Raw genomic sequence first — 139,645 nt, forward strand, 5'->3', positions numbered from 1 at the left:
GGGGGGGAGGGAAGGGGGGGGAGGGAGGGGAGGGAAGAGAGGGGAGGGGAGGAGAGGAGATGTCCCTATGGGCAAGCAGATATTATAGACACCTGTGAAGGCACATGCCCTTCTGGACCTGCAGTCAGGATATTCTAGGATGTCTCCAGTGACACAAAGGATAAACACTTGGGGTACTCAACTGACCCAGCCTCTGATTTCCAGCCCAGATATAGAATCACATCCTTAGCCCTGGCAGCTAAGGCACCAGGCCATTGGACTCTGAAGCAGTGCTTGGTCTACAATTTTATAACTGTGCCAAGGTAACGTCAGGAACATTTTCTCTCATTTATTAGGAGCATTATCCTAACGAGGAGTATTATCTCTTCTGACCAGCACTGCTTTGTATCTGGCTGATCTTCTGCATCAGTTTCAGTTGTAGGAGGAAGAGAAGGACTCAACTTTTTTTTTTGTTTTTAAATCCTTGCAAATAGTTGATCATTATATCTGTCTGAGTTTTGACTGTGATTTTTTAGGGTGAAAATATAGATATGGAAACAATAGATGTATAGATAGGTAGTTAGATTGAAGACAGATAAGGGACAAGTAGAAATAAAAGAAGATACAGAAGAATATTATAAGTTCCTTAGTTTTACTAAATTCTGCATGTGTCCAGTACAAAAAAAGAAATAATTCTTTCCATTTTGGAAAAAAAAAAAGTACCACAATTGAAATCAGTAGCAACACCAATTCTGAAATTCTAATTTGAAGCCATGAACCATTTAGGTCACACAAATCAAAGCAGAACACAATTTCAGAATAGCAATATTTAATATTTACATATATCAGTGAAACCAGTGATTACAGAGGTGTCCCCATTAGTATACAGACACAACACTAAGCATCCCTGGGGCAGGACAGCTGGGAACAAACAGGTGGCAGCAGTACATTTACCTTTCTGTGGGATGCTAGATACAGGTGGGTATCTTTCCTTGTACTGGTTCTGGCGCAGCACAAACTGAATCTCTTGTTGAGATAAGAAACAAGAAAAAACTTCAAGGATGAGCGCAGGGCTGATGTTTAAGGGCCGTGAAGATCTCATCACTCCTGTCTCTCAATCTGACTACATACTGAGCATCCTCCTGGCTGCCTCCTTGACTTCCTTCGCAGTTGAATCAATTGGTGTCTGTTTTTTTTATGGCGGTATTGCCCAGGCTTTGCTGCTTACAATGCACATCAGATTTGAGGCCACCTGGCAAGTTTGGATGCACCTATATCACACTGGCAAGCCTCGATGAATATTACACTCTCTTTACAATAGGTATTTTAAACTTCATAGGTCAGGCTGCTTGCTTCCAGGGTAAAGTTATGCTTCAAGGAAGTGTCTGTGTGCTCTTAGCACTACTGACATTTCCTTCACCAGTTTTTGCAGAGAGTTCGTGTGCTGCATTAGAGGATGACACATATGGCCATGTATGTGTGTGGAAGGTCTGGGTGCGCACAGAAGGCTTTCTCTCATGCTACAATACAGAAACATGAACACTTGAAAACGTAAGTGCCTCTTTTTGGAAAATGGATTCCAACAGTTTTAGATGTATTCAGGTTTTCATAATTCTCTACAGGCATTCAGGATGGATAACAATTTTCTTACAGTTTGCCTGACTCAGGGAAGTCAGGGGCATGCCCAAGAGTAGCCTTTGAGGAAGACAGTGACGCGATGGGGATTCTGAAACTTGCCAGTCATGGGCTTTGGCATGAAAGGCTTGACTGTGAATGATGGTGGAGAATTACGCAGCTCCTCCTTGGGATTACTGTTGCTGTAACAGTAAGACTTACGCAATTTGCTGCCTTTCAGATTGTATCTCTGATTTGTTACTGAGCTGTGTGTAATTACTCGCCTTATTGATTTAATGTTTTTCTTTTCCAGGTAATTGCTCGTGCATGTGATCTATTCTAGAACAGCCCTACAAAGCTGTGTGGAATTTAGTGAGACTTCTACACAGTCTTGTGAGGGCAAAATTGATGCTGAGGTTCTCCTTTGCACTCAGTTAAACTCTTGCTCCAAAATATGTGGTCTACATTGACCAAAATGCTCTTCCAGGGCTACTGCATGTAGCAGATGCACCTGAAGAATCAGACTTTGGTGACAGCAAGATAGCAAAGAAAGGGATTTGGATCCAGGGTGGCTGAGGGAGGCTGAAGTCTGTGTGCTTCATTTGACTCTGCAGTGCTGTGGGTGCAGCTCAATATATTTTCTGTGGATCCTAAAGTAAAACTGGGTTCCTGGGTAGCAAGGTAAGAGAAACACATGTGAGCTCAAGGTGAGTCTGGAGAAGACAGGAAACTATTTTCATCCAGGCAGAGCTATTTATATCTTGCTTTGTGCAGCTGATAAATGCACACACTGTCAGTGATTTGGTTTCCCGTGAACACAAGAGGGCAAATGGTGAGCTTCTATGTGGGGACTTTACTTTATACATAAACATGGCAGACTGGACTAGACAGATCTGTGTTTTTGACACTACCTGAATTTCAGCAGGAGTATCTAGAGAGATGAAAATCTGGAGTCTCAGATCTAAATGACATAGCCATTTTCAACCTCGATTTCTTCATTTAAAAAATCCATTTTACCCCCCTCGAAGCTGCTGAACACTTGCGAGTTTCTTTGTTCCCCCTCATAAATACAGCACAATGCATTATTTTTGTAATACAGACTTTGCAGCTCAAGGCATGTCTTGTCCCCTGCAGGTGGTTCACATTCCCGAAATGTTTGTCTGAAAGGCAGTGAATAAAAAATGGTTAATTAATAATCCAGAGGGATATCAGACTTCATGCAAGCATCTTGTACAATGAAAGCCAAGATTGGAAAGGAAGCAGTGGTGATAAATGAAATAGGAAATAAGTTTTCTACTGTTTTATAAAATGACACTTTTACTGCCAATTAAAATTCCTCTATTTCTTATATTACCCATTTTTGGAGGGCCATTACACTTCAACCAAAAGTCTTCTTGAGCGGGAACACAAATGTGCAACTGAATATGGGAAGTATCACACTTCTAAGCTATTCTGAAATATCTGAGAGCTGAGTTATCCCCGTTTACACTGAGATGGAGACTGATAATGTGCAAATGCATCTGAACTGCCTCTGCTTTCCAGAAGTATTCAGTCAGGGTTTGTGCATCTCTCTCTGATTACGTACCATTACCATTAAAGAAGTGGTAAGAATTTAAAGCTCTCTGGTATCTTTTATTGCATACCAACCTTTCTTCTCCTCATACATGTGCCACACACAAAGCCAGTGAGTCCATTGATGACTTGAATTGAGCAAAGAATTGCTTCAATCACACCAAGGGCCAGGAGAATAGAGAAAAGGACAATATTCCAAAGGATGATGTTTTCAGGTTCTTTGCAAATGCTCCATGTTGTCTGATTGAACAAATAATTGTATCTGTTACAAAGAAGAATAATTGGCAATGTATTAGAAAGTATGAATTTGAGAATGCTTTCACCTGTATGCCATTATAGAATAGCTTCGCATTTTCTTTACATTCTTTGAATTTGTTTGCACAGTGTGAAAAGGGAGTCTCAAGTTATACTGCAGTTGGTAAATCTGATGATCCTCTTTAGCATTCCCTTTGCAGATGTGCAATTAATGACTTTACCCATGCTTTTCTGCATGCTCACAGCAGTGCTAAAACCTAAAGGGAAAGGTATCTAATGGTTTTAAAATATTTCTCCATATTATCCTTTTCTGCTGAGGTATCTCAGCCTATCCATCATCTCTAGGTCTGGCTTGAAGAGTGTGGTTGTCAAGTTTGCCTTTATAGGATCAAAAGAGATTTGTGTTTTACGTTTCAGAAGTAGGCAGAGTAGACTCAAGTCATGTTGATTTAGCAGGTTAATATGGCATAATTATCAAATACTTCCTCTTGACTCTGATGATAGTCACAGCTCATCACTCAGCTGCCTTTTGAAGGCATGGTGCGACATGCACAAGGGGTTGCTGACAAGCACGATGGGAGAAACGTAGGCACTTAGCCTGTAGGTAAGCTCTTGGCCAAAGGGATGACCAGCTGGAACACGCCAGCTCAGAGGAGCATGAGTTTGGGTGTAGACAGTGTTGACCATCTGTTCACATAAAAAAGTAAGTTTTCTATGAAAAGAAGAACAGTGAAATCAGGGAACACAAACTGAGAGGAGCCTGTAAGTCATACTCACTCCAGAGTGTTGTTTCTGAAAGGATAGAGGTATTCTCCATCACCTGTGTCACACAGAGGGCCCCCAATCAACCCCATTGAGGAGAAGACTGTGCAGTACACTCCTCCTGCAAACCCCAGCAGAGCCAGAAGCACTGACAGCAGCATCTGAAAGGGAAAAGACTTTCAGTAGCACACACACACAGGCACTGAATATCATGGAAAGCTTACATTGAATGAGAAGGAAGCTTTCTGTTTCCTACTACATGATAAAAGTCATAGGATGATATCTGTGGAATAAAAGATAGTTGAGTTCTAACTAGTTCAGCTATCCTAGATATTAAAGGGTTTCAGATGGTATGTGTTTTACTTTTAAAAGTAGGTAAGACCAGAGATTTAATCGTTCTTAGTTTTATTGTTGTAAATCTGATGAGCCATGAATGAAACTGTGATATGATGTGGTCTATTTCATATGCCTTGGCATTCCAAATTATTCTCCCAGAGCACCTCTCTCAGCCCTTGAACCAACTGAAGCAAGCAATTTCTGAACCAGGTATGAAAGCAGAGAAGTATGCATTAGTAATTTTTGCCAGTTGGTGAGAAATGTAACAGAGTCTTTCTTATTGCTGCTTTCCTTCATTTTGCAATAGCTTGAAATGTGGTAACCACCACTCATGTTGAAAATTCTGGTCCATGTGGCAGTGAATAAATGATGGCTTCAAATGAACAGGCTGCCCAGAGAGCTGTGGTGCCCCAAACCTGGAGGTGCTCAAGGCCAGGTTGGATGGGGCCTGGGCAGCCTGAGCTGGTGGGAGTCAACCAGCCCACAGCAGGTTCCCTGAATGAGCTTTAAGGCCTCTTTTAACCCAAACCATTCTGTGTTTCTATGATAGTATTTTGGGTACCCTTTTTAAGGTATTTTCTCCATTTATCTCCATGCTCTGTTTGACTTAAGCAAAAAACTGGCATAAATTGAGAATTGACACTTCTCAATGTAATGTTGTTTTTAAGAATTAAATGCATAGAAAGCTATTTAATTTCAAGTGTATTTCAGATCTTATGTCAACCAGTAGTACATCAGGTGCCAAGATTTTCAAACAATAAGACATTATGTACTTTGACATTTAGATTTGTATCTTAGAGTTTTAACAAATACTAATCATGTTTTAAAAGCACATTTTGCTTATAATATACTCTTTATTTTCTCTATAAGCTGTCAGGAACATCTTCCTTTGGAGGCAGAACACATCTTTTAGACAGCATGCTCAGCCATGGGGGTTTGGGGCGGTTCTGTGTGGAGCCAGGAGTTGGACTCAGTGATTCTTGTGGGTCCCTTCCAGCATGGGACATTCTGTGTTTCTTTACCTCCACAGAACTGTTCCCTTTGTTCTGGAGCAGATTTCCACTAATGTATGGGATGTATTGCTGTCTGTAATAAGACATTCAGACAGGTGCTACTAGTGTTGCATCTGGGACAGGCAACCCACCAGTTCAGTGAAGAGTCCTTAACAAAGCTTGTGGTTGTTCACAGCTCTGCCAAGAAGAGAGAAGAAACCCTGTGGCCTAAGGGTCAGGACACAAGCAAGCCTGAGGAAGCACATGGAGAATACTCCCATCCATGACTTGGGTTTGAAGCCAGGCACCTCAGCCTCCATTTCCCCATAGCCAACAAATCCCAGTGGCAACTATCAGCCCAAAAGGAAGGCCCTACTGTCAGCTGCTCTGCAGAGCTCTGTATTACAGAGAAAGATGGAAATATCCACTGTCCACCCTGGAGATTTATGACACAATCTTGAAAATAGTTCCCTATACAGGCATGTTCAAGCTGGTGGATGCAGTTTCCAACTTGCCAGAGCACATTACTGCTTTTTGTACATTCTTCTACAGAATTACAGAATTACGTTCTTGCCTGTTGTCAGCCTGTGAATTGACTCATTTTGTGTGTTCTTTGCCTCTATAGCAATCCCTGGATTGCAGGTTGCTGGGGTATCTTGGGAAACTTATTTCATCATACTGATTCACAATTCTGTCTGATTTTTGCCAAGCTGGATGCTCTGGTCTTTTTCTGCACGTTGGCTGAGTTGTGTCTTAGTGGAGGGCTGTGGTCAGCAAAATGCAGGCAGTCTGGTATTGTCCTGGATCAAAGCAGTGCCTGGGTTGTAGCTGATGCCTTGTCTCTCATAATAAGATCACCGGCTGTGCTTCACAGTGACGGTGAGTGACTGTTACTGCATCTGAAACTCCTACCTGAGCTGATCCATTACTGCCTGTCTGTTTTCTCATTTACTTCATCTGTGAGTTCTACATCTTGGTTAAAGGACTTCATCTATGATTATGATTACTTTTATCTCAGCACAACAGACCCATTGACAATTATGATAAAAAAAGACAAATGCTTTCTTTCTATTATTGTTTTATAGTGGTTAATACTAGTACTAGTAGTACTAGTAGTACCTGTTGGTGCTAGCTTTCATGATTGTTCTTTAACACAGGATTTTCTCCTTTGAAATCTCTTGGCTTCATGCTTGGCTTCATCTCACATACTTCCTTTACTGTGCCTATGCCAAAGGTTTACTTGTCACTGAAGGGGACTCAGCTGCAGTTGTTGCTGCAGTGTAGCTGTTGAACTGGCTCTTCTTGGTGTTTGCTAGACACAGCTCCCCACTAATTCTATGGTTCTGGAGATTTTGGAGATTGTTGCACATTCAATAGAAATCCAGTTTTATTAACTGTCTCATCATCTCAGCTGTTCATCATTTACCCTTGTTATACCATTTTCACTTATCACTTTTATTTTATATATATATATATAATTTCCTCATTTGTTTTTCAATTGCAGTATTAAATCTAAGCTGGGATGCTTGAGTTTGCATAAATTCTTATTTTCTCATGGTGTTGGCCCGACTGTTTCCTGAAAATATTTTGCTATCATTTTTGCTGATTTTGCTGACTGTTTTTGCTTTCTTCTGCAGTTTCAATGCTTTATTCTTCACATAGTTAGTTTGCCTGGGTTAGCTAATGAAGACTTTTAGCATTCATTCCTCAAGCATTTGCACCAGCTGCTTTGGTGAAGTTTCTTGTGTCCCAGCTGGTACTGCTCTGCACTGCTCCTTTTTTGCCCTGTTTTTCTGTTTCTGAGTTTGGTTTTGTTGGTTTTTTTGTTGTTGTTGTTGTTTTTCAGGAATTAATCGCCTATCTGGCTATCTGGATATCTTGCTTATCTAAGTTGGTTGGTCTGGAAAGCCGTTATAGTTATTCTAGTTCTATTACAAGAATACAACTGCTAAGGAAGGTGTAGTGGGACGTGCTGCAGTATGTTTGCTGAGGCAATGACATAAGCTGTTTTTCAAGGGGCTTTTTTCCTTGTTGTGCCAGTGCTGCTAATGCTTTCAGTGGTGTACATGCTAAGCTGCAGGACACTGAAGCACTTTCTACATCTCTTACTTTCCAAAATCTTTTCTTCATAATGCAAGAACAAGAAGCCATCTAGATGCATTGGGTACCTAAGCAGAAGCTATGCTTGGACCTCAGTGATTTGTGAGTAGCTCCAGTGAGCATTATTTCTCTGCCAGTGGGTGGAAGATGGTGGACAAGCCACCAAGACCTGTGGACCTCATTTCAGATCCTCTCAGAACTACCAGTGTGCATGTCTGAGCCAGTCCCAGAGCTCCTCTGCTCTCCAGAGCCTGGTGACTCACGCCATTCCCAGTTTGGTACACAGCCCATATGGTCAGGGTGTCTGAGCAACTTTGTGGGTCTCTGTGCATTTCTTCCCACTATCCCCAAAGCAAATTTTTTGCTAAGATTTTTTATCCTGAAGAAATACATCATTGGTCTTCAGATCTCCCTACAAAAGTTGCCTCTTTTATAGAATTGCACAATATCTCAAGTTGGAAGACACCTACGATGATCACTGAGTCCAACTCCTATGGTTTCACACTACTTAGAAATCAGTTCTCCCCAAGGGCTTTGCAGGGAATATGCTCTTTAATGCCATTCATAGCAGCTTGTTTTTTGCCTGTGCATCCATCTGATATCTATTTTGGGCTACATGCTGTTTATACAATTGGATGGCTTGTAGAGCTACTTTTGTTTCCACTGTCAAGAAATGGGAAATTTCCATGGTCCTGCAAGTCAGACATTTCAAATGTGCATTGTTCCTCATCAAGACTTTTTCCCTAGTGTAGTCTGAGAAGCTTCATCATCTGGCCATTGGCTTTCTTTCTACAGATAGAGCAGAACATAAACCATTTTCTAAATGATGTTTGCTGTATGCCTTTTATAACAGCAAATTAGAATCATAGAACTGTAGAATATCCTGAGTGGGAAGGGACCCATAAGGATTATCCAGTTCAAATAAGGCAGAGGAAGAACAGTCTGTCCATTACCTTTCAGTGCTGGGAAAGTATAGACAGGACATCTGGCCACCAACAGGCATAGCTGGGACATCTCAGACATCAAAAGTAGGGTGGTGGTGAGCAGAGGAGCATGTGGAAGTGTGCAGATGAGGGCTACTGGCAACACTGTGATACCACCAGAGTCCATGGGCTGAGGGAGAAACACAGCCTGTCCTGGGACAGTTGACTTTCGCTGTGCACTGCTTATTGTTGGGAGGAAGGGAGGCTGGAGAGCTCACATCCCAGCTCTGCAGTTGGCCTGCAGAAATTCTGTTGGCCTGCCAATTGAAAGTTGGCCTGCCAAATTCTCCTTGATGTGAACGTGACATTCATTAAAATCAGTGTAATGGCTTGTCCTTTGGGACATACTCACTGACATCCTAATGAAGAATGTTATTTTTGTGTTACTAAAATGAAAATCTTGAAGAGGTAAAGATCATTTCATGGATCAAACTAAACATTAATTGGAGAGTACAGAAGTGCTTTATTGGATGGAATCTCTTACTATAGGTTGCTCTTGGGGGGGATACAGACTGAAAAAAAAAAACATAAGTCAGTTTATTCCTGCTAATGATGATGGCCTCAGAGATGTCTGTGCCCTGGGCATGAAAATTAATGGACATGTCTGTATAATATGCTGCTTTATAATCTTAATTATCAAGAGGAAAAGTCTCTCTGGCCTTTGTCTGGATGACAGAGAGCTTAAATTGCATTTGCACCTCTCATGTACACAGCTCTTGAGCAAATGCATGCCATGGGTGAGAGCCTCCCATGGGGACCGGCCCTTGGAAAGCAGTGCTGGTTCCTAAGCGCCAGCTGTGGAAGCTCAGGCTTTTAGCAGGTGCCCTATCTGCCCATATAGAGGTAAGTAGGAACAAATCTATGGAAAATTGCCATGGAGGAGTTTGGAGGAAAGAGGACCATCACTTCAAGCAGGAGGAAGCAGGAGACATACCTTACTTTTTGCAAGGTGAGGTGAAGTCTCTTTGCTTCCCCTACCCTCAGTGCTGTGGCTAAATGCCCCAGTACCTGCCCTGGCTGAGTACAATTCCCTTCATATCAGTGTCTGCAATATCATTACATTCTTGTGAGCTAAATGAGCTCTCAGCCCCAGCCCAGGGACGCTGCAAATCAAGCTCTTCTTCTGCATTTCCATGACTTGGCTGCTGATGGTGGTGTGACGGTTTGTTATTTTACATTTCCACCTGCTGAGCAGCCATTTCAGAGCTATTGTGCAAACCCCACAGCACCATTTCAACACATCTACTTACCCCACATCTGTTAGCGCAACATCCTGCTCCGCCTGCTCCCAGCATCATGAATGCTGGCAAAATAACCTGCGAGAAAAGCATAAGTTGGATTGGCGCACAGTCCTTCTGCTTGGGTGGCTGTTAAAGTCTAGGAGCTGAAGCTTCACGTTCCTCAAATGCAAACTACCTTCTGGCTCATCTCTGTGAATTACACCAGTTGAGGTGCCCTTGCTTGCTGAAAGTAACTAAGGAAGAAGAGTGGCATTACAGTTGTCTGGCAAGCTTCTAACTCAGTAATTCTGCCTGCTAAAGCTATCTGAAGCTATACTGCTTATTTTTAGCAGGAGATTGTTTGGGTTTGTTCTGACAAAATATGATTTCTGCTCTTGAAATATTTCCTCCTGCTCCACTATTAGAGTTTGCTACTGAGCAATGGAGGTAGGAGACCAACTATTTTGCCTTTTGCTGGTCTCAAAACTTGAATCTCTATCCTCCACCTCCCATTTAAGTGCTAGGAAAGCTGCACTGGTCAGTCAGTCTCTCTCCCTGACCCAAGCTGGGAGTGCTCCAATGGATGGGCCTGGAGGAGTATCTGTAGGAAGCAGGCTGTGGTCAGGTCATTGGGGTTTAGATAAAGCCATCCACATCTTGCTTGCATAAGCCATAGTGATGATTTGTGCCATGCCCTCCTTCTTCTCCCTCAGTTGAATGTTTTATCCTGTGGGATACTGCCTGAGCTGGAATGGGAATTTTGCATTTTCATGAAAAAAAATATAATAAAGATAAACATGTTGTCTTGATAGAGTAAAAATTTCCATGAGCCAAAACAAAACCTTTCCCTCTTGACTTTCACTTTAGTAGAATCTAAAGAGATTTCTGTATCCCTGCAGAATAGGGATCATAGACTCACGGAATCATTAAGATTGGAAAAGACCTCCAAGATCACCTTGTTCAACCATCAACCCATCCTCACCATGCCCACACACCATGTCCCTCAGTGTCACATGCACACAGTCTTTTAACATCTCCAGAGACGATGACTCCACCACCTCCCTGGGCAGCCTGTGCCAGTGTGTCACCACTATTTTTGAGAAGATTTGCTAATATCCAATCTGGCCCTCCTCCAGCACAACTTTAGTTACGGTAGTTTAAATTCTTTATGCATCCTGGTCTAAATTATAATTGGGAAATCAGTTTTAAGCTTCCTGAAACACATCTAGCTTTTGTTCTTCGTGCTAAGCATCCAGAGAACCTTCACAGTGAATTTCACTCGGCAGGGAACTCCCAGTTCACATCAGCTTTCTCCATGGTAATGAACAGGTGGATCTGGACAGATACAGGGCAGTCAGCAACCATCTGTGTCTCAGGACATCATGGCACTTACGCAGGTGCTCTGGAGATAGGGAAGGCTGCATTTAGTTTGGTAGCTAGAGGGCAAGAAAGCTTTTTATCAGTCTAGCTTTACAGCCAAAGTGCGCCTGCTGCCTTCTGTCTGCCCACCACTGTTACTGCATGCATTTCACAGAGCTGTGTAAGAAAACAGTATCTTACAAAGTAGGAAATGGTCCCTGTAAAGTTAATGAAAGGAGGAGGAAAAAAAAAGAAAAAGAAAAAAGAAAAATGGAAAAGATGTAAAATCAGCATGATGAGATGTTGTCTCATGTAGGAGATGAAAAGCAGAATGTCCACAGTGAATGAAGTCCAGGGAATTTATGTGTATAGTGTGAATATCCATTTAAGACTGTGCAGGACAGTGTTACAAAACCTCCTCAGGCTTGTAGCCCCGAAACATTTCCTGGTAAATTTACTCCCAGTTACATTTTATGCTCCCCTCAGGGACAGCCTCCAGCACCTACAGTGGTTGTTCAACCACAGATGGAGTCTTGCAAGGGTAGAAAAGTGAGATTAAAAGACCTTATAGCCAACTCTTAAACACAAGTGGTCCCCAAGGCAGTACATTGCCACCTGACTTTCAGGGGGAGCCAGCACTTCATCCCATTGAGTGAGCGTGTACCCCTTCCTTCAGAAATCTCTCTTCATCAGAGGTTTCTCATCTAAGCTGTAAGCACTTTAATTTATTAGCCTGGCTCATCATGAAGGGTCTGCCTGGCAGCTTTTTTCTTTCTTTTTCTTTTTTTCACTGTCTGATTATAAACACCTGCTTTTTGATCCAGAAATGAGAATTTGCTAGATTTGGCTGCTGTCTGTAAAATGAGGACTGCAAGTGAGCCATGACTCAAACAGGCATTTCCCAGTGCTTCACACAGGCTTCCCATTAGGAAGGATGTTACTATGGCACATGGAGAGAATCTTCATTTCTTCATAACCTAATCTTTGGAAATAAGTAAATGGAAAGGTTTTCATGTCATATAAGTTCCCATTAGAGAAGCAACAGGAGGAGAAAGAAAGAGCGAGACTGGCTGCTCAGCTGAGGAGTGTGCTGAAGAGCTGGGTATCCATCAGTGGGTTGAATTTCCAGTTGGAGGCAAGTATGTTTTCATGGCAGAGATCTATGCAGCCCAGTCTTTCTTATTGTGGAGTCAGGATACTGCCCGGGCTCCAGTCATGGTGTATTCTTGCCCTCTGCATTACCTCTCCTATGGCCCAGGAGCCAGATGCCATTTTTCCATGCTTCCAGCACCTGGAAGATGGAGCTGATGATCTTTCCCTACTCCACCTGTGGGCATTTCTCATAGTGTCTTCTGGAAAACATGTACACTCAATGGCAGTATTTGTGGCTTGATAATTACTCCTACTGCTGGTGTCTGTGTTTTGAAGGCCAATGCAAATGCTTCCTTCCCTCTCCCTTTGCTGTTCTCATTTTTAAAGTATGCAGTGCTGACCACAGGAAAGCCTCTGTGGCAGCCTTAAAAGAAGGCACGTTTTGAATGAGCTTGTGATGCTTTTATGCTTAACATTTGCCTTTCCTTTCATTGAACGCCAATGACTCCTGGGCTTGCAGTGATACCAATTTTCCACCAGTCTCTCATGTAGTTCCTCCTTTAAGCTTCCTTCCACACACTCATTGCTTACGTTCAAGCTCAGAGTGAGTAATATGCCCAAGTGGCAGCTAGAAGAAGAAGCAGGTAAGCTGCTGGTGGGGAGCAATTTATTGAATGATCTTATACGACATTTCTGCAGGGGGAAATATAAGTCTGAACCACATCCATTGTAGTTCTCTATAGACTTAAGTGCTAGCTGGCCCAACTGAATAAGGTTTACATCTTTCTAAGTTAATTATTTCTAAACATTTGGTTTTCTGATGTGCAGGTAGCCATCTCTGCACCAATTTACCATCTGCCTGGGCTACATGTCATCCACTGCTTGTCATATGCATGTCACTTGCTCAGCTTTTTGTCTGCACCTGAGTGGATAACTGAAAGAACATGCACAGAGTAGGCTTCTAATGAACTGGAAATATCGCTGTTCCCAAATATGTTCCCTTCTGGTTATGGATATTCAATTTTTTTCTGAGTCTTGGAATGGAGAACTGGTCACAGAACAGCACGCACAAACCAGATCAAATCCAAGAGGAGCTGAGTATGGAGGAGTGTGGGAGGCATTTGGCGTACAAGTCCTTTTCAGCTCCACATTCACACAATGGTGGCTGGGTCACTAATGAACACCTACCAAAACACATTTCAGTTTTGCCCTTAATATTTTTAGATAGGTTCTGTGAGAATAAAATCAGTGAGAGGAATAAGGAAGGATTGTATCCAAGGTGAAAGCTCACCACCTCTGACTAGCTTAGGACCTCATCTGTGCTTCGACTGCAAAGACATGATCACCCACATCACTGTTCTTCACAGTGGAAAGGCAGTCTTACTCATGATCTGAAGAAGCTGATGTTTATTTCAGGAACTGGGACTTCTTTAGTCTTGAATGCACTTTCTCATCTCTGCACTCTACCTTCCCAGTTAACCTACTCGGATGTTTCTGAAAGGGAACTAACATGATTTGTTTTAACATTAACAGAAGTTCTACAAAACATAAACAGAGGAAACTCTTCTCTCTTACCAGTATTCCAGCTCCCAGAATGCCTTGGAAAAACCAGACCAGATCAGTTATCTCACTGAGCTGCAGAACTTGTCCATTGGGGAAGAACAGGAGGATGTTGGAGACTATAGCACACGCAGCCAGCGGGAACAGGGTGATCCCAATGCACCTCGAACACTTCCCTGTGCACATGGTGACTCTCTGCTGGGGAAAGATGCAGTAAGGTTTGGATTACTGCTGCACTGGAGGCACAGAATTTCAGCAGTTTTCCTTCTCAGGGAAAGAGGAATCAGTTGTGAAACAAGAAATGTTCTAGTTAAGATTGACATGTGCAATATTGTCATACAAAGCCTGTTCTCTTCATAGCCTTTACTTAAAATGGAATTATTCCAAACTGGATTGTTTAAATTAGATTTATTTAAAATTACCAGGAATAAACAGATGTTGGTATGAAATGGATGGAGAGTTATATTTCAGTTGTTGATGGGTGATTGCCTGACCATTGTGAACATTGAGAACACCACTGTGGCCATACAAATGGATACCCTACCTGGCAGATTTTGACTTCAGTCAAAACTATAGAGACAGTAAGGTGGATAAACTTTCATGGCTGTTTCCTGTGACATGATAAATCTGCAGATAAGGGTAGATAAGACTATCGGTTATGAATCTGTTTGGCACCCATAATAATGTATCTGGAAAAATTGTAAGCACATCTAATTGCATGCTAAGGGTAGGTCAGAGAGTCATCTCACCTCATTTTCAGAGATCTGCCTTAATGTGTAAAACTGCAGCTTAACATTTCACAGTGGTCAACATTTTTTTTTTTAAACCCGAAGAATCACTTTTTGCAATCAAAGAATAATCACAGATAAGGCTCTGGTTGGAAGAGATCTCTCTGCGGGTCTCCAGCCAAACCTCCTGCTGAAACCAGGGCTGCCACCAACACTAGGTATCTGCATTGGTCCTAACTTTGCGTGGCTGAGCCTTGAAAACCCCCAAGCATGGAGTTAAGATCATTACATTTGGTGACTCATTGCAAGACTGCCACATCATCTAAGTGAATACATCTTTCCTCATGTCTTACATGAACTTCACAAGCTGGAAACACTTCTGTTGCTCCTTATTTTATCCTCTCCTGCCACTCGTCACCCTTGTCACTCCCTCCAGTAGTAGTGTAGGTTGCTATTAGATTCCCATTCACCAAACCAAACAACTCCGGTTCCTACTACACCCAAGCTGCGATCTATAGCCAAAGACAGGGCCGATCAGTACAGATCTGGATCCATATACATTTCTCCAAGTAGGACTGGGAGATTCACACTTCTGGAAAGGAGGTTACTGGGTTACTGAACTTTCATGTTGCCGTTAACTTTATAATGGAACAAACTGATCACAACTTCTTCATGATCAGGAAGTATAGCCTGGAGATAAGAATGCTCTGGAGAGACCTTATTGTGGCCTTTCAGTATTTAAAAGGGGCTTATAAGAAAGATAGAGAAAGGCTTTTCACCAGGGCTCGTAGGGACAAGACAAGGGACAATGGTTTTAAATTGCAAGAGGGTAGATTTAGATTGGATATTAGAAAAAAAAATTTCATGGTGAGGCACTGGAACAGATTGCCCAAGAAAGCTGCGGATACCCCATCCCTGCAAGAGTTCAAGACCAGGTTGCGTGGGGTCCTGGGCAGCCTGATCTAGTGAGAGATGTCCTTACCCTTGACAGGGCATTAGAGGAGATGATCTTCGAAGTCCTTTCTAAACCAAACCATTCTATGGTTCTTATCATCACTTCATTACAGTTTAAGGCTTTCAAATGCATAAAACCGCAACATTTAAATCTGTAAGTTTCTGCCCTCAGAGAAAGTTGATGGCTTTTGACAAAGCCATCAATGTTCATCCATGTTCATCATGTTTATGATGAACAAGTTATAGAAGAAGGAAGGTGATTTGGATACCCATCCTTTTGTTACACTGTGTTATTCATGCACACACACCTGTGCACACAAGTATGCCTTCGTTTGTTATGTGCAAATAGTTTTTACAATAGCCAAGGCAGTAAACAATGAAATGTGCCTCAATTTAGTCATGTGCATTGACTAATCCTGCAAGTTCTGTGTCAAAAGTTCATGTTGGGAAGGTATTAAGCAGGCTGGGAGTACATAAATCAGTCTGAGTTGTGTTCCCAAGCAAAAGGCCCAAATGGGACAGAACAGGAACCTATTTGAGAAAACCAGAGGCGTACTGAACCCAGCTTCATTGACAGAATGAAGACAGCGGAAAAAATGAGGTAAGGCATGAAGACAGACCTCTGATTTGGAGGGATGCAGGATGTTGCTGCAAGGTCTTTGAGATTGCCAGAGACTTCTGAGTTTGCATTTCTACAGCAATACAGTAAAAAATTGATCTCTGTGACTATGAATTTAATAAGAGCACTCTGCTTATCTGCATTATTTTCTGAGTACTTCATAATCACATTATGTGTTTTAATCCAGCTTTAAAACGAGTTATCCAGCATTAAACTATTTCAGAAAGGAACATTTAACAGAAGTGTTTCTTAGTTTATGGTCATTGCCTGTTGTTTATATAATGCTCAAATTTGGGCAAGGCATTTTGCAAGCATCTGGATGAAAAAAAAAACAACCGGCTTCAAAAGATGAAAGTCTAACCAAACAAACAATGTGTAAAGGAAGGATGAAGCAGGGAGGGGATGGAAAAAATACTGGACATTTTAACTGTCTTTATCCAAATACCCAATGCATTTTTATGCTGACCTATTCCTGCCCATTTTTTCTCACTTTATTCCCACATTTGCTTTTCCAAACATTTGCCCAACCTCATTTGCTCCCTCACAGAGAGAAGCAAGCAAGCACAGGCACAGCACAGGCACAGCCTTGCCTCCTCCCATTTAGCTGAGACTTGTCGGGGAGCATCTTTCACACGTAGCCGCAGGGCCTGGTTCTCACCCGGTGCACAGGAGCACAACGTCGCTTAGGCTGGAAGAGTGCAGATTTATTCTGGGAGGGTTCCAGCCCTGACCTATCTCAACACCACTTTCTGCTGAAAGGAGAATTGCCACAATTACCAGACCTAATGAGAGCCTTCACTGCCAGAATCAATGCAGCTGTTCTACCTGCACACATCAGATGATATGGCCATGTTATTATGGCTTAGGAAAACACTCTGGATTGCCAGAAGCACTCAAAATGCTTTATTAATTCAGCAAACAAAAGCACTCTCTGTTTGCAGCTTTGTTAGGCAAGGCAGCAAGAGTGAGCTTCTAATTGTTAGCTAGGGTTTTAGAAGGTTTTACTTCATAACACAAACGGAAGAAGGCAAACACCTGTGCTTACCAGAACCAAAATGGCCTCCAGGCCCCAGAGCTTCCCACAGCCGGCGCCTAGCTTCCCAGCTCCTCTCTCCTGGAGTGTGGCAGCCCAAAAGAGCACAGCAATGTTTTCAGGTGTTGACCTCTATTAAACAAACAGTGGTTCCTCTCCAGAGAGTGAGGAAATACCCCAACTTGCCGCTGGTTGGCCAGCGCAGTGCTTGCGTGCCACCCTGTCCAATTGATTATTTGAGGGCAGTGTTCCAGTGGTCAATGCCTTGGTGCCCCAGGACACAAATTTGGGATCCGTGGAGCCCTCTGTGCTGCCACAACCCTTTCAGCTGTGAGAATATGAAGAGGAGAGGAGAGGTGAAAAAGCACAAAAGGGAGCAAGCTCTGCATTGCAGAAAATGTGGTCAAAGCACAAGAAAATGGCGCAGTAATGTCCAGCCGTTGGTGCAGAGTTGTCTTCTGCACAACAGGCTTTCATCTGTTAAAATTTGGCTTTGGCTTTACTCCAAAACACTGTGCTTTCAGCCCAAAAGGGAAGATGGATTGATAGCTTTTGTGCAGATAATACTTTTTCAGGGAAGAAACTGAGTTTTTGTGAATGTTCACACGCTCTGCCTCACCACTTTTCTTCTGTTAGTAGCCTGGGCTTATCTTTGGAAAAAGTTTCACACTATGAAAGTTTGGTCATTTTGGGTGGAATCCAACTCACGTGACTTCAGATGTCTGCAAGGTACACACCATCTTAGGCTATGTTTATTCCTGGTGAAAAAACTCTTTTGAGGAAAAAAAAATCACTCAACCTATTTAAGAAACTACTGCAGGTTTGTTCGAATACTTATTCTAGGCCTCCCAGTTCAAAAAAGACACGGATCTCCTGGAAGGGGTCCACAGAGAGCCACAAAGATGAGGACCTGGAGCATCTCCCATTTGAGGAAAAGCTGAGTAACCTGGCTTTGTTCAGCCTGGGGAAAAGAAGACTGAGAGGGGAGCTGATAAATGCTTATAAACATCTGAAGGGAGGTGGGAGGCAAATGAATGAGGCTAGGCTCTTCTTGACGGTGTGTAGCGTTAGGACAAGGAGTATTGGCCTAAAACTTGAACATAGGAAGTTCTGAACAAACATGCAGAAGAACTTTTTTACAGTATGGATGATTGAGTACTGGGACAGGTTTCCCAGAGAGGTTGTGGAGTCTCCTTCTGTGGACATATTCAAGAACCATCTGGGCGCCTACCTGTGTGACCAATTGTAGGGAACCTGCTTTAGCAGGGGGTTGGACTTAATGATCTCCTGAGGTCCCTTCCAACCTCTGCATTTCTGTGAAATACATTAAATACAGATGTTTGGATCTTGCAATCAGATGGACCTCATCCATGAGGACAACCAGTGTGGCAGCATGGCTACAAAAACACATGGCAAAGCCTGGGACATCAGATCCCAGGCTGCATGCTTAATACAACCAGCAGCAAAGGGTGCAAGAAAAGCTGTAATCATCCTTACTCAACTGTATTGAAAATCTTGAAAAGTCCATAGAGTAATCTCAGGCAAATAAAATTATTTATGGTATAAATTGCGTAAGAGGTGGTAATGAACTGAGATGAACTATTAAATCCATGCCTCAAACTTCAGATACCATCAGTAGCCACAATATTTCGTCACATTTCCCCTGGTTGTGCTTTAAACTCACAGGAAAGAAACAGTGAATGAACCAGAAAAATTAAAATTTGCAAGTAAGTTTCAGATAGTCTGACAGGGCAAAAACAAAAGGTCTGTCATTTAAAGACTTCAGTTTAGAACAACTTAAAGACCATCAGCAGTTTACTCTGCTAGGTGGGCCAGCTGGGGAAGACTGTCAGCTTTTGTAATGAGTTAAGAAGCAAATAAGGAAAGTTCATAATTATACTTAAGATGAACCTCCTCTTAAGTCTCGTATCCTGATTGCTTGGAGTTTTGGTAGACTCATAATATCTCTAAGATCCTATCTTTCCTATTCTCATCTAGCTAAAGATCTCATTTGGGGTCAGAATCTGTGACTTGGATTCTGTTTTTCTCTTATTTTGCCCAGTTCATAGAACTCTGGGATGGTGTGCAAGGTTCACCCCTGCACTTTCTCATCGAAACTGTCCTCTCTGTGTTCCTTTGCTGACCTTTGGAAATTTCTTCCTTTCATTTTCCACAGCCTATCTTTATCTATAACATCATTTAGTGTCTAGATGACTTGATACCTGGACTCAACTGTCTCTTAACCTCAGATATTTCTCAGTGCCATTTGCCACAGAACACTTTATAGTTTTTCAAACAAGTGTAATGAGCAGAACAAATATTGTACTGTGCTTTTCCATTAGCTACAGAAAGCTGTTGTCTTTTGTACTGCTGCAGAGATTTAGAACTCTTTGGGACAAATTCAGTGTTGTCATTGGTGTTTGTGCAGCGCTTTGTGCTCAAGTGCTCAGCCAATGACAAGGGCTTCAAGCCATTACTGAAAAATAAATATACTGATGAGCTGTATTAAACACAGTTCTGTCTTACTGCTTCAGGATTATGTATAGATTTGCAGTTCAGAATTGCAGATTACTGAGTAAGATCTGCATTCAGTCTTTGATGAGTACTGAACAGTCTCTGCCTAGCTTAAAATGCAGAAATCTAGCCCTTTCCCTCTGACCTCAAAGGGAAAGGCATTAAGAATATAGGAGCAGGCCCATTTTATACCTGCTGAAGACTTTTCCACTGAGAAAAGAAGAGCAGCACAGAATAAGGCAGAGCACAGGATGTTTAATCCTATGTTTTCAGTCACCAAAGTGAAGACTGTATTAGCATCAGAGAGCTTAGCTCCACTCTTGTCTGTTTTTTTGTAAGTGTTCAACTTCTCTGAAGTGACAGACTAAAGAAGTGGAAAAACGAACTAACAAAACAGAAACCAAAACACCAAAACCCATGAAATATTCATCAGAACTGAATGCTGTCTGTGAAGTGTTTTGTGGCTGACTGTTTACAATTGTGTACATCTATTTTTCCCTCTGCAGTATCGACTTTGAAGGCAATGAAAGCATTCTTTGTTCCACTGATCGATGCCTCCTGATTATATTGACTCACTGTGCATGAGCTCTGGTCCTCGTTTTATTTTTACCCTGTTAGCCAAAAACTCTTAGTTAATTTTCCAGTTTCATTTTATAGCACATGTAGAGAAGATATGTAAATATGCAAATGCTCCTGTTCATCAAGCTAGGCATGAAAACAGATCCAGCATTACAGTTTCCCTGTGTGGTGCAACGTGTGAGTTAGAAACTGAAGATCTGCGGCCGCATGCGTTTCTGAAGGGCGTATCTGACTGCCCACTTCTCTATTAATAGATGTGTCCCACTTGGAGTGCAGATGCAGCACTAATCAGAAAATGCTTTTTTGTTGTTGATACTCTGTGTAAAAAGGAGCCAGGCAGTTCTGCTGCTATTTATTTGAGTATAAGTTCCAAGTGAAGTCAGAGAGTTATCCCAAGTGCACAGCGATGCTCCACTCAGTTCAGTGTATTCCTCTTTGGGACCAGGGCACAAACAATCTGTTGTTGCTGCTTCCCATGACACTTTGAAGGAAAAGGAGGTTTTCTTGAGGAAGAACCACTGTGCCCAGTCAAACTGCTGCCAGGAGAGGTGAGCTGGCCCTGAGCAGGTCTGTGGGCTGGGCATTGAGCCCCAGCTGGCCCTACTGTTCTGGGGCAGGCACCAGCTAACAGGCCTGCCTGTATCCAGGAGTATCAGGAGCACAGGTTTTCACCCTCTGGCACATCATTGCCTCTAGGGACGCTCATGTCACCACCAGGAGACAGTCTATTGGGAATGAGCCCTGTGGCTATCAGTCTCTGTGCCCAGAGCACCCTAGATTTGCACAGCTGATGCTCTGCATAGGATCTCCTGTATGCTGGGGTGTTGGGAACAGTACTGAAATGACATCTGGCAAAGACCACCCAGCAAAGCAATTACGCACCTCTTGTGTGGATAGATGAATGTTGGTTTTATTCCACAGCTCATTTTATTTTGTTACCCAGCTGTTTTGTCCAGGGAAAGCATGGTGCCAGTGCCCCTGTTTTTTGAAATGCTAGTGAACCATGACCTGTGGCCAGGGGTTGTTTGTGCACCTCACACCGAGCAACAACGTCGCTCTCCAATATTAAAATAATTAGAGGTTTGTGCTTTCATTTTGCTGGTTTCATGCAACACTACTTTCTGGTTTTGGCTGAGAGGCATTTCTCACCCCCATGTTTTCTCACTGGGGTTTGTCCCAGTCTGTGCTCAGTGCAAGTGAATGAGGAGCTAAAAACAGGATCCATTGGAAATACCCCTGGTTACCTGGTTAAATGGGAGAAATGGTACTTCTTATGCTGATTCCTCCTCTCTCTTCCTAACTTGATCTTTCTCTCGCAGAGCCGTCACTAACGAGGAGTGAACATTGGGAATATGTTACAGAAACTGCCAGAAGGCCAATAACATCCTGGGTTCCATCAGAAGATGAGTGGCCAGCAGGGTGAGGGAGGTGAATGTGTCCCTCTACTCTGCCCTCATGACGCCCCAGCTGGAGTATTGTGTCCAGGTCTGGGGCATCCAACACAGGAAAGATGTGGAGCTGTTGGAAAGGGTCCAGAGGAGGGCCATGAAGATGATCGGAAGACTGGAGCACCTCCCCTACAAAGACAGGATGATGGAGACCTCTCTGCAGCCCTCCAGTATTTAAATGGAGTTTGTAAATGTGAGGAAAGTCAACTTTTTACATGGGTAGATAGTGATAGAAAAAGGGGGAATGGTTTTAAACTAAAGGAGGGAAGATTTTGATCTGATGTCAAAGGGAAGTTTTTTACTGAGAGTGGTGAGGTGCTGAACAGGCTGCCCAGAGAGGCTGTAAATGCTCCATCCCTGGAGGTGTTCACAGCCAGGTTGGAACAATCCCTGGATTGTTCACAGCAATCTGATCCAGTACCTGCATGTGCCAGGGGAGTTGGAACTTGGTGATCCTTGGGGTCCCTTCCAACCCAATTCATTCTATGATTCTATGAAATCCGTGTTCTGTTAAAAATTGCTGATTGTGCTTGAAAACTGTTTGACACTATCAGGAAGGAAGATGTCTGTAGCTCAGGTTGATATTTCTGGTCAGAAGGAGAAACCTTTGACTTGACTGGGGAAACTGAAAACCTAGTTTGAGGCTGAGGCACCTGTGACAGCAGCTGAAGCAGAGAGAGGAGAGCATATCAGCCTGTAGGCTGAGTGATCACTCGGTGTCTTGTTATTCTGCGGGGACTGTCCTGCCTTCCAGTGTCCCCATCTGGTTTGATGCCAAAAGAAAAAAAAAAGAAAATCAATCCTGATTGTGCTGGTGTAACTGTGATGTGATGTTTCAAACATGTAAACAAGGCCAGGTTTCTAGGCAGAATTACTGCTTGCCAGCATCTACTTACTGCTTATTTAAGCCTGCATTGGAGAAATAGATATATGTGGGAAAAAATGGGTGAGCCTTTGGAAATGCATCAGCTCTTCAAGTCCAGAGATCTGTCTGGTTTTTTTCCAGCTGGTTGAAGAGAGTATAGTGCATCTCCTCTGCCCCTGGAGTGGTTAGTATGGGCCAACAAAATGTCAAAAGAGTATTTTACATCTTTACATGCCACCTCTAACAGAACGGCCCAAGGCAATTAGGGCAATACTTTCCAAAGTGCTTGGCTTCTAAAAGTGATTCTCTGATTGCACAGACAACTGCATCACAGAACTTTCAGAGAAATGAAGCAATCTCCATCTTCAAGCTAATTAGACTTTGCTGTTTCTGTCACCACCCCTGGAAGGCAGTTTCAGGAGTTTTCCAGAGGGTGAAGGTAGAAGGTAGACTGTAGGCACCTTTTTTGTTGTTTAAAATTTGATACTGAAAGTAGGTATAATTATAGGTCCCTTCTGAAATTGAGTGGCCTGCCTGTTTCCATGTATTCACACATCTCCTCATCCTTAGAGGCATATCATCTCCATCCCTAAAGACGGCTGGATATGGTTCTGAGCAGCCTCTCCAGGTGGCCCTGCTGTAGGAGGGTCTTGGACCAGGTGACTCCAGAGATTCTGTGGCTGTGTGGTTTTGGGAAGGACTGTGATATATCAGAGAGAGAAGACAAGACAGCAGCACAGTAGTGTGGCTCAGAAGCAGCTGCACTGCCCTTTGTGCCCATCACTGTGTCATGTCCATAGAGGTGGTTCTGTGCTGCCGTGGGTTTTGGTCCCCATTCCATGGCTCAGCCCTACTGCTGTTCCACAGCCAGCATGGAGAAGACTTAAAAGAGATGAACAAAGAGTCTGGCATACACTGATTTCATTTCTTGGCTCTTTTTCTTAGGACATGGGCCAAAGTTGATGTAAGGGCAGGATGTGATTTAACTCTGCCATGATGGCAGGTCTGCAAAGGCTGGGAAAGAATCCAGAGTGGGAGGATATTGGGTGGAGACAGGGTCGTAAAAGAGCTCAGAAAGATGAATCCACACACATTTAAAAAATGAAAACCTGGAGGGCTTTCTCCAGGAGTCACATCTCACCCTGTTCTTCCCCAGGTTTTTGTGCCTGCATCTTATTTAGCCAAGAAATGCATCATCAGTGTTCAGCCTAGTGCAAGCTAAAGGATGTAATGCAGAAAGTTGAAGTAGTGCATGGTGGACAGCTGGTTCAGCTTTTTAAAGCTATTTTCATCTCCTTATGATGCTTGCATTATGGTGTATGGCTGTTATGAGGTAAGGATACATCCACCTATGACCTTGCAGAAACATTGCTGCCACTTCCTTATAAGCACTGGTTATGAAGGAGGCTGGGATTCTTTTAAGAACTGTTATAACAGCACATATCTGGTGTTAGCTTCAGGCATCTTCCTCACACAGCTCACCAAAAAATGGATCTGATGTTGTCCCAGACATGTTCACCAACTGGTATCAAATGAACTGGGTGCCTTTACTTGAGATAAAGCAAACAGGAAAATCACTTGTGTTCATACAGCAGCCAGAGGAGGCTTGATGCCATTTAAGCAGGAGTTCAGAGGATGCTGGATTCCCCCGGGACATTGTGGATCCAGCTACAAGCTCCTTCCACAGACGAGTTGAAGCCATCCCTGCAGGAGAAGAAGCAGGCAGGTGCCAACTGGTGCCCCCTTGCCCAGGCTTTGCCTTCATGATCCTCTTGCTCTGAAGAAAAGCTGTAATGGTTTCCATCAGCAGACCCCACCCCAGCATCCCCATCCCACAGCACCACTGGCTCTGCTTCCCACTGAGTCCTTTTGCAGCCACATTTCAACATCTGGCTGTGAGATATTTGGTATTGCTCTGCTCTCCTCCTGCCTGTATTAGGCATTAGATAAATGAACAAATCACTGCAGAGTCTCATCACTATAGAGAGCAAATTGTCACAGCCTCCTTGTCTATCCAAGACAGGTGATGAACTCACTGGGCTTGTGGGAGGGAGGACAAGCTGCCATCCAGTTTGTCCTTCACACACACGTCCTTCCTGCACAGCAGCCAGCTGGCAGTGAACTGGTGGTGCTGTTAATGTGCCTGATGCTTCCAAAGTGAAACTTGCATATTGAAAATGTAAGCATTTCTTTGTCTGTGAAACGTTTTCACTTTTCCTGGCTGCAGAGAAAATCTTGAAAATCTGATTTGCTCAAAAGTTAGACGTCAAATAAAGTAGATTTACTATCTCTTGAAAGGGAATAGAAAATCTTCTTGAGAGCCTGACTTATGACTTTTAGTACCCTAGAAAGGCAATATCGTCCTTTTTGGCTAACAGGGCACATTTTAAAAGCAGCTGTTGCCAAAAATACGTGTGCAGTAAGTCACTGCACGCACTGCCTTTCCCTGGGCTGATGCTCCTTTCCCTGCCCTTTGTCTGGTTTATCTGGCTGCTGAGATTAGGAGCGCTGCAGGGCAGGGAGGGTCTCTGTCTGTGTATTTGCTCCGTGTCTTGCCACTTGTAAAGGAAGCAAGTAATCACCACCTTTGCTGCTTTCATGTCTACTTGCACAATAGAAATAATTAATAGTAGTAGCAGTGCTTTGCCTATCTGCGGCTCCTTTCATCTGAAGACCTTAAAGTGCTTAACAAGCATTAACTAAATTAGCTTCCAAATACCTGGAGAGGGAGTCAGATATAATGATCCCGACTTTGCAGATGAGCACACAGAGAAGTGAAGGGTAACTGAATGCTTACAGTTAGTCAGCTAAAACCAGGTCTCCTCCACTGGGGAAGGTTGCTCAGCACTTCTGAGGCTCAGGCTGTTTTCTCAAGCGCTCAAATTTGGGTTTTGATGTCTACTTTTTATTTCCAAAGCATACAGCCTGTGAACACATGATCTGCCCTAGGACCTGCAGGAGCTGGAGGAGGCTTCTTTGGCACTGTGTGATTCAAGAAGATGCCCATGTGAACCACTAACCTGGCTGGGGAGAGGAGGGAGCTCCAGCTGCACCATGTCAGCATCAGCAGGAGTAGGCAGAGCTGAGGTGACTCCGAGTTATTCCCATTTTCAGAAACAGAAGTGTAGTACAGTGCAGCACTCCAGCAGCCTGGGGCAGCCACAGCTGCAAAGGCACACTTGTCTTTCACTTCACAGCCCTTCCAGAGAAGGATCTGCAAATGAACTGGCAAATTTACTCAGTCCTGTGTACATGGTGAGGGCTTACCAGGCTGCATCCTTTCCATGATGTGTACAAGCCCTTACTTGCAAGGATGACAGGAGTTCTGACTCAACACCAGGGTCTTAACCCATGTTCATCTTGCCTCCTGCATGTCTTGCCTGTACCACATCACCCCTGGCAGTGGAAAGGAGAGACTGAGTAAGAGCTAGGCAGAGAAGAAACCTTCAGAAGGAACTATGTAAGATTTAATATTAGCTTTTGATGTCAAAACAAAGGCAAATGATGTTTTGGAAGGCCACAGCAAAATCTTCAAGGTGATCGCTCCAGTGCAGTTGGGTTACTCAGAAGAATAATTTGGTTGGTGGAAGGGAAAGGATTGGTTTTTCTTTCCACATACTGTGCCTTCTCCTTTTTAATGCCAGGCCTGAAAGGTTTTCGCTCTGTGTCATGGCACTCCAGCTGTAGTGTAGGCTTCTTTAAATAGAAAGAACCAGAGTCAGTGAAGAGCAACAGGGCTGGTCTTTATTGCAAAGCCTCATAGACACAATTGAAATATTTTACAAGTGCTGGCAGTCACATGCAGATCCCATAAATCATCTCACTGTGGGCAGTCATCCAGGCCTTCACAGGGTCATGACATTTTCCCCACTTGCTATTTTCAGATGGAGGGACTGGATGGAAGGAGATGTCAGGACAGCAGGTAACTTCTGCTAGCCACACAAATTACCACACAAATCACCCCCACATTCAATCAGCAGACTCCAAAGAATGTGGAGAAAGCCTGCTGGAAATGTGGGGATCTATACTACTCTTGGGGATGGCTTTTCTGACAGAGGTGAGTCTACAGCAAGGTATAATTTGGAAGCTACTTGTGTAGACACAATGGCATCACTTCTTTCATTTTTTCCCCCACAGTGCTCAATACTGTTCTCCATGCTATCAGCATTAAACAGTCTGGGTTAATTTCCCAGTGCTGAGGTTTCTCACCACAATTCCTATATTTATCCAGAGAGAAAATGGGGCAATGATCTCATAGGAGGAAAACAAAAGAGCCTGTTTCTCTCTAGAGTAAGTAGGTCAATGCCATGAGGTGAGATGGAAGTGAGGCCCATGTTGTCCTTGGAGTAGATGGAGGAGAGTAGGCAGGCAGCAGAACTGCTCAGAGGAGAGACAAGACTCTTTGGTGATGGTGTACCTACAAGCTGGCAGCAAAGGTGAGTATGAAGGGGTTTCACAATGCAAACATTGTTCCTGTGAAGAGGGAAAGTCCAACAAGAACCCCATCTCCATTGTCTTCATGCAGAGTGGGGAGGCAGGAGGGCTGCTGATCCCAGTGCCGGACTGGGAGCCAGAAGACACAGCTGCAGTCCCTCACGAGTGCCTGGAAGTTACCTAACCTTCCTCTTTCCTCATTTGTTTAATAGGGTTAATAAACACACTCTGCCCCACAGTGATGACGTAAAGTTATGCTCTTTCATGTTTGTTAGGTGCTACAATGGGCATCACTATAAAAACTCATAAATAGTGTGCCTTGAAGTTCTGTCGAGGTATTAGCCTTGTTTTAACAGTGCAGATGTTACATGAGTTACCATACATAAGAAGCTTCTCTTAATTAGGATCAAAATTTCTTTTTTTTCAGTTGTTCTTTAATGGTTTTTGAGGCTGAATGTGTTTCACTTGCTCAGGCTATTTGGCAATTTATTATAATCTCTTCAAACTAGTACCTCCTTTCATGCGGTGCTAAAGGTCTTTCTTCCTATTATAGCACCTGTTTACAGGTCACTTTTTGTCCAGCATAGTAGCAGTTTTTCCAGTCTAAAATCAGCTCTGGAATCTCCCTACATCCTCAGTGTGGCAGATGTAGGATTCTTTTCAAGAACATGCTGGAAAAGAAAGTATCTGTGATCTGGTTCTGACATAGCAGGAGCTCTCTTTACATGTCACACCTTGACTCAGGGTTTGTCTACAAATTCTAAGTACCAAAGTAGCTGTTGTGCAAGGAGAATGTCTGCACAGAGGTGCATGCAGGATATTATTTTGCAGTAATGGTATCTGGACAACTGTCAAGAAAGCCTTTCTCACTAAAGTCACAAGCAGAACTGCAAGCAGAAATGGTGAAAGCCATAGAGATAAGATGGTTTTTCAGATTCCCAATCTATCAGTACGAACTCAAAAGATTCAACTAATTCAAATACAGCTTGTGTGACCAAACCTATGAAGTGAGCCTTACCTTCTACTTACTACTGCTGCGATTCAGAAGACAAGTAGAAAGTGCAAGTGAAACTGCTTTTTGCCAGTGTGAGGTTTTTGTAGTTCATGTGTTCATGGCTGGGGAGCGGGGAAGAACAGAGGAAGGGGAAGGATGGCTTGGTTAAAAGAGTGGTGTGAAATCTGGGAGGGTGTAACTCAGTTTCCAGCTTTACTACAGGTGCTCTTTGTCCCCTTGGGATAGCTTTAGGCACCTCTCCAGGTTTGGTGGCAGTACCAGCTGAGGGCAGTCTACCTGGGCCTGTCCACCAGGAAGCAGGTGGATCAATCCCCCAACCTGGGTTGCAGCACAGACCCTAAACTTCCATAGCAGACGGACCAAGAATGAGCATTTAGGAATGAGAGCTGTATTGCTCTCAGAAAGATGCAGAGGGAACTGGAGAGCTGATCTGCTTCAGCAGCAGCTCATCCTCTGCTCAGTGGAGAATACAAGCCGGCTTTTAATAGGAGGTAATTTAATTCAAGTGCTCATCTCTGAACTCATGACAGCTAACATGAAGGAACTAAAGGCTAGCCAATGCAGATTAGCATATCCAAAATCTCTCTTGGTTGACCTTATGTCCATCATGAGGTTAACTGAGGTATTCCAGTTAATTTATCATCATTAGGTGGCACGAGTCTAGGTTTTAGTAGATTAATTATTCAAATTGTTCCTGATGTACTTCAAAAGAAAGCTCCACTTTCTTTGGTCATGTTTCATGGCTCGTGCACAAAATGGTCCTCAAGATATTCGCCCTTCAGACCTGTAAATATTGCTCCTCATTACAAAACTTCAAAACTCAGTCATGCACTAATTTTAGCTTTCAGAAAGACAGAAAGTCTCAGAGGAGCCAGTGTCCAACCCTGCTGCTGAAAAGATCCTGAACAAAGGGACAGACTTGATCCTATTACCTCACTGCCGGAGGGGAACTTCCCAGAAATATTCCTGATGCAAGGACAAAACAACCATTCTTTCATCTTTTTCTGACTCACCTCCACAGCACCTCTCCGGAATGTAAATGTGCCTGGTTTTAATGATGTGACAAGGTAATTAAGTGTTAATATGTGGATGCAAAGGGTATACAGGGTGCCAGATCTAGTAAATACTGAAGCCAAGCTAAGGCGTTTACCAGGCTTACAACACATTTCTGATATAGGATGCTGGTGTCTATACATTATTCCTGCTACACAAATAAATTTTACAATACAAGACAAGGAAGTTAACTTTCTATTTGGATTTTGAGTGATTTTTCTGGCACTGAGCAGCCAGGACCCAATCCCAGGCATGAGAAGCAATAGGAAAACTAGGACATAACACTGTTTATATGCCTATAGTGTCATCACGTGCCAGCTCACAATTAGACACTTCCTCTTCCCCGTAAGCTCAAAGTACTTTGAATTATGTGAGTCCACATCCATAGACTTCTGTTAAACTTATAACAGAAGTCCTTAGTCACAAAAAAGCAAATAGACAGCAAGTTATATATGCCTGGATAAAATTTTCCCTGTATCTGGTTACTAAATATCTACAAAGCCATGCAAGTTGTTGATTTAAGCAACTGAACTGTATACAATCTCATTCTGAGAGAGTTAACTTCTAAAGAAAGGTATGTCCTATTCAAATGTAAAACCTTGGCAGTAAACATTCACATAACAGGCACCTAGCTCTCTAAACTCAAGTGCATGAGAGAGAACACAATGCTCAGAGTTTGCCTGGGCTCAGGACAGCTACACTGAGCAAAGGAGGCTCTCACTGCAGGAGTTGCAGGGTCCTAGGCTCTGTGCAAAGACCACAGTGGGATCTACCCGCAAGTATCATCTCAGCCTTTTCCCAGCTCCACCACCAGCAGCTGGCTTCTGGTCCCACCATAGCTGCATGTTTGACAGCTATGTGCCACCAGTTGGAAAGCCTCTGCCTGTACTGCAGTCATTTCTTTTCTTTTGTTTCCCAATTATGCCTTTTAGCATCCCAATACTATTAGTTGGCATCATTTGAGAACTGAGTGACCTAACAAAGCAGTGGAAAAGGATTTTTAAGTGTTGGTATTTTGAAAGAGTTGACTTGGGCTGATGTGGGATGCGAAGAGAATGGGAAGCACAGCTTTTCAGCAGCAGAGCACAGAAATGAGCAAAGTCTTCAAGGTTACCAGGAAGCCAGTGGGTGCCATTTCTGAGGATCTGCATCTCTGAACAGCATCTACACTGTTATGTCACTTCTTCTCTTCTCATTGTCTATCGGTCAATTGGCCTGTCTGGGAGCATAGAATCATAGAATCACAGCATGGCCTGGGTTGAAAAGGTCCACAACGATCAATTAGTTCCAAGCCCTGCTATGTGCAGGGTCACCAACCACCAGACCAGGCTGCCCAGAGCCACATCCAGCCTGGCCTTGAATGCCTGCAGGCATGGGGCATCCACAGCCTCCTTGGGCAGCCTGTTCCAGTGTGTCACCACCCTCTGTGTGAAAAACTTCTTCCTAATATCTAACCTAAACCTCCCCTGTCTCAGTTTAAAACCATTTCCCCTCAGGATAAACCATATCCCCTTGGGATAATGAGCATCAGCAGCATGTATCAAAGAGCAGCTCGCAGCTAAGGCTCTTTTGCTATTACACCTAAATTGAAATGATCATTTGCGGTTGTTTGCATCCCTACCCAAGTGTATTGGTCTGTCAGTGCTTCCCTCTGAAGAGATGCAAAGCGTAACCTGAAGAAATGGAGATCTTCTTTGGTCAGATCCTCCTTGTGTCTGTGCACTGTGTCTTACTCGAGGTGAGTCCTTAAGGGCTGTTTTGAACTTCAGCTGCTTTTTGAGTTATTCTACATGTGGCTTCAGAGCAACTCACATGTCAGTGACAGAGGAGCACCGGGTGCTGCTGAAGGTATGTGTAGCTGTTATTGTTGAGTGCCAGAGGGTGAACCTCATGCAACTGTCACATAAAAATGCATTTACATTGCAGAGATAGGTTATTATCGATCTAGATAAACTTGTGGCCATCAAATTCATCTGAGATGCCTCTGACATCCTTAGCAAATGGTAACCATTAATTGCAAATGAAATAAATCTGATAGCTCTGGAGTGGAAAGGGAATTTCACAACTGTCACAGCTGGAAATGAGCTCCAAGTGTAATGCTGCATTCCAGAACAGCAATATTTAATGTCTCTCTTAATGACTTCAAAGATCTTGTCACCTAAATGATTTCTTGGGAATATTACCTAAATGGTTTAGGAAATTCTATTGATTCATACTTGTATAGGCTTGCATTCGTCTTTGCCAAGATGATGGTAATATCAATATGATTCTATGATATCCTCCTAGAGGAGTCAGACTACAAAAGAAGGGAATTTCTAGAGAGCTATGTGGGTGTGTTGACTTGCAAGTTTGAGATAGGGTTCATCTTTGTGCCTAAATTCTTACTGTCCAAACAAAAGGATTTTACAGAGGTGCTGATTTCCAGAAATCTTTGCAAAAATGTCCCTCATTTTGGTCACTTCAAATCTGACATCCAAACTTCATGACATCTTAAGAAATTGGTTAGAAAACCCTAGAAATGTGAGAGGTAGTGGCAAATTCCCTTTTTCTCTCTCTGATAAAGCTGAATTATAAACTAATGTTATGTCATTGAATAAACCCAATGAAGGCAGCAAGATGCTAGCTTTATAAATCTCAGACATGATAAAAGAGTTAAGAATAATAAAATAGAATTTTTAGAAAAGAAGAAGTTGAAAGAGATGGCAAAGAGACAAAAAACAACAACAAACAAACAAACAAACAAAAACCCTTATCCCAATATGCCATACCAATCAATCTGGAAAAGGGAGGAAAAAAATAGTCCCAGTCCCCCAAAAAAACCAGTGTGTCTTCCAAGAAACACTGACTGGCTGTAGCCTAGACAGGTAGGTGAGCAATTTATGTATTCACCAAAGGCTTGGCAAGAGTCCTGCTATGGCAGCAACCTCCTCCCTAACCCTGCTCTGCATAGCTGAGCTCTCTACCTATCCCAGTCCTAACCTGCTGGAAAGGAGGAGCTTTGCTCTGTCCATTCCTTATTTATAACTTGTCAAGAGCCAGGAGGGAGGGGTGAGCGCTCCGTGGTGCATCCTGCTGCTGCCTGCCTGCTGCCAGCCTTGCCATCACTACAAATGCCTCCCTTGTGGGGTGGTGGCTGCCTTCGTACTCTTGGGTTCTTCTGCCTGTTTGCAGTGGTGGAAACAAGAATCAGAACCTATTACCTTGGGATTGTGGAAGAGAATTGGGACTATGCACCGTCTGGGAAGAATCTGATCACGGGACAGAACCTCTTAGAGGACAAGTAAGTCACTGGGGGCTCTCGTATTATGGAGAGGTAGTGACAGTTCTAAGTGAAATAGACTAACATGCTTAACGTCACTGTGAATGTCTTAAGATGTACTTTTTCTATTTTTTTTTTTTTTTTTCATTTTGTGTTCTATTACTGATGTTCTCATAGGCAGGATTTTGTCTTCAAGGCAAGAATTCTCTTTCATCATGGCTGATTAAGCCAAGTGGTAGTTTTGGTGTACTTGATGGCAACATTAAGTAACTGATATTTGTCAGAGAGTCATCACATAGTGGGTTACAAGATCACCAAATGGCTGAGGGACACCCAGGTCCACCTGGCCCAACACCTGCTCCATTGGGGACAGCCAGAGCAGGGTGCCCAGGGCCATGTCCAGGTGGCTTTGGAAGATCTCCAAGGAGGAGAAAGGAAGAGACCCCACAGTCTCTCTGGAAAACACAAGAGACGATTTTAGAACAGGTTCAAAAGGGGTTAAAAATCATCTGTGTGCATTTCATGGAGAGGCAAGCATTTCTGGGACATGTTGTCCAAAGTGAAATTCCACAGTCAAGCACATATCTTGGCAATAAGATGTAGAGGAGAGTTTGGTGGGCAAATACTTTTGAGTTTGCTCTTGGTGAGATGAAAAATTTGGAGGTTTGGCACAACACTGTAAAATTCAAATGTGTATACTGGTTGCAGTGTGATACAAGAATATTATCTGCAGTGTGTGCAGGTGTGGAGATCTCCATTTAGGATATCTGTTTAAGCAAGTACTTACGTACGACTGTGAATGGACACACTGCAGTCCTGGCAACTGCCTGTGTTAAAAGTGGAGTGCATGGTTAACACTGTGATGAACTGTGCCTCAGTTCAGAGCAAAGCAGGCATCAGTTGTCATGCCACACTGCTGGGGTTGGCTGCATATCCTTACTGTGCCAGGAGAACTGGCCTAAGCATGAATTGGAGATGGCACAGGCCCTCAGTGCCTTTCTACCATGTGGCCTTCAGACATGCCTAGGAATATTTTCAGATTTAATCAGTATCTTCGGCAACACAATTTGAGATCTTTCCTCTGAGTTTAAGCTTAGGGATGGGATGGGAGCTATGAGTGAGTGAGGAGGTCCAGTGTCTATACCAGGTCTGTAGGCACATTGAAAGCACCGTATTTTATCCCATCAGTTAGACATGGATGTCCCTTCTGACAGTCCCAGGCAAAGCAGAGCTTTTCTCTAGTGGCTGGCAAATTCAGAATCACTGTTATCTAGATTTCATAAAGTAAATATTTTTTCCACTGTAAGAAGGCAAGAAGGAGTTTTATTTTTCAGCAAAATCTTATGCTTATTCTATTAACAACTGGAGGTCCCAGTTAGCATCCAAGTCAATATGTGTTACCCTTTAGACTGAATTCAGGTTGATACGTTTTCCCCAGCCTATTAAAATGTTCTTTGCTGAAAAAAGTTGTTCTTCAGTTGTGTTAAATGCTGGAATTTCTCACGTCCCACTCTTTTTGCCACAGGAAAATTTTCTCCCCTCCCTAAATTGAAAGATCTCTCACTGGAAAGGAAGGAGCTTTAAGTGAAGGGCAGCTATTGACAGATCCTCCCTCGTTTTGTGGAAAGTTTATTCTGTAAAATGTACTTTTAAGTCTGTCTGTGCTTTGAGATCCCTGGACACCAAGTGGCACATTTACTTTAAAGTCTGAGACATTAATATAATGCCTTTTTCATGGCACAACAGGGAGAAATGATAGCTTGCGTCTTCAGTCAGTGTTGTAATGTAATAATTAGAGAATGCAAATTCCAAAGGGTTTACCCACAGAGGAAATGTAATCTGGATTTTAAGGTGGACTCTACATCCCAAGCTTGGGTATTGCTTGTGGTTCAGTCCCTACGTGAAGCCTTCTACTGCAAAAAATGGTTCCTGTAACTAGTTTACTTTGTAAACTGTATTACATTAGGCCAGAATAAAGCTGCTGTATTCTAGATTAATGGTTGGTATAGACACATGGAAGAAGTGAACAAATAACAGCTTTTTTGACTATTCAACTCTTTAGGGTAGCTTCTAATGTAAATTTAAAGGTGTATACTAATGGCTTAACCCTTCAGCTAATTAACTGGTTCCTATGGGTAGTAAGAAAAGCACAGTTGGATTAATGAAGTTTAAGGATCAGCTCCTGGATCGAGGCAGGGATGCATTTTGAGCCAACCGTGTTCTGCATACAGCAGCACTCAGGCTCGCTGAGCCCAGCACTTCTCAGCTCGTGATGCATCCTTGCAGCACCCATCTGATGGGGCACTATCCCAGTTTTATTGATAGGGAAGTGCAGATGAAGACCTTGCAGACAAACTGGTTATCTCTAAAAGTGCTGGTGCACATACAAAAAGGGATGTTCCCTTTGATTCCAGCTAGCCCACAGAGATATAATCAAATCCACTTATTCTTTGCAACTTAACAAAAGTGCTGAGTTAGCAACCACGTAATGGAAAATGTCACTTTACCTGGATCAGATAGTGAGATTATAAAGATGATTTTCAACGCTGCCGTGCCAAAGCTGAGTTCTCCCTCAGTCTTTAGATCTTTGCAGCAATAAGGCTGCTTTACAGAAAGGAGACTCCTGTGGCTGAGGCATGGGTCTAAAAATTAGGGGAGTAGGATCTGGCACAAGGCAGTGCTGCTGGGTTCCTGCTGGTGCTGAGTGAGCCAGCAGTCGTGGAGCTGCATCAGCACCTCCCTGGGTGTGAGAGGAAAAGGCTGCCTCTCGTCAGGGCTGATTAACCCAAACGCAGCCCTGTGTTAACATCACTATTCTGCTTGGATGTTAATTTTCATGATGATCTGTGTCGCTGCAGTGCTCAATGGCCAGCCTGCTGCTTGCAAAGCTCGTGTATCTCGCTGCGCAACAGTGCTTGTGTAAAGAGAATAATGAGGCTGCTGCCTCTGCCATCTGTCTAGTCCACTTGAAGCCTTAAACTGTTCCATCAGCTCTCATAATTTGGGCTGTTATGAATGAAACTCAAGCATTACACTCTCAGTTCTTCCTTCAAACATCAAAGTGACATTTGCTAAAGCACCCAGAACTTTGGAAACTACAGCTGGATCCAAATTACAGCCACTGAATATGGGCAAGCTGAGGTGTTCAGCATCCTGTCCCACCTGATACAACTGGTGAAAGGAGCTGACATAATTAAACCATAGTGGATACAACGTGCAGAACGCAAGGTGCTATCTGTTTTGCCAGACATGCTGCAGATCCCTGTGAGATGTTGTGAGTTAGGATATGGATATCACTGCAGAGGGAAGTCAAGTTCAGATATTGCCTGCTCCCCTTAATAGCCATAAAGGCCATGGCCTTTCAAAAGAAAAATGCAACGGGATGATGTGGTTTGACTTACATTAGTCTTTCCCTTCGTACTATGGCTCAGCCCTCAGGACCAAGTTTGTTTGATAACCTCTCTTAAATTAATTTGGTGCTAGTTTATATGATAGGCACTTAAATCTTGTTCTGCTGGTGATAGAGGTCATTAAGTTTTGCCTGATGTAACCCCTCATCCCTTCCCCTTTAGGCCACCAAGCCTGCATTTATCTGGGCTAAGTCATGCATCCACCAGCACTAACGGGTATTTTTTGTTACCACAACGTCAAACACAGTTTGTGCAACTTGCCTGTGAGGAGATCCCACCCAGAGGATGACAGTAAAACTGCCGTCACAGGTGCTAAACTCATGGCTGAGTCATTATGTGGCCAAATGACCCAATTGCATCAGCAGAAAAAATCTATGTGCAAAGAGTCAAAGATGAAATCCTGGCTCTAGTGAAGTCTAGGGGGAGTTTCATCACTGAATTCAGTGGAAGAAAGAGATCATCGTAAGAGAGAAACCATTGTAGCCACAGTTAACCAGTGACGCTTCAGAGCTTCATTGAAGGTTTTGGGGTTTTACTGACCTCTCTAGCTGCAATTGTGGGTTAGATAAGGTCTCAGATGTCCCTTGATCACAAGGTTTCTCTGTTGTTTGAGGACACAAAAATCATCCTGCTTTTTGATGCTGTGTGATCAGGGCACCGTCAACAAATGGGAGCAGGTACCACTGAACCGTCTACCAGCCATCCCTCTGGCACAGATCTTGAACTTGCCTGGCAGAGGGTTGTGCTGAACAGAAGGCATGATCCAGAGGTTAACGTGACAGGGGCAGTTTGGAACCCTGGGCACTCTCCTCGCATACTCCATTCCTCGGAAAGCTGGGGGATTTCAGAGAAAAGATCTCTTACAAACCCAGTGGTAGAGTATGTGAAGACAGCAGAGAAAAAAAGTTTCAACAATGGATTTTAGGGAGAAAGTTTGTATTGCCAACGCAAAATCTATGGGACTTCAGTGGAATAATAGCTGGAAAAGAAAGTTCGTGTTTACCCACAGTCAAACCTAGGAGCATGCATCAGCTATTGGGCATGTTAACAGCAGCAGAAAACTCAAGGCTCTGTATCTGGCAGCTGTTTGAAGTGTTTTCAGTGGGGATTAAAGTGACAAACCAACTCAGCAGGCTTCTGAACTGTGAGGAATCTGACTCCATGTACTGTTCTATTTGTTCTACTGTGCATAGTGTGCAGCTCTCTTACTGTACAGAAGCACCTTACTTCTAAAGATCAAAGGTATCATAAGTAAGGTAAAACACATTTTTTGTGTGATAAAACAAATAGGTGTAGAGACTACACTTAACTCATAGTCTTCGCCTGAGATGGCAGATTATCTCTATGTCTCATCTTGAATTCATTGAAGTTGAGTCTACATGACACTCTTGTTTGGAAGAGATTCAATACTCATCACTACAGAGGAATGGTTTACTATAATTACAATAATATTAATTTAAAGGAATGAGAGTTCATTGGCTATTAATAACTCCCTGTCCCTCTCACGTGCACTGCCCTCTTTTCTTGAAGCTTAAGAATGGCTGGGAATGGTCAACTGGCAAAATGAAATCAGATGCAGAAACAAAAGAAGGACTTCCACACAGGACATTCAGGAGGTTCAGGCACTGATATCATGAAGCCATGATATCTTCCATGAGGAAGATGAAATGATTTCTAGTGAACAGGAGATCATGAAGAAACAGAGAGGTTTGTCTGCTTGAAGCACAGGACAAATGAGAAATAGGAGACATTTGGCATGTGGTACAAGTAGAACAGACACATCGTAATCACTTGAAGTAAAAAGCGAAGGCAGTTTTGGAGATTTGGATCTGTTTACCTGTTACAGCATTTGGAGAAGTTGCTGCCACAATAATAAGTTGGAAAGACAGTGAGTGGGAAAGAATGAAACAGGAGATACAGCTAAAGGGGTCGTTTAAGTAGGTGGCTGAAATGGGACGCTGTTTTCCCAGGCAGCATACTCCGTCAGGAGATGGGAATGAACTTTGAGAATGCTGTTGTCAAAGATGCAAGATGAAGTCCCATAGCAGTGAAAATCTCTCTAAGATACTCTGCAAATGGGAAGGAATCAAGGTGTGCCAACAACAACAGCAGAGACATTGTGAAAAACTGAGATGAAAGAAAGAAGAAGGACAGGAGTGAAATTCTGTGTCCTACAGAAAGAGCAGCAGAAGACGTTGGGAACAAGCCAGTGCCAGCACCCTCTGACCCATCCTCTGTCTGCTCTGTGGCACTGTGTAGAGCTATCAGCCCCACAGTGTGCTCACATGATGGTGACCAATTGGTCCAGACAAACGGGGGTGAAAAGGAGAAGTCACTCACACCCATGCATCTTTTCTATGAGCTTCTCATGGCTGATAGCATTAGTTTCAGTGCAGTCAGTCTTTCTGAAAAGGATCTTTAAACATTGTATTGTGCAGCACAGCAACACATATAAAGATACACAGAGCTACCAGCTGCTTGAAAAGATGAGGTGGGCACTGCGGAAATCCTCTGGGAGGAAATGGGGAAGTCCAGACACTTAGAGTGGAACTTACAGCAGCCATTGTGCTCTCTCTCAGGTTGTTGAGGGTGGCAAGAAGGACATGTTGAAAATACATGCATGTATCTGTGTAAGCAGAAGAAGTGGACTCTACCCCCTTCTGGAGTGTAGAAGGAGTGAGGCTGAAGTGTCTTCACTCCAAGAAATGTCCAGGGCATCATCATGGCATTTTGAGCAGTAAACTCTTCTGCCCTTTGGAAAGTGTTGGTCTGGAAGGAAGGGAGTTATGGATGAGCCTGAATCTGGAACCAATAGCTTAGGCATTACTGGGATGTGGGAATTTGTCTCCCAGAACTGATTTGACGTTTACTCTTGGAAAATGTTTAACTAAAACCCACTGTTAAACAGAGTCAGGTCGTTGCTTCATCTGTGCTGTGATCCCTTTCTGGCTCCATGACTGTTTTATCCCTTGATGTTCAGCACAGAAGAGCATCACTTGCCTTGTGACTGGCTGGTACCTGTTACATGGACAGTGGGCTTGGCAGCTCTGAAAGGATGGAGGATTTGAATGGATGTCCTTTCAGAAAGCTGGCATTAAAAGGACTTTTTTTTTTTCCCCCATCTCCTAGATACCTTTAAATGGCACAGATCTGATCAATAGAAATGCTATCTAAGAAGTCCTGTAGCACAGCTTTAGGCAACAAGGAAGTTTCTGGCACCTGAGCCCACAGGTTTTTCTGGGGTGATTTCCTTGGAACTTAAATTTCTAAATGGGTTTTGGAATCTTTGTTCTATGCATTCACAGGAGTGAGACTCACGTCAAGCGTGGCCATGCCTGTTCAAAAGCATACAGCTTCTCTGGAACAGAGTTTTTCTGCAGAGCAGGCAATGTATCCCAGGGGTCTGTAGTTATGCATGCAATGTTGTCTGGCCAGAGAACCAGAGCCATAAGTGCTATTTATAATTCAAATTAGGGCCTAGCCGCAGGAATACATTGCCATGAGGTAAGAAAGCATGGATGTTTACATTGTACTACTACTACTACCACCTACTATTCTGAGGTAGCACCTCTTCCCCCAGGCAGGGAAGGTATCTTCTCAGTGAGCACAAGGTTACGTGCCAGTCTTGCTATGCACACAGTTACTGCAGAGCTGCTGATTTGCTAAAAATCCAGACTTATTAGCAACTCATTCCTTAACTAATATCTACCATAACTTATTTAGGGATGGATCAGACCGAGAAGCTTCTGTCTCTTCTCCTTTGTCCTAAGCGACTACTTCTGACAAAGCAGTGTTGTGGCAATGCTTTCATTTATACCAAAATAGCCCTTGATGACTCTGTGTTACAAACAAATGTAAAAGTATTCTTTTTGGAGACCTTGAACTATGAATTGCTTCATGAATTTGGTTTAGATAGTGGCCACAAAGGTGTAATAGCCATGTTTGTGTGGCAAAGAGGTGTCCTCCAGACACTGTGCAAGATATTTATACATGGAGAGTGTGCACTGTACTTGTTAGATGCATTCTAGAGAGAAGTAAAGAAGATTAAATATCATAACAGATAGTCTAAAATTGGTTGCCAGTTATAGTTAGATGAACAAAACCAATTTCTGGTTGCGTAAGAAGTACTGACTGGGTGTATGTCCTGCTTTAGCTGGAATATTATTTGTGTATTATGTGAAGTTCTTGTTTCTGACTTCAAGAGAGAAAGAGAAATATTGGAAAGCTTTCAGAAAAGAGGGTCAGGGAAAATTTGTGGCATAAAGAATGTCAGCGCATTTGTTTTGTCCAGAGGAAAGGTAGGAGGCAATTTAATCAATTAATTAAAACTTGTGCAAGTGCCTGCATAAGAAAGAAATTCCTGATGGTGTGTGGCCTCTTTGATGTGAGGAAGGGCACGATGGGAACCAGTGGGAATGTGGAGCTAGATGATTTTAGACTGCAAATGCATTTCAGGAATTAAAGGGAGTAGGAATTTAACAGCCAACCACTGACCACAAGATGTGCTGTGCATCACATGAAGTTGCTATAAGGTATAGGTTCTGGAATGTAGAAATTATTAATTTCATACAAAAATACGCTACTCTTCTGGGTTGCCAAACTAATCATTTACAACCACTCTTACTGGCTTTAGAGAAACCTTTAAAGAATTTGGTTTTCTTCTCCTTCTGAATTGTCAAGCATTTAGATGTGAGTTTTCACCCTCTCAAAAGAGGGAGAAGGTGCTAAAACTCCACAGAAAGGCCCGAGTTCCTGGTTCTCAAGTAAGGAGTTGTAGCACTTGCATCAAAGACCAGACCTGTAGGTGTCTGTTACTGAGCAGAAAGGGGAATAGGTGCCAATAGTGTTGTCCAGATTGACTCCTCACACGTCAGTCTGTGTGGTATGCCTCAGTGGACCATTCAGCAGCACTGTAAACATCAGTTGATCAACTCTCCAATGAGTTTTTGTCTGAATTATTTTCCCTTCTCAACATTAGGTTTGCAAGTGTGTATGCAACAAGAGGAGCCAACCGGATAGGGCGTGTGTACAAAAAGGCTATTTTTAGGCAATACACAGATGACACATATTCCCAGGAAATCCCCAAGGCAGCCTGGCTGGGGTTCCTTGGGCCAGTCCTGAAGGCAGAAGAAGAGGATGTCTTCATCATCCATTTGAAAAACTTTGCTTCCCGTCCATACTCAGTGCATCCACATGGGGTCTTCTACGACAAGGAATCTGAAGGTAAAATCTGGTTTGTCCCTTTCTCTCTTCTTCTCCATTTTCCCTGGAGTAGTGAATGTCAGGGCTAGAAGTTTGTCCAAGTACTTATTGTTCTGGCCATTGACATCAGAGGACTTTAGATCATCCCCTCATAAACTCATTGGTAGTTGCAACTGATGACTAAAACCAGGAACATACTAATTTCTTAAAACTTTTGGCCACAAACCTTTGATGCCCAGGATAAATCCAGCACTGAAACAGGTTAGGTGGGTCTTTTTTCCTGAATTATTTTCCCAAATTATTAGTCACTGAAGTATTTTCCCTCCTTCTTTCTTCTTCTAGCCTGTTTCATTTGATAGAGCTCTTGTAAGTAAATGTTTTTACTCTTTGTAGGTTTGTAACATGCATGATTTCATTTTCAGAATCCAAAACTTACATACGAGTGAGTGGTGGAGGTGGTGGAGTCACCATCTCTGGAGATTTCCAAGAAAAAAGATCACTGAGTGACAAGTTCTAGAGCTATCACAGGCTGGGCTGATGGCTGGACTGGATGATCTTAGTAGTCTTTCCAACCTTAACAATTCCATGATTTGTCCATACTTATTGTTCTCATCAGTATTCTGTGAGAAGATATATAGTCTTAACAAACAGAATGTGTATATGTTTGATAAGAGTAAAGACAAAAGCTAAAATGTCTTGAATGAATTGTAAAGCTTCATCTAGTGACAAGTAATTGATTTTAACTGTGTTGTTTTAACTGTAAAAAAGCCAAAACTGTCAACATGTTTTGGCTTTTTTACCAGAACATCTGAAAATTTTCACAATTTTTTAGTGATTCTTAATTTGTGAGTGCAGTTCTTGTCTTTGAAAGCTGTGACAAAATAGAAGAAATCACACGTTCGTTTAAGGAGAACAGCTAAGGTGAGGCTAAGAACTTCCTTTCTCTCTTTCTTTTTGAATTTATTAGGAGCACTTTACCCTGATGGAACTGGTGGTAAAAGCAAAGAGGATGATTTTGTTGTTCCTGGTGGAAATTACACCTACACATGGCCAGTAAGGAAAAGTTATTCCCCAACTTTGGCAGACTCAAACTGCTTGACTTGGATTTACCATTCTCACATTGACACCCCAAGAGATATTGCATCTGGTTTAATTGGGCCACTGCTGGTTTGTAAAAAAGGTACTGAGCTAGAAGCACTGATAAAGCGAGCCCCTGTGCCAAGCTTGGCATCTTAACAGTCATTTTTGCTTACAGGTATAAACATGATGGTCTAGAATCTATCCCTACATAGCCCATAAAAAGGGGCAAGGAATAGCTGGGCCATTCCAGGAGCATCCCAGGGTAGGTATGGCTCTGGGACAATCCCCTTCTGCTCCCCTTCAGTTTCACAAGAGATTTCCCTCAGCTGGTGAAGGTACTACAGCATGCTCTGTGGCCAGCTGGTCACTAGTGACACCAGAAATAAATGTGCCCTAACTGGGATCATTTCAGGATAATCAAGAGACTCCTGGCCCAGGAAGTGAAATTAGAGTTGGGTGGGTGACTTCTACATTGGCGTTTACATACTTGTCATTTTTTTTTCTTATGGAGTTTTGCATATTGGTTTTATATCACAGCCACATGGGAATGTGCCCTAAACAGCTGAGGGGACATCCTGTCCCTTGTACTTTATTGCAATAGCCATGTACTAACTCTATCTGTCAGGTGAGCAATCACCCCTTCTCAATTTGGGACACATGTAAATTTTCCACCTTTCCAGTATCTCCTGTAGTACAAAACCAGCTCTAATTTTACAAAAGTACAGAACATATACCTGAAACAATGGTTATATGTCCAGGAAAAGGCTTAAATGTGGAGAGGGCCTGATTTCCCAATAATTGACAATAAAATGTCTCAGACTTTTTTTATCCTGGGGAACATACAGCACTTCCTGAGAAGGTGAAACTGATCCAAAGACTGTAGGATAATACATGAAGCTAGGAGATAACATGCTCAAAACAGTCCCAGCCTGAAAACCTGGCTTATCTGCATGTTCAGTCTCGACTTTGTCAAGGTGGTTATCTACATAATGCCAATTGCCTCAGTCCTCCTCCCTCTGATGGTGATGGGTGGATTGAGAGGCTCTGGGGTCCCATCCCAGGCAACACTAGGAAAGCAGAAAGTTTTCAGGTTTTCAGAGACAGACAGGACAAGTAGATGAAATACAAAGCTGTCAATGGTTAATAATAAGCTATCCAGTGTTGCCACCCCTGTGGTCCTCAGATAGTGATTCTCAGCTTAGCCTGGATAGATTGTACTCATCCCATCTTAAACCTATTAAAATATAAATATCTAATCCTAGTTAACTGTCTAGCTTTCCTTGCTAATCCACGGAGAGTAAGCCACATATACTTAGCTGTTCTGAGGGCATACCTCACAAGCTGCTTCAATGCAACAGGAATGCAGGCCATCACTTACCTCTCTGATTTCTGACCAGCTGGGTTAGGCTTCTGATCTGCCTTACTGCATTGGCACATGGATGGTAATACTAAGGGGCAGGGTTGGAAGCAGTGGGACAAAGATTAGGAAATGGGGACCACAGCTTTTGGCAGCTACTTGTGCTTGTGTCAAACTCATTAAATAGCAGCTCAGTATGACTTAGATGAGATAAGCTACCTACTGGATGCACCCATCTACTCAAATGTTTGGGAGGTGGAACTAAGCTGTCTTGAAGGGGTAAAGTCAGGTAAGATTCAACCTGACCATGGGCAGACTGCTGTATTTCCTTGAATGCTCCAAAGCTACTGTCATTTTAGAATTCAGTCCCCTCCAAGGCTTTTTTTAGCACTTTCCTTTTCGTTTGCGATTTAGGAACTGCAGATGAGACCTCAATAGAAAGGACTGGTGCTGCTAATGCTTTTGCCCTGATGTTTAGCATTATAGATGAAAATGTCAGCTGGTACCTCGATGAGAATATAAATACCTTCTGCTTAGAACCAGCCACAGTTAACAAAGAGGATGAAGGTTTCCAGACCAGCAACCGAATGCATGGTGAGCAGGACTCTTGAGCAAATGGTGACTTACAGCAGTAATCAGGCTCCTCATATCACTTTCTGTCTCTTATGATGCCTCTTCCTTATCTGTGTCAGTACAAAACAGATTGAGATGTTGAACTACTGTGTTGATAAAAGCCTTTCCCTAAACATAACACAACACAATGCTTTGCAGTAAGGAGATTTGGCTTTCGTATCCAGCTCTGCCACTTGTTTAGCATGTTACCTTGGGCAACAGATGTAAAATTTTTGGTGACCACTTAATGAGCTGTGAAAAGAGAAAAGAAGGCTGAAGAGTACTTTGAGATGCATATATTGGAAGAGTCCAACAATTCTAGCTCTCAAAAGACCTGAAGACTGGTGGGCTAGCTGGTACTGCTATTTCTGCCCTTCAGAGTTCAGTAAGAGTACTTACTTTGTGCTATTTGGAAATTTGGGCTAAGAAGCTAAACCAGTCATTCCATGGAACCTAGGAGCTAAATTATTTTGCAGAATGTGAATCGCATTCTTCTAATGTCCTGATATGTTGTCAGGTGTGGAAGCTCAAGAAGGCAAAGCTGACTAAACTGATTTGACTGATAAGATGATTTTTTAATTTATGTTGCCTGAGCCAGATGTACAACAGTGTACTTGTGACTCAGAATTAAAGAGAATATATTCCAGACATCTTAAGTGCCAGCAGAAAAAATTAACTTCATTATCAGGCCTTCTTGCTGCTGACTGGGCCTTTGTAATATCTGGATATGGCCCAGGAAGTTTTTTGTAGACCCGACCAGAGAATATAGGCAGATTGATCATCCAGAGCTGTATGCTGGCTGTTCAAAAATGCATCCTTCATCTGGGAGCCTGTGAATATTTTATTCAGCTAGGAAATCACAGAATCACAGAACGGCCAGGGTTGGAAGGGACCTCAAGGATCATGATCTCCAACCCCCCTGCTGCATGCAGGGCCACCAACCTCCCCATTTAATACTGGCTGCCCAGGGCCCCATCCAACCTGGCCTAGAACACCTCCAGGGACGGGGCATCCACAACCTCTCTGGGCAGCTGTTCCAGCACCTCACCACTCGCTCTGTAAAGAATTTCCCCTGACATCCAGAAATGAGTGTGGGCATCTGTAGTTTCTTTTCTGGGTCAGGAAAGAATTGTCTTCAGAAATGAAGTCAGATGCATTTGGCACTTCTCTTTTCCCTCTCTTAAAATCTTCTACTTTTGTTTTTAGCAATTAATGGTTATATTTATGGAAATCTCCCTGGCTTGGAGATGTGTGCTGACACTCCCATGTCCTGGCACTTGTTTGGCATGGGAAGTGAAATAGATATCCACGCTGCGTATTTCTATGGCCACACGTTCACTAACAGAGACCAGAGGGCAGATGTCATCGGTCTGTTTGCAGCAACGTTCATCACAGCAGAGATGACTCCTGGGAGCCCTGGGAGGTGGCTGATAACGTGCCAAGTTAACGAGCATTTACGAGGTATGGTGTAGCTGATATCCCTGATCTTTTCAGGTACAGAAATTTCAGCCTCTGTTGCTCTAGAAAAAGAAAGCAGAGATGTTTCCATTGGAAGTGAGATTTGACATTTCTGACTAACTGACACTTTCAGAAGTGCTTCACCACAAATATAGCATGAGTTCAGTTTCCAGGGTTATTTGTAATTATGTATGTTGGGCCAAAGTTGTAAATATGGATTGGTAAAAAACCTCTACATGAAGCAATTTGATGATGATGATGATATATTTGTATGGTGCAAGAGCCTGAAAGCATAAAGTAGGGTGGCAGCAGGAGGCAATGTGTAATTATGATATCAGAGACAGTCATGAGTTGTGGTCATTTCTACTCTTAAGAACTTGCACATTGCATTTAGTGGGATTTGTATTATGCAAAGAGATGTGATTTTGGCAAACAACAAACATCTTCAGTGCTGTAATGAACCAGCTTTTTCAATGGGAGTCCAGATGAGGTGATACCACATTGCACATTTCAGCAGGCACTGCAGTCCCCAAAATCCCTTTGCATCCTTACCCAGATTGGGGAATTGAGTAAATAAACCCACAAAAGTGTCATGGATTTCAGCAGTTTGCAGCAGTGGGATGACATACTTCTTGCATGAGAAGCTTGTAGAAGGAGGAAGTGTCTAGAAATAGAAATTTACACAAATGATCCTAGTCATGTTTTCCAGCCCATGTAGCTCCTGCCTAAAGGGTTCTGAATGTGCATTTGTATCCATGAGATTACTGATCACACAGCTGGCCAAGGACTGTCTCCAGATTCTTTTTCCTCCCAGGTGGCATGGAGGCACTGTATGATGTACAGGTCTGCCAAAAAAACCCGTCTCGACCTTCACCACTCAGTCACACAAGAAGATACTATATTGCTGCTGAAGAAGTGCTCTGGAATTATGGACCTGACGGTTACGATAAATTCACTGGGCAGGGCTTAAATGCCACTGGCAGGTAAGCTTTCTCATCTTCTCCTGCCGTGCTTTTATTTCAAGAGTTGGATGACATCCCACTGTGATTCACCAGGGCTAGGGCCTGCACTGTTATTAATTTTAATTGGATAGGGCAGGGAGGATTTAAACATCCTTGTTGAGAAATTGGATCTGTAACTGCGATGCTTAGTAGTTGCCTTCTGGAAGCACTTATCTCTCTCCACAATTATGTCTGTGGAGAAAGTGAGCCCTGGTGATGTAAGCAAGCCCTTATGTTGAGATTCCTCAGGCAGCTTTCACATTTGAAATGAGTGTATCACAGAGTGCCATAATGGCAGATTACCCCCTCAGGATTGCTGATGGAGATGAATTGTATTGCAGCCCAGGAAAACCAAAGATTAGAAACCCACTGAGAACAAGCAGTGGCACATGTCTTGCCCCAAGGTAGTTAGATGTAAGTTGACATGGCACTTGTCCTAAGTTGAACACTCTAAAGTCTAATGCACAGTGAATGCCCATTTGTTAACTAATATATAGCTGTAATTCAGGTCAGTAATGTCTCCTCTAGAGAGCTGTATGAGAAAAAGTGTATGCAAACTAATGACTTGGGAGATAATTTCTCCCGTGGCTGGGGTGATATCTTCATTCCGAATTAAGGTTTCTGCCTGAACGTCCAGTTAATTAACCCGTTCAATTTGTTAATTCCACAGTGAATCTGCAATATATTTTACACAAGGGATTGACAGAATAGGAGGGCTATACTGGAAGGTTCGCTATGTGGAATATACCGACGCAACGTTCAGTAAAAGGAAGATTCAGCCAGAGAACATGAAACACCTGGGAATACTTGGTACAGTTAATATTTTCCCATCCTGAAATTCCATTGGATTTGAAAGCAGAAATCCCCTTGGTTCCAGAGGGGAAATTAATGGATTCAGTTGCCAGCCAGCTTCGTCTTGTTTAGTTGGAAATACATCTATTGGCAGGTCTTCTAATACCTTCCCTTGCCTTCTCTCTTTAAGGTCCCGTTATAAAAGCTGAAGTGGGAGATACAGTGCTAGTTACTTTTGCCAACAAAGCCAGAAGGAGCTATAGCATTATGGCCCATGGTGTAAGCTTCAGCAAACTGTCAGAAGGTGCACCCTACTTAGATGGTAAGTTTTTACTGCAGCATGGCATTGTCACATTCAAAATGCATAGATCTATAGATCTTCTGTTGCTCTGTAGCTTTGCCCTTTTTGTGGATAGTAAGGCATAGAAGGGATGATTTGGTTACTTTATGTCTTCCCTAAATGCCACGAGGAACCCCTAGTCAGCCTCTGTACTGATTCTTTCCCTTGGACATGTGCCCAGCAAGGTGGCTGAAATTAGCTGAGGTCCATCCGTTAATGCTGAGTACAAGCCAGAAGCCCAATCCAATTCACATTATTTCTTATCTAACAGTATACATCCCCAGCTAGTGGCTGAACTCTGGGCATGTTCCAAAATACTGTTGCATGGGATCTGGCATGATGATGCCATGATGATCTTGCTGAGTTTTTGCATATAGCTATCCACAGGTCTCAACTGCTTCACATCTGATCTTCTAACCCAGGTCAGGTATATTACTTCCTTCGTTCCCAGGACAGTCAACATCCAGGCATCTTTTATCTGATTGACCCAGAATGTGAAGCAGTAATGATCCTCTGATCATTACTGATCCTCTTAAATACATAAATACTGGAGCAGAACATTTATCAAGGGCTTCCTCTCATTTTGTGCAAAGATAGGATCTTTATAATCAAAATTTAACCATTAAATGTACTGTGTCATGTCTAATTGGTAGGAGACTCCTGCACTCAGAGGCAAGAAACAGCCCTTCAGAAGGTGCAAAGGTTCATTTACTTTGAACACTTATTTCAGGAGACAGTAGGTCACCTCTGGAGATGTCTCAGTCTCTGCTAACTACAAAAGGAGACTAGATTAGGGTCAGAACACATATCCAAGATTTAGAGAGCTTGTGTTAGATGAGTTGAATCCCAACCATAGCACGTATAGAGATAATACCGTGGAAATGTGTTTGCTGCATTTGCAGCATTGAAGAGAAAGTTAGTTTTCTTGTTGTCTAAATTGTTTTGCTTCCACCGCAACACATCCAAAAGAAACTCCCACGATATAATCCTTCCTTGGAGAACTGTGCCAGGAGAATTAGGTCAACGCACGAAGTCATAAAATCACACAAAAGGCTTGAATCTAATTCTTTTGTCTCCAGTTGTTGACTGTGCAACACAGCCCACTTTCTAGCAGGCTCTGCTGTATCCTAAAATATCTAGGTTGATTTCAGCCTTGATTTTCAGCCTTGTATTCTAATGCCATCCACACCAGATATAGTTCCCTAATGGAAAGGCAGCTTTTTCTCTCTCCTTGTAGTTCCATTGTGCTTCTGTTTAAACCCTGTGTTAACAGTGTCCCTTCACATTGCACCCTTTGGTGTGGAGCAGAATGAAACCAAATCTGACCATTAAGCAGTAGTGTGACTGGTTCACCTCTGGGTCTTTGGAGAGGAAGATTTTATGCCAGATTTATTTCTTCATAACGGTGCTCTCTGTGTGGATACCAGCACCCTCTTAATGTGGCTACACTGCATGAGTGATGCTCCATCCACCCTATGCAGGTGGATAGGATATAGGACAGCATACAATCGCCAGAATTAATTTCTGAATAAAGTAACACCAACCTCTCTTTGGAGACTCTAACAGAGCTTCCTGTGCATTGCTGCAAAATCAAGAAGAAACAATTACAGGATTTGCTTTGAATTTCTAAGCAGTCACAGCTTTAGCTCCACTTGCTGATGTAATTGCTTTGTTGGTGCTTAATGAGAACTCAGAGTCTGCGGTTGCACCTCAGATGAATCTCACGATAGGGCAGGTAAGCTACAGACATTAGAGGAAGCCAATTAAAAGAAAAGATGAGCTCTGCATGTTTAGTATGATCAAATCCAGATAATTCAAATAGCTTTATGTCAGTGTCTGTGTCAAACTTGTTCGGCGAGGAATGGCTCCATGTGTTTCTGTGGCACGGGGCTCTGGGAGATGTCCCTATGGTAGAAATCACCTATGTATAGGATAGTGCTTGAACCTGTCTGCAGAAACCAGAGGCTATGTCTGACTCCCACCCAACAGTTATATTCTGGAGGACATAACCTTCCCATAACGTTTGTTTTTCTCTACTTTCTCTCTACAGGATATATGAAGCCAGGAGCCCATGTTAAGCCAGGTGAAACCTTCACGTACAAATGGAGAGTGCCTGAAAATGGAGGTCCGAGTGAGAGTGACCCACCATGCCTCACCTACCTGTACTACTCAGCCACTGATGCTGTCAAGGACACCAACTCTGGCCTGGTGGGGCCTTTGCTGGTCTGTCGGAAGAACTCACTGAATGAGGATGGAATGCAGGTGCCCAAAGTGGAGAATGGCTTCTCCGAAACAGCAGGGTGGTGGGCTGTGGGGAGAATGGATTTGCACTGTTCCCAGCTCAAATTTAAGAGTTTGAAGAAATGTCGTTCCTCAGGGTAAAAGCTGACCTATGGGGTGGATAGGAAGGTGAAACTGGTATTCCCCAGCACTCAGACTTATCCCTTATCCCTTATTTCCATCTTTTCCATGCATTCATTAGCAATGACTGCATCTTTCCAACCCCACTGGATTTCTTTTTTCTTCTGGCTCATGGAAGAGTACAAATACAAATCCTCTAAAAGGACATAGTAAGAAAGCAGTTGCAGCTTTTTGTATATATATATATACTTTTGTTATAAAAGAAAGATAATTTTTCACTAGGATAATTCTTTGCAGACTCATTTTAGTGTGTTGGCTTTCTCCTTGGCTACAGAAGGGAATAGACAGAGAATTCTACCTCCTCTTTTCAATCTTCGATGAAAATGACAGCTGGTATCTGAACAAGAATATTGAAGCTTTTACTGGAGACCCTTCAAAAGTAGATGAAAATGACGCAGATTTCAAGGAATCCAACAAAATGCATGGTATGAAATGTATCTGTTAATGATATCTTTTCTTCAGTCATCAGTGGCAAAATTTGTCCTCATTCATAGCTGACTGCAGTGCCTTGGAGGGTGAGGTGGAAAGTTGTCAGTCAGTATATGGCTGGTTCCTGATGTCCTTTGGTTGTTGAATCCTTGACACATTAACAAGGACTGCAACCGCCTATCAACTACAGCTGGAGAAAGGGAATGGAGTGTAGCCTTGGGTGTGTAAGAAGGTATAATGCCAGAGTCACATATCAGCTGCAGAAGAAGCTGATGTTTACTGGTGATTCCAGTGTAGCTACAGGGCTTGGCACTGACTCCAGAAATGAAGTCATCCTCTCTGCTCTGCCAGCTCCACTTGGGCAGCGACCACTCCAGCAAAGGAGGGGTGAAGACTAAGGAAAAGGGTTAAAACATCTCTTCTGTACATAAATGTCTGACTTCAGCACAGATATCCTCAACATTATTCCTGACATGACAGACTTGAGCAACTCACATAACCTGTGATTTGGTTGTACTGAGAGAATCAAGAATATGTACTGATAGTGAACAGTGAACTACTGAGCGAAATGTGTGCAGGCACTGCAGGTACAATGTCTCCAACTATGAGATGAGGTGGCATCTGATGATGAAATTTAAAAGAGATATTTTGGGAGTAAAGGTGGAAATCAGAAGTCAGTATCACATAGGAAAGCTGCATCAGAACTGAAATCTTTTATGTCCCACTCCATGTCCTTGATTATCTGCTTATACTTTCTCCAGACTGAAAAGGAGGCACCTGATTTATATACTTAACCAGCAACTGTGAAGCACTCTGGAAAGTTTGGAGGAGAATCTCTAAATCCCTGCAAAGGATTATTACAAGATTTTATAGGCTAAGAGAAATGTAGGAGCTAAGAGCTTGTAAGAACAGCATTTAAACATCAATGTGGTGTCATCTGCTGCTACCTTTGCTTCACAGAATGCCCCTTTAATTAATGTTATGACTTGTTCAGTTGCAAACTTCTTGCCACAGAGGTGATGGGAAGCTCTGTGCTGAGCCACTAACCAGGCTTTTTTCTTCTTCTCTAGCTGTCAATGGTTACTTGTTTGGTAACCTGCCAGGCTTGGCCATGTGCAAGGATGACAAGGTCTCCTGGCACCTCATCGGACTGGGAAGTCACTATGACATGCACGGAGTTCAGTTTCAAGGAAACAACATCGACCTAAGAGGGACAACGAGGGATGGCCTGGCCTTGTTTCCTCATTTATCAGGGACAGCACTGATGCAGCCAGACCGTGTGGGTATGTCCCTGTGCTTATCTTGGTGTTCTGGCACTCACAGAAATCAGGCAGCCTAAAGAACAACCAGAGAGATGGGAAGTGTGAGGAAGAGAGAAGGAGTGGGGATAGGCAGTGAAGATGGGGCGAGGCTCTTGTCAGTGGTGCTCAGTGCCACGACAAGAGGCAATGGGCACAAACTGGATAACAGTTGGTTCTCTCTGAACACCAGAAAGTGATTCTGTGCTGCATGGATAATAGAGCAGCCAGCACAGGCTGCCCAGAAGCTGTGGTTTCCTCCTTGGAGACCTTCCAAAGCCACCTGGACACGGCCCTGGGCATCCTGCTCTGGGTGTCCCTGCTGAAGCAGGGGTTGGGGCAGATGGACCAGAGGTCCCTTCCCACCTCAGCCATTCTGTGATTCTATCTGGACTTTGGGGACTTAGTGCAGCTGAGAATTCAGGCAGGACTGCTTTTTTGGCAAGGTGCTGAAAATGAAATATATATGTACACCGAAGAGTAGAGCTCTATAAGGCAGCAGGTTCCTTCCTTGTGTGTATTCTGTACATTCCACTGTCCATCAAAAAACTGCACTCTAGGAATTATGTTGAATAACAGAGTCTGGGAGCCCATTATTCTTTGACAACTAACCCTCTACTGGCCACAAGCAGACAGAAGTGAATGATCAGATCTTTACAGTCACCACCACCTGTGATTTTTCTTAACAGCATGTTACTTTACCTTTTCCCCCACTCCTACCCTAGAAGTAGAATGAGTGGACTGAGATCCAGACTAGACAGGATTATGCCTCTAATCTTGGTCCACTGAGCTGAGCATGCATAACTGAAACACACACTCTGCTCCTCCATACCATAATTGGGGTTGGTGAGGTACATGTAGGACTCCTGGGTGCCCACTCTGAGATATCTCATGGCCACAGTCTATATGATGACTAAAGGAGATGACTGATGCTTGCCCACATTACCAACTAGTTTCCCCTTCAGCCATCTTAGTTTTGCAAAAGTGATATAAACTGCCCCTCACCTGGCTTTCTATACAGCATCCCAGATTAGGGGTTCACTTTTTTGGAGGACAGACCAGAGATGAACAAAGCAGGGGAGTCAATTTGCCAGGTTGCTTGCTTTCACAGTCACCTCCATCTCAAGAACTTTCCTTCCTAGGCACATTCAAAGTGGTTTGCAGGACTTTCGATCACTTTGTCGGGGGGATGAAACACCTCTACGAGGTCAGCAGCTGCCGCAATGCCAGCCGAGCCCAGCAGCAGCGCAGTGCCGTCAGGCTCTACTACATCGCTGCGGAGGAGGTGGAGTGGGACTATGCCTCAAATAAGAGCTCAGCACCAAAGATTTACAACATCAGCAGCAACGAGGAAAGGTACACAAAACAAGAAGTTTGGTGGGTGTGGGGCGCAGCACTGCTAGCCAGCCGAGGCAAGGGACTGCCCATTCTGCTTCGTGCAGAAGGCTTCTAAGGCTTATACCGCACAATCTTATGAGTGATGAAGAGCATATTAAATCCACTACTGCCAAAAGGGTGCTGCACGCTGCTGGGCATTTTCAGCTCGTACTCAGTGCACTGGGAGCTCGGCGGCAGGGGGAGCTCGGGGAGGAGCAGCCATGATCAGGACAGCTCGCCAGTGCCCCCTGGCGGCCAGGCAGTGCTAGAACCCGCCTCAGCAACAGGTGCGGGAGGTTCAAAGAGCATCCTCCAGCAGGTGCAGGAGGGGAAAGGAAATCTCTCCAGGGTAAAGCAACCTTCTCTTACCTGTGGTGATAGGTTAGGCTGTAGTTATCTTCCTAGCATTCCCTGATCTCACCCATATCAAAAATAGTGAAAGCAGGCATTGTGATAACATGCCTTCCAGTATTTAAAGGGAGCTTCTAAACATGAGGGAAATCAACTTCTTCCTAGGTACATAGTGATAGGACAAGGGGGAACAGATTTAAACTAAAGGAGGGAAGAATTACGTGAGATGTCAGGGGGAAGTTTTTACTAAGAGTGGTGAAGTGCTGAACAGGTTGCCCAGTGGTGGATGCCCCATCCCTGGAGGTGTTCATGGCCAGGCTGGATGGGGTCCAGGGCAATCTGATCTAGTACTTGATCTAGCAGTTGGCAACCCTGCCTGTGGCAGGGAGCTGGAATTTGGTGATCCTTGGGGTCCCTTCCAACCCAAGCCGTGATTCAGGTGTGCAGGGAAAGACAGTGCCTTTTGTTGGGGTACGAATGCACTGGGGTGAGTGACCAAAGCCACTCATAGCTTGAAGCTGTTCTGTTGGCTGTGCTGAAGGATTTGGGTTCCCAGATGTTTGTGGTGAGTGCAGTATGTCCTTGGCTTTGAAGACAGTGTGCATTTAGGGAGAATTATCACTGTTATTACTTGCTGTTTAAAAGCTCCTACAGCACACAGGGCTTTGCATAAATCATCATGTTGGACCAAGCCATACGTTCCTGTCACATCTATTATGTATAACACTACAATGAGCACTATAATGAGCATTTAGACAGGTGAGCTTTGTGCTTTAATTTTTTCCCTTTTTATTTTGCAGCTACGGGCACATTTTTCTCAGCCAAGGGGAAGATCTAATTGGTACAAAATACAAGAAAGTGGTTTACAGGGAGTATACAAATGGCAACTTTACGCAGCGCAAAGAGAGGACAGAGGAAGAGGAACACTTGGAAATCCTGGGCAAGTAGCTCTCGTGGCTCATAGACTGACATGATGAGTGAGAGGGTAGCTTAAAAACAAAGTTTTTCCAGCTTTGTTAACATAGAAAAGAGATAGCACTGATTCCAAGCTATTGATGATTTAAATCAAGCTTGCATAAGTGCTGAGTGTAAGAATGCTTTCTTACACTTAAAGTTGGATGATTTATTCTCAGATATGAAGTACAGAGTTTCTGAAAGAATCCTAACAGGGAAGATGCAAAAATGGACCTTACAGGATGCACCTTAACATCAGAGCATGTAATATGGGGAAAGCATTGTAGATAGATAATTCAACAAGGGGACAGATTTGTATCTGGAATTGGGCAAGATTTGTGTATGTCATAAAATAACCATCAGCTTATGTTTTCTATGAGATGAGAAGTGGGCAACAACCAATCGTAAAATAGTCAACTCCATATAAATGCTACTTCTATATAGGAATATATTTGACATCTCCTTTTTATTCTTGAAGAGCAAAACTGAAGAAATAGTTTGATATTAGATAAACACCTGTCAAAAGCTGCTGAAAACTATCCACTATATAAGTTTTCCTGAAAAACAAACTGCTCAGAGACCTGTTTCCAGAGTGAATTATCTCTCTTACTGTCTAAAAAGAAAAAAGAAATCATGTCTATATATGGAGTTTTTCAGTGGCAGAGATAGCAGACCAGTTTTGATGGCTTTAGTGGAAGAATAGAAGAGCCTGACGGCTCCAGGAAAGACCAAGACTCCTTTCCAAGGCCAAGCTATTGGGAGATGATTGCAATTCAGAAAAGAGACATTAATTACTGGCTTCTTCTGTTTCCATTTAGGGCCATTGCTTCATGCTGAGGTGGGTGACTCTGTGCTGATTGTGTTTAAGAACAAAGCCAGCAGGCCTTATTCAGTAAGTGCACATGGAGTAGAAGAAGTGGGTTGTGAGGAACAAACTGAGGCACCAATCACTCTCCCAGGTAAGGCTGTGCTCATTGTTTTTCTTTCAGCTACAAAGCCATACATAAAAATTATGTTGACATATGAATGATATTCCCTTCTTCAAGCTTATTCACACTTATGTGTTCTTCCAGGCAAATTATGCTTAGCGTTTATTCAGATGCAGTTCTCTGTGCTGCTGTGTGTGTAGGTTCTTGATCAGGTGAGCACGTTCAGGCACAAAATGAGCCTTTGTTCCTATCAGGGTAGAAACAGGAACGTAGTTTCCCTGGGCAAGTTCCAAAATGCATTAGAAAGCCCATAGCCATGGTCAGGGAAGCCTAAAAGTGTTTAGCGCCAGGGCGATGCTCTAAAAATGTTCCAGAAATGGAGAAAGTCGGGGGTAGAGTTACAGTTGGCAGTATTTAGCTCTGCCTGTTTCTGCTCACAGGGTTTGTTGAGTGGAGGCGTTGTGCTGCGCGCATTGCTGTAATATCTCCCGTATCCACATGGGAGCAGGCTTGGGATGGCTTAGGGAAGGTGTCTGCAAAAGGAGTACTGTCAGCCAGACTGCAGCGCAGGCTTTTGCTCAAGCTTTTGCAAGCAGCAGTTAACAAGGAGAACAAATCTCTCAAAGCCCGAGTAATTCCTAGGTTGTTCAGCACCCCCACCTGCACCTACAGGTCCTGGCTGGCTGCTCACCCTGAGCTACCCAGAGCCCATCCAGTCCTATTTAAGCCAAACAAGTCATCACTGGGACTAATAGAAGTGGTGTATGTCCCCATGGCAAGAATGGCTGAATGGCTCTGAGGCTGAGTTTCTTGTTAGTCTTCTGTTCTGTTAGTTCTGATCAGCTGTAAGAATAAATGATATTGCTTAATTTACATTTGGAGACCCATCCTATATAGGCCTATCCTATATATAGTGCTATTTGTGTCTTTAGTTATTGTCATACAGTAGTGGCCACTATTGCATGAATCACAATCACAGAATCATAGAATTGCTCACTTTGGAAAAGACCTTAAAGATCATCAAGTCCAACTGCAACCAGTTGTACCACCCTGACAGCCCTCTGCTAAACCATGTCCCTGAACCACCCACCAAAACAGTGCAATGGCTCTGTGACACAAAGCTAGTTCAGTCAATTCATGACCATTTAAAGTTGAAAACTCTCTTTTGCTCCAGTGCCCACAGCCTTGGCAGCTGTTGGGCTGTGGCTGTACCAAGGCAATGGTCAACAGTTTCAGGATTTCTTTGTTTTACCCTGGCTTGTGGCATGTTGAAGGACATGGTTGAGTGAGAACTACTGATGATAGGTGGGTGGTTGGACTGGATGATCTTGGAGGTCTTTGCCAACATGGTGATTCTATGATTCTGTGTTACCAGTTTTTTCTCAGGTTTTGTCGCCCTGGAAACTTCTAGGAAATAAGTTGTTCGGCATTTGTCTGGCACTTAGAAGGACAAGGTGTTGACCACTTCTTGTCCTCCTGACCTTTATTTGCTGGAGCACCAGAAAAAAAATAAATTCCCAGCAAATGGGAGCACATAGCATAGTCAGTTCATCTGAATACAGACGTGTTTGTGTTCAATGCAGAGAACTGAGCCTCATCCAAACAAGTCATTTCCTCATCAGATTGTTTTTAAGAATCAGAGATCAGTGAATCTCTGCTCACCCTCAGGAAGGACATGAGAGAGGTGATGGGTCTGGGGAAGGAACGGGGGCTCTTCAGCAACTGCGGAGGAACAGTGGCTTAGTGGGAAGAGGGAAGGGCCCTTCCTGGCATTCCCAGTCAGCAGCAGTTCTGATATTTAATCAGCTCTCCTCTCCCAGACAAGAGCCAATATAGTGCTGCACCATCTCCAAAGACCTGATGGCAGTGGCTGTGTTGTGGTGCCCCTTTCAACTGAGAAAGTCCAGGAAATATTTTCTGGAGCCTGGCTCCCTGCAATTTCAACAGAACTAAAGCACTGACCTCCAGTACCATTTATCTACCAGTTTGCCCAGGGTGAAGGCTGAGAAGCTGAATCTCTGAACAGATTCCCTCTATGAGGTGTTACTGCTCCCAGCACCATCTGCAGATCTCTTTTGGAGGTGATACTGCCTTTTTTTTACACCACTGGAACCAACCTTCTGGAATGCAGAAACATGAGCACATGCCATTCCTGCATGCTTTCACGGGAAGCTTTGATGCAGATCATTTTTTGATGGGGGGGGCAACAGCTATCAGTTACACGCTACTCAAAGCTTCTGACATGCAGCTGTTCTTGCTGAAATTTTTCTTTGTTTCAGGGGAAATAAACACCTACAGATGGAATGTCCCAGAGCGATCTGGCCCTGGGAAAACAGATCCCAACTGTATCACTTGGGTTTACTATTCAACAGCAAATTTTGTAAAGGTAACCAAGAAGGTTGTTATTATTATTACGGTTGGTTGTTTTAGATAGAGTATCCCATCTTGCAAGATGTTTCCACAAGGAGCACAAGTTGGAGAAGAGGTTTACTGAGCTGGATGCTTTGTCATCTTTGCTAACAGTTGCATGTGTCTTGGTTATTTTAATCTACTGAAATCCTCAGGGATACACTATGGTAATGTGATTCCCTCCTTAAAGAATAGTTGAAGGCATTTGGGGTGAAGGCACTTCAAAACTTGGGACTCAAATGTAACAAGAAAGACATGCTTAAGCAGATGAAGTCTTGATTTTTTTCTCACTTTTTTCCTCAGATATTCTATCTTTATTTAATGTGTTGCCTATTTGTGTTTATTTCATTACTGAACAAACTAGAAAATCTGTAACACATTTTTATGTCATTTCAGGACACATACAGTGGTCTGATTGGCCCTCTTGTAGTTTGCAGAAAAGGAATTCTAGATGAAAATGGCCTGAGAAAAGACATTGATCGTGAATTTACTCTTCTGTTTATGGTGTTCGACGAAAACAAATCCTGGTATTTAAAAGAGAATATTGAAACATACCTTCACAAGAGTCCTGATGATTTTAATTCCACTAAGAACTTTGTGGAAGGCAACAACAAGCATGGTATGTAGGACTCGGTGGCAGCAGCCAAGATGATAGAGGTTTACTTTTAGGAAGATGTTGGCTTAGTTTGCAACTATCCAACCATGTGACACCTTCATAAATTGCAGCACTGGAAACAAAAAGATTTCATGAGGCCCAGCCAAGGCAAGCTAGTTCAGTCTTATCCTTGTGGGGAGAGGCTGCCCTGCCAAAATTCCCTTGTCATTTGGGAGCTGCCTTCCTTGTTGACTTGTAGGAATGCAAGGATGACATTTTAAATTTGTGTCTGTAGAAGCAATCAGCCCAGGAGCCAGACAGAACAGAACACATGGGGGCAGGAACAGCCCTGGCAAAGCAAACTTCTGCTTCTACAGATTCTACCCATTTTAGGCGATTACTGTTCCCTCTTCTTCCATGAGGCTTATCAGCAAAACCCCAGTTTGTTCAGGAGATCGATCTCAGCAGGTGAAAACACTACCTGGTGCTTCTCGAGACAACTAAATGGTTGCTGCTATGCCCTTAGGTGAAACAAAAACATGATGGTCTCCCTGCAGTCACTACAGAGAGCCCTTGACCTGGCACATGTGCTGGGCACCCATTCTCCTTGGAGAGAAAGTACAGATGGTGCCTGATGGTTATCATCACCCATTTCATAGCCAGTTATTAATCACTCTTATTTTGTCATTCTTCCAGCAATCAATGGGAAGATTTATAACAGTCTCCTGGGTCTAACCATGAATGAAGGTGATACGACAAACTGGTATTTGATAGGAATGGGTAATGAAGTAGATGTACATACAGTCCATTTCCATGCACAAACCTTCATCTTCAAGGTTGGTAAAATAAATCACATTTAACAGTGTAATGGGAAATTCCTGAGAAATAAAGTCCAAGTTGTGGGCTATTTTTGCAATGTGAGCACATAGCCCTGCTGATACTGAGAGCAGTGGGAGATATGCCTGTAAAGGAGACACAAAATCAAAGGGTTCCTTGCAATGCTTCTACATGTCTGAACCTATTAGATGTCACTATTAGAGGAAATGGTCACGTGGGTTGAGATGTATGCTTACCCACAGCTGTAAGGGAAGATGGAGGGAGGAGAGCAGTTCACAGAACAGTTTGATGTTGTGACAGCTTGGCACTGGGAGGACTATCAGAAAAATATGTTTTTCAGAGGGCAGTACCTGAGCTCAATCACTACCTGAAGTCTCTAGGAGGACACCCCTTTTGCTAATTAATTAATTGATACAATGTAGGTATTTTCCTGGGAGCTTGAGCTCCCAGCTATAAGGCTGACAAGAAGCCTTTTATCTGCCTGAAAGAGTGAAAAGTCCAATTGGAATATTTCAGTGCCTGGGGGGTATTTGGATGCAGTAAGGCAGGACACTTACAATGCTGCTTTTGCCTTGCCACAGACAGACAAAAGCCACAGAGGAGATGTGTATGACCTTTTTCCTGGGACTTTCCAAACCGTTGAACTTGTAGCAGAAAACCCTGGAACGTGGCTTCTGCACTGCCACGTAGCTGACCACATACACGCTGGCATGGAAACAACCTACACCATCAATAAATCAGGTGCAGTGGCAGAAATACGTCCTAGGGCTCTGAAGTGGTATCACAATGATGTGGGTGAAAGGCAGGGAAGTAAGGCGACACAGTTGTCAGCACTGCACACATTCCAGGGAAGCACCTGGAAATCACAGCATGCTGCCCTGGGCAACTGCCCATCATATGAGCATCATATGGGGGTGCCTGAAAGACGTGGCAAGGAACAGATAGCTATGCTGCATTCTGCAACGTGAAAGCAGTTGGTGCTTCAACAGAGCCTCCCTGGAGGCACTGACAGCCTGCAGACCATGAGTCATCCACAGGTGGTGCAGAAGGCAACTGCAAAGCTGTCTTTTAGTCCTGCTGTAAGACAGGCACGGGGCTGGTTCCTTCCTGCAGTCAACTTTGGCTCACAGGAATACTCTCGTTCCTTCTTGCACAGGCAGAAATCAGCTGGGCTATAAGATGCTCCATTTTCTTGGTTGTTCATGCAGCCCAAGAAAGAGGTGTTCCTTTGATTAAGTTGGCAAACTTTCTAAGAGCCGCTGATCCCTTCCACCATTTGTAAGTGAAGTCAAAAGCGCTTTGTGAGCACCTCCATGTCACAAAATTTCACAAAACACCCAGGTCCAGCATCTCCTGCCTCAGGCAGCACAGTCGATGTTTCCCACATCCCTGTGCAAGGACTGCACAGCCTCAGCAGGCACATCTTGTACCTGTAACCCTGGCAGGGCAGAATGAGAAATGTAATGCCATATGTAGCCCCAGTCCTCCTTCCTTGGACAAGGTGAATTTATTTTATGCATTTTATCCCTTCTGGCTTTGAAATTTCAAATGAATAAGCAAATGCAGAAGTGAAGCAACAGATCCTTGTAGACAAAGTGGACTTAGTCCACAGAGCTGCCTGGAGCAATGTATTTATCATTGTGCTGATGCAATCAGGATTTCTGTTCGATTACGAAGGTAGAAGGAACCTGGGAAAACCAGTGCTACTTTTCCACTGTTTTTCAAGGTTTTCAACTCCACTGCATTTTTTCTCTCTCTGCACAGAGCTGGAAGCCCCTTCAGAAGAAGGACTGACGACCGCAGCTTATGGTACAACTACTGCACAAAATAGGACTACCACAAAGGGTATGGATTTTTTACAACATCATTTCAAACTTTCCATGTTCATGTGGATTCCTCACAAAGCACTTCTCTTTGCACAGATCCTGACAGCCAAGGGGACAACATGTTTGGCAAAACTCTGACTCCTGGGGAAGCCAGCCTGATGCTGGCAGCCTTTGTTTCCGTCGGACTCATTCTGCTGTTGACCACATTGGCCTTCCTCTCCCTCATCACCCACCAAGGAAGCAGGATCCAATATCAGGCTCTGAATGACAAAAGTGCACTTCTAGCAGATTCCCTGTAAATCCCCACTTTCAGCACCATCCACAGAGCCGAGCCGGGTTTCACAAAATGCTGCTGCTACAACTAGAACAAGACACACTCTGGAAGTCCCATCCCATTGCCAGCACTCCTGAGAACTGCAGGAAAGGGCCACGTATCACCCATTGCCATCCCCACCCCCACCGCCACCCAGCTGTGCCCAAGGCACCACACCTCTTGGCTACGTTCCCATGGGAGGATGGAGCAGGCAGCATTGCACCCATGTGCTCTGTGCAGAACCACGGGGCGCACACTGCTTTAGCATCCAGCTCCTGAAGACACAGGTGTAAGTTTGCAAGTCCCTGAGGTTTCCCAAAGGGAAGCCAGTCTTACACCAGAGTCTGCATCAATGAATTCATCAGCATTTAACTGATTTTCCCTTTTTTTTTGTTCCCTTTGTCCTGTTAAATGAGGAAGCTGTGCACTGGGACAGATTTTTAAAGGCATTTAAGTACCTACCAATATACTTTAGCACCTCATGAAGCTCAGCATCTGCAACAGATTTGTTAATCCCAGCCCCAATGAAGTTATACTTTGTGATTGCTGCTCATTGTGGTCCTGATTCTGTAACTCTTCTCTGCATCCAGCAGTGCTTCATTCCCAAACTTTAATTGGGATGCTGATATCTGTGCTTTGCAGAAAAGACAGGCAGAATCAGGCCGTGTTTAATACTACTTGAATGTTTATAGCTCATGTCTAATTACACAGCACTCACTCTTGCCAGCCAGCTGCTCACGTCAGCTACAGCTCTTGCAGAGGAACTTCAGAACAAACACATCTGTGAAACTGTTGATCCAAAGCTGATTTTGAATGTAAATCCACTTTGCTGTTCTTTTCTATTTTTTTTTCCCCCGTTCTGTATTTTGAAGTTCATTCAAATGCAGGGAATTTTGCTGCCCATCCCTCCTACTGCAGCCTAGTGATGTTCTGGGTCGATGCCCAGGTATTTGAGATGAAGAAGTTTTTCCTGGGTGCTTATCAGTTGATTCTTGATTCCTTGTTTTCTCCAGTTATTTAAGAGCATGCACATGAGGTAGAACTGCTCCTGTGAGCCCACACAGGAGCTATGCAATAGCAATAAACACTTCCACACTCATTTTCTAAATCCCTTGAGCTGATAAAAATAGATACCCCCATACCCTGTTATCTTTCTATTTTGTAAACATTGATTGAGATGTTTCTGTCCAAAAGCACTGCACAGAACATTTGCTCTCTATCTACATACAAAAATGAAAGCCTTCCACTTAAACATTCACAGTTAATAAAGGAAATTATTTGATACTTTTCCTTTCAGAGTAGCTAACGGGTCTGACATTTTAGAAAAAGAATCATAAATATATTTTTTTCCATAGTAGCCAGCCAAAATGATGACAAGGCTAATAAAGATCTGGTTATTTGTACAAACCTTCTGGCACAGCTTGTTTCACTTGGCACACTTCTCAGCTGAATGGTGGCTGGGAATCAAGAATGAAGCCTCCAGAGGCCCTCGAGGCCTTCGGACATCATCACAGTTTGCCCGGGTGACAGAGGCTGTCACAGAGACCAGAAGGCATCACAGAGAGCATAAAACACAGCGTTTAGCCTTACCTGCCTGCCTCATGCAGGAAGAGGCATACCCTGCATTGAGGAGTTGTGGAAAGTATCTTCAATGAAGGGGAGCATCTGTGATGGGCTTAAGCACCAGCAGGAATGCAGAGCAAATCAAGCAAATGCGGTGCAGTCAACGTGCCCAATGGACAGGATGCCATCCAGAGAGACCTAGACAGGCTCGAACAGTGGCCGCATTGAACCTTATGAGGTTCGACAGAGCCAAGTGCATGATCTGCAAGTGGGTCACAACAACCTCAGCAATGTGCCTTCGCAGCCCAGAGAGCCAACCATATCCTGGGCTGCAGCCAGAGCAGCACAGCCAGCAGGGCGAGGGAGGTGATCCTGCCCCTCTGCTCTGTGCTGTGAGGCCTCACCTGGAGCACTGCGTCCAGATGTGGAGTCCTCAATATAGCAGAGACGTGGAGCTGTTGGAGCGCGTCCAGAGGAGGGTCCAAGGGATGGAACATCTTTCCTATGAAGACAGGCTGAGAGAGCTGTGGCTGTTCAGCTTTGAGAAGAGAAGGCTGTGGGGAAACCTGAGAGTGGCCTGTCAGTATCTAAAGGGGCTGTAAGAAAGAAGGGCACAGGTTCTTCAGCAGGTCTGTTGTGACAGGACAAGGGGAAACGTTTTCCAACTGAAAGAGGGGAGATTCAGACTGGTTGTAAGGAAAGCATTTTTTACATTCAGTGATGTGTAGCACTGGCACAAGTTGCAGAGGTGGTAGATGCCCCAACCCTGCATACATTCAAGGTCAGTGTGGACCAGGCTTTGTGAGCAGCCCTGAGACCCACACTGAAGCTGGCAGTTACTATTCCAAAACCATGGAAAAAGTGATCAAAAGAGCCAAACAGATGATGGCAGAATAAACCTTCATTTTCTTTTTTTTTTCCCTCAAAGGAAATTGTGCCTTATTGATGGTTTTGAACAATAGCCTGCTTACATCTCCATAAAACATCTGGGAAGTCAAAGTTAGCTAAAGTTTCTCAAAGAAACAAAGTCACTGTAGGGTGAGAGGAAAGGCCCTTGAAGACTAACTGGTTAAAAGACAGGGATAAGTGGACAGACAGCAAGGTGGAAATCACCCATGGGATACAAGGACCTCTGCGCTTCACTGCTTTCTGCAAGTGATGTGAAAAAAATCATAGAATCACAGAATGGTTTGGGTTGAAAAAGACCTTAAAGCCAGTTCCAACCCTTGCCATGGGCTGATTGCCTCCATCAGCTCAGGCTGCCCAGGACACATCCAACCTGGCCTTGAGCACCTCCAGGGATGGGGCACCACAGCTCTCTGGGCAAAGAAAAAGGGTGCCTGAGTTAAGTGACAGATACAAGTGCATGCAGCAAGAAAAATGATGCTGAGTGTAAAAACCTGCAAAAGTACATTGTGGTTCTGAGTGATAAAAACCTTCTCATAAGCTAATGGTAGCTGAAAAAAAGCAGTCCCAGCTCTATAAGCACCACACTGTCTATGCATCTCAAAAATGGAACCTTAGCTATGATAGTTCAAAGACAAAGTTAGCTGGGCAGAAAGGCAAGTGGATATCAGAGACTGTTAGGAATTAAGGACAGAACAAGCCAGAAAGCATCACGGCACTGTGACACAGACGTCTGGGGCACCTGCATCCTGAATACAGCATGAGTCACAGCACCGGCCCCATCCAGGGAAGGATGCCATCAAACAACGACCCAGAAAGAACAAGAAAGCAATTGGAGTTGCAGAACTATTTCTGTGTGAGGAATGATTTTGTTGGATCAGGGCTTGGAAAAAATAGAAAGGACAATTGAAAGCAGATAGCACAGGTTTTGCAAAGAAAGAGCTGGGAGGAGAAGGGAACGGGCCGTGTCTTTGGGCAGAAGCAGTACAGAAAGCCATAGCTGAGGAGGTGGATGATCACCTCTGTAACCCCTGGACTGAGGGCTGTGGGAACTCGGGCTCACAGAAATAAAAAAGGAAAAAAATCTAAAGGAGGGGGCAAAGCCAGCTAAAGGTTATTGGAAATGAGTCCTGCAAAAACAGCTTGAGATGTGGCAGTGGAGATGAAACACTTTGGCTGGAGGAAACACTACTGTGCATGGCTTGGAGCATCTCTTGGCCGAGGAGAAGCTGATAGCTGGAGAAGGGAAGCAACTGTGGGGGATCTTATCATGGAATCACAGAATAGCCTAAGTTGGAAGGGACCCATGAGGATCGTTAGTCCAACTCCCGACTCCACACAGCACTACCCAAAACCCAAACGAATGTCTGAGAGCACTGTCCAAACGCCTCCTGAGCTCCAGCAGCTCGGGGCCGTGCCCACAGCCCTGGGCAGGCTGCTCCATGCCCACCGCCCTGTGGTGCAGACCTTCTCTCACCCCCAGCTGTCCTCCCCTGTCACAGCTCCATGCCGTTCCCTGTCGCTGTCACACAGAGCAGAGCTCAGCGCTGCCTCCGCTCCCTGTGAGGAGCTGCAGCTGCCATCAGGCCTCCCCTCAGCCTGCTCTGCTCTGGGCTGAGCTCAGCCGCCCCTCATAGGTCTCGCCCTCAGACCCTTCACCATCCTTGCAGCCGTCCTTTGGACACCCTTTCATGGTTTTACGTCCTCCTTATGTTGTGTCACACAGTGCTCGATATCAGTGCGTACAAACGCCTGACCGGGCTGTACGAATTAGAAGTCAGGTTCCAGCGGTGCCCAGCGATACGACAAGCGCCGCAGGGCTCGGCCCGTAACTCAACGAGCCCACGCCAGCAGCACGGCCGGGCGCACGGCGGGCAGCAGCCACGAGGGGGCGGCGCAGGGCCGGGCGCTGTGGGCGCTGCTGGGCGGAGTTGCGCCGAGCCGGGCGGAGCCGCACCGCGCCGAGCAGTGCCGAGCGCGCCGTGCCGTGCCGTGCCGTGCCGAGCCCGCCATGGCCATCGCACACATCGCCACCGAGTACGTCTTCTCGGACTTCTTGCTGAAGGAGCCGCCCGAGACGCGTTACAAAGGGCTGCGGCTGGAGCTGGCGCTGGACAAGATCGTCACCTGCATCGCCGTTGGGCTGCCGCTGCTGCTCATCTCCCTCGCCTTCGCCCAGGAGGTCTCCATCGGTAACCGCCCCCCGCCGCCCCCTCCCCGCGGCACACAAAGGCTTGGGCGGGGCGGGGGCAGCGCTGCGAGCGCCGGGGTTTGGGGAGGGGCTCGGCACCGGGGGTCCGCTCGGGGTCGGGGCGGAGTGTGCTTGGAGGTGATCGAGAGCCGTGGGGATGCGGCGCTGAGGGACGTGGGCAGTGGGCATGGGCTGGGGTTGGACGTGGTGAGCTTAGTGGTCTTTTCCAACCTTAATGATTCCGTGATTCTATGAAAAACATCGTGTATGGCGCTAATCAGATCTCAAACTGCATAATAGGTAAGGTGCCCCCACCATCTAATGCCATGTTTCAGTGGATGTGGCTTTGACCCAGAACTTGGAAACAACCAAGCAGAAGTGCTGAGGACAACCATGTCCTGTGGTACTTTGGTCAGTCAGAGACTGAAAGGGTGCAGAAGCGTTTCTATAAGCGAACCTTTCCATTTCACATCAGCTACAACAAGTGCACTTGTCTTCTTGAAGCAGCGAAAAAGAAGGCTTTCAATTTAGGGGCTGCGCAGGTGCACAAAGTAGCTCATGCGGGGATCTGTTCTTCCTCCATTTTCCTCTCTGAAAGCGCTGTGCCCAGCTCAGTTGGAAGCAACGCCTGCCCACCAAGGTCTCTGCCGAGCCCTGCAGTGGTATTTCTTTCATTTTTCAGAGAATCATTAAACACAGAATGGTTTGGGTTGGAAGGGAACTTAAAGCCCACCCAACCCCTGCCATGGGCTGGTTGCCTCCATCAGCTCAAGATGCCCAGGGCTTATCCAACCTGGCCTTGAGCACCTCCAGGGATGGGGCACCACAGCTCTCTGGGCAGCTGTGCCAGGGCCTCACCATTCTAGGAAGAAATTCTTTACACATAACATCTAACCTAAATCTCCCCTCTTTTAGTTTAAAGTTACTTTCCTCCTCTATGCGAAGCTCCAACCTGCAGCTGAATTGCTAAGTTTGGTGAAAGTTTCCTTTCTTTTGGATGAGCAAAGGTCTCATTTTCACTAACCGAATGTTTGGGCCCTGGTGCATGGCATATACAGCATACAGTACCTTTCAATATGAAAATGATTCAAATTGATTCTGTGACTACAGCAGATTCACAAAGCACAAATTAAAGTATGCACTGTGTTTTGCACACCAGGGATACACCATGTATCTCTATTTTTTTTTACTTGTGATCTTGAGAACCCAGAAGAAAACCTGAAGCTTGAAAGCCAGTTCCTGTGTTTCAAAAAGAAAAAGACCAACCGTGTGCTGGCAGGCCCCGGTGTGAGCAAAGCTACCCACGTGGTTTCCATACAGAAAGTGATAGTTGCTCCCCGTGCTGCGCTGACTGCCGGGCAGGAGCTTTTCTTTTTAAGGTGTTTTGAGGGATGCATTGGGTCTTGGCACTTCCCTGGGCACTGGTGTGGAGCCAGTGTTGAAATGGAAAGTAAGTATTTGTTTCAAATGCTTCCTGATGTAGTTGTGCTTTTTAACTCAGGGCTGCTAAACTGATAGAAAATGGTAGGTCTGTTTTGAGTCTGAGAAAGGGCAACCCCAAATCTGGAGTGGTTGTGAAAGCAATGTGTGAGTCACAACATGGAAATATCTCTTCCTCTGCATACAAAAATTGCATGCACTTTGCAAAAATAAGTGCTCAGATCCTATTTCTATTGTGATAATTACATTCTTCCCACCTAAAGTACCCTGGCAGCTTCAGCTGTTGCCTTCCTGCTGTTTGGTGCTCAGTTGCAGCACAGGGGCCCTATAACTGCAATTTTAATCCCACCTGTGTTTGCTGTTGGTTATGAGAAATGATTAAGACCTTTACAAAGGTTTTCTGATGCTATCAAGTGACTTCTTGTTTTGATGGAAATTTCAGATAGCAGATGAGATTCAGTTTGTGTATTGCAAAGGATTTCTATGCAGGAGGCACGGTACATCCACTGTGCTCTGTCAGGGAGCCCTGCGGGTCGGTAGGCACGTGGCCCCTGCTCTGTTTGTCTGCATCCTGCAAGGAAGGGGAAAACTTAGGCCTGAGTTTGTTTTTAGTTATACTCTGTATGTGTTTGATATTGTTTTCTACTGGGAATTGGGAAATAATCGTAGGGTTGTGAGGATTTGAGCAGCGTTGTGTGCATGTGTTACATGACTACTTTACATTGTTTCCTATGGCATTCAGCAGTTTTTAGGGTGAATACGCTACGGGTGGTCAGGTACTACTCTGTCACTGAGACATGGGCAGTTGAAATATCTTTCAGTGCCACTTCTTAGGGCTTTGTCAGCCTCACTGTGTGGAGAAGGGCAAAGAGAAGTCTCCAGAGCCCTCTGCCTCACAGCAAGTGCTGTGATAGCTGCTGCATCTTGGAGTACAGAGGGCTTTGTGGAACTGCATGGAGGAAAGTGGCACATCCAGACCTTTCCAGGACAAGACAGTCCCCAAGCATGTTGGGTAGAGAGGAAATAGAAACAGGCAGAGAGAGCTGGAGCTGTTCAGCCTGGAGAAAAGCAAGCTCTGGGGAGACTGGAGGGCAGCCTCTCATTATCTAAAGGGGCTGTAAGAAAGAAGGGGATAGACTCTTCAGCAGGGTCTGTTGTGATAGGACAAGGGGAAATGGTTTCAAACTAGAAGAGGGAGACTTACACTGGATATAAGAAAAAAGTTTTTTATGCTAAGTGTGATGAGGCACTGGCGCAAGTTGCCCAGAGAGATGGTGGATGCCCCATCCTTGAAGACATTTAGGGTCAAGCTGGACAGGACTCTGAGTATCTGATCGAACTGTAGGTGTCCCTGTCCACTGCAGGGGGGTTGGACTCGATGGCCTTTAATAAAGGTCCTTTCCAACTCAAATGATTTTATGATTCTGTGTATGGCTCATGTATTCCTAGCATGACTTTATCCTCCTTATAACATCTATGCTTATTATATGACATAGCAAACCCCTGGGAAAGCTTCCCAGGACCAGGAAACCACCATGTGCCAAGTAAAGACACTTAAACTTGGGTATAACCAACATGAAGGTTTGGGTAGCACTATGAGCTTATCAGTTGTGACAGGTTGGGAAGTGCCTGACCATAGACCAGCCCACAGCAGTGGTATGTGCCTGTCAAAATGAGAATTTGTAGCACTGAATGAGTATTACTGTCCCTAATGATCTCAGGTTGCCCCCACCTTGCTGTGCTGGAGGTGCCCATAGGTGAGGAGGCCCTACCCTGTGCCATGCATACCACGGGATTAATGCTCCCAGTGATTGCCTTGGGTTTTCCAACTGGTGACAAACTTCTGTGTGCTGCTCATATCCCACCTAGTTTCTGGGAGGATATTTTTTTCCTTGTTTGTTTTAGTTCTCATCTCTGCCAGGAGGCTGTATGTAGACTTTGGGATGCCTTGGACAGTAGAACAGGGGGTATGAAGGGGATTAGCCTTATCTTTTGGACTGGACTCCTTGCCTCTGCTGCTAGGCCCTTGCTGGCCCTTCCTGCTGGTGTGTCTGCTTTCATGTTCACAAGTCGTGGGGTTGGGTTTTGGGAAACAATCTGACCTTGTGACTTCTGTGATAGCTAGGTTAGATTGGGTGTCATTAGGCCAAAGACTATGACTGTGGCAGCTGCTGGCTGGGAGCTCAGAGGACATTCCCCAGGGCTGCTGAAGCAGGCTGCGTGCTGGGATGCGGGCTGTGCCTCGTGCTTTTATTTGTTGAAACTGGGAGAGTTCATGAGAGGACTGACTGTGGAGCAGTGCTTCTCACCCTCCCCAAACTCTTTCCACTTCATCGCCTTCAGACTGAAGAATTTCTCCTTAACAGCTAACCTAAGTTTCGCCTCTTTTAGATTAAAGTCATTCACCCTTGTTCCATCACTATCAGACTGTGCAAAAAGTTGGTCTCCCTCCTGTTTGTAGGCTCCCTTCAGGTACCAGAAGGCTGCAGTGAGGTCTCCCTGGAGCCTTCTCTTCTCCAGGCTGAACAAGCACCCACTCTCCAAGCCTTTCTTCATAGGGAAGGTGCTCCAGCCCTCTGAGCATCTTTGTGGCCTCTTCTGGACCTGCTCCAAGAGCTCCACATCCTTCTTGTGCTGGGGACCAACGCAGTACTCCAGATGGGGTCCCAGAAAGGCAGAGTAGAGAGGGATGATCACCTCCATTGCCCTGCTGGCCTCTGTTGATGCAGCCCAGGATACAGTGGGTCTTCCAGGCCATAAGTGCACACTGCTGGCTCATGTCACCCTGGATGTTCCAGCGATTTGCTGATTATGGTTTTTCCATGGCAGCACATGCCGTGCTACTCTTTGGCACATGAAGAGCCCTCAGTGAAGATCAGAAGTACCTGCTGTCAGGGACAAGCCTGTGCCAAGAGCTTCCAACCCAAACCTGCAGCAATGTTTGCTTCACTGGCAAGTCCAAATTGCCTTTGGGTAAACATCTTCATCTATCAATGAGGAGAGTCTTTTCTGCTCAACATCTACAGAGCCAGGCTTTCATTTCCTACAGAAATGATGGAAAGCTGTTTTGGGGACCAAAACTTGTTTTAAAGCGCTGTGGCCCTCTGACATTGCCAGAGGATTGCAGTAACAGTGAAGTAGCAGTGGAGCCAGAGGTTCATTGCATCAGCTCTGAGATGTTTCTCCTTTGGGTGAAGAGAAACTTGTTATGTTTTTTTGTATGTCATTGGTGGGAATTTCATTGGGAAGGGTTTTTTTTCCCCTGATTATTAAACAAACCTGTCACTCTGAAGGCCTTCCAGGTCAACACCTAGCTCTTTTCCCCCTGCCTGGTTTTGAGAGTTCCTTGAGGAACAGCTCCCAGCCCCATGGAGTGGGACAGACACCTGGTGGCTCCTCTGCTTGAATATGGCATCACCTGGGCTTTATGTTCTGCTTCCCCACTGCTAAAGTCAGCCTTGGCAAACAGTTGTTCCTTTCCTGCTGTAGCTCCCTCCACAATTCCTTCTTGAACACCGTGAGTATCCTTCACCTGGTGTGCCACTTTGGTCCGTAAGAGGCATCTATAAATCTAATAAACACATTCTTTCTGGTCTGCTCTTAATGCATGCATGCAAACCCACACATCCAGTTTCTTCTCCTTTGGCATGCATTGGGACATCTTTTTTTTTTTTTTATTTTGAAGTGTGAGGTTGTCTTTTAATATTGGTGAGAAGAGTGTGCGTTGGATGGTGCCTGGCAGTCTGTACATTGTGTACGTGTTGCTTGATTTTCCTGTTTGTGGCTGCCAGTGTCGCTAATTCTTGCTGGATAAAATCAGGTATTTGAATATCATGGCTGGTTCATTTTGCCCAGTTCAACATTATGGTAGTAATTAATGGCTGAGTTTTCATTTGAGCCTATGCAAATCTCTTCCCAATGATTGCGGTGCAGTAGGAAGCAGTAATTACTCACTGAAGGTTTAATCTGTTTAGCTACAAACCACCTGACCTCAGTTCAGGAAAAGCACTTCAGTGTGTGGTTAATGTTGATTCTTGGAAGCAATGTCTTTTAGTTTCTTAATTAGATGCCTTGGTGGGAAGAGAGGTGTTGGGCTGCTGGGGACAAAACCAGTGCTTCCTGCTGGTACCTGCCTTGGTGAGGGATGAGGCACAGCCTGGGGTGTCACTTTGTTTGCCAGCAAGGCAGTCACCTGCTGAACTGGGACTCTGTCCTTTCAATCAGGGATTTTCTTTGGGAGATGAAACGATGTCACCAGGGCAGGATCTCCACCTGTGGGCTGTCCTGTGCTGGAGAGGAGTTGGAGAGTCGCCAGCTGCAAAAAAAGAATGGGTTTTCCAGTCCCAGGCACAGAGGAGACACTGGGTGCTGTTGGCAAGGTGGACATGAAGCTATGTGGAGCTGGGCAAGGTGACAGCTCAAGTTGCTGCTCTTCAGCTGAGGTCACACAGGCGTGCCTGTGTGCCCCTTTGGAGGGGAAAAGGAGGGGAAAAAAGGGTGTAAAATCATGTTGACTTTCAGATGCGTTGAGTAATCTGTGTTTGGTGAAGATAATGCGCAAAGATGTAATCTCTTTGCACCATGATTAGTGCAAAGATGTACTTATATTAACAAGAATTTACAAGCAGAACTGCACTAAGTTAATTAAATAGCAGGGTGGTAACTGGAGAGTCCCCATCTCCTCTGCTGTCTGTTTCTGACCTGCTGGACTCCTGGCTGAAGGTCTGAAGGTCTCCTAAGTCTGGGCTGAAGTGTGGGGATCTGAAGAGCTGAGCTTGCTGCCCTGGGATTGCTGTGCCTGTTCTGGTAGGAAGTTGTGTCTGCACCACTTTGGAGGCTGCCTTGTGCATCACTGATTTAAGGGCCCTCTCACTTTCAGTGATTTTGCACCCATTCATGAGAATGAACACCCTGCATGTCGTTCTTTTTGCAGATGCCAGACACAGACAGGACAAAGCATCTTGCTGAACACTTCTGTTGCTCACCCCGTGAAAGGGCCACTTGTTTCCTGCTGCACTCAGCCAGCAGCAGGGGGTTTGTTAGGGAAAGCAGAGTATAGATGATGCCCATCAAGGACAGAGACACTCCAATTGCATCCTTCTTTTCTCCTTTTTTTTTTTTTTCTTCTCTGCAGGTTATTTCTTCCACAGGTAATGGGAATTTCTCTGCAAAGCAGAAACTTCTGAAGCTTTAGGAGAGTGCAAGAGCTTGTGTTGTGCCAAGTTAGTTAAGCCACGTGAGCTCTGGGCTGATAAACAGCAACTTGTTTTCCATAAGGGAGGCTTGTGACAGATCAGACCCCATCATTATGATACTACAGCCTCAGAAATAATTGTAATAGTGAGTCATAGGGAAAAGCTTTCATTTATAATTCCCCTTAACTGTGCTACATTGTGAAAAGGCTGTACAAGTTACAAGGCTAGTGCAGTCATCTTCTGTTACAGAAGCAGTTCTTGTTCTCTAGAGGCTAAACTAGCAAAGAGGCTCAACAGTCTTGTACAGAAACATGCTCTCATAAAGCATAAAGTGATGCCATCTACCAATAACTTTGAGAAAAGGAAAGAAAAAAGTAGCAGTGTTTCCCTTTTTTGCTCTTTTGACATTTGTGTTGTGCTGGAGGAGGCGTCGGAGGCTGTTCTTGGCATAGAGGTCCTCAAGGAAGGGTGACCTCCACTTTGTGTAAACATTTGGTGAAACAGCTGTTGTGTTTCAGCATCTAGGAAAATCCACTGAAAACTTTACATTTTGCTGTGGCTGTCACAGCTTCCAAAGGAAAAGCAAAACCCCTTGTCCTGTGTTACTGTCTCTCACCTAAGGGGGCTACTGATGCTCCACATCAAATAACCACTTTTCCTCTTTGACACACATTTCAGGAAGACTTAGCTGCTGCCTGTCATCTGGTCAGAGCAGAATTTGACTCCCGGGCTGAGGCTGTTCTGGCTGCCACTTAGTGCCTCAATCTTACATTTAAGTGCCAGAGGCTGGAGAAGTGCTGGGAGTGAGCAGAGATGGCTGTGGTGTGCCTGGCCCTGAACCTGGAGACCTTTGGAAGAGCCTGGGGACCACTCCTGCTCTGCTAGGAGTTACAGCAGGGCTAACATGAACCCAAAGCCAAAACTCATGCTCAGAGGCAGAATAAGTGTGGGACACACCTGCCTTTGCATTACTGCATGGACTGCAGGGCTGGGGGAATGATATTTGAGGTCTTCTTTCAATACATGTGAGGGGTGAGCACTTGGGATTAAGATGGTGTGCTGTGGTAGCTGCTTCCTTGGGAAACCAGCCTCATGTGGTCACACTTTTTATCTGTTGGCTCTCCTTTGGCCAATGTGAGGAAGAGGGGTCTGAGTGGTAACAGTCCTTCCCCAGAATTATGGAAGTAGTCCTAAAAGATGGATGTTTCTAGCATCTGTTTCAACGTTTAGGAGACATTAGAGAGTCCCAGTGGGAGTTCTGGATGTAGTTCTGTGGGAATTCAGTGATTCTCAGTGCTGCTATACTTCCTACTCTCAATGTAATAGCTTAGGATGCAGCAAAATCACAAGTATGAGCTTTTTTTTTTGCTTTTTTTTTTTTTTTTCTAAGTTTGATTTATTTTCTTTCATCTTTTGAGTGCATGATCCCTTCTGCTCTGTTTTCCAGGTGCCCAGATAAGCTGCTTTGCACCCAGCTCCTTCTCCTGGCGCCAGGCTGCCTACGTGGACTCCTATTGCTGGGCAGCAGTGCAGCAAAAGCAGCCAGCCTACAACAACCTGGAGAACATTCCGCTCTGGCTCCATAAAGTACGTACGGGTCTCCTCATGGAAACAGTGGCCACATGTAGAAGCCTGCCTTTACATTCCCTTTCTCATTCCTCCTTTTTTGCCCAAAGAAATTGTGGATGCCCCATCCCTGGAGATGCTCTAGGCCAGATTGGATAGGACTCTGGGCAAAGTGATCTAGTAGAAGGTGTCCCTGTCCCGGCAGGTTTCAGAGCTGGATGATCTATAATGTCCCTTCCAGCCCAAACCATTCCGTGGATGCTGTGATTCTATGATTCTTCTCTGGTGTTATCCCTGGCTTTGACTTGACTTTCTGTTTTTAGACAGAGTGTTTTCTTTTTCTTACTTCCAAAGGGGTAGAGCTGGAAGAGACATTTTCTGCTTATAAGTAAAGGATCTGTTTTTATAGGATAACAAATGTCACCAGTTAGCTGACAAAAGAGTAATGTTGATGTGTTGCCCTGGAGCTGGGTGCCCAACATGTCTTTAAAGAACTGCTTTAACTTCAGGATACAAGACACAGCAGCTGACTTAATGCTGTATCAAAACCTTAATTTCTGAAAGCAAGATAGTAAAAATATTTGATATTTTTATTGTATTATACTTGGCCAGTTGGAGAAAGTTGGATGCAGGGCAGATACGGATTTTGGGAGAGGTGAAATATATAATGGGCACCAACATGTTTCAGTGTGCTTTTCTGAGAAGCTTTTCTGAGCTTCTCAGGTTGTTCCCATTAAGCCTTTCACTGCTGCAAGCAAAGCAGCATCATTAGGAGTTCCCAGCGAGGGGCCTATTCTGTGGCTGCAAAGTGCAGTGGGTTCTGAGATACCTGAGATGCATCAAAGGGGTTGGCTGAGTTTTGACATGAGTTGCAGATTCTGACTTAAATGCTTGGGCAGTGCTGATGGTGAAGTCAGAAACACAGCAGGAGCTCTGTGGATGTGTGGATTTTGTTGTGTGCTGCTGTTTTAATACCTTATTACCACATTCAAGCCACAGTTTTGTGTCCCAGCAAATCACCCCAGTGGCCATGGGATGAGGACCTGGTGTTAGAGGCAGCTTGGCTCTGGGACCTGCAGTGCCTGTTTTTCTGGGCTCTGCTGGCACAACCAATGCCTCAGCTTTTATTGTCCAGTCAGCTGGTTAGATCTCCTCGGACAGACAGTTCAGGGCTACCTCTGATTCACTTCTTGCCCCAGAACCCTGGCCGTAAAGGTTTCCTACTGCCTTCCTCAGTGAGCTCCACTCATAACCTGGACCTAGAGGTCCTTCATTTCATGAATATTAAAGCCAGAGTTGTTGGCTTCCAACCTGAACTCATCATTGCTCAATGAGTGCCCTAGCTCACTTCAGCCAGGCATGCGGAGACTGAAGCTGCTGGGACATCAGTCTGCTTGGGCAGGAGGGGCCTCGGCCTGCAGAGCTGGACGCCTTGCTCCCTCCCTCTATCAAGGAAATGACTTCTTGTTACCTGTCTCTTTTAATTGAACTTTATGCTACAGCTGATAGCTGGCAATTGCAGCTGCAAATCTCTTAGTTTGCCAGCTATGGCAAATAAGCCTTTGTGTCATACTGACATGACACAGCCCATGTTAATCTGCTGACTGGCGCTGTCTCAGGAATCTCTGCAAGGCTCTTAGTGCCACAGTTCCTCTATGGCAGGTGGTATGTGATGTTTCCTTCTGAAACCCTGCAGGCTGGCAGTGAGCAGCGCCTCCAAACAGCTGAGTCACAGCTTGTGTCTGGGCCAGGGTGCCTGGGCCTAACCTCTGCGCCCATGCTTGGCCCCCAGCCCTGCCAGTGGAGCAGCTGTCAAAACTGCACATGCTGCTTGGAGGACAGCCAGTGGGATGGGATGGGATGGAAGGGAATGGTTAGTTGGAAGGACCTACAGAGACCATTAAGTCCAGTTGCCTGACAACTTCAGAGTTTGCAAAAGCTAAAGCATATTATTGAGGGCGTTATCACCTCAAGAGGTGACCTGCTGTTGCCACTGCTGAAACTCACCACCAACTGCCTCAGTGTGCTTGCATCCACTGTTTTGTCTCCAAAAAGTTTCAGCAAGCATCAATAAATGAACAATTCTTTCTGCATGGAGGAATTCAGTGACGCACCTTTGCTTCATCCACACTTCCATGTCAGGCACTATTTTGTCAGACTGCCCCTCTGATGCCATCTATCACACAGTACCAAAATGTACTGGGATACTGATGGAAAGGTTCAGCCTCTACTGCCATCCTACCAAGACTTGTCTCTGTGGTCATGGGCCAACATAATAAAGTAAGAGGCAGCCCTCATATTTGTTCCCTTTGTGCAGTTTGCTTCTCATCTCTAAAGATGATGGTCTGTTTTGATAAAACATAACTTTGTTTTGAACTGGAATGGAAACAAGCTTTTGGCCTCTGTGAGTGGCCAGTCTAGTCAAGGAGAAGACTGTTCTGTGAAGCCTTTTAATGCATCGTACACAGAGAGGTTTATACAGGTACAAACGGGAGACCAATGAGCGTTATCTTAGTGGCTCTTGGTAGGCACCAAACATAGCAACTGAGCAAGGTGTGGGGAAAGTAATAGAACTGAGATGTACTGTGGACCTGTGGGTTGCTTTCTGAATTGCTTGTCTGTAGATATACAAACCCTCCTGAGGTCCTTTAGTGAGTTGTTGATAGGATTACCATCACAGTTGTTACCAGGTTGGTAACAGCTTCCCAGCTGACTGAGGATTCCTCATCTTTCACCTATAAAGCCCCACCCAGAGCGATTAGAGTGCAAGGAAAATAGGATACAGATACATTTCCGAACCATTCTTTGTGTGGTGTTACAGTTAGTTTAGTCTCATTAGCCTCACTATTTGAATCTGGAAAAACAGCTTTTAAGCTGTATTGTAGCAGAGAGCACATAACAGGAGGAATAAAAAAGGTCATGCATGGTTTGAAATTCACTTTCAGTTCTGGAGGCAGGACAGTCTCTCAACCACGTGGCAACCTTTAGAATGATGAGTCATTTACAGCTCATGCTTCTGCTCTGAAAGCTGGTGAAACATCTCATGCAATAGGAACAGGGTTGTATCCAGAGGGAGCTTAATAGCTTTGGTTCTGGAAGAATTTGTTGCTGTCAGCCAGTTTGGGGCATGCTTCGTTTGCTTGAACTCTTCCTGTTGGCATGTAGGAATTTGGGGCTGAAGAAGCTGGTACTTCATTGTTATCTTATTGTTTAATGAAAAATATTTTGATCCTAAATCAGTAGAAGTGCTTCAGTGCTTCCTTCTTTGTTTAGTATTACTGTATGCCTGTCAATTTTCTCAAGGCTGTCTTTCAGACCCGGGCAGTTCAACAGCTTTGTGTTATTGTTCAGAGAGTGTTATTACTGTGATGAGGTGATCAGAGGTGATGAGGCCCTGGCACAGCTGCCCAGAGAGCTGTGGTGCCCCATCCCTGGAGGTGCTCAAGGCCAGGCTGGATGGGCCCTGGGCAGCCTGAGCTGGTGGGGGGCAACCAACCCATGGCAGGGGTTGGGGCTGGGTGGGCTTTAAGTTCCCTTCCAACCCAAACCATCCTATGGTTCTATGATTGACTTAGTGTTTTGCCACTATTAACCATAGTACAAGTCTGAATGCTTGCAATCATTTCAGCAGTGTTTGCCCAAAATAAATAAGGACTGAAGATGCTGCAAAATGAGAAAATGTTTTTTCCTATAATTTCACAGAGGTGGTTCTCACCTTCCACTCACTGCCTTTATCCAAGTCTCAAGTCCTATCAAATAGATCACTGCACTGTTGGCAGCTGTTTTTTCTTTGAATCTCAAGACAGTATTTGAGCATATGAAGAAGTCAGTAAGAAGCCCTTTCAGCTTGCCTGTCACAGCTGTACTTACACTATCTTAGTATGGTTGAAGCTGAGGATGCTATATCATAGAACCATAGAACTGTTTGACTTGGAAGGGACCCTTTAAGGCTATCTAGTCCAACTCATCTGCCATGAACAGAGACACCTACAGCTAGACCAGGTGCTTGGAGCCCTGACCAGTGTGATCCTGAATGTCTCCAACAATGGAGCATCCACTTCTCTGGGTGTATATAACAGGCTCTTTTAGGTTTTAGTCTGATTTTTCCCTTATTTTCAGGAGAGTGTGAAGGTGATGCATTTTTAAAAGACAGTCCTTTGGTTCAATCATCTTATCTGTATATACAAAATCATTACTCATTACATACAGTGTCTCATGTATGCATTGCAATGTGCAATGCAATGTGTCTCATGTATGCATTTTGATTGCTGAATTAGCTGAGTTCTCAGTGATTAGTTCAAAGGGACTGAACCATATGTCTTCAAGAAGGCAAGTCAACCTCAAGAAACTCAGAAGGGTGTTTAGCAGGGCAGAGAACAGAGACCTTAGAAATAGCCTGGGATCTTCTACTTGCCAGCTTCTTTAAAGCCTGGGAAGACTCCTGTAGACAGCTATGACAGTGTGTGCTAGACGTTGGGCAGCTGATCTGGACTGTACTTGGCTAATTGCTGTTATTTGGAGCTGTGGCCATAGCATGTTGCTAAGCAGTAGCTTCCAGTTGTTCAGGTGGATATGTTTTGTGGAGGACCTTTCAATAAAAGATGGCAAAAACCATGTCAAGAGAGTATTTGGAATTCATTGTGATATTTGCAGCACTAGATCTGACACTGTAGACTGTGTATGCGCACTGGGAACTGAAATGTAGTGAGGATAGTTTATGCCATTCTGAAAATTCATCTGAACCAAAGTGCTCACAACTCCCAGTAAAACATTTTGGAAAACATGCACTCAATTTGTGCAGGTAAATTTCATGGGAGAATCAGTTGCAGACACTTGAATAAATAGTCATGACTTTGCATTTTCTGAATAGATTTCTAGAGTTCCTACTCCATACATGAGGGTTATTTGTCTTCTCCATTCACAGTATTGATTTAAAACTGCTCAAGCTAGTTCTCACTGGGGATGTAAGAAAACAGCACACGTCTATGAGTGTAAGCATTTTGGTGTGCGTAGCTGATTTGTTTAGAGCTAACCCTCATGGCTGCTCTTGCAAGTAAAGACTGAAAACCACATGAACCACATTCTGTGCTGAAATGGGGGATCGTGGCTCTACATCCTGACTCTTCTGTACATCCTGCTCAAGTTTGAGGTGCTCTTGGTTTTGAGGAGAAGTTAGGGTACAGCCTGTAAAGCACGCAGTGCTCAAGATTTGTGGAGTTAAATGAGCTGCAGCAGTACAGGATGAGGGAATTGAGTGCTTGGCTTTGTAGTGCTGGGCTTCCTTGGGAGCTCATGGTTTGACAAAGGCTACTATCAGACTGGGTGACCAACAAGGGAAGGTACATCCATTGGAGCTCAAATGTGCTTGGCAGAAAACATGTAGGAAGATCTAGTTGTGAGTCTCTGGTACATGCATTACTCTTGTGTGGAATCATAATCACACAGTATAATAATCATGGAAACACAGAACATCCTGAGTTGGAAAGGACCCATAAGGATGATCAAGTCCAAATCCTGGCAAATAATCAAACATTTCCTATGCTGAGCACCTCCCAAACTTGGAGCAATGTAGCTGAAGCTCCTTTACTCTGGTTTTGAGTGCCAGACTTGTTGGGCCTTTGCCTTTCCTTTTGTTTTCCTCTTGCACTGGGTGGAGATGGAAGCTAAGGGCCTCCAGGTGTTATAGCCCTTACTGCAGTTCACTAATGAAGTTCAGAAAAGAACATGTCACACCATAGGATATTTTACCTGTTCTAATGTGTATGTTCCACTTTCTGTGTTGTGCCATGTCATTTACTAATTTAAATCCAACATTGTGAACTTGCCTTTGGAAAGGAACTTGATAAACAGCAAAGTAAAACTGAGTTTTACTTTTAGGGAAGTAACTTTCTCTGTCTGTAGAGCTCTCAAGGTCAGTGCTACTTCCTGTTTTGTCTGATTACTACAGGACTGGAGCAGCAGTTCCCCTTTTTTCATTGCCTTTGAAGTAAATATATAAAAAGGGGCATATTGCACATGCACATCCATGTGTGAATACCACAGTGTCCATTTCGTAAAATGAGAAGTCTTTGTGCGTGACTCTAAACGCAGTCAGATGAGCTGGGTAATCCAAGTCTGTTGTTCTAAAACCTAGGACTCATGCTGAATGACTTTGCATTTTCACTTCTGCCTGTTGGTTCAGGACCCCAAAATGTAATGATTCAGAACAATTGGCTAGTTATGTAAGCCTGCTGTTAACAAATGGAACAAATGTCCTTCCTTTTAAAAAGGAGCTAGAATCAATGAAGGATGGAGTGAAGCATCAAGTGCTGTGGAAGGACTGACAAACACAGGCTTTCTTTCCAAACCAAAAGAGCTGGGCTAATGGCTGTGCTCCTGCTCTGGTTTTGTGACCATTTGGAAAAGAGTTTCATGGAGTTTCTTCATGCTTCCGTCTGCTGCAGCTTTGGGAGTTTTAAGAACCTTGTGAGGGAAATTTAGCGACATGCCTTTGTATGCATCCCAGTAATATGATGGCTGTAGGTGAATAAAAAGTGGTAAAGCAGTCAGGGAAGGAGAAAATGCAAGGAGAGAAGGTTGTATGAGGGCAGGGAGGTGGGTGGGCTTGGAGGAGGTCTGGGGCAGAGCATCACAACTGTTACTTGGCTGCGTAAGTGCAGAATGTGCCACCAGAGCCTTTGTCCAGGTAAAGAAAGACCCAGGGACTGGGACAGTGCAACTTTGGGGCTGCACCTTCATTCATAATTTCATTCATTCTTTGCTTTCTGTGGCTATTTAATACTTTTCATGGCTGTATCTTACAGTCACGTATTTCATAGTGTCACATATTTCCAGTGTGACTGCTATGCAGACAGCGTGCACATCCCAAAATCTAGTTCACTTTATGGTCTCCAAATGCTGAATGAAGCTCCTTTAAGTAGTCAGTTTTCATTTCCCTGCTAATGTATCATATACAACCCTAGCATTAATGATGATGATTCATTGGTGAATGATATTAGAAGCAGCATTCCTGGATAGATGCTCAGCAACATCAGATTAATTATTTTGTGCATACGAAACGTTAATCTCTCCTGCTTAATGCAAACACAAGCTAATATTAGGTCCAGATTCTCATCTTGTAAATATCTGTTGATCCACTGATGTAAGCAGAACTGTCCCACTTAATGACTAATGATTCCAGCCCAACTTGTCTCTAAAATTCCCCTTCAGCTTTTCCACTGGACGTGCATGTGTGCAGCTATAGCACTGAAGATAGCTTAAGCCAAATCCAAATTTCTTCATCACAACTAATTTAAAATTCCATAGGAACTAAAGCTCGATTTGAGTTCAGTGAAACTATCAACAGTTTAATATAATGAATTAAAGGGCAGTCAAATTGCTCAGAATCCTATAGTAATGGCTTGTCCAACTAGACTGTACATCATGGCTCTGTAAGTGTACTGTTATGTATGAATATACACCTTGAATAGGAACTCACAGCAGATAGATAATAGGTTCTCTCCAGAAGCTGGAGGGAGTTGGAGATTTCATTTTATGGTGGAAAAGCTCCTACTTGGTGATGAATAGAAGAAGGAAACATTGAGGCTGTTGTGCTTTATGCTTTCTTCAGTCCTTTCCCTAAGCAATGGAGACTACTGTCAGGATCATGGTAACTTTATTTTGCTTTTTCATGGTGGTGTGTGGTGTTGTTTTCTGTAAAAGCTCTAAGCAGCACTGAGGTTACTGGAGCTGAATGAAGAGGGAATTGACTGCCCTGTGTGTCCCTGGTAACGAAAAGTCAGTTTAGTAGAAACATTTAAAGAAGGTTCTTGGGAATGTAATGGGCTTATGTGGAATGCTTATGGGGGATGATGGCTGGCTTATTTTATACTCAGGTGGGGCCTAATCTGAACTTTTCTTCTCCCTTCAGTTCTTCCCATACATCCTGCTGCTCGTGGCCATCCTGCTGTACCTACCATGTCTGTTCTGGCGCTTCACAGCAGCACCTCACCTCTCTTCAGACCTGAAATTTATCATGGAAGAACTTGACAAAGCCTATAACAGAGCAATCAAAGCTGCAAATAGTGTCCGTAGCGGAGACCCCAGAGACCCCGCTGACTTCATTCCAGCTGCTAATGAAAACTTAACACAGAGGTAGGACGCTGCAGCTTGGCTTTCTTTGCTGTTCTCCTTAAGCTCTGAGCAGATGTGGCACCTGCCCTCACAGAGATATTTGTTGTGAAAGATTCAGTAGTGGCTCAACACCTTTTTAAATTGATTAAATAAAAAGACATTGGAAATCATCACAGTGAGAACTTGGAGCTGGAACTTGCAAGTTTGTTTTTTTTTTTTGAACAAAGAAAACATTTGATTAGCTCTTCCAATTATTAATTATCTGAGATGTCCTGTTTTTCTTTTTTTCATTGTAACAGGCGTTAATTAGTTTTACCCACTGAGATAAGAAAACAGGAGGAGCTGCAGTCCTCACTTGTCAATGCGAGGCAGAGCCTGTTCCTTGTCTCCTGCCCTTTTAGATCTGCAGTTTCTGGGTAAAGCAAATTAAAAAACAATAGCAAAACCAATAAACAAAACCTACACCACAGCCCCCACCAAAGAAAGAAAGAAAATCAAACAACATAACCAAAAAAGCAAACCTTCTGAGCAAAGCGGTGCGCTGCCTTGGCAAGGGAAAGGCAAAGGAGTGCACTGTAAACTGAGTGAGTTCCTGAGAGTGTGTTTTGCCTTGTGGATGTACACACTATGCCTGTTTCATATTGCAAGGAACAAGAAAGTTTTTTTTGCTGTAAGGGAAATACCCTTTCTCTATTTTCCAGTGTCTGAGCTCTTAAGTGGCTTTTCTGTGTAAGATTGTCATTATTCTTCATGTAACCGCTGGTAGCTTTTCACTGGCTGTAATATCTACTGCTGACTCACCCCAATAGGAGAAAACTCAACCTCGTGTCTGCTTTCAAGGATAAGGCTGATCAGAAATTTAAGATAGGTGCGTCATCCAGTCTGTGTGACTCAGGTTTTTTCTTCTCTCTCTTGCAGCTTGTGGGAAATCTCCGAAAGCCACTTTAAATACCCGATTGTGGAGCAGTACTTGAAGACAAAGAAGAATTCCAAATGCTTAATCATCAAATACATTTTCTGCCGTTTGCTCACTCTCGTGATTATTTTCATTGCCTGCCTCTACCTGGGCTACTACATCAGCCTCTCCTCTTTGAGCGACGAGTTTCTCTGCACCATCAAAACAGGGATCTTAAAGAACGACACAACTGTTCCAGAAGTGGTTCAGTGCAAGCTGATTGCTGTTGGTGTCTTCAAGGTGCTCAGCTACATTAACCTGATCGTCTATCTCCTCGTGATGCCGCTGGTGGTGTACGCGATGTTTGTTCCCTTCCGCTGGAATTCGGGCATTCTCAAAGTGTACGAAATCCTGCCGACTTTCGACGTTCTGAAGCTGAAGTCCAAGAGCTTAGATGACTTAAGCCTTTACATCCTCTTTCTTGAGGAAAACGTGAGCGAACTGAAATCATATAAATGCCTCAAAGTGCTGGAGAACATTGCGGTTTCCGAGAAGTTTGATGTCATGCAACTTTTGATAAACCTTGGCACAATTAAGACAGATACTGTTGATGGGAAGCCAAGGACGGCTGTGCCGGGGAAGCCGGAGGAAACAGCTGTGGAAGAGTTGGAAAAAGATGCAACAGAGCTACAAGGTGAGCTGGCCTAAGCTTTCTTTAAAAGAGAGCAAGGAAAAAAGCCCAAACCAGACAAAGCCAGTCACATCTAGGTGTGTATTCTATCAAAAACACTTTAATGTGTTCTACAAGAAAATGGACCTGCTTACACTTTTCTGTGTCGTCTACAGTATAACTGCTATGACTTCATTTACGTATGATGAGTGCAGTATAGCAAAAGATTTAGATTAATGTAAAAAAATATTCAGAAAAGCTGCTGGCAGAGGAATAGAAACTGGCAAAAGAAGGAAGTGAGGCCAGCGAGTGTGTTTTGTTCATTAAGCAGAGAGAAAGGCAGATCATCTGCAAAGTGGTTTTTGCCAAAATGGTGAGTCAGGATCTGGATTGGTGCACTTGTGCTCTGGATAGTCCCATCATCTTCTAGTCATGACTGGCCCTGAGCAATTGTTATAGAAGATGTGGGGTTATATTCTGTGCTAAAATAAAAGGGTTTTTTTGTTTGTTTGTTTTTTAATGTAGTGTATTTTAAATGTGATTCTAATCCAGTGCCAAGTTATTGAAGAGAAGCCAGATATCCAGAGAGAGGCAAAAAAGGTGGCAAGTCCTTCTTCCCATTTAATGTAAACTTGGCCACTGTCACAGATGTCCCTGCAGAAGCAGCAGGACACCAGCACCTACCTCCCAGTGAAACAGTTCAAACCCATGGTCTGCCTCCTCACAAAGTCCTTCACTTGTAGAAGTGAAGATGCTTTGAAACATTCAGCAGCACAAAAACCTGAAATCTACTTTCTTTTCAGTTTACCTTGCCCCTGCATTTAATACAAAAAAAGAAGTAGCAGCATCCACAGGGTAACTGTTCCTCTGTGCTTTGGTCAAGCACTTCTTGGGCTGAGGTTTGGAGAAGTGGATTTATACAGCAGGGGAAATAAGAAGGAACAGTGAATATTATTTCAACCTGTACAAGGAACACTTAGTTCTAGAGGAGAAAGTTGGAGTACTTCTGGTAGAACGTAGTTTTCCTTTTAAATGTGACCCTTCTTGAAGATACAGGTGGGTTGTTTTGCTACCAGGGTTTAGGAGCCCAAGGTTGAGGTGTCTGCTTAATGACCTGAAGAAGCTAAGGAAAATCTGACTCACTTTTACTGAAAAGCAGAACTTTTGAAACTATTTTCATTTCACAAAAACACTTCAGAGGCTTCAAGTTTCCTTGTGTTTAGAGCGGAACAAACTGATGCTTGAAGATATGTTAAAACATGTTACAGAGAGAGGCTGCCACGTTGTGACCCACTCTGGCTGGCAGAGCCCTTTTGTTCTGACTGATGGATTTCACTGTCCACCAGCAAAGATTCTCCCATTTCTCCCCATCTTTTCATCTGTCGCTAGTGATGTCTTGTTTTAATTAGCTTTAATTGAATTGATTAATGCTAACAAAGTTGTGGTAGGTGTTCACTTTGAAATGCACAGGAGGAGATGCTGGCCAGGGTCTGGGATAAGAGGATGGGGCATCATAGAATCACAGAATGGCTGATGTTAGAAGAGGATCCATGGGCCCAAGCCCTGCTCCAGCAGGGGCACCCAGAGCAGGGTCCCCAGAGCTGTGTCCAGGTGGCTTTTGGAGATCTCCAAGGAGGAGATCCACAGCCTCTGGGCAGCCTGTGCCATTGCTCCGTCACCTGCACAGCAGAGAAATTTTCCTGTTCAGAGTGAACAAACATCCTGTGTTGTAGTTTGTGCCCATTGCCTCTTGTCCTGGCACTGGGCAACACTGATTAGAGCTTGCCTCTGTTCTTTTTGCCCCATCTTTGCATTGCTGCAGTTCTGCAAACAAGAATGTTGAGTGATTTGATGGCTTGTCACTTCTAAAAGTTAACTTTCTGCTTAGTTTTGCCAGACCGTGATGCAAGTGACCACTTGGGCCAGAAAGAAGATAAAAAGCTTCGCCAAAGACTTATTGACTCTTCATGCTGATGCCTTCCAGCCACCGCATGCAGGAGCTTCGTGCTGCTGCAAAAGGGCTTTCCTCTGCCTTCACTGTGCTGAACACAAGGTGCTGCTCTGCTCTTCAAGTCCAACTGTCCTGGGAGCCTGGCAGCTCCTCAGAGGACAGACCAGTTTACAGACTGCTTGTTGAATAACAGGCGTCGTCACATACCCGAAAAACCATGCTGTAGACTTTATTTCTTTAAGGAAAAAAAGAAAAAAAACCCACAAGAACCAAGAAGTACAAAAAAAGAAATCCCCATTGTGAGTACAAGTGAAATGCACTCAATGCACACGAAGCCAGCATTGGAAAAGAGCACTATTCTGTATAGACGTGGGAAACAGCCCTCAAAAAGAGATGGCTGTGCTGTGTTGTGACATGCTGCTTCTCTGGGCTTGGCCATCTCAATGAGGCATGTGAGGGCTTTCTCCCCTATTGAAGGGGTTGTTTGTTTGTTTGTTTGTTGAATCTGGTTAAGCATGTACCAGGTGGAGGCTGGCCACTGGTCTTTGCTGTGGAAAAATAGGGGTTGCTGTGTTCAGCCCAAGATGTCTTGAGTCATCTCAGCAGTGAAGTGTGGGATTATTCACTAGGCACTGATGGAAAAAGGATCTGCAGTCATAGTGTAAGAGGGTACTGCAGATTTTAGGGATTTTGATTTTTCAATGTATTCATAAAATAATGTCTTAACATTTTTTATACAAACTGTAATGATACATAAGCTAAATGTTAGGCTCATTTCTGTTGTCAGTTGTTTCCTTCTGGGACTAACATATCCTTCTGGGAGTTTAGACTGAAGATCAGAGAAGTTGGCTCCATTTTGTAATGATATCTAGAAAATCTTTTTTGTGTTTGTATATTTGGGACGGGTTTCAGTGTGTTTGTGGTATCAGATGCAAAACTGTCTGTGCTGTTTTCCAAAACCCACCTGAGAAGACATTCTTATTGTACTGGAATGGCACCTGCGTGCCTCAGCAGAACTAAGCTCCCCATAGGCAACATGACAGGGATGTGCACACAAAGAAAGGTTGCTCCCTCCTCATGTCCCATGACTGAATTGAAATTAGAGATAAGAAGCCGAAGTGGTTTGGACAAAGAAAAGAGGAGTGTTTGTTAATTGGAAAAGTGTCCCTGCTTGTTACTGTATGGTTTGGGGAATCTAGCGTTGTCATCCTGCTCTGCTCAGGTCCTTTACCTTCTGTTAACATAAATATGAACTCTGTCTTGAATTTTGGGCACAGGGTTAGGTGGGTGGGGGTGTGATGGTCATGGTGACAGTGCATATCTTTCACAGATGCTATGAGTGCACTTGTTTTGTGCATTGTCTGTGTTGTTGTAATTGAAGTCTCTTGTCTGTCACCTCCTTTGGTTGTCTTTTTAACGCCTGTTATTGCTAGGTAAGCCTTCCATTTTCCAGTTCATCGATGTCTTTTGTTCTTGCCTGCTAGCATTCTCTGTGCTGAGAATGAGGAATAAAAGAAGAATCAGTGTTACAGCCTTTGCACTGAACTGTTGATGTGCTGCAGCAGATTTCAAAGAGATAATGCAACTGCTTGAATTGGCTGCTCTTGCTAGACAAGTGGATCCCAAGTGCTGCTATAAGACACATTGTGTTGGTTTTACAAGAACAGGTTGGTTATGATATGATTTCCAGCTAAGAGGAACTTTATTTGAAAGGAAGTCTTGAAGTCATAATATTGTGCTAACTCTTTATATAGGATTGTAGCACAGCTGCGGTCCTAATGTGTACAGCATTACTGGCAAGAAATGGGGTGTATGTTGGGTATGGCCTGAGCTGCTGCTTTCTTCTCCCAGCAAACCCACAACCACTCTGACCTTTTCTGAACTGTCTCTGGCTGTGCTGATGCCAGCTGTGTGTGGGTACTGCAGAGGCACCATCTGCAGCAGTGTGGTGTGTTGGTTGGATGCGCAACCTAACGTGGATCGGCACAACCAGGTCCATCCACATCAATTGTATTCTCAAGGGCAATCTCATGGATGCCTTCCATAAGGTTCCCTGATGTCACCGCCTCTGCCAAGTCTGCACTTCAGAGAGAAAAGCATGCAAATACTGCTGAAGGACTAAGATGAGCTCACAGATGGCCATGAGCTACTGACCGCTTTGCTGATCCCAGTGCAGATCCCTGTGCTGCCGTCATTCAGAGAAACTCCTTTGGTTGTCTACCCCTTGTGCTTTGGATGTTCTTAGAGAAGCAGTAGTGCAATACTAAGGTTTAGTGATGAGGGTGTGTTTGAACTGTTTAGTATAAGTAATGAGCTCTTAGTCTTTAAAACATGAAGCTCCTGAAGGTAATGTGTTTCATGTTTATGAACGGTACCTTGTACTAACTCTTTTTGTGTTTAATAATATGACTTACTGCAGTGAGTCTCTTGTTGTCTTCCAAGGTTTTCAACAAAGCATGTATCCATTCTTGGTTATTTAAATAAAATTAATTTGTGAACTACAGCAGTGTAAATGGCTGAGGATTCTACGTCAGTGTCTCATAGAATCAGAATCATAGAATGGCTTGGGTTGGAAGGGACCTCAAGGATCATCAAGCTGCAACCCCCTGTCGCATGCAGGACCACCAACCTCCCCATTTAATACCAGACCAGGCTGCCCAGGGCCCCATCCAACCCGGCCTTGAACACCTCCAGGGATGGGGCATCCACAGCCTCTCTGGGCAGCTGTTCCAGCACCTCACCACTCTCATAGTAAAGAACTTAAAGAACATCTGACCAACCTCAGTGCAGTATGAGCAGCCCAATGCCACAACCTGCGCAAACTCTTTGCACGGCAGTTAAAGTGTTCATTTCGTTTTGTTCTCGTAGCAAATTTTGCTCTGATAATTTTGGTTCAGAATCTATTTAACTGTAAAAAACTGTCAATGGAACATCAGCACAAGATAGCTACTCTATGTAGCAATTTACTGTCTAAAAATTGGCCGCTTTCTCAGCATGCTTGAGCTCTTAGAATCATAGGATCATCAAGGTTGGAAGAGACCTCTAAGATCATCTAGTCCAACCATCCACCCATGACCACCTTGCCCACTGGCCATGTCCACAGAACATGTCCCTCTTCAGATGTATCTGGTTGTTGTAAGATGCATTGCAGCAGCTGCCTGTTCAGTTCTACTTCAATTTAGTAGCACCGCTCCCACTGTATTTTACTTTCTTAGATGAGCAACATTCCTATTTAGATATTAAGGAAAGGGCCCATCTTTAGTGTGTTCATCACTACATTCTTTCTAGAAACATTTACGTCCATCTGTCTTTTTAAAAATACATTAGGAAGTTAGAAGTTGAAATTTAAGTTTGCTTTCTGCCATCCTTTGAGTGTTCTCTCTACATCATTTTGATATCAAATAATTCTCCTGAAGTGGGAGAGTTGCTCACCAGCTCCTCTTTGTGCCTTCTGACACCACTCAGTAGCTCTTAGCTTCCTGGGGTGTTTTAAAACTTCTTACCAGTCACTTCCAGAGCAAAGGATGGATTTTAGGTACATGATTTGTTTCTCTTACTGAGAATGGTGAGTGGTTTTTCGGCAGGACTTCCTTCAGGAGTTTTGATGCCACACATATGTCCAGGCCTGGAGTCTGATTTGAAAAGGCTGTGCAGGAAGGCTGTGCCATAGGGCCAATTTAAGAAAGTTTGTAATTCCACTTTTAATGAATTTAGAGTGCATTCCCTTCAGTGAATTGTTGTCATCACTACACGAGTGTTTTCCTCACACCTAATCATCTCCTGGATTATTTTATCTTTTCTATTGTATGTATGAGCTTATTGTTCAATCCATGGCCAGCTCAGGGGATGATGAGTTATTCATCTAAGTGAAACAAAGAGAGCAATAAACCTTTTTTTCCCTATGGATTTAGCATGGTATGAGGAAGAAAAATGTCCTGAACTGAATTGGTTCTAGACCAAGAGCACTTTTACCAACCACAGTTCTTGCAGCCCATGTCTCAGCAGCCAGGCCTTACGGAGAGCATTGTATGGACAGTCACGATGAACACAGTCTATCCTGGTATTCTTTCTGTCACAGTGGTCAACAGTGGCTACCAATAGGACAACAGTAGGTGTGAGCCAAGCAGCGGGAGGGGCACAGAACCACAGCATCACAGAAGCACAGAACTGTAGTCTTTCAGCAGCCTTTCAGACCGAGGTCCAGTGAATGCTCTCACTGTAATTCCAGCCTTCTCTTAAAACAGACAAAGTGGGTTTCACTGCTGTCTGGAGAAGGACTCTGTTTCAGTGCCTGTTTTGTTCTCTTTTATGAACTCCGCAGGGCAGCTCAGTGCACAGTGTGCATAGACACACCAGCTGCCAAAGAGCACAACCAAACACGTCCAGAGCTGAATGCAAACTAAAGGAAATTTAGAATTCAGACATGCAAAAGCACTGAATGCTTAGTATTTGTAGAGCTTTGTTTGTTTGATTGCTTGCTGTTACAGAAAATACAAGTTACCTAGTGATGGGATTTTGGCACTTTGGAAGTAGGAACTTCTGTCCAAGAGTGATGAGGTTTGATGGCAGTGAGAGTATTTGTAAGGCTGAGGCATGAGGTGGTCCCACACTCTCAGTACCCAAACCACAGCCTGGCTAAATCCAAATGCTTTTTTCTAATCCTTTAGTAGTATTCTGTGGTCAAATTACTGTTTGCTAGTGCAGGCCTGATTTGCTGCTGAATTTTTGAAGGGGACAGATGTAGGTAACAACAACCTCTGCACACTTGAGAGAAGAGAGAGGCGGAAGAATTGTATGACTTGTCAGCCTTGACAAACACTGTTTCATTAATATGCAGCAACCATAGGCAGAGGACTAAAGTAAGTCTTCAGAGAACAACCCAATAAAGCCAGTCAGTGGAGGGCAGGGAAATATGCGTGGTGCCTAATGCCAAAAACAGCTGTAGGAAATGCTTCCCACAACTGCTGTTTCGTTTCAGATCAGCAGCACTTGCTTCATTCTTCTTGCATCTGCCTGAAAAGTCCTTCTTCTCCTCTCATAGCAGCAACGCAGTACTTCATAGAATCATAGAACCACAGAATGGCCCGGGTTGAAAAGGACCATCTGTATGTGGTACTAAGGAAGGTGGTTAGTGTGGCAGTATTGGTGAGGCAATATTGGTGGTAGGTGGATGGTTGGACTAGTTAATCTTGGAGGTCTTTTCCAATTTGGTAATTCTATGACTCTATGACACAAGATTGGGCATCTGGAGCAGCAAAGACAAAGTATTAACTCCCCCTGCCACCTCACCTGCATCTACCCACCCTGTTGTGCCCATGGCAGGAGCATGAGCTGCCCTTCTGCTAGGTTTCAACAGCAGGGCTGTAGGGGAACACGTGTGAGAGTCTTGGCTTCATTCCCATGAGTATAACAAAGAAGATGGGTAAATAAGAGAGCAAATGACAAGAGCAAGTTATGAGTTGTCCAGAACCATACCCAGAGGGATTTTGAAAGTCTCCCTTCCTGAAGATCTTCCAAAGCCTCTTGGACATGGCACTGGGCACCCTGCTCTGGGTGTCCCTGCTGGAGCTGAGGTTGGACAAGATGGACACAGGTCCATCCGACCTCAGCCGTTCTGACTGTAAGTCACAATGCATGGGGGGCTTTGGGGAGGTGACAGCTACCAAAGCTCGGACAAGTTCTTGCAGACAGGCCTCTGAGAGCTGTTTTAGTGATTCATGCCTCCGTTGGCACAACCATCCCAGCTAGTGGCTCGGCTGCAGGCTACCAAACTGTCAGAAGAAGGGGCTGCTGTGCTTAGCCACCTGCCCTCAAAAGGTTGATGAAAAAAGCAGCTCTGAACAACAGAGTCAGTCTCCTGGGGAACAGTAGGATCTGCTTTTCTGGGGCTTTATCTATGTGTCAGAGGCAGGTCAGTGTGTTTTGAGGGATCAGATATTCCTGAGACTCTTATGACATATTTCTACTAGCCAGGTGCTTAAAGTAGATACTTACTGCTTCTTCTAAGTCCATTACAGACTAACTTCAGCAGGAACACCTGCCAGTGGATTGTGTGGCCAGAGTGATGTCTGTGCTTGCAGTACCCAAATGAGCGCAGAAAACAGCATTGAAACTTATCTGGTATGGCTCAGTGCAAATGCTCAAGGTCCTCAGTAACTGAAGGATGGTGTGGCACAGAAATGTGGACAAGGGGATCAACCTTTGGGAAGTGCTTTGAGATCCTGAGATAAAAGTCACATCTGCGTTAGCTAGTAGTAGCTAGCTAAAGGCATTCATTAAAGATATTAGGAGGTGGTTTCTAATCACCAGAAACACGAGATTTTCAAGTCTCTGGAAACTTGTGGTATTTTTTCTGTAAGAGAAGTGGAAGTAAAGACAGTTTGAAGATAGCACTTGATGGCCTCTCTGAGATAATAGCATTAATGTTCCTCAGGTTCCAATTGCTGTTTTTAGCAGTCCTCTTCTGCTCTCCACCAATAGAGAGGAGAACACACGCATTTCCTGCACCAGGAAGGGCTGCCCTGCACTCAGACAGAATGCCAGAAGAAGCTGAAATTCATTTAATACATGGGAAATCTGTAACGTTTTCTCTAGTGATGTTCTGGGGTCAAACTTTCCAGGGCAACCTGCTGTAGGGAACCTAATGTAGTGAGAAGGATGGACTCCATGATCTCCAGAGGTTCTTCCAACTCCTACAATTCTGTGATTCTGTGATTCAAGAGTCTTGGCTTCCTTATACCTATCACAGAAAGAGGCTTTGTGAATATGCTGTGCTGTCAGCTTTGAAAAAGTCATCATCACATTCACTTGCATCAGTTCAGCTTAAATGCTTAGGAAGGTGGGGAATGGTCTGCCTTCAGAGCACCGATGCTGAGCAGCACCACGTCCTGCTGCAGTTGGAGCAGGAGGAAAATGAGAAGGTCCAGCAGTGGCACAGAATCTTGAGTAATTCTTGTATCACTTAGGATTGTGACAATAAAGTGCTGCCTTGAAGTCCCCATTCAGCAGACATTTCCCTTGATTGCCTTAAGGACAGAGAGGAGAGGGACAGAAGTAAGAATGAAAGCTGGAAGGGGGAAACCGCACGTGACATCAAGTGCAAGAAAGGCTTTATTCTCCCCTGAGAACTGTTCAGAATAACACAAGCTGCCAGACACAGGCTGGCATCATCTTTGGTCCCTTTCAAGGTCTCTGCCTAATTCTATGTGAAGGAAATTAATAAAATACTATTAGAAATAGTGAATTAATACTTATGAATTCACAGATCTTAAGATAATTTTCATAGGCCAGCTGTCCTGGAATATTTTTCAGGAGTTACAAGAAGACAGAAACAGTATCGCCAGTAGGAATGATTTTGCTTTTGAATACAAATAGCAATCTTCAGAAATCATGAAAATTGCAGAGGCAACCACTCAAAGTTTTGGAGATCATAGTCACATAATCTTAAAATCACAGAATGGTTTGGGTCGGAACACAAAGCCCACCCAGCCCCAACCCCTGCCATGGGCTGGCGTTCCCCACCGGCTCAGGCTCCCAGCCTGGCCTTGAGCACCTCCAGGGATGGGGCACCACAGCTCTCAGGGCAGCTGTGCCAGGGCCTCACCACCATCTGAGTAAAGAATTCCTTCCTAACATCTAATCTAAATCTCCTCTCTTAGTCAGAAGCCATTCCCCTCGTCTCTATCACCATTACACTGTGTAAAAAGTCAGTCCCTCCTGCTTGTAAGCTCCTTTCAAGTACTGGAAGGCTGCAACGAAGTCTCCCCGCAGCCTTCTCTTCTCCAAGCTGAACAAGCCCTGTCTCCATAGGAGAGGTGCTCCAGGCTTTTGATCATCTTTGTGGCCCTCCTCTGGATGCGCTCCAACTGCTCCACATATTTCCTGTACTGGGGCGCCAGGCCTGGCACAGTACTGCAGACGGGGCCTCTCAAGAGCTGAGTAGATGGGAACAATTCCTATGTCTCTCCCTGCTGCCACCCCTCTGTTGACGCAGCCCAGAACACAGTTGACCTTCTGGGCTGCAAGCGCACGCTGCTGGTTCATGTCCAGTTTTTTGTCCACTAGAATCCCCAATTCTTTCTCTGTAGGGCTTCTCTCAGGGAGTTCTTCTCTCATATACCTGGGATTGCCCAACACAACCACAATACCTTCCTCAAAGCCTTGCTGAACCTTATGAGGTTCTCATGTTCTCACTTTTTGAGTCTGCCCAGGTCCCTCTGGACGTCATCCCCTCCTTCTATTGTATCAACTGCACCACTCAGGTTGGTGTCATCAGCAAACTTGCTGAGGGAGCACTCCCTCCCACTGTGTATGTCATTGATAAAGATCCAACTCTAAGGACTGTATGATTCTTTGATTCTACACTGAAGAGCACCAGTTCCAAGGTGGTCCTCTGGGAACACCACTCATGGCCAGCCCCCACCCGGACATACAGCCATATAGCCATTGACGACAGCCCTCTGGCTGTGACCATCCAACCAATTATTTATCCAGCAAATTGTCCAGCCTTCAAATCCGTATCTCTCCAATTTAGAGATAAGATGTGGTACAAGACCATTTCACAAGTCCAGGTAGATGATATCAGTTGCCCTTCCTACCCACCCAGAGATGCCAGCACTAACTTCACCTGTGTGACCTTAATGGATTCATTTTACAGATGCATTCTCTAGTCAAAAAATGATCCTATAATCATACAGTAACAGAATGGTTTGAGTCATCCAATTCCAACCCTCTGCTATGTCCATGGCCCTTTCCAGCCTGGTCTTGCCCCTTGGCTGTGATTGATCTTGTAAGAAGCAGAGGGGTTTTCTTATAGACTTCTCCAAGGCTTGGTGGATGTGGTGGACCACAAACTGACACTGCACAAGTGTGGATTAAAACAGCTTTAAAAATGAGTCTGTAGAGACTTATAGTGCAAATATGGAGATGGATATGGGATGATGTAGGAATGAACATGTCTGAAAGCTCCAAAGGAAACACAGCCAGACTTTAAAGAAAGATCTCTACGGATAACCAAAGACATGACTGACAACAGTCAGAGCTCTTACCTTGGGGTAAAGACATGGCCCCAGCACAGGGTAGCTGCCAGGGGAAGACCAGTGTTCAGATGGCCACAGGACCACAGCAGAACGGCTGTAGGGTCATAGCATGTCACATGTAGCATTTCTCCTCCTTCACCCCAACAGGAAGACATTTGGTAACTATAAAGATACTGAAAACAAGGGAAGAAAGCAGGTGTGGCTTTGCATGAGTTAGGAAATCTAGTTCTTGTCAACCAAAAGGCACCCAAGAAGTATAGCAAGGAGCCTGTAGGCAGCATCTCTGGAGCAATGTGCCACAGGAGAGAGCCTGGCCAGGTCACCTGAACATAGCACTTGGGAATGTATGTGGAACTGGGAAAAATCAACTTGCTTAGAAAGTCAGATAAAGCTACAAGACCTTCCATAATACCCCACAGCGGACTATGATGCTTTACATTACCAATGGAGAAGAAGAGCCTTCCAAGAGCATCCTCATGGTGCCCAGAGCAACCACCTCTTCTCACACCAGAGTTCCTGTCAGGCTTCCTCTTGATAATCTGCCCATCAAAAGCCAGCTACCAAACCATCTCTCTGATGGTTCCATGCTGGATGTGGCTCTGGGCAGCCTGGTCTAGTGGTTGGCAACTGTGCCCAGGGCAGGGGGCTTGAAACTTTGAGGTCCTTTTCAACCCAGGCCATTCTGTGATTCTATGGTTATTCCAAAGCATTGCCCATTAATAAAACCAACATACAGCACAAAGCATGGCTGCAGCAGGCATAAGTGCACAAAGGAAAAAATGAAAGATAATCTCCACATTGCACATTTATCTTGTTTTCTCATAACTCAGACTGTCTCTCCACACTCATCCAGGGAGCACATGAATGCTGTGTAATGACTTTATTCATGACTTCATTTACATTTTAAAAGAACCTTCTGATCTGCAACAGAACTGAGGTATGATATTCCTCATGAAGCCTAGAAGCCTGATTCAAATTGCCCAGGACACAATGTTTCTGGAATACTTTGCATTCTGCCGTACTTCATGTGCTCAGAGCACAACCCCTGCTGATTTCAGCAGCAGCAATGAATGCAAGATGTTCATCTAGAATCCCAAATCAGATATAAGGAAAATGAAGACAATGCTGATCAGAAATCGCCCTGTAGCACATAAAGGACTTTGTAGCTCAGTGTATTATGTACAGTTTAGAAGGGCATAGTTTCTAGAACTTCACCTGTGAGCTTGCTCCTTCCCTGTCTGCTTAGGTTCTCTCTCTCCAAAATTGCTGGACCTGTGCACCAGTTCAGGCCCAGATCAGGCTGTTCAGGTTCACTGGCCATCATCTGCCCAACCCACTTTTCTTTTTGCCAGGTCCATCCCTCCAAGACTTTGTAATGAAATCAGCTCCGGTGCTTCTTACAGCCTCTCTGTGCCTGGACCCAGAAGGTCATAGACAGAGCCTGAAGAAGGGTTTTCCACATAGAATCCTGTAGCTGTGGGAGCTCTGCTCAGACCCACCAGAGTCCCTGTCAGGGAAGGAGCTAACACTGCCATGGGCATCTGAGCGTTTGTTTGCTGGCAAGTTTCTGTTTTGTGTTATGACAAATTTCTGTATGCAATTGTTTAAGGAAGCAAACTGCATCTACGGAAGGTGAGTCTTAAAATGGCCAAAGGTTACCTTCATCTTCAGAAAGACCATCTTCCTGAGTTCAGACTCTCGTTCCAAACAGAGCTAAGGAACAAGGATGTAGCTGCAAAATCTGTTGTAGCATTTGGATGTGAGTGAAAACAACTCCATTATACTTAGTGAATGGGAAGAAAAGACTTCTGACATAAAACACAACTCAGCCCAAACAGTTCCAGCTTGGCAAAGCTGTATTTAAGCACAAGGGTGGCAGAGCATCACTTGCATCGCTCTACTGCTTGTCCACTCATCACTGCTCATCAGCTCTGATCAAGACTAAACCTGCAATTCCTCTCGCAGCAGAAGCTTCCTCAGATGGAGCTCTGGACCTTCAGCAAGTCCAGAGGATGAAGGGTCATAGAATCATTAATGATGGAAAACACCTTTAAGATCATCTAGTCCAACTGCCAACCCTTCCCCACCATGCCCACTAACGTGTCCCCCTGTCCCTGCCAAACACCAGACTTAGTGATACCCAAAGGTTTATTTATCTGAATCTGCTGCCACAGGATGTGAAGGGTGGCTGAAGGGCTCTGCACACTGGGGACCTTTTGTCGTGAGCACTAATGGAGTGAATGGGAAAAATTTCTCCTCAGAAAGTGTGGTGAGGCACTGGCACAGGCTGCCCAGGGAGGTGGGGATTTACTGGCCCTGGAGGAGCTCAAGAAACATGGAGACGTGGCACTGAGGGATGTGGTGTGTGGCCACAGTGGGATGGGCTGGTGGTTGGACATGGTGATCTTAGAGGTCTTTTCCAACATTAAGGATTCTATGATAAAGAATGGCAACAGCCCCTGGAGCACTTGGGTGTGAAAAACCCACACAAGACTTAAAATGATTTCAGAGTAAGTTTATTAGAGGACACTGGGGAATAAATATTTTTTCTCTTTCCTTTTTTTTTTTCTTTCCACTTTTAGTCATTAATAACAAAGCTTTTTCTCACTTCTCTGCTGGCCATCACAAGCTGAACTTGGAACAGGCACTGCCATGTGACATCAAGGGCTAATTGCTGCAGCACAAAAAAAGTGACCGTTTCCATGTGCAATACAAGACAACGTTTTCTTGAATGCTCTTTTGTTTGTCTTGTTCAGATTCTAATATTTTTTGCTAAGAACATTAAGTTCCGCAATCTACACCAGAGAGCTGCAGTCATATCAATTTCTTAATGGCTGTCCATGAAAGACACATCTCACCAATCTTTAAATGCACTAAAATTGCTCATTCACAAGAGGATATCTTGCAAAAATCTTCCTCTTTTGTTACTTGCTATCACAGATATCATTACAGAAGTTTATTTATGAACTGGTTCCAGTGAGCTCAGTTGGGATCATCACTGGGAACATCTTAGCTGGGATGAAATATCCCACGTGTCTGATCTGAGAAATTCCCAGGTGCTTTACAGGGGAAGAGAGCAACACTACTAAGGTAAGAAGTCACACTGCAGGATTCTTCAATCACCACCTGGTAACAGCATAGAGATGCTCTGAACAAAAGCACCTCATCCAGGCTGGATGGGGCTCTGAGCACCAGATGAAGCTGTAGGTGTTTCTCCTCACTGCAGAGGAGTTGGACTCAATGGCCTTTCAACGTTCCTTCCAACACAAACCACTCTATGATTCTCTGATTAACAGGTCCCAATCCCAACTCAAATTAACCATCAGTGCTCCAATCATGGACAATATGTTTAAAGTTCTCAGGCTTTAGGTCTCTATTTGAATTAAAGCTTTATGAATATTTATGCCTGTTTCACGAAGGTACAGTTCTGTGTGATTTAGCGCTGGTAACTGACGCAGAGCTAACAGGTTGTTGTTTGCCAATCTATTTACACAAATAGCCATCACATTTTCTTCAACCCTACCTTAGGAAGAGTGCTTGTGATGTAAAAGACAGCTCTAATTTCCAATGGCTGTTTATAATCCCTCCACCTCTCTGAAGATATTTTCACAAATGGGAGAAAAAAATTCAAACCAGCAACCTCTGTCTCTGTATATCTACTTGTCTGTGTGCTGCTACTGAGAGACTGAAAGGATGAAGGCTTAACGTCAGACTGCTGCTTGAGTGTTCAAATACCAGCAAAGCACACAAATGGCCCCAGTGGTACACACTCGGTCATGCAAATAACAGAGACACATGCAGAGAACCCCTCCTGCCAGCAGACCCAAAGTCAGCTTGACAAAGACAGAAAGCAAGCTCATTCCTGGCAAGGCTTTGCTTTCTTCCCTTTGGAGTCTCCATTCCATTAACATCAGTTTCACACTACCAGCTGTGGAGCTGGGCTTTTCAGTACAACCACAGGAGTTGGCACAGTCTCTGCTTAGGCCAGGGTTCCACATCCTCCCACTTGCCTAGATCCAGTCAAACCTACGTGCGGTCTGTATCCATCTCCCAGGGCCACTATTTAGCTCGCAGCTACTATGGGCTCAACTGCAGAGATGTCCATCTTTCCTAAGTGGCTGATGGAGGCTGAGGCAGGGACATGAGAGACCTGCAGCCTCTTGAAGAGGCTGTTTTCAGGCCACACCATTCGGTAGGAAGGGACCGTGGAGGGAAGCCTCTGTTCTGCAAGGCTCGGAGGTTTTCTGCAGATGTTGAGCAAAGCCTTCAGTTCTGCCCGGAAGCTGTCATTAAGCCAGCAGTAGATGAAGGGGTTGTAGCAGGTGCTGCTCATTGCAAGCCAGTGAAAGGCGAAGTAAAGGGCATTGTTGGAGCGGATGGTTTGGCTGGAGAGCAGGACGACGTAGCAATTTAAGGGAAACCAGCAGATGGCAAAGAGGATGACAACGAGCATCAACATCTTTATAGTCTTCTTATTCTTTTTGCGAAGGGCGAAGTACTGCTCGGTGGTGACATCCCCAATGACATTGCGCAGCCAGAGCTTCTTGGCCACTGTCGTGTAGGCAGCGGAGATGATCAGCAGGGGCAGGACGTAGAGCAAAACGAAGGTCGTTAAGTCGAGGTACTTCCAGAAGAGGTCAGCTGGCTCAGGGAAGTCTGGGATGCACAGGCACCGAGTGACTTCCTCACTGCAAAGGGAGAAATATCCAGAACCACAGAACAGTTTGGGTTGGAAGGGACCTCAAAGCCCACCCAAATGCCAACGTATAGAAATAGAACGACTGGCACAGTTCCTGAACTTCGTGTTTTAATTTGTATGATTAGGGCGATAGAATAAATATTAAAAAAATAAAATAAAATAGAAGAGGATGTCAGCCATCACAAATGGAAATTGATGTAAATTACAAACTAGCCCCCTTTCTGGGTAACCTCAATGTGAGTTCAGGGCTTTCAATAGAAAATTCCAGTGCGTAGCCATAGGGAACTTGGCCTCCGGTGAGACTAGAGGAAAATACACCAACATAGGAAAATCATCCTTACCTGTATTCAAAAGTAAAGAGTTTTTGGTAGATAGCATGTGGGAGGGAAAAACAAGCTGCCATGACCCAAATTACAGAGATGTAGATAATGCCTTTTGCCATAGGTAAGCGAGGTTTCAGAGGGTGCATTATGACCTGTTCAAAACAAACTAACGTTCAGGCTCGTGTCATTTCAGGAAATAATTGTATCAATTTTTTGTAGGCTTCCATTCTTATATCTATTACTAGGCACGGACATTCAGCATGCAAACTGTGCTGCCTCCTCTCAGCTCTCACTGCCTACAAGTTGCACATGAATATCTGAAATAATCCAGGAGTAAGGAAAGGCAGATCCCAGTCCGACCCTTGAACATTGGTATTTTAGTCTGAGTGACAAAAACAGGGCATCACTGGCATCAGTGAGCCTTACACACGTATTCATTCCCAGATTCTGTTTGCTTAAAAGTAAATTAAGGATGGAGGCATAGTCTGCCTCAGTGACCAGAGGTCCATGGGGTTGTGAAGTAGCCAGAGCTCCTCAGAATGTTTCTGATAATGGGAACAGCTAGATGTTAGCAAGTGAAAAATATCACCACCAGCAGCCTGCTTTGTGTGTGTTTGGGGTGAATCCAACCTGGTAACACATGACTGCTCCCAGACTCGATCCCTCTAGCAGCAGCAGCTCTGCCCTGCTCATGACAAACACCAACCCTCTGCATCTCATGTGGAGTGAAATGTCCCAGGGCTGCCTGACACCAAGCAGGACATACCCACACCCACAGCACTGGGGCCAAAGAAGCCTCCCACATGGGACAGCTGCCTGCGTGAATTCCTATCAGACCTTATGACTTCATCTTGGCCTGAGTGCGACTGGATGACCATCTGCAGAGTTCCTGTCCCCAGCTGGGAGTGCACACGTCCCACCTCACTGCAGGTGTGGAGCTGTTCTCATCTAACAGCAAAGAGCTGCTCTACCACACTGTCAGCCCTTCATGCATCTTACATTAATCTGAGAGCTGAGAAGGGAAGGACATGGGATCACACTCTCTCATTTTAATCACACCCTTCCAAGCTTTCCTGCTCTCTGCTCCAGTGAGTTCTCACCTGGTGCCTGTCCACGGCAATGGCTGTGAGGGTCAGAGCAGAAACGTGGAGCGAGCAGTACTGCGCGAACCTACTGACATGGCACATCCCCTTCCCAAATATCCACGTGCTGTTCACAAAACGAGCCTGGAATCAGAATGACATTAGCACTTGTGCCTGTACCCACATGCTTATTAAATTCCTCCCATGGGGAACCTGCCTTAGCAGGGGGAAGCACCAGATGAGCTCCAGAGGTCCCTTCTAACACCTATGATTCCACCTCCGGCACAAAACTACTTCTGCTGTGTAAAAATGCCTTAAAATTGCAGTTTCTTTCTGCCTTGAATCGTTGCCAGACTGCTGAGGCTACTAAAACTACTTCAGTATCTTTATGGCACATTCTCTGTGTCCCAGCAGGTCACCCCAATGCACCGAGCTGCAGCCACAGCCCCCCCAGCAAGAAAGGCCTCTGTCCCCATCTTACCAGTGTAAAAGGCGTGTTGAGAAGCGTGATCATGATGTCAGCCACGGCCAGGTTGACAATGAACAGACTGGTGGCAGAACGCAGGCGTTTGCTCTTGATGATGACGTGGCAGACCAGGACGTTGCCGAAGAGGGAGAAGATGATGATGATGGAATACGCCGCGATGAGCAGAGCTTTGGCCACCACATGCTGCGAGTCTGCTCCGTGCCGGCTCCTGCCCACAAAGCTCTGCCAGTCGGCCAGCGTGTCGTTATCCCATGGAAAGAACCCCGAGATGTTTGGGATTTCCAACATCTCCTCAAGACTTCCGTTGAGGGGGAACTTTCCTGAGGTCGGGAAGGTGTTCACGAAGTAGGGGAGGGAGAGCCAAACAAAACAGGAGAACATCTCTGGCAGGCTGCTGTGTGCTTCCCCAGGGGAAATAACTCACTCAGGGCAGTGCTGTGGCTGGGCACACATTGCTACCAGTGATGCACTGGCATAGCTAGGGGAGCGGGGCTCCTCTCTCTCCCGCTCAGCTCCTCATCACTTTTCTCCTCCAGAGGAGCTCTGTGTCTTCGCACAAGCTCCCAGCCAGCATTCCTGCCCATTGGGCTGCATAGCATTATTTCTGCTCTGACGTGCTGCAGTTCTGCACAATTACACTCCCCTCAGGCGTCACTCCAAGACAATCACAGCTGCACTCTGTACAGCAGGCAAAATCTGTCTCTTTGGTTCTCAGCATCCTTCCTTAAGAGCAGCACTGCTCATGCTGATTTGGTGCTGCTTATGCACCAACAATGTGTACAGGGGCTGTGCTGTCTTCCAGGCCACATTTCAAAAAGAAGTTCAGCTTTACCAGATCAACAGGAGAGTTCCAGCCTATTTCACATCACTACAAACTAGCATGGAACAGGGGCACAGCACAGAAAGTCACGCACACACATACTGGTGAAAATACATGCATGCACAAGGTGTCACCCCATGAGTGTAAACTGTGGTTTAAGGGTTAGGAGATTACCAACCTACCAGCCCCCACATGCCCCTCCCCTGACACAGCTCTGTGCAGCTGCCATGAGGCCTCACACACTGTGCTCTCCACCAGAAATACCCACCTGGCAGCAGATATTTTCTCAGAGATGATTCATTTCAGTAATCTGCAATTTTGCCAAACCATTACAAGCTGATAGCATTCTGTAATGCTTTCCTTTCTCAGCCACGAGAGAGATTAGAGATATACGGCAGCAGTCCTCCAGCAGGCTGACATCCACTGTCATTACTAATGAACTCTCTACCATGACCTCAGGACCTCACCTACTTTGTCTAACTTCACAGGAAGAACTGGCTTTCAATGCCAAGGGATGCATTTGGATTTAAAAAATACCTTAATCATAGAATCACGGAATGACCTGGGTTAAAAAGGACCACAATGATCTAATTTCAACCCCCCTGCTATGTGCAGGGTCACCAACCACCAGACCAGGCTGCCCAGAGCCACATCCAGCCTGGCCTTGAATGCCTGCAGGCATGGGGCATCCACAGCCTCCTTGGGCAGCCTGTTCCAGTGCGTCACCACCCTCTGTGTGAAAAACTTCCTCCTAATATCTAACCTAAACCTCCCCTGTCTCAGTTTAAATCCATTCCCTCTTGTCATATTGCCCTTAACCCCTCCACAAGTTGCACATTTTCCTGTACCTCTTCCTGATGTGGCAACCAATCTACTCTCTCTCTTTCTGAAAGGACAGGATCCCAGTAGGATGTGATATTTCCCCTTCAAACATTCAGCAGAGTTGAAAGTTTTTATGTGATCCCTGTGAAAAGAATATACATAAGTTCAATAGTGATGGAGTACAGTTTGGTATCTGCTTCAGCTGACTTCAAGGTGTGCCAACATCTCTATCCATCATCCGGTGTCTGCAAAAGGAAAGAGCTACACAGAAATATCAGGTATCTGTGACCCGAGGCATCTTGTAAAATAAAAAAAGTATTTAAAAAACAACTGAAGCAAAGATCCGTGGCTCTCAGGCAATTTATATCACCACAAATGTCTGCTCAATAGCTCTTTCAACTGAAGTTACAATTTAGGAAAAGAGGAGAAGTGAAAACAGGCCATAAAACAAAACAAGAACCAAAACAACCTACCCAGACACTCTACAAAATGGGATTTGGAAACATTCAACTAAAGGGGTAATTAAACAAAACCAAAACCCCACAAACAAAAGCACTGCAGAGGTGCACACCCCCACCATATCCATGGAAACGACTTCTCATCCAGTGCAGGTCTGCCAACATCTGAGCCTTCTTTGGGCAGCTGCACTGCAAGTTGCACAAGGGAGAAGTGACCTTTCAGAAACTATCCAGGGGAATTCTCTGAGAATTGACACTGACTCTGAGTGTCTTATCCTTTATCCTTGTGGAAATGAAAAAATAAAAGCACACTGATGATAAGAAAGATCCTTCAGTGTTAAAAAAAAAATACCTATGTACAACAGGTTGCATTTTTTTGCTTCCAGAATGAAAGATGCTGTTTTCATCTTCTAAAAGACAATTTGGGAATGGCTGCAGTTTAACATGACAAAAATCTATGAATCAGCCACTTGGATGAAGGAACAGAGGCCACCCTCATTAAGTCTGCTGGTGATACAAAGCTGGGAGTGGCTGACACACCAGAAGGCTGTGCTGCCATTCTGCAACACCTGGACAGACTGAAGAGTTGGGCAGGGAGGAACCTGATGAGATTTAACGAGAGTAAGCATAGAGTTTTGCACATGGGGGGAATAACTGCATGCACCAGTACAGGTTAGGGGCTGACCTGCTGGAGAGGAGCTCTGCAGGACCCGGGGGACCTGTTGGACACAGGTTGGCCATGAGCCAGCAGGGTGCCCTGGTGGCCAAGAAGGCCAATGGGATCCTGCAGTGCATTCAGAAGAGCTCAGCCCTCTACTCTGCGCTGGTGAGGTCATACCTGGAGTGGTGTCCAGTTCTGGGCCCTCTGGTTCAAAGAAGACAAGGATCCCCTGAAGGAGCCCAGCGGAGGGCCACAAAGATGACAAAGGGCCTGGAGCATCTCCTGCATGAGGAAAGGCTGAGTAACTTGGGCCTCTTCAGCCTGGGCAAAAGACAACTGAGAGGGGATCTGAGAAATGTTTATTTCAAGGGAGGTAGGCAAACGGCTGAGGCCAGGCTCATAAAGAGGTAAAAGTATTCTAAAAAAACTCAATGCCTCCCACTCAAAGAAGTTCACACAATTGACATTCAGAATTTATTAAACAGAAATGCTTTATTTAAAAAAAAAAAAAAAAAAAAAATGTAAACCTTTATCCTGGAGGGCATTTACAACAGCTTTTTATTTGCATAGGTAACATTATGATAGCTGTGACAGCTCTTTATGAAAATAAAGACACACCAAATTATCTCCTGATGTCTCAAGCAATAGCACTTCTCTGCAAATTGCTCCTGAGCATTACGTTAGAAATTTGACAGACCTGATCATTTCTATGAAGTCCTCAGGAAGCTCAAGGGTCATTTAGGTCTGCTCTACAGCACAAGTGCACACGAAGTAACAGGCATGTGCAGTGAGAGCCAGAACACCATAAACACCCAATCCCTCCGACAGAGGACACAGAAATGCAAAAGCATGGCTTCCATCACTCATTTGGTGTTTCTCAGACACGTTGGGGTGTAAGCTGGTGATCACTTCCAGCTTTTCCCTCAGCTAATTCTAAAGGCTGCCGCTGTAGAACACCACCTTCTGCAGAGTGGGGCACAGAGGAGGAGAAGGGGAAGGAGAGATGGGTCTTGGATCCCTCAACAGGAGTGCTTCTCCCACTGTGAATCAAGCACCATATTTTAAAAACCTCATATGAAGAAATCTTTTGAAAAATGGCGATGACATTTTAGGAAGAGCATGGCAGTAGACACCTGGAAAACTGTTAGCTAAGGAAATGGTAAGAGGCGATGGCATGCTTGTTACTAGCTCACTGCTGTACTCTTCAGTCAGCATTCCTCATGAAGCTGTAAGGTTCTAGCTCTTAAATCCTACTAACAAGGTAAACATTGAGAACGCAGCTCTATCTGAACTCCTTGCCAGCTCCTAAACTACACAGCAGCAGTAACTTCTGTGTACTCTGACATTCAGTAACAGTGCCACGGCGGGTTTAGTTCTGTTAAGTTGAAAGTATTAGGATACTTTCCAGCTTTATTACTGAAATCAGCATTTTTTGATTAAATTATTACTCTTAAAGAGTTTTCAACTGTAACTGTAGAAAACTGAAAACGAATGTCTTGCTGCCCAAGTATGCACTCGTATCTACACGCACCATTAATGTAAAACCCAGTAATACTAAATTTGGTGCCACTGAAAACATTTCATAGAAGTGAAGGCTGCAGGCAAACTACCACATACAGAGAAACGTCATGCAGAGTATGCCTTGCAAACTGCTTTCCATTTACTCCACAGTCTCTTCTGCGTAGCGAGGCAGAGATCATTTCTTTCTTCGTGATGCTGCAGTGCTTTTGAACGGGTCATCCTGCAATACGTAAACAGATGTGCATTATTAGAGCTAACACACATTCTGAGTCATAAAAGGTAAAGTCACCTTTAGATTAACATAGACAGGTCACTCAATTCTGTGCTTTCTGACAAGCCTGTTTTTATTGCTTTTGATTGCAGGGATATTACCGATTGATTTAAAAGTTCAAGTCACAAATATGCAGAGTCGGTGTGATCACAACAGCAACCTGGATTTTGGGGTGAGCTGGGAAAAGGTTATAATCCTGAGCAGCACATACCTCAGTGAAATTAGAGCCATTTCCATATCACACACTGTATTTCACTGAGGTTTCCATGTATCAGAACTACTATTTCTGCATGTTGGAACAAACACGTAGTGCTGCACTTCAAGTACAGGAAGAGATGGCAGAAAGAAGGGGTAAGAATTTAGCATCTTCTCTTTCTCTGAAGTGGTCAACACTTGATATCATTAAGGTTGTGGTGCTGGTTATGTGCCAGCCTGCTATTATTCTATAACAACACACTGTACAGTGTGTGTTCAGTGCAAAATCACATATAAAACAATTACTTAATTCCCAGGAAATCTAACTTACTCAATGTAAGATATTTCCCTTTCTAGCCTTATTTTTTTGTCTATGTATATATACTAAAGCTGGTTATAATAATCTAGTCATGCTAGTAAGAATAATTTGATTTTACTCAGAAATGCTTTATTTAAATAACTGCAAAACCAATAATCTATAGAAATTCACATAAACAGACAACAAAGGTTACAATGTACCATACCTCATCTGACTCAAAATCAACTCCTCTGGACGTTTGGCTTTGTGAACCTCTTTTACCAAAAAAAGACATAGCTGAGAATCTTAAAAAGAAAACAAAAAAGGTACCAGCACGTTATCAGATGGCAGACATTTCAGAAAGTTTCCCTTCATCCATCAATAGTTTAACAACAACAAATAATAACAATGAGCAAAATGATTCAAAGTCTCAAAGTAACAGATTCTGAAACTCTGACCTAGCTTATAGCTTATGCCAGTCAGTACTCCAATTTATTTTCATTGAAGATCACCCACGTTAACGGGCAAAAAATACAGATGAGTTCTGTAAGCTGCAGTATGAAATTTGTGACAGGCTGTTCTTTCAGGCAGTGCATCAGTTCCCCGGGCTCTGCCAAAAACCAGTCAGAAATGAGGCAGCCACTGTAGCACCCACCAAATAAACATACTGACCTTTGGTTTGTTTTGGAGGAAAGACTAATATGAGACTCTTCTAGATCCAATTCATCATCTATAATATCCTGAAAGACAGACACCAGGCTTTTCCACAGAACTTATTTTTAGAGAAATAGAACACATAATACTGCTGTATTATTGCACAGTAACTTTCCTGAATTCATTTCAAGTATATAGCTACTTATTTACAGAGCACATATGAGAAGGCTCTAGAGGAAAACTGTACTATGTGTGCAGTTCTTGCACAAGACCTTGCAGAAACCCAAAAAACACTCATGTATTTACTCTTAGTATCTCAGACTATGGTCACAAGTAACACCTGGTCTTTGTGTTGCACATACAGACCCCATACCAAAAAGAAGCCTACAAATCAGCATGTGGAACCTTCCTGTTGGAACTCATAGCTTGAGAACACCTGCTGGTTGAGGCCAATGTTATGACTGTGTGTTTGTTTCTCAAAGCAGATGGCAGCAAAAGGCAGCAGCTATGCAGCTTCACTACTTTTCAGATGCTTCTTACCTCAGAGAAAAATTTAGACGCACTCTGGGAAGTCTCTGGTTTCAAAGACCTAAAGGCTGGGAAAGAAATAAATGCAGTATTTTCAAGTGCTCACACAATAAAATGCAGTAAGTATTCTGTTCCTTTCAGGAAACCTGCTTAGCATCAGTTTCCTGTGCAATAAAAAATGCTCTGTAAAGAAAGCAAGTCAACCTCAAACTAAGAGAAGCAAAGGTCCCAGGCAGATAACAGCAGAAGCTAAGCCTTGCTGATGTCTGACAACCCGCATCAGGAGGAGCTTCCCAGTCTGGATGAAAAAACATCAGCAGCTGTAGTTAAGAGGCAGAGGAAGGCATTACCATAACTGACACTCCTGTATGTCACATCCATATGCACCTGACCTGTCAGTTTTGTGGTTTTGTTCCCCAGTTTTTTAAGTGGCTCAGGCAAATCAAAGGGCTGGACATCCCTAGCAGACATTAACACATTTTCTGAAGTTGATTTCTCTGCATTGTTTTTGGTCATTTGCTGAGTCTATGATTAATTTAAATAAAACTTGAGCCACCTCTGGGTATTTTGGAGAGGATTTATGTAAAAATTCTTGAGCAGTATTTTCTCTTTAGTACTGAGATCATCTACATCACTTCCTCAGAGCCTGCCCTCTGTACCAGGGAAGGGCTGCTCTCCTGCATGCAGCTTACAGTGCAGATGAATTCCTCTTCTCTGCTACAAACCAATGTTCCTTAAATTTGCAAAAAGTAAGGCAAGATTAAAGCTTACTAAACCTGTAAGTATCATCAAGTTTAAGAATTTTAACCAGTTCCTGCATATTCTGTACAGAAAAGTTGCTGCTAAGACATATTCCTTCTATTCATACTCCTTAAAGAACTGCATACAGCTTACAGTGAACTGTTACCTGTGCCCAGTTCCAGCCTAATCAAAGAATAGCCCAGACTGGAAGGGACCCACAAGGATCATCAAGTCCTATTCCAGTGTTCCCAGCACATCTCATTTTATCCCCAGTGACAGCAGATATAATTACTTTTTTCCTTCTTTCATCACTGTTACTTATCCTGCTTCATTAGAACCAAAATCATCTCTCCCAGCTGAACCTGACTAATAGAAATGAAGGCAATTAAGATACATCCAGTAAGTAAATTTCCTACAACAGGAGAGCATATCAGAGTGATGGACAGAACATAGGCTTACCATCCATGATAGACAAATTCTTGTCAGGCACAGACTTGTATGTTCTGCTGCTAGTAGATGACCCTTGGCTAGTGTTTCCTATAGGAAAAATAAACAACATCCAAGTCTGTTTGGTGTCATTTTTAATTTCTAAAGGTTTTTTTTTTCCTGCATGACATTTTCTATAATTTTTCTCAACAATGAAAGGCAAGTCACATAAAAACCTAATTACTCTTTACTCCCTTCCTTTCTTCCTTGACACAAAGTCTCCTTACAAACAGATGAGCTACTTTGGGTCAAGTGTTTACAGCTCCACAGACAGTGTCTCAGCACACGTCATGTCACTGCTCTGACCTGAATCACAACATTATATCACACGCTCAAAACTGACTTCAGGCACTAACCAACCCCATCCTAAGATGACTGTCCTTCTTGCTCTTAGATCTCTCACTTAAGACCTCTGGGCATATTACTGACAACTCAAAGGAGTACAGCATTGCAGGTCCCCATCTTGTATTTATTTTTTTTACTGCCCCCCGTAACACAAGGTCTGCACGATCACACAAAGCTAAGGAGCAATTTAAGACAATCTGTACATTGTGTCTATACTATTAAATGCATAACACTGCATTACCATTAGCAACAAAGATATATCCATGCAATTCACAGGAACAGACCTTCCTAGTAATGGATCTCTTATGAACCTACTGTGCCTCCATAGCTGGGAAGAACGGTAACTTCCTTTTAAATGCACCATGAAAAAGTCACAACTTAAGTCACAGAAGACACAGTTCTGTATCACACAGTACCTAAATCATTTCAGCATTTTATTTTCTCTCTGGGTGTTTTTTAGCTAGAAGCTTCCACTTGATGGAAGCATTTGAAGAGAGAATCCTTTCAAAGAAAAATGTCAGTGGAGAATTTGAGTGTATTTCTTACCTCTTCCCCTTCGAGATGACCCTCTTGCTGTTGAATTTTGCCCTCTTGCACCTCTTGCCCTTCCTCTACCCCTTCCTCGGCTCAGTGTTGTAGGAATGTCATCATCTGAATCACCAGAGGCTTTCATCCCTGTATCCATGAGTTCTTCATCACTGGAGGCTGAGTCAAGAACCACATCCTTGGACCTGTGAGCTCTAGCCCTCGTCATTGCCTGTAATGGAACAATAAGTGCCAGACAAAAAAGAATCTTAAATTACGAAATGCACTCCTGTTGAATCCTTGTTGTGACAAACAACTGAGCCTTAAAAGATCCAAATCCACAGCCTTATGAAAGGCAAGGATATCTGTCAAAAAGCTGAGTATTTATTTTATTTCATTTGGATGTGCAGCTGTCAGCTGTGGAGCTGGTTAATGTGGTTGTTCACCTAACTCTGCTGTGAGCAATAAATCAACCTATGTCAACTACATACGCCTGCTCAGGTGAAGAATTCTCTGAGCTCCACTGACATTATCTTCACTGACATCAGTGACAACTTGTTAAAGTGAAAATACAGCAGATTAGAAGCGAATCTTCTTCTAGCTGTTCTTTCCCTCAAAATTTCATACCAGTCCCACACAGCTTATAGAAACAAACCAGCAGTGGTTGGGAATTCTCTATGGAAAGTTATAACATCTAGACACAAATCTGCAGGAGATCTAGGACCTGGTTTGCTGATAAGGTCAACAGTACCAAAACATTTATCAGTAGCAGCAATTTCTTTAAGTATCAATATAGCCCATTCACATCTCCACTGGTGATGGGATCACCAACAGCTGAAGCTGACAGAGCTCTGAAGGCCACCTGCCTGGTTCAAAGCAAGGGCAACTGAACACTCAGGTTCACAAACTTCTAGAAGAGCAGATCTCAAAGGCTGAACTAAGCAGCATCTCAGGCACATATTGCACAAAGGATGATTACAAGACTTGTTAATCTTCTCGCAGTAGACAGGCACTTTTGGCAGGGATGATGCTGAGTTATTTATACAGTGACTTCACTCATACGCAAAATTCCATCCTTGAGTCTAAGTCCAAAACTCTGAGCAGTTACCTCTCGAACTTCCTCATCCTCCTCTTCAGTGTTTTCTCTTCTACTCTCTCTAAATTTTCGCACCTGAATGAATAACAACAGTAATAAAAAAAAACAGTTTCCTTCAGAATAACAACTTGTACAGTATTGGAAACATAGTAAGAAAGAAGTCTTTATCTCTGAACTGAAGTCAAGCTCATGCAAGAGGAGAGCAAGAAAGTAAAAATAGCTTAAAGCTTTGTTTAGAGACTTCTTATACTAACCACAGTCTGTGTGATGCTACTAATTAAGCATCTCACACCCCATTGGCAGCTCTCCTGTAACTGCACATGATGAAATGCAGGGCAAATGATGAAATGCAGGAGATACGTTCAAGAGAAGCAAAATAAGTAAATAGTCAATAAGTGACAATGAAACAGGAATAAATGGAGAAGGCAAGGTAAAGGGTGAAGCAGAAAGACAGGAGACCAGGATTATTGAGAAGAGAGAAACTGTAATACACACATAACACAAACATCTTCAGCACAAACTTATGAACTCTCTATCTGGAACCCAATCCCCATATTAATTACAGAAAAGGACTAGAGACAAGTGTTGCAAGTGCAGCACATAGGCAAGGTTATGTAACCAGCTCTGAGCACCAACTTTTTTACTGTCTCCACCTCTTGTAAAGATTTGACCATGACAGACCATTACCTCCTCATCTATTTTTACTTCCTCTGCATCAATGTGACGCTCCTTAAGAAATCTTTGTGTTTTCTCCAGCTGAAACTTCACCAGCTCCTCTATGGCATCTTTTTCTTCTTTGTCCACAAACTCCTGCACTGCTTCTCCCATTCCTCTTTCAGTTAGGAGTGAAAGTTGTACTTTCTTTAAAATAAGGGGAAAACAGTTTCAAAGAAAATGAGTGATATTCCTGCTATCCCACTAAACGTTATGCTTGGTTTCAAAGGAAGTAACACTGAAGTAGCACTGAAGATTTCAATCAGAAAAAAAAAAAAAAAAAAGAGCAACAAGCAAACATCATTCCTCCAATAGGCACAACTCAGCTGCTATTAGCACGTTATGCCTCACCTAATGTAGTATTTTCCACATTATATTTCATAAGTAGTAAGGAAATTGCAATGCTGCTCATATCTAAAACAATTTGTCTCAAACGTATTACTGAGCTGTAATGCTGTATTTTTTCCCAGTCAACCTCCCATTTTAAAATTAACAAAGATCTACTTGTGGAGACATAAAAAGTAATTAGAAACAGGCACTGCATTATTACAGATGCTAAGCTAATTAGTTTTATTGTAAAACATTACTATTAAAAAACTGACAGTGACAGAGCTGAGTAAATTATTCCGAAGCATTAAGAGCTATTAAGCAGAAATCTACTCTACTGAAATGCAATCCTGTAAATACCAACCTTTGGTCATCAAGTGAGATGCTATTCATCAAAATATTCTACAATGAGATATTACCACCAGCACTAATTAGCAGAAATAGCAGAAGCTACTGGTGGTGTTCTACTGCCATTCTCTTCTTCATCTTCTTTACCCCAACAGAGTAAGAAAAGATGCTCTGAGAAAGAAACCCCTACACGAGAAGTGTTCAAACAGCAGTTTTTTCTGACTGTAAACTAAAGCACAGAATTTCTTAATAAAAAGCATTATATATACCCTTCTTAATAACCCTTGATCCTTCCACTTGTCCTTTAGGAATTGTACTGTGAGTTACACCAGAAGCAAAAAACCTTCCCTGAAATAATGCTTAACTGGGGAATCAATTTTTATCAATTAAGTTTACAAAACGATAAGGCAAGCATCTCAAAAGAGAGACTGACTGCAATGATGCAGAATGTTTGTGCTGACTTTCAGCAATTAAGGTTTCCTCTGAAGGAGTAGAAAAAAAAAAAATACAACTTACTAAAGAAACAAATAGCAGTGATTTCATTTCCCAGGCCTTAGCTCACCAGCAACAGCAGAACCAAAATGCCTGCTGCTTGTTAGATATTTGGGGTTTAACATTTTTGGAACACCCCACTACAGCCCTGTGCCACCTCAGGGTCTGACTGCTGTTCTGTCCACCTAACCAGGCAAGATGAAGTGCCTAGCAGAGCCTGAAGCTCAAGCCCTTTCCCCATCTTGGGGGCAACATACTTCCTCCACTTCTATTTCTTCCTTCAGCACTGTTGACTTGAAATGTATTATCCCCCTGCTGTAAGCCTTCCAGAAACATCAGCTGATTCTTTCAGGTCTTTTAGAGATGCTGAGCAACTGAAACAGACCTCAAAAGCTAGAACTGGTTTATACAAGTTGTTTATACAAGAATATACAAAGAAATTGGGAAAATGGTCTAAGAGGGACAATTTTGCAGAAGGGAAGAAAACAGTTTAAAAGCAGAACTGTTCTTCATAAAATAGTACAGTGTTTGACCCTCCATGATCTCTCCATGGATTCAGGGATGGCACACATTTGAAGCACTGCTTGCTTCTGAATTACTCATCCTGGGTTCCATTCCCTATCATATTCAGACAGCAGAGAGCCCTTCCAGAGCTTAATTTATGTCAGGCAAGGTGATAAATTTAGTGATCTCTGCCTCAAGAATCCTAGTTCTAAAAAGCTTCTATAAATCATGTTCTGAAATAGCTTCTAGATTCAGCATTTGGGTGGCTGACTCACTGGTCACTGTATTTCACTCCTAAGACTTTGCAGCCCCATAGCTGGGGAAAGGCAGTAGATAAGGTTTAATGAAAGGGTGACACAAAAGCAAACTGCCAGGTGCTTTCTTTGTCCTCTCTGCTCCTGTTTAAACATGTGGAACTGCACTAAGTCTGAGGATACCAAACACACTGCAGTGTAACAAATGATTCCAACTCAGTAGGTACTTGTAACTGGTACAGCCTCACCACCTCCCCATAATAAATTAAGGTAGCTTCTGAGGTCCTGCTGCCTCAGGCTTTCCTTTGGTAGCAACAGAATGCAACATTCAGCACAGGGCAGATGCTACAATTTCACATGAAGAGCTACTGTGATTTATCAAAACAGTGTGTGTTCATACACCCTATGTGCAACAATTGCTTATCTAAGGCATACACAGTTATATAGGAAATAAAGGAACTTCTTGATGGCTGTCAGTCTTCTCAGCATATACTATAAGTACTTTACATAAGTAATGTGTGCAACAAAAGAAAAAACGTATACACAAATTCATAAAAGGTACAAAGATACCTTCTCTGCTGTCTGAAAATACTGCTTTACGAGGTCTTCCACTCTCAGTGTCACCCCCTCAGAAGCAGGTCTGCTAAACAGCTTTCCAAAGTTAAGATCATTGTCTAAAACAGAAAAGCATAGTGACACCGTAACCCACAACTCATGCAGGAACTGACAGATTTTAATTATCCTAATTATAGTAAGTAAAGAGGAAAAAATATATAATATAGGTCTCTTAGGAATCATGGTCCCTTTTATGTGTAAAGGTTTATTCAAGCTGTACACTACTGGATGCAAACACAGTAAATATAACAGATGAAATATCTATACAAGACAACCACATTCCTCATGGATACAAAAGATACTTCTAACTACTGAACTTCTGGAATTAGGAACAGAACACCACATCCTGAAGGCTATCATAATATGCTTGGTTAACAGTGAGTAAAAGAAAAATGCACAGCACAGTGAGGCTGCCCTGCACTCCAAGGAAGCAAGGCAGGAACAACAGAAGAATGATGGTGATGATCACCTGAGGCTATCGCACACCACACCATGAAATGACTGCAGACTGGTGCAGTGGGAAGTGTCCCTGCCTACAGCAGGGGGATGGGAACCAGATGATCTTAAAGATCCTGTCCAACCCAAAGCATTCTATGATTCTAATGACTATTTCTAGACGTTTGCCACAGCCAAGCATAAAACGCTGCTGTGTTGGCCTTGTTAGATAAGCAGCTATAACCAGAGAAACAAAGAATAACAACTTCTGAACTATTAAAAGTGTGACCATCATCCCGTACTGAGCCATAGTGTTACGTATACATGCAAAGGAAATTCTGCCTGCTTCATCAGCCGCCTAACTTACAGCAGAAGGTAGCAAAGTAATGCAAAGATCCACGGCATTCTTCTTATATTTCCTTCCTCAAGTTCAGAATAAAAAGGAAAATTAAAATGCATTGATAAAATGCAGCGAGGGAGCTGTTTTACATTCTGAAAATGTTAATGGGAATGTTTAATGAGCAAATCAAAAACAGAACCAAACCAAACAAGGACAACACTGCATAATTTAAAAAAAACCAAAACCTCTTCCCTAGAAGTTGTTTTTATTCATGAACCACCATGCTTCAATCTTTATAAAACTGACAACGGAAAGAATAACTGTCTCTGGAATTGGAGTATTCAGAATGCACTAATGTGTAACATTAACAGTTCTTTAGATTAGCACAGTATGTTCTCGTACAAGCTGTACTTTCATTAGTGCCTATTACAAATCCAGTATTAGGGCAGTATCTATTAACCATTTATTACAAATTCCAGGCACAGTGAGAAGTGCTACAACAACAGCTGTTATTTGTTTTGCCACAAAATGCTTGAAGGGAAACACCCGTGGAACAGGCTGAGAAGCCAGAAGCCCCTCATACACCTTTTTTCCTACAGAGAGCCCAAAGCCAACCATCTCCTTCTGAGATGAATTGAGATGATGCCTGAGCAGGAAGGCGTTTAATGCTTTTTCCTCATGATTATGACTCAGTCTGATATGGGGCCATAGGTAGCACTGCAGGCAACTCAGTGGGATTTGAGGTAAAAGGGAATTATTTATGAACAACTACCTGACAGACACTGCATTCAATATCAGAATTTTTAGACAAACCTGGGAATCTAGTAGAAATTCTTCTGCAGTAAGATTATATACATCATTACTATCCCTGTAACTTTGGTAGACACCGAAGTTCAGCAAAGACTGAGTAACAAGACAAAGGAAGAAAAAATGAAAGCTAAGGAGAGCCTTCCTTTCCAATTACCATTTTTCTCTTTTTGTTCACGATGTCTGAAAAAATGTATGATGTCCTTTGGGTTGGCCACCCTATCCATGTACTTCTGGCTGAAACGATGGATGATGAATGGCTCAAAGCCACCCGTGTAATCAACCTAAGTGAGGGCAGAAAAAAATAAAACATGAAACAAGCAGGAAAAGTGAAGTCATACAAACCAGGACAAGCTTGTTATGTTACCTTTCAAAGCAAAAAAAAAAAAAGTGAAGTGAAAAATAAGCCAATCTACAATTAATGCTTCACCATACTATGCAGAATAGCCAATACAAGCACAGATTCGCAGCTTGTTCCATTTGCAAGGGTTAAGGAAAGTTTCCATGTATTAGGTTATGCAGGATGATAATATGACTTCAAAAAATCCTCTGTAAATGGTCACTTTTCATCTCCTCATTCAGACCAGCAAAGTACATTGATGAACAATCTTATTCTGTATCACACAACATTATTTTTACCAGAGGTGAAAAGAATCAGAGCACGAAAGCAGACTGTTCTGCCTGTACACAGCAAGAATTTGCATGTATTTATACAACAAGCACTGTTTTTCCTTTGCAACTTTTCACAGTGACTTTCCAAAAGCAAACTAATCCAAATTGAACAGCTTACTCGTAATCTAATGAGAGGCTTCTCTGGCTGGCGTGGATTTCCAAGGCGTTCTCTTTCTGCATTATCCAGCATCATTTCAACCTATGGAGCAGAAACAGGAATTCAATTCCACTTTACTCTCTTACAGATACCTGAAACCTTCAAATGTAACTTGCCTATCTCCAATACAGCTGAGCTACATCTGCTCATGATCATTTCCAGGGAAAAGAATCACAATTGTAGGGGCTGGAAGGGACCTCTAGAGATCAAGTCCAACTGCTCTGCAAAGCAGGCCCCAAAGCACACCCCACATGTTAGTGATCAGTACGTCTTTGCTTCTTACCAGTGAGATAACAGTAACTATTGTGTTTGTCACAGGCTACGGACTGATAATTGAGATCCCATTGCTTCTATATACAGCAGGCTGCAAGGTAGGCATCCAGTTGGGTCTTGAATATCTCCAGAGAGGTAGAATCCACAACCTCCCTGGGCAGCCTGTGCCAGTGCTCCATCACCCTCACCATGAATAAGTTCCTTTGCATGTTGGTGCTGAATTCCTATGCTCCAGTTTTTGGCCATTTCCCCTTGTCTTGTCCCTACAGACCTATGAAAAGAGGTCGTCCGTGTCTCTTTGACTCTCACACTAAAGATACTCAGATCCCCTGAGTCTTTTTTTCTCAAGGCTGAACAGACCCAGGTCGCTCAGCCTTTCCTCACACTCCAGGCCCTTTATCATCTTCATGGCCCTCCACTGGACTCTATCCAGGAGATCCCTGCCTGTTTTGTACCAAGGAGCCCGGAACTGGATACAGTACTCCAGGTAAAAAACAAGAAGAATCTACTAAAGCCCTAAGAACCAAGAGCAAGCAGTAAACCTGCCTCAGCTACTTGGATCATTTCACACTGTACAGCTCAGCTCTTCGGGTTTAGCTCTGTGTATTTATGCTGGTTCCAAAGTATACATCCATACAACGACCCATCCCCAGGTGGGAATTTTTGTAGAAAGACAGATGGACATCTGTGAAGCAGTTACAGCCTGCTTTAATAGGTAACCCTCGTTTAGAGTCCAAAGCTGCAGTGAATGTCATAGGATTAGCCCTCAGTTGAAACACTACTTGTCAGTTTCAAATAACATGGGACAAGAAATAAGATTCCTTACCTTCCACTCTTAAAACTTGTCACAGACCACATTCCCCACCCATATGCTGATTTCAGAATACCACTAGCATTAGAAGTTACCTTTTCCATGCAAAATGCTTGTATTGCCTGAGTTACTTTAGGATTGTCAGGATTAAACAGTTCTGGGTGATCAGCCAGGACAACATCTTCCATATAGAAAGTTCGTACGGTCTCTAAAGCAATCCTCTGCATTTTCATTTTTTTTCCTTTAACACGCAGCAAACCAACATGCCTAGCAGGAAAAAGACAACTTACTTGAAGATGAACTTAAGAATATGGTGCAGAAGTTTGTTCTAAACCCCACGGTTCTTTGGTGTTTTTTTTTTTGTTGTTTTTTTTTGCAGGGGTGGGGGGAGGTGGAGTAAAAGTTTTAAAGCCACAGTAAAAAATTTAGAGCTATGGAAAGTTCTTGGATACTCACTTCAGGGTTGGCACTGCAAGACTTCCAACACAGCATATTCAGATTATGCCTGCTCTGCACACGCTTCATATCATTGCAATTTATCTTATCCTTAACTTATCCTCTTGGATAAGTTCTGTTTGTTTTGAACATCAGGTTTAGTTCACAGTAAAACAAACTTACCCCAGGCACCGATTCCATCTGCTTCATTTCTCATGTCACACTGTGACACTGATCCATGTTACAACACAATCCCTTTCATACCAAAAAGGAGTATTTTTCTTGGCTATGTAGATGTCATTTGTCAACACAATACACATGAGACAAGAGCTAAATAACAATAAAAAATAAAGAAATCACATACTTCTTTACAGCTTCTCCTGGGGACAGAGACGTCACCACTGAACTTCCTGGCTGAGTAACATAGAAATGCTGCTGTTCGTTTTGGGCTGGAGTTATTTTACACTCGTGTTCGTGACCCCACACAACAAGATTAATAAAGTCATCTAAAAACTGCTCTGGAATGTAGTTTGTGGCTCCATGTTTGCTTCTATTCAAGAAAACAGAAAAATAATTAGTGTACAGTAATAGGTAGGCACAGGTGGGGAGCGAAGGAGGAGAAAACCACCAATGTGATATTAAAATGATGGAGAATCTCCAGCAAAAATACCTGATGTATATTTTACATCAGGCATTCTTCGTATTTTTTCTTTCATCCAATTGTTTGAAGTATTTAGGTAAGACAACTTACACAGATTTGAGTCAAAGATAGTTTACTTACACCAGGAAATTTTCAGAAGGGTTTTTCTGTTCTGAATGAAGCTCTCTGTCTCCTTCCTGAAGATGGAAGAGATTGAGAGCTCCTTCAGCCTACTGGGCAGAGCCAACAGCCAGAGGTCCCAGCTGTGTTTGTTGACTTCTGCCTCACCATTATCTCCCACATGACAGCCACACTGTGATGCATGAAAAAAATCAAAGAATCTGGAAAAGAACTCTGCCTGTTCCTACTGATACTGCTGGAAGAAATGGGTAGGCAGAAAGAACACAAGCTAACATCCTCTAATTAAGAGAATCTGTAAAGAATAGCAATGCAAGTGAAGATAAAATACTAATGGAATTATGGGTCAAAGTCTAGGAAACGGGATATGAGGTTTACTGGTCTCTCACATCTAACAAGCAGACTTAATACTTAAATGAAATCCTCCCTGGCTCTCAGGTATGAAGAGTTTGGGAATCAACTTCCCAGCATTTCCGAATCATTTATTTCAACTCTTTTCCATTATGGTTCTTCTGTAAGAACAGCTGTAAAACAGTGCTTCTTTTTGGGAAAATCTTCACACGAAGCACCAGCCAGCACAGCTGGCTTTCTCTCCTGCAGATTTCAAAGCAGTTTCATGAGAACACCACAGTAAGTTTAAGTCACCATAATTCATTCAGCACTGCTACCTATTCTGATGAATCACAAACAAGTTAAACCAACTGTCTTCATCCTCCTTTGGTCTCAGCATGGTTACTTGCTTATTGACAAACATACGATACAACCTCTCATCTGGAATGGCCCCTGCAGGGGACAAAACAAAACAATAAAACATTTTTGAGTGGTCTATCTATATTTTATAGTGTTTTAATTAGAAACTCTTTATAATAGAGTAGAACAACCCCTGGTAAGATTGTCATTTTTGTAACTAAGAAGTCTATGGTGGGATTATGAACTCTAAGTATAACACTGTCATATCAAAAACCTCTGTAGCGATGCAAGGCATTCTGACAAGAAATCTACTTTTCAGTAACTGAAAGCAGTTTCACTGACTACATCTAGCTTAAAAACTCTTTGTCAATTTTATGTGCCAAACGCTGTACCAGGGGCAGAATAAAAAATAGGAGATGTTTTATTCCTTGCCAATGGAATAAGCACGTTCTGTTGTAAGAAACACTCCAAAACCAGATATGACTGAGTGGAGATGGAGTTCTCAAGCATATTTTGAAAATCTCTAGAAAACAACAGAGAAAGCATGAATTTTACAAAGTCTGTGCTTTCCCACACAGCAGGAAAAAAAAAATCTGCAGTCCTTCTAAACTGGCTGCTGCTGTTTGTTTCCTTAGGCAAAGAAAAACAAAAAAACAAAACTAGCAAAATAAACTCAACTAACTAAACAAAACCCAAACCAACCATTGGATGCTTCATTTTTATTATGGACTTCAAAGAATCCCACATGGAACGTATGTCTCTTCTGCATGAAAAAGTTCTCTATAAGTCAAGCAAAGTCTAGAGGGTGTAAAACAGAGATGACTTCAACGAAACATCTCTCAAACATTTTTGCACAAGATTTCCACTTTAGAAGGCTGCTGCATTTCCCAATAGTGATCTTTTTTGGGGTATTCAACTGCTTTTTATGAAGTTTGACATTGTGGTATTAGAACACTCATTATTAACTTTTAGAACACCATGAAAACTCTAAAATATTTCATTTAATAGAAGGAATCATGGCCAACTAGAGCTTAACAGAGAACTGTAAAAGCTGCTTGGAAATCAGTGTTGAAGCATTCATGGCTGGATATGAAATAAAGGGGCAGAGTGAAGAACTTCTGCAAACAAAAAGCAGCAACACTGCACTGAATGAATACAACTCCATTTACTTATACAGCAACAGACTGAAAGGTGTGTCTGTTCCAACTTGATTTAGACATATTGACCTTTGGCAATATGTGAACAGATGAGCCACAGCATGGCAGAAAAATTCTTACCTAAGCCATACAGAGCAATTTTTGTTCTACCCTTACGTAATAAAATGGGGCTAATATCTATTTTCTCCACAGAAGTTGAACGTCCAAAATGATTCAGCAATCCTGCACAGCTTAAAATATCCAGTGCACACAGTGCATCCACCTGTAGAAAATCAGAGAGAATCAAATAAATGCTTTCAACAGGAAACGTAGCCTTTAAAGTCAAAGGGAAATAGTTTCAGAAGGGAAAGAGAATATCCTTCCTTAAATACACTCTGCAGTTGGAAACCTTGCCAGAGAGCTATATTAGCACTTTTTGGTATTCACCAGAACAGAAGCAAAATCCTTCTTACAAATCTTAATTTTAACAATGGGAAATGAAACATCATTCAGAAAAATAAGGGAGAACCCCAGCCAGCATCTACAAGAAACTGCTTAAACTCAACACGTCGTAGTAGGACTGAGACTACTGTTATAGTACACCATGATACACTGCTGTTTGTCATAAAATATAGAGCTCTTACTTTAGTGCATGCTTTTCAAATGTTCTTTTTTTTTTCCTGTTTAGTTTTAGATGTTGGATTTTAAACAGGCATTTCAACATTATTAGTTTACCTTCCTTGAAGTGCCTCTACTTGAAATTAAAGACTCAAAATTGAAGATGCCTATCAATCATACAAGGAATTTAAGCACAAGTCAAACTATTAACATTTCCTTTCCTTAACAAAAAAGGCTTTCAGTTTCTATAGATGAGTTTGTTTTAGAAACTTTCCAAAGGGCTGCCACTTCTTGGCATGGGAAGTGAATCTGTTCCCAGTTATCAAAGCCTATGTATATTAAGAGATATAATAGAGTCCATACGGATCCCTTATTTCAATTCTCTTTTTTAAAGACAGCCTTAGGCTGCTGCCACTCACAAAGAGAATTTCAGAAGGTACACAGAATATTGATATGAAGAGGGAAGGAACTGACTCAAACAAGCCTGTTCCTAAAGAATTGTATTTTTATACAAGTCCATCCTACAGTACTATTTTTGTAACATAGTAGCATAATTACAATAATAATTACCCCTGTGGGATCATCATGATTGCCATGAATACTAAAAATTGGCATAGAAATGTTGAGGTTTTCATCCTGGTAGTTCACCCATGGAAACCTGAACAAATAGAGGAAAACAAGTTATAATATAATGACAAATTTGTGAACAAAAAATTCCCAACATTTTCTTCAAATTGTCATCAGAAATACGCGACAGCAGCACAAATGATACCAAGTGGCTGGGATTAAACTTAAGCTCCACATCAGAAGAAGATTCTTATTCACAGTCTGGAAGTTCCTAATGGGAGCATGGTAGCAAAAATATTTTTATCATTAATAAAGAGCTAATATACGAAAGCAGAAGACTGTGCAACCTTTACACGCAAAAGACCATTTATTTTAGCACAGTAATTCATTTAAGTTGGTTTACTTGTAAGACACAGCCTATTTATTACTTCAATCTATCAACTGTTAAAACATCTCCAGAGGTTTCTCAATAAATGGTCCTTTACAGACTTAATAGAAGGTGATAGATGAGGTGATGCTATAAACTGTCCCATACAAACAGGCCTAACACTTCAAGGTGGCAGTCACAGAGGAACAGGCTGCCCAAGGAGGCTGTGGATGCCCCATGCCTGCAGGCATTCAAGGCCAGGCTGGATGTGGCTCTGGGCAGCCTGGTCTGGTGGTTGGTGACCCTGCACACAGCAGGGGGGTTGGAACGTGATGATCATCATGGGCCTTCTCAACCCAGGCCATTCTGTGATATACAGCACTTAAGAATAAATAAATAAAAATCACAACACGTTCATCCAATATGAAAAACAAACACATGACACCGTAACTTGTAAGAAACAGACTTACTTGCTGAACTGAAAATTAACTGCCTGATCACTCAGAACTTCAAAGTGAACAGGACGATCCCCCATGCAGTATTTTCTTAGTGACTCCAAACAAGTATGTATTGTTTTTCTGGAAGGTTTGTTTTCATGAAAGAGGTCCCCACCTAATAAAACAAAGTCCACCTGTATATAACAAAGAGCTCCATTAATTCAATACAGCACTTTGTATTACCTTAAGAGCCTGTAAGCAAACTCATTAAATTACTTCTTCTAAGTACTCCCACATACTTCATACCTGGACCCCTATTTAAAACAAGTCTGTAGTTGCAGATATTCATGAACCAATTAACTACAGAATAAGTAAACTAAGTAAATTATTTTGAATCTGGACTGGCAGTGCTCCAGGTGAGGCCTCAGCAGCGCAGAGCAGAGGATAAGATCACCTCCCTCACCCTGCTGGCCACACTGCTCTGGATGCAGCCCAGGGTACAGCTGGCTCTCTGGGTTACGAGGGCACACTGCTGGCTCATGCTCAGCTGCCACCCACCAGTACCCCCAAGTCTCCAGGTTCTGGTAAGGCTGTGCTCTATCCTTTCATCCCCCCAGTACCTCTTCTCTCCCAGTGATTTTCCATTCTTGCAGCATAAAGCCTCTCTAAATATCCCTGGAAGTGGTGCAAGTGCACTGAAAATACCGATCACACATCCAAGGTCATAATTTAAGAAGAATGCTCTCATAAAGATATTTGCATTTCTTTCACTAAGGGAAAAATGTAGCTGATTGTAATAAATTAATGCTTAGTTTAATATTACAAAAGATTACAAGACTAAGCTACATAGCTTCTACCAGGTTGGAATGGATTTTCTAATCTCCTTTACTTTCCAGAAAGTAATACTTACTTCATTTTTTTGAGCATGCTCCAAAATTTCATTAAAAGTTACAAATGTGTCATTGCCACGCACTGGGTCCTTCTCCAAATAGCCAAGATGAATATCAGTAGCAATCAGTATCTTGAAGGTATCTTCATCATCCCTAAATAAACCAGGAAAATTTCAATACAGGCCTTATTAAAGTAACTTGTTTGGTATACAGTCATTAAATACACAGTAGATCTATTATAAAATCCTTACCACTGTACTTTTCCTGTAATACTCTCAAAACGTTTCACTGCTTTACTTGCAAGTGGCACTTGATCTTGGTCAGGCCCTGGAACAGACCTAGGGCAGAGGGGCACAACCCCAAACTGCCAGAGTTCAAGGAGCATTTGGACAATGCTCTCAGACATAGGGTCTGATTTTTGGGTGGTCCTGTGTGGAGCCAGGAGTTGGACTTGATGGTCTTTATGGGTCCCTTCCCAATTTAGGATATTCTATGACTCTATGACCAAACAAACCAGTTTCACAATTAGGTTATCCTGATCAGTTTAGTTCAGAAAATGGCTGCAAACACCTGATGAAAAACTAAAGGGTGCTCTGTGTGCTTTCAGCCTTTGAAAAACTCTGCAAATAAACGTTCTGTGTTTGTTTGTTTTGGGAATCCACAAACACACAAAGGAAAGACCCTGCATAAGAACAAGCACAGTTCTGAGCACTTAGCTCCTTTCAAATGCACCGAAGGTTTGCTGTCTGGTATGGCAGAATTGCATCGTGCTACAGCAGACAGAGCTTACTGCAAGCCGACGGCACTCATCTTCCTGCTAGGATTCCTCAGAAAAAGGCTCCAAGCACAGCCACAGAGGGCAGAGAACCGGTTCCTGGTGTCACAGACGCATCAGTGCCTAAGAGATAAGAACACAAACGAATCAGAACGAAGGGCACAGCGAGCGGAGCCGACAACCACTCAGACTTTTATTAAGGACCACTTACAAACACTCTCGGGCACTGATCAAGCAAGCTCTGAACCTACTTCAGCCACTTCCGACCAAGCGCAGCCCACCCCCTCACACCGTGAAAGCGGCGCTGCCCCCGAAGCCGGCCCCGCCCGGCCAACAGAACGCCCCCACAGCCCCCAGGGCCCGGCCCTCACGCCCCGCGGCCACCTCACGCCGTTTCTATAGCACCCGGCCGAGCGCCGCGCCGTTCTCGCGAGATCCGCCCGCTCGCAGCGCGCTCTCGTTCGCCGTCTCTCCCGCCGAGCTGCGCGATTGGTCAGTCGGGCGTTCACTCCCGCCGTGGTACTTACGTCACTTCCGCCGGGAGCGACGGGCCGGAAGGGCTCAATGTGCAGGTGAATGGGCGCGCCCCGGCGGCAGCACCGCCCCGCAGGAAAAGCCCCGCCTCTGGAGCGGCGTTCCCGGTCATCGGTGCGTGAGTTTGCTGCCTCGTGGGGCGGGAGCAAAGCTAAGCGGGGTTGGACAGGGGAGAGAGTGGATGGGAGGCCCGTAAGGCTTGTTAATAGGGCTGGGAAAGCGGAGGGTACCGACACCACCTTCGGGTGCTGCCCGTGCTGGCAGCGGGGTGCTGCGGAGTGCAGGGGAGCGAGGCCTGTGCTTCACTGGGCCTCTTTCCACTGACAGTGTGTGCAACACTTAATTCAAATACTGCTGTGTATCCACGCCTTACAGATGCCAACCGAAAATGAGCAAAGGCAAACGTGCTGCTGAGAAGGATGCTGATGAGAGGGATGATGACAGCGATGAGTTTGCGGAGTTTACAGAGAGCTTTAACCAACTCGAGCTGCTGGAAACGCACCGGCATTTGATTCCTATAGGAACTCAGAGCGGTTGGTCGGGGCAGTCTGATGATGAAGATGATGAACAAGAAAGAAGTGAGGAATGGTATGAGATGCAAGAAAAAAAAATGGAGAAAAATCCAGAGAAATTAATACTGTGGGCAGCTGAAAACAATCGGGTAAGGCATCTGTTCTGTGTATCTCTAACAAAAAGGCTGTATTGAATAGATGTCTGCAGTTCCATCCACAAGCAGAAACTTCTCTATGCTACTCTTTATCCCTCCCAGCTATTTTGACCGAGGTTTCACAAGCTGCTCTGGAAAGCATCTGCCTTTGTGTTCCACACACTACAATATTTCTTGGCCAATTAGATTTCAGAAGAAAAACTTTGACTGTAGATCAGAGTTGAAATATGAGCACTGTTCTTAAACTTGGATCAACTTAAAAGTGTGCCAGACTCTTCATGGTATGTGAGCATTTTAACTGGAGTGGAGAGGGTGTATCTGAAGCTTTATGTTCTTCAAATCTACATATGCTGAGACAGGAAGGGATCCATAAGGATCAAATCCAATCCTACCTTTTTTTTTTTTTTCCCCCAATCTTGTTAATAAAAAAAGCTTTCTGTTCTTGGAAAATGGAGTGAGAAGATGAAGGTTCTTGTTAGGCAGCTTGTTACATCCTTGTGTTTATAACAAAGGCTGCCACTGAAAATAAATGTACACAAAAGGCACTTATAGTTGTGTGGAGGCACATGTTTCTTCAGAGGCAAAAGTAGTCCTTGAGGTGCTGCAGCTTAATGCCCCACACTGAGTGAAGTGAATTGCAGTTGTGTTTTTATGCTAGACTGTTGTGTCTCTATTTCAAGTAATAATAACTGGTTTCATCTTAAAATTTTCTATCACACATAGTCTTTTGTGAGATGGACAGAAACTGCTTTTTCTTTGGGGGAAAAAAAAAAAAAAGCATTTTTAGAACAATAGAAATGGTGTGTCTTTTTTACAAAGGTTCGTATTACATTCCCTGTTTCCCTTCAACAGCTGACTACAGTGAGGAGGCTTCTTTCCGAAAAGCTGGCTCCCGTTAACGCTCGTGATGAAGATCAATACACTCCTCTCCATCGAGCTTCCTACAGTGGGCACTTGGACATGGCCCGGGAGTTGGTTGCCCATGGGGCAGATATTCACGCACAAACAGTGGATGGGTGGACGCCCCTGCACAGTGCATGCAAGTGGAACAATACAGAAGTGGCCGCATTCTTACTTCAGCAGGGTGCAGACATCAACGCTCAGACAAATGGGTTGTTGACACCTTTACATATTGCTGCAGGAAACAAAAACAGTAGGGAAACCCTTGAACTTCTGCTGATGAATCGCTACATAAAAGCAGACCTGAAAAATAACTTGGATGAAACTGCCCTTGACATTGCTAGGAGGACCGATATATACCACTACCTTTTTGAAATAGTAGAAGACTGCATAAATGCTGTGTCCCCTTAAACGCTGTGAATGTGAGTTTTACTGCCTCTTGTTTGTCACACAGCATCTGTGTGCTTGGTCTGTCCCTTTGCATCAAGGTTGTCATTTAAGATACTGAAATATTCTTATCAGTGAAAATCTCACCTTCTGCAATTCAACTCAGTGCTTTCCCTCATACTTTGAAGTGCCATTACTGTTATCAGGGTATTCAGAAAGCTTTAATGAATTCCGTAATTTCAGTGATTCTGTGCTCAGTAAGTGCAAATTTGGAGGGATGTTTGGTCCAAAACATTAATGTCAGAACAGGAGGGAAAACTGGACTACGTATGTTACGTGAAATTCAGGTTGGGTTATGCAGTTTATTACAGCTCACTAGAAAATTATTTTTGAGGAACTTTTTTAAAACTGCATGGAAGCTCTGAATGGATATAATTTACTTGGGTGATTTTCAAAATGCTTAGTGATCTGGTATAAGGCCTATTATAAAATAAAACACTTAACCCTAAATATTTTATTGTCATATCTTTAATTGAAAGCTCAGTAGCCAATGAAATTGCCTGTTCATAAATCAAATGAACTATTCTTAGGAACAACCAAAGTCCTGTAGTACCTGATGGCTAGTTCTTGGTAGCCAAATCTAATCTGCCACATCTGAACTGGGCTTCCAGGTCTGACAGAGGTCTTACTGCCATGATTTAACCAAAGTGAACGTGGTTTGTTTAAGACCATTAGCGTGCACTTAAGCGCAGTTTTTCTCTACAATAATGCAAGTTAGAAATGCAGTGGTTTATATGTGTATATGTGTGTGTATATATATATATACATGTACATATATATATTATGTATTATATATGTTGATACTAGGAAAAAAATGGGTATTAGGAACAATTTCTTCTTAGAAAGAGTGAACAGAAAGAGTAGGGAGGTGGGGCAGTCACTTTCCCTGGAGGTGCTGCAGAAATGTGGACATGTGGTATGGAGGGACATGGTGAATGGGCATGGTGGGGTGGGCTGACGGTTCAACTTGATGATCTTAGAGGTCTTTTCTAACTGGAATGATTCTATATTAGTGTGCATTTGGTCCTCTGATGGAACATCCCTGAGGGATCATCACCCTGTCTCTCTTGGAGCCAGCCAGCCTCCTAACACGACTGCGTGCAGTTTTGAGCGCCACAGAACAAGAAGGACATAAAACTGTTAGAGAGTTTGCAAAGGAGGTGAAGGTGGTGGTTCACGAAGATGGTGAAGGGTCTACAGAGGAAGACCTATGAGGGGTGGCTGGCGGTGTGCTCAGCTCAGAGCAGAGCAGCTGAGGGGAGGCCTGATGGCGGCTGCAGCTCCTCACAGGGAGCGGAGGGCAGTGCTCAGCTCTCTCTGGCGACCAACAACAGAACCCAAGAGGATGGCAGGAAGCTGCATCAGAGGAGGGTCGTGCCGGAATGTCGAAAAGGTTCTTCACCAGAGGGTGGTCATGCGCAGGAACAGCCTCTCCAGCGCACTGGTCATGGCACCGAGCTTGCCAGAGTTCGAGAAGCATCTGGATAACGCTCTCAGAGCACGCTCTGACTTTTGGATGGTCCTGTGTGGTGCCGGCATTCAGTCTGGAAGATCCTTACGCGTCCCTTCCAACTCGGGATGTTGTGTCGTTCTATGGCTGCGCCTGCCCGCAGCACAGCCACAAGATGGCGATGTGCAGCCGCCGCCCGAGCGCAGCCCGCCTGAGCAGAACGCGCCCGCTCCCTCGGCAACCGCCACACGCGCTTCCTACCCGCCGGGCGCGGCGGCCATGAGGGCGGCCAACAGCCAGCAGCCGGCGGGGGCGGCCGAGGAGGCGGACAGCGATGGCCGCAGCGAGACGGCGGGAGGCGGGCAGCCCCGTGAGCGCCCCGTCCCCTCCAGTCGCCCTGCCCCGCCCGCTCCTCCCGGCTCCCCCGTCCCCTGGGCGCTGGGCTCCTCCTGAGCGCTCCAGAAAGCCCTGGAGGGAGGGGAGGATGGGGAGGGGAGTTGGCGCATCCCTCCCTGGGCCGCCTGGCGTCGGGTTGCCCTCTTTCGGGGGGCAGTGCCCGCTGCCGTGGGCTACGAGACCTGATCTGCCCGCCCTCAGCTCCACCTTGGGTTGTTCACCATGGAGGGACTCCATCGCCACAGCTCCCCAGAGCACAGGGTTGCCTTGGCTGCAGCATCCCATGGTGCAGAGCCCTGTAGCTGAACACTGTCGTGTCTGTAAATCTGCCTTAAAGTGCATTAAAGCAAGAAGAATGGGATAAAATGAAATTACATGCTTTAAAACACACCAGCATCAGGGAAGTTAAAATGACCGGTTCTTGTGTGATGTGTTTTGCTAACAGGGAAGAACATTCTGTACGTTGAGCCGTGTAAGAGAGTTAAAGAGATCCTTGAAGAAGAGCTCTGTTTTTGGAAAGAAGAATGCCACATTAGGCATCCAGCTGCAGGTAATCCTCCCTATGAGCAAATGGAAAGTGTTTGTCAGGGCAAATGAAACAGAAAATGTTTTGAGGAACTGTAGCAAAATTACTTACTTAAAAACCAAACTAAACAAAAAGTCAGTCTAGAACACTTATGTACTAGTCTAGAGAAAATTCAGAAACAGAAGAATTATACATCATCTAGTTTTTTTAGCATGAAATTATGAGACTTAGAGAACACATAATTCCATGTGATCTATCAGCTTAATAAAACAGAAAAATACCAAGTGGTAGAGAGGTTTTGGTACTTCTTTTTTTGAAAGAAGTGAGATTTTATTACTTCTTTCCTTTGAAGGAGGTGTTGTAGCTACTTGAATTCATTGTCTACCTTCTGCTTCTCAGAATTTGAAGTTGGTGTTGAAGAAGTTGAGGTAAAAATGAGCAAAAGGAAAAAGAGGAAAACAAAGCAATCAGAGAGTCAGTCTGTTTAGGCAGCTTGAAGGTTATAGACAGACTTGAATACAGTAGAAAATGAGGAAATGTAAGTCTGAAAAGGAACAAGGTGTTTGCTCTAGATAAGAAACAATTAAAAAGGTGTTTCAGTGTTTGTATCATTAGCAGTCTGTACAGAGAACGATCTACTTCATTTAACTTACGTCTGCTGACACCTAAAGCTAACATTAGCACGAGGGTGTTGGGCTGCTGGTCAACTGGTACTCCTAAATCCACAATACTTTTCCCCCACAACATGTGGTTCTTGTTCTGTAGCCCTGCATTCTGTCCCACAGTGTAAAACTATTCCTTGGTTATGTTAAGCTACATTTTGTTGAAATAGGTCCACCACAATCTTTCTTAATATTTACATCTTCCACAAATGTAGCAAAGCCTTAAATTTTCCCTTTATTTCCAAATCTAGACAAGTTTGGAAAAGGTCTTTGTGTTCTCCTGTTTAGGATTAGAACCCAAAAGTAAATTTACTCAAAATGAGTGTCAAACAATTGGATTCACAGACAAAAATGTACAAAAGTTGGGTGATGTAGTCAGTATCCAGATTTAAATTATTTGAACCTGCAACTGCATGACTGTGATTAGACTCCTTAGGCAATTACAGCACACACTGGCAGATGAACTACTTATGTAAATTCTGTTTATATTAAAAATGGAGGAAAAAAAGGCACTTTGAAAGCACAGTTCTGACTGTCTTTGCATTAGTCCTTCTCTGTATGTGCTCTCTTCCCACTGATGGTAAAGGGGATCTGGGCAAGTGGCTGAGTTGCAGATGCTATCATTAGTCTGCTCAGTTCACTCTCGTGTCTCATGTTAGTGAGAGCTTAACATACCAACACTGCACTACATTCATCTGCCACTGGATCACAATTGTCTGGAAGATTACAGTTTGATCACATGAATGGACATTACAAAGTTGCTCTCTGAAGATGTCAGTCACTCTTTTCCATTAACTGTGGAGGATGCTTTTGGTGCTGTCCTACCAATGTCTAATTACAGGACTGAACAAAGGGATTATCCTTTAAATGTTCCACCAGTTTTAGAACAAGTTTAAATAATCAGTTGTAACAGTATTATTTTGACTAATTATTAACAGCAGCTCTGAAAGGAATTTGGAGTGTGAAAAAGAATTTCTCCATCGGAGGCCTGCAGCCAGCATCGCAGAACAGAAATGGCTTACTTTTACAACCTCAGTTCTACTCAAGGCATGTAGGAATGAAAAGTAAGAGTCAACAATAAGAATCTTTGCCTATAACAACTCACTTCAAAGTTGTCAGTTAATGTTTCTTTTTGAAGTTGATTGACGTTTCACTAAACTGCATATCTTATATCTCATTTCTATCCTTTCTCATCTGTGAGAAAAGCACAGATTTAAAACAAGACAGGCTATTCAAATTTATTTTGGTGCTGAAATGTATGGGATTTGTTGGTTTTCTTTTGGGAATGTAGATGCTCTTTGTCCTAAGGGCTGCTTCTAGGAGCAGTGATGCTTCTCCTCACTAGCTTTTCTGCCTGTTTTGAAGCAGAATAGGCAGATAACATGAGAGGAAGGACAGAAGAGATAGAAACAAGGAAAAACTGGAAGCAATCTGACTTCAGTTCCTATATCAAACTGCTTCCATTCACACATTTTTTTCTGTGTAAGGAGCAGGGAAAAAAAAAGTGTGATTATATATAATTGAGAGGTGGAATGTCTATGAAGTTAGATGAAAAAGGAGAGATTTCCTTTTTCCAAGAGAAGATGAACTTACTGTGTTCAGCAACTGAAGGAGAGGCACCAGGCAAAGGATAAAGGAGAAGCACAGACAAGGGGAGTGAAAGAGAAGACAGAGAACAGAAAGTTAGGAATTCCTGAAGGGAATTGGAGAGGAAAACACAGTTCAGCAATACAGGAATAGAAATAAAAATAAAGAAATGAAGAAGAATTATGTAGGAGAAATAAGTAGAAGAGAATAAAGGGAAAGGAAGAAATTAGACCCATGTTGCTGAATTTACTGAAGTTAATGCACTTATTTTTGCTTCTTCCTTTTACTGCCTTTCCCTAAATGTGGCTGGCTCTTGGGGGGCTCGCTCTGTGATGTCACATCTATCCTTACAAGGGTCTTGATTTTTTTGAAAACGTGAATCTGTTTGGATGTGTCAAATGAAACTTTAAAATGGCCAGCTGTCTGTGGAAATTTAGGTCTGTATTTATAAGATTTTAAACAAGTTTTGTTTGGGTAGGGGCTTACTTTCTCCTTATAGCTGTTTTATCCATATGTTCCTGCTGCTTTTTTATCTGACGTTGTAGTTAGTACTCAAATCTGATCCTATTTCAGTCAGTGATGAAAATATTACAATTAAAAAAACTACAAAATGTTTCTGATGACAAGAATGAGAATGTGCTACTATGAAATTTGACATTTTTATAGTTTTCTCTGTTGCAGAGTGATTCTAAATTCCAGCAGAAGATCATAACGTAGTTGAGGAAATGCCTTAACTTTTCTTAACATGCATTGAGCTCAGCAATTCCTGGGCCAAGAGTTTGTGATTCAGTTATCAACTCAACTTAATAAAAGTTTAACATAAATAAGCCTGCAATGTCTCTATTTATGTAAGAGCTATCATAGAGGCTGCCTGGAACCTAAAATAACCTGTCACTGAACTCCCACTTGCAACAGTTATTAAAGTCAGGTGAAGTGATACCAAATGAGCATTCGTTTGTATTTATCGTATAGTCACGCTACTTAGGAAGCAGTCATGGATCCTTCAGGGTACCTGTACAAAAACTGGACAAGCAATAGCTTTGTGGCTGACTGGGAGAGGTCCCAAAGGACTGGCAGAAAGTCAGTGTCACTCCTGTCTTCAAGCAGGACTGGATGGAGGATTTAGGGAACTGCTGGCTGGTTGGCTTTCTCACAGTTCCTGGGAAGATGATGAAGCAACTAATAATGGAAGCCTTTTCCAAACATATGAAGGACAAGAGGGTGGTTGGGAGTATCCAGCAAGGATTTATGAAGGGGAAACTGTGTTTTACAAAACTGAAAGCCTTCTGCAATGAGATAGGCTGGTTGGTGGATGAGGGGAGAGCAGTTGATGTTGTTTACTTCGTCAAAAGCCTTGCTAGAGCCTCTATCTGCCCCAACAGCCTCAGTGACAACTGATGAAGTACGGGTTATGTAAATGTACAATTAGGTGAATGGAAAACTGGCTGAAGTGACAAGCTCACAATGTTGTGATGAGTATCATAAAGTCCAGCTGGAGGAGTCACTGGCTGAGAAAACCAAGAGTTGATTGTTTAACATCTTCTCTAGTGACCTGGACAATGGAACAAAGTAGAACTCAGCAAGTTTGCAGAGAATACAAAATGAGAAGGAGCATTTGATACACCAGGTAGGTGCTATTCAAAGGGTACTCTACAGGTTTCAGAGTTGGGCAGAGAAAAAATTCATGAAGTTTAGATTAGGGAAGTACCACGTCCTGCTTCTAGGGAGAAATAATCCCTTGCACCATGACAAGCTGGAGAACCACAGACTGGAAAGCAGCTTGGCACAGCTGGGGCTCCTGCTGGACAAGAAGTTGAGCATCACTCAGCAATGGCTAGCAGTCTGGGCTGCCTTAGAAAGATCTTTGTCATTAGGTTGAGAGAAGTGATCTTTTCCTCTCCTCAGCATTGGTGAGATACATCTGGAGTGCTAGGTCCAGTTCAGGAGATGTACTCAAGAAAATCCAGCCAGTAGCCATGAAGATGATTAAGGGATGTTACTGAAGAGATGATGAGAAAGCTAGGAGTGCTTAGCACTGAGAAGGCTCAGGAGAAATATATACTGAACTGGGGAAAAAGAGAGTCAGTGCTTATCAGGCTTGAAAGTAGATTTCCATGATGAGGAAGGCAAGAATCTCATGGCACCAGGAGGAAGGGTGCTTTCCTGCCTGCAGATTGGCAGCTATGGAATCGCTTCAGTGGAGTAGAAGCAGATGAGGGACCTGAAGTTCTCTCTGGCAAACCAACTGATGGCTGAGCCTGAACCATGCAGGGGGACATAATACTAGTTGGAGGCTCCCTGCTGCAAACAATGAAGGCCCACGTTTTCTGCACCAACTTGACGCTGAGGAAATGTGTTGTGGGTTTGCAGATGACAGCAAGTTGATCTGCCTGAGAGTAGGAAGGTCCTACAGAGGGATCTGGACAGGCTGGATTGCTGGGCTGAGGCCAGAATTCTTTCTGTCCTGCAGTAACGTAAACAAATATTTCTTCTTTCTAAAGGAGATAACTGTTTTGTACAATGAAGAAACTGAACTGATGGATAACTTAAAGCCAGAGTTGAAGAGTTCCTTATTCCCAGTGTCGTCTCAAACTGATAATTCATGTTTTCCCTAAGGTGTGGTTTTAAGAGGTGGAATGGGATTTGTTTCTGAGAATCCTATTTAAGCTAGACTGATTATTGTTATGAAGAAATAGTCTTAGTGCCAACTTTAAACAACTAAACTTTCTGTTCCTTTGTGTTTTTGTTTCCTTTTTTACAATCATATGTGGATGAAATAGGATATTTGGTTTTTTGATTGCCTGGAAGTTTTTTCTAATACTAAAAAAAAGGTTTATTTTTGCACCTGTGAGAAGGAAAACAAATCTAACTTAGCTGGCTTGAAGACAACTCTTTTTTGGCATTTCTATTTGACTTCTAAATGGAAAAAAAAAATATTGGCACTGAAAATTGCACCTGAGGCACAAGAGGATTTACAGCTTTTGAAACATTCTCACTTTTTAGATGCAAATTTGATCATGAGCCACAAAATCATGTTTGAAAAATGACAGATAGAGGCTCTGATTAACCTGGCTGCATCTCACTTCTGCTCCTTGCTGCATTTTCATTCTGGCCTCCTCCCATGGCTTTCTCATTCTCAGTTATTATTTTTTCATGATCTTCTTTTCAAAGTTGCCAAATGGAAAGATTTTCTGCGTTCATCCTGCAGTAGCTCCGTTCTGCTGCAACAAAGGCAGATTTGTGGAACTCACTGGTTCCTTTGCTTCTTTTTGTGCAACCTTGTGCAGTGAAGAAATGTTTCTTAGACCTTCTACTGAATATTTCATTATTTTAATTATGAGGCTCAGGTGATTCTTATGTAGTCCAACATAATCACAAGATCTTTTTATATGTCTCATGTTTCACTTGAATCAATCTAAGGAATTTGTTTAAATGGCATTATAGTAACTCAATATTAGTACTACTGAATTACTACTTTTATGATATTTATAATATTTCATTACATCATGTTTCTATTAATCTAAATATACTTTGCTCACATTTTATCATAGTAATTTTTCATTCTAACCATTCAGCTACTCTTTTCTCGTCCTTGTTTTATATTGTTTCATTTCCAAATTAAACATTGCAGTTCTGAGAGACAGCAGTTATTGCTTCCACATGGTAGTAAGCATTCAAGCACTGACATCTCTCATAGGCTGTGTCTACACTATAAAGTAATGAGGTATAGTGGAAAGGGATCAATATATTAAAGCAACTGATGTGAGGGCCCCATAACTATTAGATTGACCTGAAACTAGAGCTAGTCTTGTTTCCTGGACTGAAATGCCCCTACAGTGCTTGAGGTTCAAAGATGTCTGGAGAAGAGCTCCATCACAAACCTTTGCACTTGGGCCTGTCGGATGCGCAGTGGGTAAAGTGAGAGCATCTGAGCATCCCCCTGGAATCAGAGGTCTCGCCTGCTTTCTATGAATGGCTGCCACTGTTGCTGCTTAAGATGCCATTCAGTGCTCCAGAACACAAGGCTGAAAATCACAGAATGTCAGGGATTGGAAGGGACCTCGAAAGATCATCCAGTCCAATCCCCCTGCTGGAACATCCATGCTAACTGCTAACAAATATCCACTGAGCCACGTTTCAGCTTGATAGTACACACCTGTCAGATTACCTGAGGACTGTGTGGCTTTGGCAGGAAGGATGGCTGCTCCAATTTTGGCTCTGATCTATACCAGTGAACAAAGATGAGTGCTGCACCAGAAGGTAGAAGTGTGCTGGGACAGGATCCTCCACCTACAGTGTGCACAGCAAAGCTGTCTATGCCTGTGCCTTGACCTGGAAAAGTCAACTTTAGACAGCTGTAATACATCCCTGCTCAGTCATAAGTGGAACTGTAGCCAGGCAGAATATTTTAACATCACATTTCTTTCATGTGCAGTCACTTGGGCTCGTCTGTTCAGAAGTTGTTCGTCCAATGAGATGGGCATCACCTTTCAACTGAATATTTTATCCCTGGTCATATTTTAGAATGTTAAACTTCCAAGCAGAAAGATCATAATCCCTAACTTAAAAAATAGTCAATCAAATTACAGGCATTTACATTTTATACTAAAATACAGCATGCAATTTATACAGAATGAAACTTTTATCACTCTTTTTCAGAGAGGATGTAAGGCCTTAATTGACAAAAACTTGCATTGCTATCACAGGAGCTACTTATGAAGAAGAGATTTCAAAGCCACTCATAAGTGTCATTTTGGTACGAAATAGATCCTGCTGCTCTTTCAAGCTGATCACATTCTTTTAGGATAAGAAATGCACGGGATTTCCCTGGTTGATAGAACAAGTGACTTGATAGCTATGGGTGAAAATGCAACATCTTTCAGTACATTTTCAAGTCAACTGTTTTCAAGACAGTTGACAAATAACTTCAAAGAGTCTTCTAGGCTTAAATGCTTCTTCTGTGTAACAAAACAAAGTGAGTCAGAGTACAAGAGGAAGCCAGCTGGGAAAACACATTTACCACTGTTAGAGACTGCAAACATTTAGCCTTCAAATAAGCAAAATATTTTTTATTTTGCAACAGTTTCGTTACCAACAGATAGCATTTTGTTTTAAATTCCTGGCTATCAGCAAGAGCGGAGCTACTGCAATTTCCATGGAGCGCTTAAACCACAGTTCCCTGTGTATGCAGTAGAAAAAGTGTGCATGGTCCTCAGCCCACAGCTATGTCCTGGGCTGGTTAATCTCCAAAAGCAGTGTCAGTGGCTGTTTCCCAAGTCAGGGGGAACAAAACTGCTTGAAAAAAGAAACAACTACCTTTGTGCAAAAGAAATTTAGTAAAGCCAAATGCTGTATGAGCCACCATATTCCCAGCTCTGGTTGAAGTGCAATTTGTGAAAGAAGGGCTGCAAATTCTTTTTTTTTTCAAAGCTGTCACTGCTTGGTTTGTAAGTACCTCTATGTTAAGTTGTTTCACAACCCCAGAATTAATTACAGTGTTTTTATTGACTTCACTTTATGTAGGATTGGGTATGGCATGATCAGTAGACTCTAATTGGCTAGGTTATAGAACTTAGCAATACATCTTCAAGGAACAGGAATGAAAACTAGACTAGGCAAGTAGAATCTGGTGTGGCTTTCTCCAAAGTCATATATCAAGTGTATGCTCCTGAAGGAAAATAAGAACTGCCATTGCAGCTGATACAATCAAATATGTTGGGTGAATCAAGATTCAACAGAAGTCAATTGAGTTCTCCCTCTGATCTTCATGGGTCCAAAATTTCTCACATTACCTGCAGAAATGGCTAAAGAACCAAAATTCCTGTTTTGTGACTAAAGTCGGTGTTGTTTGTCCGGGCAGGTCTTGTGATTTTGTTGTTTTGCTTTGCTGTTAGGTAGCAAGCACATCATGTTGAAGACATGAAGAGGTTGACATGCTGGTTTGAACAACTTCAGTTCAGAGACTCCTGGAGAAACTTAGGCTGAGCCAACAGAAATCTTGGGAAACTCAGTGAAGAGAAAACATTCTGCACATAGAGCAGAAAACTCCCATACACTGGTGCAGGGAGGGAACAGGCTGGCTGATAAACAGCCATGCTGCAAAGAACCTGGGAGCTTTATGAACAGTAAGTTGAATGTGAGCCAACTATGAGCTCTCCTTAAAAGTAAAGCAAGCCATATGCTGAGCAACATCAGATATGCATGCAGCAGATTGAGGGCAGTAATCATCCCTCTGTGCTCAGCATTTGTGAGGAGGAACCTGGTATATTGTGCCCACTTTCAGCCTCTCACTTCAATTGGAAGTTGAGAACATGAAGGGAGTCCAGTGGAAGGCTACTGAGATGATGTGGGGCCCTACAGCACATAAAATGAGAGACTGAGCTCTTTAGTCTTGAGAAAAGGAGGCAAAGGTATGATTTAATAGCAGTCAACAACTGCCTGAAGGTGTTAAGAAGATGACAAGGGGCAACAGCCACAAATTACAAGCTGGGAGGTTCAGTGTTGGACATTAGGAAAAAAATCTTCACCAAGAGGGTGGCACCGCAGTGGCACAGGCTGCCAGAGGTCTGCTGGAGTCTCTGGCCTTGAATATTTTCAACTTCTTGCTGTTAGTCAAGGCAGCATCGGTCCTCCCTGAGTAGTGACCTCTAGAGAGCCCTTCTGGCCAACACTGGTTCGGAGCACAGACAGTACCGGCCATAACCACAGCTGTTGGTTTTTCTGTTTTTTTTTTTTTTTTTAAGAGTGCTGAGACCACAGCAATAGAAGTCTTCAAGTGAAGTTCTTTACTCTGAATCCTTCTGAAGTTCTTTACTTAGAGAGCAGTGATGCCCTGGCACTGCTGTCCATAGAGCTGTGGTGCCCCATCCCTGGAGGTGCTCAGGGTCAGGCTAGACAGGGCCTTGGACAGCCTGAGCTGGTGGGGGCAACCAACCCATGGCAGAAATTGGAACTGTATGACCTTTAAGGTCCCTTCTAACACAAACTATTCTGTTTATGCGTGGTTATTAAGTTTACAGATGCTTGTGACCTAGTTACTAATATAACACCACCCACACACATAACTGTTCCTTATTTCTGAGGTAGAGCTTGAATTACTCTCCTGGCTAACACAGAGATGGGTCACAAAGACCTATGTGGTATGCACATGCTGTGCTGCAACTCAAACACTCAAGGGGAATTTATTCCTGATGTAACTTTGCTGCCCTCGATGTGTTCACATGAAAGGACCTTGGATCTTCAGCTGTTGGGTACACAATGCGCAGTTTCAAAAAATACTCCAATCATAGAATCATTAAAGTTGGAAAAGACCACTAAGAGCACGATGTCCAACCCCAGCCCCCAACCATGCCCACACACCAAATCCCTCAGCACCACATCTCCATGGTTCCTGAACACCTCCAGGGATGGTGACTGCACCACCTCCCTGGGCAGCCTGTGCCAGTGCCTCACCACTCTTTCCGGAAAGAAATTATTCCAATGTGAACTTTCCCTGGCTCAAATTGAGGCCATTATTTTTCTTCCTCCAAGGTGTGAGAATCAATGACCTCTTGGTTCAGTGAAGCAAATGACTGGGAAATACATCTCAGGTGGTCTATTTGATAGGCTTCTTCATACTTTCCTCCAAAGCAGAGCTGTGAAAAGTGATTTCTTGGTAACCATAAAAACTGTAAATAGCTGTGAGATTTAAAAACTAAATGCAGACATTTGGGTTCCAATAAAGTCTTAAAATGACAATAAAGTTATTTTAAGAAATCCTCTTCTTTGAATTATTGTTATTTTTTTTTACAATTATTATTGCTTTTCCAACTTGTTAATCCTCTTACAGCTGCTTGAAGCTGGTGCAGTTGGCAGGAAGTCAAATCTCCTGTGGCCGCTGTCTCTTCCTCTTATTTTATCTTTTTTTCCCTAGATGAGTAATTTATTCAAAACTTTACTCAACTTCCCTCTTGTAAATATGACCTTTTTAAAAGTCAGAGTCACAGGATGGTTTGGATTGGAAGAGACCTTAAACATCACCCAGCCCCAACCCCTGCCATGGGTTGGTTGCCCCCACCAGCTGCTCAGGCTGCCCAAGGTCCATCCAGCCCGGCCTTGAGCACCTCCAGGGCTGGGGCATCAAAATGCCCCAAGGTCTATCCCTGATACACGAAGGGAAAGCCCTTCAGCTCCAGCTGAA

The 139,645-nt window shown here is 43.6% G+C and overlaps 7 protein-coding genes across 12 annotated transcripts; 4 read left to right on the plus strand and 3 right to left on the minus strand.

Annotated features, from left to right (window-relative positions):
- Nucleotides 1–791: 791 nt before the first annotated feature.
- On the minus strand, nucleotides 792–17,278 carry LOC122175167 (transmembrane 4 L6 family member 1-like). Of its 2 annotated transcripts, none has more exons than XM_042862609.1 (6): nucleotides 17,171–17,278; nucleotides 13,840–14,019; nucleotides 9,844–9,909; nucleotides 4,198–4,343; nucleotides 3,241–3,427; nucleotides 792–2,753 (listed from the first exon to the last, which is right to left on the minus strand). In XM_042862609.1, exons 2-6 carry the CDS (start codon nucleotides 14,008–14,010, stop codon nucleotides 2,733–2,735), a joined length of 591 nt encoding a protein of 196 aa, XP_042718543.1. In that variant the 5' UTR covers nucleotides 14,011–14,019; nucleotides 17,171–17,278; the 3' UTR covers nucleotides 792–2,732. The 2 variants fall into 2 exon arrangements, with proteins under 2 accessions (XP_042718543.1, XP_042718542.1); XM_042862608.1 differs by having other exon boundaries at nucleotides 13,840–14,022.
- Nucleotides 17,279–32,176: 14,898 nt separating this feature from the next.
- On the plus strand, nucleotides 32,177–62,680 carry HEPHL1 (hephaestin like 1). The gene is made up of 20 exons (XM_042862519.1): nucleotides 32,177–32,346; nucleotides 40,714–40,958; nucleotides 41,905–42,117; nucleotides 43,789–43,968; nucleotides 45,193–45,447; nucleotides 46,259–46,427; nucleotides 47,116–47,255; nucleotides 47,428–47,559; nucleotides 49,628–49,839; nucleotides 50,273–50,423; nucleotides 51,498–51,710; nucleotides 52,868–53,081; nucleotides 54,254–54,393; nucleotides 55,226–55,366; nucleotides 57,616–57,722; nucleotides 58,142–58,364; nucleotides 59,037–59,176; nucleotides 59,759–59,918; nucleotides 60,942–61,022; nucleotides 61,100–62,680. Exons 1-20 carry the CDS (start codon nucleotides 32,177–32,179, stop codon nucleotides 61,300–61,302), a joined length of 3,489 nt encoding a protein of 1,162 aa, XP_042718453.1. The 3' UTR covers nucleotides 61,303–62,680.
- A 3,087-nt stretch (nucleotides 62,681–65,767) lies between these two features.
- Nucleotides 65,768–88,297, plus strand: PANX1 (pannexin 1). Of its 2 annotated transcripts, none has more exons than XM_042862507.1 (5): nucleotides 65,768–65,977; nucleotides 74,059–74,198; nucleotides 82,087–82,310; nucleotides 83,208–83,878; nucleotides 85,743–88,297. In XM_042862507.1, exons 1-5 carry the CDS (start codon nucleotides 65,797–65,799, stop codon nucleotides 85,826–85,828), a joined length of 1,302 nt encoding a protein of 433 aa, XP_042718441.1. In that variant the 5' UTR covers nucleotides 65,768–65,796; the 3' UTR covers nucleotides 85,829–88,297. The 2 variants fall into 2 exon arrangements, with proteins under 2 accessions (XP_042718441.1, XP_042718442.1); XM_042862508.1 differs by lacking the exon at nucleotides 65,768–65,977 and adding an exon at nucleotides 67,354–67,426.
- A 10,609-nt stretch (nucleotides 88,298–98,906) lies between these two features.
- On the minus strand, nucleotides 98,907–101,815 carry GPR83 (G protein-coupled receptor 83). Its single transcript, XM_042862610.1, has 4 exons — nucleotides 101,429–101,815; nucleotides 100,966–101,091; nucleotides 99,884–100,017; nucleotides 98,907–99,531 (listed from the first exon to the last, which is right to left on the minus strand). The coding sequence occupies exons 1-4, from the start codon at nucleotides 101,813–101,815 to the stop codon at nucleotides 98,907–98,909; spliced, it is 1,272 nt and encodes a 423-aa protein (XP_042718544.1).
- Nucleotides 101,816–104,665: 2,850 nt separating this feature from the next.
- MRE11 (MRE11 homolog, double strand break repair nuclease) lies at nucleotides 104,666–124,729 on the minus strand. Of its 4 annotated transcripts, none has more exons than XM_042862588.1 (20): nucleotides 124,682–124,729; nucleotides 124,313–124,420; nucleotides 123,543–123,675; nucleotides 122,666–122,826; nucleotides 121,832–121,919; nucleotides 120,785–120,926; nucleotides 119,486–119,600; nucleotides 118,404–118,589; nucleotides 117,700–117,871; nucleotides 116,482–116,562; nucleotides 115,849–115,975; nucleotides 114,065–114,168; nucleotides 111,543–111,716; nucleotides 110,868–110,930; nucleotides 109,781–109,991; nucleotides 108,863–108,940; nucleotides 107,675–107,730; nucleotides 107,153–107,220; nucleotides 106,707–106,785; nucleotides 104,666–105,936 (listed from the first exon to the last, which is right to left on the minus strand). In XM_042862588.1, exons 2-20 carry the CDS (start codon nucleotides 124,330–124,332, stop codon nucleotides 105,892–105,894), a joined length of 2,103 nt encoding a protein of 700 aa, XP_042718522.1. In that variant the 5' UTR covers nucleotides 124,333–124,420; nucleotides 124,682–124,729; the 3' UTR covers nucleotides 104,666–105,891. The 4 variants fall into 4 exon arrangements, with proteins under 4 accessions (XP_042718522.1, XP_042718521.1, XP_042718524.1 ...); XM_042862587.1 differs by lacking the exon at nucleotides 124,682–124,729 and adding an exon at nucleotides 124,509–124,600; XM_042862590.1 differs by lacking the exons at nucleotides 124,313–124,420; nucleotides 124,682–124,729 and having other exon boundaries at nucleotides 122,666–122,807; nucleotides 123,606–123,668.
- Nucleotides 124,730–124,837: 108 nt separating this feature from the next.
- On the plus strand, nucleotides 124,838–127,295 carry ANKRD49 (ankyrin repeat domain 49). The gene is made up of 3 exons (XM_042862622.1): nucleotides 124,838–124,945; nucleotides 125,207–125,492; nucleotides 126,351–127,295. The coding sequence occupies exons 2-3, from the start codon at nucleotides 125,220–125,222 to the stop codon at nucleotides 126,807–126,809; spliced, it is 732 nt and encodes a 243-aa protein (XP_042718556.1). The 5' UTR covers nucleotides 124,838–124,945; nucleotides 125,207–125,219; the 3' UTR covers nucleotides 126,810–127,295.
- On the plus strand, nucleotides 126,737–132,293 carry CUNH11orf97 (chromosome unknown C11orf97 homolog). Its single transcript, XM_042862623.1, has 4 exons — nucleotides 126,737–126,820; nucleotides 129,137–129,241; nucleotides 130,818–130,943; nucleotides 132,133–132,293. Exons 1-4 carry the CDS (start codon nucleotides 126,793–126,795, stop codon nucleotides 132,150–132,152), a joined length of 279 nt encoding a protein of 92 aa, XP_042718557.1. The 5' UTR covers nucleotides 126,737–126,792; the 3' UTR covers nucleotides 132,153–132,293.
- The last annotated feature ends 7,352 nt before the right edge of the window (nucleotides 132,294–139,645 follow it).

Source organism: Lagopus leucura, unplaced genomic scaffold (assembly GCF_019238085.1).
Source record: "Lagopus leucura isolate 7727_CA_CO unplaced genomic scaffold, USGS_WTPT01 Super-Scaffold_702, whole genome shotgun sequence".
Lineage (NCBI taxonomy): Eukaryota > Metazoa > Chordata > Aves > Galliformes > Phasianidae > Lagopus > Lagopus leucura.

What these genes read in the sequence shown, in the direction of transcription:
- MRE11 (XM_042862588.1), bottom strand. Translation starts at nt 124,332, where the DNA reads ATGAGTGCCGTCGGCTTGCA. An exon ending in CCAGGAGAAGCTGTAAAGAA is followed by an intron (nt 117,872 to 118,403) that starts GTATGTGATTTC and finishes TTTTCCTGCTAG; the next exon opens with GCATGTTGGTTTGCTGCGTG. An exon ending in GAATTTGTCTATCATGGATG is followed by an intron (nt 107,731 to 108,862) that starts GTAAGCCTATGT and finishes TTTCTTTCCCAG; the next exon opens with CCTTTAGGTCTTTGAAACCA.
- PANX1 (XM_042862507.1), top strand. Translation starts at nt 65,797, where the DNA reads ATGGCCATCGCACACATCGCCACCGAGTACGTCTTCTCGGACTTCTTG. An exon ending in CGCCCAGGAGGTCTCCATCG is followed by an intron (nt 65,978 to 74,058) that starts GTAACCGCCCCC and finishes TCTGTTTTCCAG; the next exon opens with GTGCCCAGATAAGCTGCTTT. An exon ending in AGATGCAACAGAGCTACAAG is followed by an intron (nt 83,879 to 85,742) that starts GTGAGCTGGCCT and finishes CTTTCTGCTTAG; the next exon opens with TTTTGCCAGACCGTGATGCA.
- ANKRD49 (XM_042862622.1), top strand. Translation starts at nt 125,220, where the DNA reads ATGAGCAAAGGCAAACGTGCTGCTGAGAAGGATGCTGATGAGAGGGAT. An exon ending in GGGCAGCTGAAAACAATCGG is followed by an intron (nt 125,493 to 126,350) that starts GTAAGGCATCTG and finishes TCCCTTCAACAG; the next exon opens with CTGACTACAGTGAGGAGGCT.
- GPR83 (XM_042862610.1), bottom strand. Translation starts at nt 101,815, where the DNA reads ATGTTCTCCTGTTTTGTTTGGCTCTCCCTCCCCTACTTCGTGAACACC. An exon ending in TCAACACGCCTTTTACACTG is followed by an intron (nt 101,092 to 101,428) that starts GTAAGATGGGGA and finishes TTCTGATTCCAG; the next exon opens with GCTCGTTTTGTGAACAGCAC. An exon ending in TTGCCGTGGACAGGCACCAG is followed by an intron (nt 100,018 to 100,965) that starts GTGAGAACTCAC and finishes TGTTTTGAACAG; the next exon opens with GTCATAATGCACCCTCTGAA.
- HEPHL1 (XM_042862519.1), top strand. Translation starts at nt 32,177, where the DNA reads ATGCCTCCCTTGTGGGGTGGTGGCTGCCTTCGTACTCTTGGGTTCTTC. An exon ending in GGCACCAATCACTCTCCCAG is followed by an intron (nt 55,367 to 57,615) that starts GTAAGGCTGTGC and finishes TCTTTGTTTCAG; the next exon opens with GGGAAATAAACACCTACAGA. An exon ending in CACAAACCTTCATCTTCAAG is followed by an intron (nt 59,177 to 59,758) that starts GTTGGTAAAATA and finishes GCCTTGCCACAG; the next exon opens with ACAGACAAAAGCCACAGAGG.
- CUNH11orf97 (XM_042862623.1), top strand. Translation starts at nt 126,793, where the DNA reads ATGCTGTGTCCCCTTAAACGCTGTGAAT. An exon ending in CATTAGGCATCCAGCTGCAG is followed by an intron (nt 129,242 to 130,817) that starts GTAATCCTCCCT and finishes AATTATTAACAG; the next exon opens with CAGCTCTGAAAGGAATTTGG. An exon ending in AAGGCATGTAGGAATGAAAA is followed by an intron (nt 130,944 to 132,132) that starts GTAAGAGTCAAC and finishes ACATTTTTATAG; the next exon opens with TTTTCTCTGTTGCAGAGTGA.
- LOC122175167 (XM_042862609.1), bottom strand. Translation starts at nt 14,010, where the DNA reads ATGTGCACAGGGAAGTGTTCGAGGTGCATTGGGATCACCCTGTTCCCG. An exon ending in GTTGCGCTAACAGATGTGGG is followed by an intron (nt 4,344 to 9,843) that starts GTAAGTAGATGT and finishes TTTCCCTTTCAG; the next exon opens with ATGCTGCTGTCAGTGCTTCT. An exon ending in TTCAGAAACAACACTCTGGA is followed by an intron (nt 3,428 to 4,197) that starts GTGAGTATGACT and finishes TCTTTGTAACAG; the next exon opens with ATACAATTATTTGTTCAATC.